Source organism: Pholis gunnellus (assembly GCF_910591455.1).
Source record: "Pholis gunnellus genome assembly, chromosome: 21".
NCBI classification, from domain to species: domain Eukaryota; kingdom Metazoa; phylum Chordata; class Actinopteri; order Perciformes; family Pholidae; genus Pholis; species Pholis gunnellus.
The window spans coordinates 1287640-1431818 of record NC_136548.1 but is presented as its reverse complement, the minus strand read 5'-3'; positions in this window follow the sequence as shown (position 1 = coordinate 1431818).

The window sequence follows — 144179 nt, the reverse complement described above, 5'->3', positions numbered from 1 at the left end:
AAAAGAATTCGCTCCTGGATGTGGGAATCCAATTCCTTCCAATCCAATGGGATTGGCATTGAACAGCGTAAATAAGGATGGATTGTTTGTCCGTTAGCCTGCTGTGGCGTGAATCTGCCGCTTAAATGTAAAGTGACAGATCCCCCCCCTCCTCCACACACAGACACCTATCTTCTCTTTAAGCCAGCTTCTCTCTTTCACCTCCCTCTCTCTCACTTTCCACAGTTCTCTCTATCTCACACAACCAAGACAACTACTCCTAATGAGGAAGCTAAAGTCACCTACACACACTCACGACTACCCGCCCACATCCTTCTCCACACATGCATACACATTTATATGCTGAGCGACACATACACCCGGGCTAAATCATCTGTCCAGTATGTGCCGTGTATCAGAAAGCTCAACTTTGTTTCTCAGTTCAAGAAAAAAAGAAGCTGTAACTGTGCTGCCATGATGCAACCGAGTGTAACCTCCTGGCCATTTCTCGGAGTGCAGAGAAACTAAAGGGCTATTTAAAAAAATAATGATGACGACAAGGAAGGGGCAACATAAAAAGAGAAGGATCACAAGATGGGGAGGAGGACTGAGACAAGAGGACGAGAAAAGGTTACCACAGAGGGGGCATGGCAGGGAACGGAAAGTGACGACTATTATACAGGACTGAACTAAAAGGTAGAAAGACACTGACAGGTAGACTTGCAGCTTTAATCTTCCGTGTCTAGATGCCAATATCTGCCGGTGCCAGATGGCTGCATTGTAGCCAAGAGCTTGTCTGATTTGCTGCATGCTTTTTAAACTAAACTCGAGACACATGTCAATACATTAAACCTGGAGCCCAGATATTCATCCACGCATGTTCACGTACAGGCGGTAGACCACTTACACGCACAAAACATCGTCATCTTAACAATTGACAGATTTACGCATTCAGTGAAAAAGCCCTCTGGCGGCCTTAGAAGTTCTGACAGTTGTCTGTCATGAGCAAAGAAGGAAGTCAGTGGAGTGTAATGAGAACAGCGGGCAGGTACGGGGTCAGCCAACAAACCATTTATATCTCTCAAATCCACACATGGTGTGTTTTTATCTCCCAACTGATCCAGATGTTAAATCAGTTGTGACAGCAAACTTGTTTTCATTAAGGGCCCAACAATCGTTTGGCGATTGAGATAAGAGATCTTTAAATCTTCAGCATTTTTATACCGTTGATCACAGTATACTTTTACATAGACTTAAATAGGTTGGTATTACTGGAACAATTTTAAAATGGCTGAAATCCTACTTTAAGGACGAGATTATTGTGTTGCCTTTGGGAACCAAAATTCAAAATGCATGTCCTTGAACTGTGGTGTCCCGCAAGGGTCAATTTTCAGCCTGCTACTATTTAACCTGCACATGCTCCCACTTGGCCAGGTCCTTCATAACAGCATTGCTTACCACAGCAGCTCTCTCATAAAATGGCTATGATCCTATAGAGTCATGATGCAAAAGTACTGTACAAATAAATCATTGGATGTGTGAAACTGCAATTACACAAAGAAGAACAGAGGTCAGAGGATCAGCATTACAACTCACCTAAAGGACAAGTCATCAACAACAAAAGAAGCAGGTTAAGAACCTCGATGTTTGAATTCACTCTGACCTCAATTTTAACAGTCCTGTAAAAAGCAGCAACAAAAACAACGTTTTTTCACCATAAAACATAGCTAAAGCCAGGAATTCACAAGACAAGACTAAGACAAATCGGTTCATGCTTTTATCTACAGCAAAATGAATTAGTGCAATGGACTTCTGAGAGGACTTTCTAAAAAATACATCAGGCACCTGAAACAAAATTCTGCTGCAAGAGTTCTGACCCAAAACCAAAAGGACAGTTCTGAAATCTCCACACTGTTTGCCAGTAAGCCACAGAATTGATTTTAAAGTCTCATTACGCATCTATAAATCTCTACATGGAGTTATCCCTAAATATATGACTGACATGCTTGAGCAATAACCTAAAGCCCTTGTTATTATTAATATTATAATGATATTCTCTTTAAAATGTGATTAATCCAAAATCCATGAATCCAAAACCAAATACATAGACTCATTGTGTGTGAGAGTGTGCATAGGAAAATTAAATCAACCCTTACGCCTTATCACCTGGTTTCTACCATTCACAATCACTCACCTCTTATCTACTGATCTCTCCCACCTCTCTTTCTTTTACAGACAGAGTAAGGATCTTACCATCGCCTCATTCCCAAAACAGCAACACATAACATATTTAGTTGTTCAGCAAAGGTAGAAGATTGACGGACCAGCTAACTGGATGAGAGCCGTGGGTGACGGCTGCCTGATGATCCATGATGGCACCGAGTGTGTGAAGAGAGCGAGAGCAACAGAGCAACTCTGACGAAGAGGACGCCTCGTCTCAGCGGCCACCATCGATTGGCCTTTCCCACAAGACACAAAGACGTCAAGTCGAGTTACACACTCTCTCTCTCTCTCTCTCTCTCTACCTTCGTCACCTCGTACCTTCCTCAACATCTCCCAGAGGCCCCACAACTACATCCCTATACAATATAGAGGAAGAAATGAAAGAGCAGGATAACCACGGCCTATGATGCATCCAGTTATCGGTATATCAACATCCAAAATGGCCGCTGTCAAAGTCACTTAGCTGCTACTGAATCCAATTCCTTTCTCTTAATGCTCTGATCACGTCTGAGCATGAACTGAGGCACCTTTCGTGGAGCATTTCAGTAATTCATTAGAAATGCTTCAACAGAATAGCAAGATATTAAAGTAACTAGGAGACCATCCCTGTGCATACATTGACAACATAAGTTGCATCTGTATTCTTTTGCACATCTGCACAGAACAAGGCCTGTGGTTTTTATCTTCCAGCGTTAGTAGCGCTGGGAAGGGATCACTTCGCAGCCAGAGGACAGGTGATTCCATTAAAGTCTTGCAACATGCGTTGTGATCCAGAACGCCTCTCTGCAGGCACGTTACACTTAAACTGTGTCTGTGTTGTGTCAGGCTTGTGGAAGGAAACAAGTCAATCTGACACCAGGGGACTGCCACTCTCAGCCCTTGTAGCTCGCCTCAAGGCAACACAATCCCCCTCCTGCCTGCTCTCTGTTTCTTCTACACAAGAATGACATGGTTTTGTCTGGTCCCGCAGAGTTAAGGGGCCCAGCGAGTGTTTCATGAAAAAGTGAATTGCCACGATGCGGCGGCAGCTCTTTTCATTCCACTGCTCCACAGCTATGAAGTGCTCGGGCGCTACATTGATGGTTTGGCGTGTTTCTTTGTTTGTGCTCATCCAAAACACTTTCACAGTAATGAAGCAGACACAGGGGAGGATGTAATCAAGAGATGTTCAATTAAAAGAGCAGTGTGGAAGATTTAGTGCCATCACATGGTGAGATTGCAGATTGCAACCGATTGAACGCCCCTTCACTCACCTCCAGTGTTGCCAACTTAGCGACTTTCTCGCTAAATCTGGCGACTTTCCAACTCCCCTTGGCGACTTTTTTTAGCGACTTTTTCTGGTGTTGTTGAAGACGTTTCTGGTGTTTTGGAGACTTTGACGCGAAAGCACGAATCGTTCTGCAGTTACTGTCCTCAACGAGCAGCGGGTGCTGCCGTGAGCCCCTCCGCTGTCCCAAAGCATTCACAGGCGGTCAGTCTCACAGTAGCCCCTCGCGCAGCAGAAAGAGGAGACCCACACTCTCCGCGTCCAGACTGCAAATGAATCGCGCATGGGCAAAGCCGCCGCTGTTCCCGCCCTGGCTTACAGAGCGGGATGTAAATGTAATTGTTTCTTCACTGTCACACTAAAATAAATCACTGCATTTGACTCACACAGTCACTTACTCAGCTCGTCCACTGTCTGTGTGCCTCTCTGTGACATCAGCTAAACATCTAGCTAGCTAGCATCATGTCTCAGTTGAAACTGTCTCAGTTGAAACTGTAAAAATACAGAAAGGAGTGGGAATCAAACCCTGAATTCGAAGGCTGGTTGAAGCCGTCTATTGGGGATGATTCACGGGCATACTGCCTGTATTGTAAGGCTGATTTCTATTTCTTTGAAAATGGCATGAACATGCTGGAACTGTTGGAATTTATAATATATCCATATTTAATCATTGCAACCATTAAACGCTGTTCTCACAGCTATATCATAAGAAATCATAATCATCATTATTAATTCAGCATTTACCACTTAGAACACAAAGCATTACATTATAAAATGTTTATTATCTTCCTGCTCTGACACCCACCCACCACCACCCCCAAACCCAAATTGATTCACATATGTTACTTTGTAGATTATTTGATAAGATTGCAGGTGCAGATCTTGTGTCTGTGACAAGGCACCCTCTGACCTGTGGATGACCTCTGTTCCCTTTGTGCACCATGATAACTCCTATGCTGTTTTACTATTTCACTGTTTCGAGGCTCCCCCATGCCCCTTCAAAGACCAGCAGGTGTCTCTGCGGGAACCTGGGCAAATGTCGTGGGAACAGACAGTTCTCGTGACAGTGTCTCGTGAAAGGCTCTCCAGAGCAAGTGTTTGGTTTGACCATTCTGGGCTACTGTAGAAAGATGGCGGTTCAACATGGAGGACTGAAGAGGACCCGCTCCCCTGTAGATATGAAGGGCTCAATCTAAGCTAACGATAGAATGATTCTTAGTTTCAGGTTATATGAATATCATATTCCATCCCTGCCAATAAATCCACCTTAATCCCACACACTGGTCCTTTAACATCATCAGTGTATGAAAGGTACAGTATAATCCTTTAGATTTCAAGTCCATTTGGAGACATGTGTGATTGCTGGTAGTAACTGTTGTGTTCAAAAGTTTGTCAAACAGAGGAGAAGAAGACCACAGAGGAGAAGAAGCAGCCCCCCCCCCCCGCACTCTTTCTTCCATGAGCAAGCAGGGCCGGAATCAGCTGGTTCAGGTTAAAATCAAAAGTATTTAATATTCTTCACAGAAGCTAAAACAATTGCAAAGTGAATTACACCAAATATATAAATTCCATGAAATTGAGTTCCCGTCCGCACCACAGGACAGATTGGTGTATCTGCCCCATGGTACGGAGGAATTATGATTCTCTCCGGGGGTTCACAGCTCCCCTGTCCCCCCAAAGTTACATTACCCAGCCTATCGATCAGCTCCATGATTGGCTGAAGTCCAATAAACTCCTCCTTGGCTCTTGACCTGTTGACACCTCAATCAGCCACTTGCGTCCATCCCCCGCTCCCAGTACATTCCTCACCCCCTCCTCTTACAGCATTAAATGACTACACTTCTTGGTTTAAAGTAAACACATTGCAACACATAATATCCATGCTAGGAGCGCTTTAAAACTTAAATTCCTCACATAACGTCATGTGTTTTCCAATAAACCAGGTCCCTGAGTTCTGTTTGAATCTACAGAACACTACACATCCAGTACATACATTTCTATGAATCCCTTGCGCGTGGGTTTAAAATGTAATTCAAGGCAATTGAAGAATGTTAATAAATAGAACATCTATTGCTGAAAAAATGCAGACCACAAATGATGAAAATGGGTTTCATAGTTAAAACCTTAAAGGAAACAGCCATTTGATAACATTGTACTCGTTGAAGTAATTGCTGAAATCAGTCAATGATGCAAGATCCATCACAACAGGTCCAACAGAGCAAGAGACACAAGGTCAGGCAGGTTGTAAACAAGTTGGCAGTATAGCTGGCTGAGCTCCTACTTTATTTGCAGGTAAAATGAATCCATAATGTCATTATCCTCCACTACACAGGAAAGCTGTGCACAATGAATCTAAGTAGGTGAAAGATGAAGCAGAAAGTGAGTCTATAAACTGTGATTGATATTTTATGTGTACATGCACTATTGCATGTATCAAATAAAATCTCATGAACCAATGTTTTTTTACTGTACTACGTGTGTATTTCATTTGGGTGTATTTGTCTTTCCTGGCAGTACCGCCATGTCTGCGGCTAGACCCCGCTGACAAATAAAATCCAACACCAGCCACTGAAACTTTTTTAAATGTTAATGTTTAAATGTAAGAAATTCATCTGTGTATTATAATCTAATCTAATTTGATCTGACTTTCCCTGATATTCTCTTAAAAACTGCAGTTAAATAACTTCAAGTGTTACATGGTCTTAGTCAGAATTATATTAAAACGGAAAACATGTATTATTTAATTTAGGAGTTTCAAAATGAGGTCATTTCCAATGTGTTCAATATCATTTGAGCTGGATTTCTCTGAACATGTGCAGTGAATCTTCTTCAACTTCGAAATGGTCATATGAACATTTTGAGCAGCTTCTCAGCAAACCTAAATTGGAAACAATTGTTATCATATTAGGACTTCATGTCATATAAGAACTTATTCAACCAGCCTTTTTAAATATATGATGTGAAATAAAATATTGCTCGAATGAGATTCTTCCTCCGTCCTTTTTAGCCGCTCCATGATCCCGTACCGCAAGTCTCGCGGTCAATGCCTGAGTGTTAGCAGCCCTGCACATCATATTTTCTGCACTAAATTCTGTGCACGGAGAACTGAGCAGCATCACAAATAATCTTTCTTAAATACACTACATGTATTATAATTTATAAAAATATTTTTCCCATTATCTTATTTTCTCATTGCACAGCTACTGTCTTCCTCAGTTGCTCTGCTTCCAGTGCAGCTTGTTTTAAGTAGAGCTTTTATCCAATCAGATTTCACCTCTGTGTCTCTAGTAAGAAGAGAGGCCCCAGGCCTGCAGACTCACCAGTGAATCCTTTTGCAGTTTCAGTAAATGGGGACGATATTTTTGATTGTCATAGTCTTCAACCAATCAGATCTTTAGTTTGACATGTTGGGCGTATTCTTTGACGTGCCAGAGCCTTCTAGCTGGCCTACAAGTACGTCAGCATTACGTGCAGCTCAGTTTTCAGGTGCAGCTCTGCAGTGAGGTGCAGCGTGCTGTGATTGGTCAGTGGGCGAGCATGTGACTATTGGAAAACGAAACTTAAGGTAGCCATCAGAGGCTTAGTCAGAGTAGTAAGAGTTGAAATTGAAAGATATGGAAGAAATTATTAAATGTTTTGCATTTTGCTTGGTGTAGATTTTTTTTTTTACCTAGCTTTGTTTTTTTAACACTCAGTGGCTGAAGGAGGAGAAACGGATTTGTGAGTTGGAATTTAACCGTTGGATTAAAGTCTTTGTCAACAAAGAAAGGAGGATGGAGTTTGTCTCTAAGTGAACAGCTTTTGGTAAGTCAACTGACTCAACTTTTTTTACATCTAATATCTGAATGGCCAGCTAGTTTAGCGTAGCCTCCCAGAACACATGCATGGTAACTCAGCTGTTTTTTGTTTTTGTTTTTTTTGTTCCGGGTCCAGAGGTCACACACATGAGTGCAGAAAACATTATATTGACAACAATTTAAGCTTCTGCATTTTCCAAATGCACTAGTATTATTCAAAGGTATTGTTCGGTTCGTAAGCCTCGTACTGAACGGTTTCATTCGAATACGTGTATAGTTACACCCCTAGAAACAAATAACCGTAGCTGTGGCGTCATAATGAGGTTATTAGGAGGTGGCTCAGCTGCAGGATAGCAGTGAAGGCCCAGGTATAAAATGCACGGCCCGCCACTGGAACTGAGCAACGCTTAACATTTTTACGTGCACCATCTTCTATCTTTGACAGCTATTTTGGTTAATTTATGTGCAGCAGCTCAAAGTGGAACAAGGTGGGGTGAAGTAGAATATAAATCAGCGTGGTCTCAGCCAATCACATTGCAGGTCTATTCGCAACAAAGAATTGACTTCTTGAGTAAATCATGTTGTGTGGCTGATGCCGAACACACAGAACCACAAATCTGCAGATGGTGTGGGTTTCTTCTTCATTTGAACGATGATTATGAAAATAAATGACACAAAAATTGTGAAGCTGTTTATGTAACCTCATCAATCTGATGCTGTTTGTAATTATGCTGCATCTCACATCATAAAGGGTTGTATTGTCAAGCTGCTTTTGCACTGTTATGCATTGAAAGAATTAAACATGAAATGGTTCTTTTGCTAAACAGAAAAATCTGACTTATTTCGCATAAACAGGCACAAACCGAGTTACAACCTGATGTGTGCAGAGATGTGTGTGGTTATTTTGTAGGGTGAAATTTGCACATTATTTAATCAATATAAACACGGTGGACGGCCATGAGTCAGGATAGTCTGACAAGGAATTTTTCAAATCAGAGGCTGCAGATTTATCAGCATGTGTCCTGTTGCAGGGATTTATTGAACTGAGAGAGAGACAGTATAAAGCAGCTGTGGACAACAGACACGGATGGAATCACTCAAATTAATTTATATACAGTATATAAATATATATAGACCAATTTACCAATTTACTGACATTCCTGCAGTCAGTCTTTTATGGGTTGCCACGATCAGTGATTCAACAAGCCATTCAGATGTGGCTCTCCTTCCTATGTCACATGCAGGATTATTAGAATATACCTCTTATGGCTTGAGGATTTCTTTGCAAAGGTGCACCATATTTTTCTTGCAAGCCATCAAAGCAGACTGGGCTTGCTCAGGAGGGGGGCCCTATAGAGACAGGGACTACATGAAGCGTTTCGGACTGAGGGTGAACACAGGTATATTCAAATACAAGTTGGAACCTGAAAATGATATAGCCCCTTTAATTTGAATTGTTTAAATAAAACGCATTATCCTATCACTGCTGCAATTGTGTCCCAAGTATTTAGTTTGCTCTTCTTGACAAAGTCACACGTCCAGACTGGCAGTGAAGTAGCATTGCATCACAAGCAAACTGAGAAGTTTAAGTCCTAAGAGCGTGTTTCCACCAAGACACCAACATCTGGCTTTGTACTGCCTCATTTAAAATGCACCTCCAGCCTTTTTTTGCACCTCCCATCTGCACAGTGTGCAATATCACATGGTCAGTGAGCTGTTTGCGCTGCTGGCTGCAACGCCACAAAATTAGGACTCCCAATACTCTCTGCTGCTCTCAGCCCCAAGTCCATCGGTTTCCAGTGATTTCCCCAAACAGCTGGCCACTAAAGTGTTTAGCAAGCAATACTCAAACAGGAGGAAGTAGTGCATTTGTTGGGGACTATTTTTCGGTGACGGTGCTCTAGTAGTAGAGTATTTGTGACAGCAGGACGGTGTGGGATTAAGTAAAAATAATCTATTTTGTGTGTGTTCATGGTCAGGAAAGGAAAGGAACATGTCACCCAGTGCAAAGGGGGCTACTTTTTCTGGAAAGAAAATCCTGGTTGTGCTCTCCTCTCTGCTGGCTCTATTTGCATCAACGTTGAATGCAAAATAGACAACAATAACACCACATTCATATCAGCAAGTGGAATGCCCTCTCTGTGATTGTGGAGTGCAAGGGTGAGCACTATCAGTGTGGCAGAGGAAGAGGTGAAGAAGGCATTACCCACAGTGCTTCATCTGATAAGGGCACAGCTGGAGTGCCGAGCTTAGCCTGCAATTAGCATCAGCACAGGTGGGTGGGCCATGCACTTTAAAAGGCAAAACACACAGTTGTTAAAAGCTGCAGGGAGTCATCCATTACACCGATGTTGCATGTGAATGTGGGACAGAGCTGCTTGCACGTATATAAACTCAGTTATTGCATTGGTTCTGTCTGCCATCATAATTCCTGCTTTTAAAGAATGACTGCAAGGTGCTGGAGCCAAGCCTAACCACACACACACACACACACTATCTCACTGTGTGTGTGTGTTGCTTCTATTTTCCTGGTCAGACATCCAGTCACCTTATTTTGCAGCAGGTAATCGCATGATGACAAGGTACAGGTTGCGCTGATTTACTGTGGCCCCATACCTGCAGGTTAAAAATGGAAAAGTGATAAACAAGAGAGAGGGAACCCACCCTGAGACCCACCAGAGTGTGCACGAGGACATGTTTGTCATAAATCTTAGAAAGAGACACAGGAGGAGATGAGGTTTTTATTTTCTCTTTCCATCCATTGTTGGTTGTACAGAGTGTGAATGAGGGCACACATACAGTCAAGGATTGGACTGATAAATCACTTCACCCATGTGTTCATAAAATCCACAGGGTCACAAGTTGGTATGTTTTCAGCAGAGTAGGGAAACAACAAAAGATAAAAAATGTTTCACTTTCCAGAGTAACAATTTTTAAAATATGCAAAATGTATCCGCTGAAAATAAAACAAGACAGTCAATGTCAGTAATGCTCTTTCATTGCTATCATTTACGATTCCCTTTAATTAACCTTTAGAGCCAGCAGTACTATTTGGTTTGGTTTAGCATTTGTATAGTTTGTGTGCCATTATTGTTCAACCAGAGTTGTGTGACGTAATGTTTCAAAACTCAGTTTCTGTCTCTTCCACTCTGTCGCTGTTACAAAAGATCTAAATGAAGTGGGAGGCTCCTCCAAATCTTTTTTTTTTTTGCAGAAAGTGCTATACATCCTGGATAACCTGACTAGCATGGGCTAAGCTAACAGACGTCTACTGTCCCACTGCATGAGCTCTCAGGGTGGAGACAATATACATGGTAAAAAAAAAGGTACCTAATTCGAGTTTGTTAATCTAAAGGCAGTAATTGTTTAACTCTTGAAATATCCCATATGTATCGAAACAATATATATATTTTTACAGCATTAATTATCATTATTTTCCACTAATTTAAAGGACATGTGGTTCACAGTCTTCTGTCTCTGATACATTGACTTGATGTAGCTGTTACGTTACGAAAAAAATGCATTTACCGTGATCGATTCGCAAAAAAAGAAAACGAATGACGACGAATTTAAAACAAAACTAAACAGTGAACAGAAGTAAAAATAACAAAAGCACTTGGTTAGGTTCAGGCAACAAAAAAAATGGGTTCACATTGGACACAAACAGCAGTCTCCTGGTTGATATGTCAAAAGAACTTAATCTGTGATACAATATGTTTCCATTGATCTTTCCCTTCAATGTCAAGGCATAGGTGTGAAAAGACTACGATGATGGGTGGAAGGGGAAGTGTTGGGTCAAACAAACCAGGAGGATACTGTTCGAGACCGTTGTGTCCCAAAGTGTTGTTGAGTTATTTGGAAGTTACGTGTTTTCCTTACTTATTTTTGTCTTTATGATTTACTTAGTTTACCAAATTTATTTAGTCAACCAAGATGTTTTCCTAAACCCAAGTGTTTATTTTCCCTAAACCTAACTGCTGCCATTTCACTGTAACCCTGTGGCGTCTGTGGCGTTGAAATTACACCAGAAAATCCAAAAGAGCATTAGCGTCACGCACAGAATGTCCTTAAAATGTCTATTTATACATCTTCCCATGTGATCCGAATGTTACATTTCTGAAAAAAAAAAAAAATCATTAACACTACTGGCTAGATAAAAATAAAATAAAACATATGCCTACACATGCACACACACATTCAATTTCATTACAGTCATTTAGCAGACGCTAGCAGAACTACTAGTCACCGTAAGTGCATCTCCTTTTTTAAACAAGCATCTAAGAGCATAAGTACAGTGCAGAAACAAACTAATACAAATACAATAAGTGCAACAAACTAGTATGAATACAATAAGTGCTAGGTGGAAGGCTCAGGGTAGTACTTCTTGAAGAGGTGGGTTTTCAGCTTGCGACGAAAGATGGGCAGCGACTCTGCTGTCCTGACATCAGTGGGGAGTTCATTCCACCACTGTGGGGCCAGGACAGAGAAAAGTTGTGACCGGGTTGATCGGCCGCAGGGACCTCTGAGCGACGGGGGAACCAATCGCCCCGAGGCAGCAGAGCGAAGTGGTCGGGCGGGGGTGTAGGGCTTGACCATGGCCTGGAGATAGGAAGGAGCTGTTCCTTTCACTGCCCTGTAGGCTAGCACCAGAGTCTTAAACTGGATTCGAGCTCTTACAGGGAGCCAGTGTAGAGCACGGAGAAGGGAAGTTGTGTGGGAGAACTTGGGGCGCTCGAACACCAGATGAGCTGCAGCTTTCTGGACAAGCTCCAGCGGTCTGATGGCCGACACCGTGGCTCCGGCAAGTAGAGTTGCAGTAGTCCAGGCGGGAGATGACAAGAGCCTGGATGAGCACCTGCACCGTCTCCTCAGTGAGGAAGGGGCGAATCCTCCTGATGTTGTAGAGCAGGAATCTGCAGGAGCGTGTAACCGATGAGATGTTTGCTGAGAACGACAGTTGGTCATCCAGGGTCACACCCAGGTTCCTCGCAGTCCGAGTTGGCGTCACCACGGTATCGTCCATGGTGATGGACAGGTCTCGGTGCGGGCAACCCTTCCCCGGGAGGAACAGTAGCTCGGTTTTGTCCAGGTTGAGCTTCCGGTCATGTGTCGCCATCCACTTTGAGATGTCAGCCAAGCACGCAGCGATGCGTGCCTGCACTTGACCACACAAAGAAAAAAGGTGCCTGTGGACTGTAGGTCCATCCTACTCATGGTGCTATCTCCACTGGACCACGTGGCTGCAGAACTGGGATGCCTGATGTTCAAACAATACAGTCCCTCCTACCACTGTACCCATTGTACTGTACTTCAGGCCACCCACTGGCGCTGGCCTCCTATCTCCAGCTCCTACTGTATCGCTAACTATAGCACACAAGGATTGGAAGGTTTTGTTTACAATGCTAATCCCAAGGGAACCAGGCAGGGAAATATTATGGTGGTTTTATTTTGGTTGGAAATAGCCAGGGCGTGGGTGTGTGGGCGGCAATACTCATTGTATGGGATCAATAGGAGAGGCGGTCACTCAGGCTGGTGGACTCCACAACAAATGCAGGGTTTTCGCTGACAGGAGGAAGAACGATAGAGAGAGGAAGGTGATGCAGGAGGAAAATGGAGAGATGATAAGGTAAGGTGATGGAAAATATGGGGGTGAGAAAAGAGAATAAGGGATGTAGGTGTAGAAATAGAGGGACAGGAAGGAAAGCATGGAGCGAAGAAAATAAGCTGGGAGGGAATGATTTAGAACGCAATTGAGTAACACTTTCCTGGGATAAATAAGGGTATAAAAGGAGAAGAAACAAGGGAAGAGACAGGGTGAGGGAGTGATAGATGGAAGAAGTCATTTATTCCTTCTCATCATGATAAGTTGACAGTCAAGAGTATAATGCTCAACCCACTCCCCCTCTTCCAGAGATGAGCTATAGTAGTGCTGGAGGTGCTGCTATTTACTGTACTCAGACAGTCTCACTTCTTCAATCACCGGGAAGTAAAGTCTAATAAAGAGTCTTCATTTCCCACATCAACGCTAGAAGTTTGTTGTTTTGCTCCAGGAAACAAAACAGAGAAGCAGTTCTTTTTTTTCTTCTCTCCCTCTCTTTTGGCAGCCGTTTCCTTCTGTTTTATTGCAGTGTTGACTAATGTGGGCGTTTTTCATTGTTTGCCTCGCAATGATTTATTAAGACATAGGATCGGCTAACAAGACCGTCAATGCGGGCGTTGTCGTCTCTTAATTTGATCTATTCATCTTATCGCGGTGGAAACCAAAAACGCAGCTCATTGCATTCAGCCCACACTTGGAAAAAATAAGATTTTTAGACGAGACAGATTTGCACAATATGCTTTTCAGCTTCCTCAAAACAAATAATGAAATTAAATAAGTTAAAATGGAACTAATTATCCAGAGGGGGTGAAAGTGTAGGGAAAGAGTAGGAGCATGGGAGTAAGAGAAACCAGTGAGTGAAAGAAAAGCATTGGAGAAAGAAAGCCAATGAGCAGAATCTGGGCAGAATTTGAGCGGTGTGTATGAGAGAGAGAGGTTTAATGCTTTGGGCTAAATGGGTCTAACTGGGTCACTGGTTGGGTGTGATTACAGTAGTCAGGAGCTGGAGGCCTCCTCCTTTCTCTCACTCTCTGTGATGATGAGGTGTATCTAAGGAATCCTGTTAGTAGCAATGCTTCAAAGCTCTCCACACACTCCTGCGTTTCTTCCCTATTCATTCTCACCGCCTCATGTGTACAGCTCTGTATGCTAGGCCACACTGATCAGTGGTTTCCCTTTTGGTGTACCACAAAAATATGTTTTTGAACAGGTCAAACTGAAATCACAAAAGCAGTTTCCTTTTTGCTGTCAGAATCAAGCCAAAAGTGATTCTCAGATTATAGAATGAAATGGAGACACGGCAGAAAAGACTGCCTCAGCCTCTAAGCCTCTGAGCGGGCTCACCAGTGCAGATAATTCTCTCTCTGGCATTTTTGCACATGCACTTTTCAGAGCAGACCTGTATGCTGTAGCAGGAAAATAATATGCACTTTGACTTCCTTGTGTCAAAATGCGGCTTAATATTGCATTTGTTCTCCACCATCGTTAACAGGTAGCACCGGGCAGAGAGCATAGCAGCAAGAACAAAAGAATTGAGCAAATGCAGCGGTTGGAGCAGGATTTTGGCGGCTGGAGGTTGGAAGTTCAAGCCTGGCTACTGAATGATTGGAGCGATTATTGGAGTGGGCGAGGTGGGCTGGCTGCGTTTTGAAGAATGACCATCCAGCTCCCCTATTGAGGTGTCAGAGTGATTGATTGGTTGTGAGACCGAGCCCTAATGGCTTCATCGGCCCCGGGCCGTACTTCTGAAAAGTGCACACACGTATAAAAAACATCTAAGTCTGCACACACACAACAGTGACCTGTATACCTCAGTCTCATTGTGCTACATTCACTTGAACCCAGACATCTAGCACTCGTAATAAGTCTCTCCGAAACACACACTAATTAAATAAAGTTGTTTCAACAGAACTCTGTCGCTTCTTTCCCCTCTTTAACTTACTGCTCTCTCTCTCTCTCTCGCTCCCCATTAACACCCCTTCATGTGGATTTGTTTCTTTTTTAGTTCATTCTCTTGTCTCTCATTCTTCCTCTAACTACTAACTCAAGGCTACTTCTCTCCCAGCTCACACTTTCAAGTCTTAACAAGCCAATTAAGAGCTTTGATTCCCCCCCGTCCCCCAACACATACCTCTCCCCACCTTGTTTTTCTTTTCTGGAAGCTTGGCCTATTTTCCCAATCGTCTCAGAAAATTACCTCCACTCCTTAACACTAATGCATCCAATCTTCTTCCCTTATTTCCTCTTACCTTCACTCAGTCTTCACCCCGTCTGCTTTCTATAGTTGCTGTAGAGAATGCAAGGGCATGCTTGCAGTTTTTTTAATGACTGGCCTGAAGGCATATCATTGTGTTGGCATTTTCTGTTTGAAAATTGTTCTGCATTTAATGGCAGCGCTGAACTAACACATCTTAACAAGCACAAGCAGCTTGACGGGTGACACCGGCTGGTGGAAGAGCAGTCGGGAAAGGAACACAGTTTCTCCCTCACACATGGAGGAGCCAACTAGTTTAAGAGGTCTGACAAAAATCCCACTGAAAACACATCACTATCTTTAAAAATGACCCATATAAGTATTTTGCACCCTTTATCTGCAAAGCTTAAGAATTCCAAAAACATTGCAAAAATGAGTCATACTAGTTGTTGATTTGCCACCACTATGGCTAAGGTTAAGGACAAAAACCCATTTGGATAAGGTTGAAGCACATTCATGGTCACGGCTAAAAGAAGCAGGAAACCTATCCATCCATCCATCCCAATCATACTCCTCCTTCTAGGTTCTATAGCTCTTTATCAACACAATGCATCCTCTTATGATTGAGTTATTTTTCATGTGATTTCCTCTGAATGTCAAGCAATGTTGTGTCTGTGCAAGCCCCTGAATTGCCGAATCTGTTTAGGCTTTCGGCCTTTGGTTAGGTTAAGGAAATGATTGTGGTTTAGGTTAAAATAAGTTATATGTTTATGAAGTAAAATAAGTAAGCATGTTGCGTAACTCATGCAGGTGATGTTCATTAAGTTAGTTAGGTCAGTGATTTTCAAGCGTTGTGCCGTGAGAGATCGTTAGGTGTGCCGTGGGAAAATGTCCAATTTCACTTCACATCAGTCCAAAAAAATATTATTTAGTTGCTGCAAATACTTCGCCATTGTTGAGTGTCTGATCTGCAATATAGTGGCTGACTAAGTAATAAATACTCTTCCATGCCAGTGAGTGGCAGTAGGTAGCGGCGCAATAATGGCCTTTTAAATGATGCGCAGGAGAGGTTGCGGTGACAAGACGAACAGCGATGGAGAAATATTTGAAAAAGACAAATGCAGACTCTGAACTTTGCCCTGGACAACATTCTAACCCAGATGAAAAGCCTAGTATGGATCAACAAATTGAGAGACTTGTCATTAAATTGTCAGCATATATCCGGCCCTCGAGAAAATATCATATGTCTATCATAACTGGCCTGCCACACCACAAGCTCCGGGACGAAACGCTGGCTTTTATGTGTGACATAACGAAGCATCTCACTGCGCTAAACCTCCAGCTTCAGGGACGGGGACGTGTGATCACAGACATGTATGATGCAGTGAGAGCTTTCCAAGCCAAGCTGCGCCTGTGGGAGACTCAGATGCAGAAAGGAAACTTGGTTCACTGTCCGTGTGTTTTTTCCAAATCGTGTCTCCACCGCTGTGTTCCCAACTGTGCATTTTGCTGATAAACTGGGCGCACTTGGCACAGAGTTCACTTGGTGATTTATGCTGTATCATGCTAAAAGGTGTCATTTTGTAACTTTTTTGGTTGGTGGTGTGCCGACAAAAAGTGTTTGTTTGTTTGACCCCTCCATCGTTTCTCCAAAGTCTACATTACAGAATATTGCACCAGCCTTTTTGGCTGAAATAAATCTTTTAAACATTAGGTCCAAATTTTTAATTTGTTCAACGCTTACTTGTTCTTCTGGATCGTTCAACCAAATCTCAGGACCCGCTCAGGATCCAACCTGGTGGGTTTTGTCCAATATGGAGGTTGTCTCCAGTCCACTAGTTTCCTAGTAGTGAGTCAGGAAGGCACTGTTAAAAAAGAATTGGCAGGTAATTGGATGAAACGACATCAATCAAACTCTTACCGAAACCAGTCGGGAGAAGAGAGAAAACCTGTTTTGCATCTAGAAAATGTGTAGCAGCAGCTACACTAACCTCTTTAGGAGCCGCCATTGTTGTTTAGAACCAACAGTCTCCTCTCTGTGTCTTCACACACACCTAAGCCCCGCCCCTAGCTGCCATCAGCTCCTCACAGGACTCTGATTGGTCCGTGCTGTGGCTCACTGGTCACAAACACATTACTTGAAGCCTGACAAGATGGTTTTGTATGATGCAACAACTATCACGTGATCCTCTAACGTTGCAAAAATCGAGTTGCCTTCAAGTTAAGGTGAGACCAAAATAATAAAAAAAAGCTGAAACATAGACTGATGAAAATTCATCAAATTGTCTATTCAGATAATGAACAAATGACAGATGCTGTTTCATAACATTCAAACAACTTGTGCTTTTCATTTCTGTGATGTTTTCTCCAACAAGCCTCCTATTGTGGTCCAATATTGACTGTTGTTTTTTGTGAGAGCTCATTGTAGTAGCACTGAACGATTCTCATATTAAGCTAATTCAGTAACAGAAGGTAGTTTAAAATATGAAAGAAACTGCTGCATTTTTCATGTGGGGACAAAACCACTGGCTGTGAAACTTCATTCATCACTGTGGAGCCAAAATGGAGCTTATTCATTTCTTCATCTTCTTCACCCTCCACCAACCTCCAGAACCAGTGTGTGGGCTCATCTCCCTCTCTCTGCCCCGTTATCAAGCACAGCTTTCTATAGAGCAGTAGCACTGTGTTGATCTGAAACCATTACCATGATTTACATTCCATTCTCCGAGCACTAACTCAGCTTTGCTGGAGCAGTTATGGATCCAATATTCAGTTTTTTTTTCCCTTCCTTCCCTCCATCTGTTTTCTAATTCGGAGACTTTAGCTTGTGCTACTCAGGCTGGTGTAGCAATCAGAGCCATACATATGGTTTGAATAATTCATATCAATATTTATTAGCAATCTGTCTGGGGGTATAATTAACTAAATAATGATCTAGAAGTCAATTAAAATCCCACAAGCTGAGGTTGGATGGACGGCTATGTAAAAAAAAAAAAAAAGGTCAGGCTTTGTAATGAGGCGAATTAAGGGGCTTGAACTTCAAATCAACAAGAGACTGAGAGAAAGAGAAGTGAAAAGACAGGAGATTAAGAGAGATAATGAGAAAACAAAGGCAGAATGAAGGAGGTACAGAAATGAAAAGGTGAGCTCCTCAGGAAGGGGCAGGTGAGGTGAAACAGTTCAAAATCTAGAATGCAATTCTGTTTCCCTCTCATCAATGCAACGTGGCCTCAGCAAATGGTGACCCCAAAAGTGTGGCCGATGGGGTTCAAAAATACCCTTCTTGGAGAAATAGGTTGGAAAGAGCAACGAGATAATTGGCTCGACTCTAAACTTGTTATCGGGAAACGCACAATTAGAGGAAGGAAGCCGTCTGTTAATTAATCTATCTTTAAAGTGCGAGCCTTGGAGGGTCTGGTGCCTCGCCTCTGTCGGTGTGACAGATTTCTTTCCAATTATGTGACATTATCGGCACACTGAGAATCCCAGACTCCACATACTGTGATCCCCAATTAGAAGCAGCTCCCACGCAGTCGGACTGAAGGCTTAGCTAACCTCTTCATAACATCCCATTAATTAAAGACAATTTTGCTTCTCGTATTAAACTTCTCAGCGTACCCTGCTCGCTCCAGTGTTTTCAAGTTGAAACCTCTGTATTTTCATTCACTGCCTTTTTCCCCTCTCCTCCGGCTTTTTGATGGCTTCTCCTTTATACCACCTGCAGGTTTTCTCTCTTCTGGGCCTACCTGATGGTTACATCACCACGATGCCCCGGGGCTCGAGGTGGTTTTTGCTTTTATCAAAAGAGCTGATGCGCTAAATGCGATATGGAAACACCTTTGCCAAATACGTTCTGATGTAGCAAACATTTAACTCTGATGAACGATCAGCTGTTTATTTATGCTGTCAGCTTCTTGCCGTACATTCCCATATATGAATGCTCGTCTTTGTCTCCAGACAACTTGGCCAATACTAGCTGACATGAAAGAACAATTGAAACTCTTCCAACTGAACCAAATTCCCAAAGACAATTTATTATTGTACATGGGTTAATTAAATGGCCAAGGCAACTAGTTTTTTTCCGGTTAACAAACTCTACTTCTTCTACTCCGTCCCTGGTGGACTACAGCCATGCACGATAGGCCTCTAGTGTCAACTTCAGACTAAACTATGCTGTAGCAGAGTTTGTCCCCTCCAGACCAGTAGATGGAAATGTATCTAATTGGCATTTCCCAACATTTCAAAAGTTTGCTTAAAATTCACTTGACAATTAACTTGAAACACGGCTTCTCCATACAGGACAGAGGGAGGTTTGCTCGTTCATCAGGATGAAAAGACATTCATTGTTTCTGCTGGCAGTGGTGGTAGGACACAGAACAGCCTGTTTACTCACACACACACCTACATTTAGACAAAGTACAGACACCCTCAGCATTTCCACATAATAATTAGATGCTGGTTAACGGCAGAACAGCAGTGGCCTGGAAATGAGACAAATCACCAGCACAATGCTGCTATCGCCATCTCTGCGTGCCATCCATTACATCTCGCTACCATGTGCAGTGTGCACAAAAGCACAGTGTCAGTTAATGATGCATGTGGGGATGACACAGTGGTGAGCTGGCTTGGAGTCAAGCGGTCTCGTGGTCCAGGTGTGCCCACTGTGGGACATAGAGGACGATTAATCCGTGTCACGGTGTGACCACACACTACATGGCAGCATCCAGTCAGCAGCAAACATTAAATTCTTAAATATTACCATCACTACTCCTTCCACTGCTGCTGCTTTTACTGCTGTCAAGTCAGCCAGTGGCACGGCTCGCACTCATAGCAACACTGCTGCTGCCTAGCATACCATCGCTTTATGGGACAAAATGAGTCAGTTGGCCACTGACAAACAAACATGTTCTCATGATAAGGTAAGCATAAGACACCAAAGTGTGCTGTAAAATGGAGCGAATATCCACCGACAAAAGTTCAGCTCAAAATGTCCATTCAGGACGTTCCAATAGAAAAGGACACGGCTACTGAACAGTGTTGTTCTTTGAATGGAATCAGGTATTTGCTGTAAAGGTATAGCAATTGTTACCTCTCACATGGCCCTACTGTAATCTGTGTGTCTATAGCGTTGAAGAATTCGGTACTTGGGCTGCTGTCCGTGGTGCTGATCAAAGAAGCAGGATGGGAGTTGTGCAGTGGATCTCTCCTTACTGGCGTAGACATGGTCTGCTTTGCAATTGTCTGGAGTGGTTGTGTGTGTCCATGCGTGTCAGTGCGTTTGCTCACGAGTAAACGCACTTGCCTGTGTTTGGGTTGTCACCTGTTATGGAACTGTTGTTTGACAGCTTCATTTCCAACAGCTTTTTCTGTCTATTAGTTCCAGTTTTCTTGGGATAACAGGAGAGTGCTTGAAGGAAACAGTTGCATAAGACGAAACCTCTTTACCTCAACCTCACTCTTACATCTGTGGATTGCACTCCTATCCAGAGTAAAACCTGTTATGATCCAAGACACTTTTGTTTACATGTGGCATCTCCATTAGCCAGGTCTCAAATCTGTTCCCATCTGTAAAGATACTATTGCCTCTCTAACAAGACAGAAAATGAGGCTGTTTTAATATCCAACAGCTACCTGAAACCTCATGTTAGCTGGCCAAGTCTGAATATATTTTACTTTCACGCATCTTTTGACTCTTTTACCTGCAGGCCAACTTAAAGGGCGGGTCCATCTGTATTCATTAGCAGGGTTTTCAAAAGGAAAGTAGGTTGGTTGCCAAAGTAAGCTAATACAGAAGGTTATGAATAATATGACTGCTAGCAGTAGCTGAGTCAACGTCAGCTGTGCTAAAATTGGAAATAACTGAGAGGGTTTGTTCATATTTCTTTTAAGTTGGGTTTTGTGTCTTGTGGCTTTGAAAAAAAACACCTATATCAGTTTAAGTGTACGTTATATTTACAACACTTTCACCACTGTTCCTTGCTGTCACACAACTGAAGCTGTTACTGTAGTTACAAAAACAGTATCTGCTGCTTCCATCGGTTAGTTTCTTTGTGTTATTGAGGGAGCTTCGTATCCGAACTCATGTGGCGTCCACAGCAATACATTGCTTAGCTTCCCCGATGTACAAGTATCTGCTTCTCTAAAGTGGGAGCATGCCGACCGTGATCTATGTTACTGTGTGTGATACACTGACTAAAAAGAAACTATGTAACAGTGGGGTGACAGTTTTAGAAGGGCCTGGAAAAATACCACTTTTACACTAAAACATACTTTGACCAACATGTGAATGTTTACCGGTTTGAATACATAAGGAACACCACCTGGGAGCTGCGGGATGATAGAAATAGAATGCAACCGCCCTTCAAGTCACCAACTCTAAAATCAACCCACTAGCAGTCACATACAGAAAAAAGATATTACACTTTGTCATTCAAATACAAAATATAAAAAGAGAGGGAATAGCAGAAGTAATCCATCACAAGTAACACAATTTTAAAAAATCAGGCCAAGCCAGATGTAGACTGGTTTGCACATTCAAACATATTCTCCTGTTTGATTTGATTGGCCCTCTTCTGTGTGACTGTGTGTGTGTGTGTCTGTGTGTGTGTGTGTGTGTGTGTGTCTGTGTGTGTGTGTGTGTGTGTGTGTGTGTGTGTGTGTGTGTGTGTGTGTGTGTGTGCAGACGTATGTGTATGGATTCAAACAAGGTCTGTGTTTTTTTGTAATTCAGCCCGTGTCAGAAGAGGTTTGGTAAATAGGGTCTACAGAACTGTTCCACACTCTGCTACTTTATGAGCTCCCTCAAGTTCGAGACATAATTCCGTTCAAGGTAGTTTAAAAGTCAGGGAGACGCCAGAGGAGAAATGAGGAGTGACCATCCACACATATTCACACACACACATATGCATATGAGCACACACACACACACACAGGAGAAGGAGAGGGAGGAAAGAACCCGAGAGGGGAAGTGTGTGAGTCAGAGGAGTAAAGTCCAGCAACAATATCCAGCCCTCGCCTCTCGCTTCTTTTGTTCTCTTTGCTGTGGTAATCTTCGCAAAGTATAAACTTCCTCGGTATGAAAAGACTTCTCTTACCATCTCACCCCAGTCCTCCCACAAACGTTCCTCACACAGTATCAAACTCCTCTCAGACTCGTTTTGCTTCGACTCTGAGACGGAACTGTGAGTGATGCAATCAAGACACAGAGAAGATGCACGTGTCTGATCCTGCAGAGAAAACGCTCCAAAATAAATGCCCCAAAAATCTTTTTCATCAAAGATATTCTCTCTGAATGCATATTCTGTATAAATGAAGAATGCATGAGCACTCAAAGGAATTTGCCTGTGTTCTGTCAAACCTTCATCCTTGGCTGATCAAAACCTCGATGCGTTGCTTCCCTGCTGGACGCCTACGTTCACACACCCGACACAATGACGCTTTTGGTCTTGTGGGCAAGTGTTTGATCTCTGGTTATGAGAACATACAGAAGTAATGAGCGCAGAATTCGCTGTACCCTGCATGTATCTGACATGAGCACAACTTTGGGATTTCGCTAACGACTCTTCACAGTTGAATATATACTATATTTAATCAGGAAGTCGCATCGAGAATTGAGATCTAATTTTTAAGTGAGTTATTCTGTACTCCGTTACCTGATTACAGAAGAAATAAAATTAAAATTAAATAAATAAATTACATTTAGAAGATAAAAAACGAATTAATACAATAATAAAGATAAATAAAAGTAACCAATACTGTCAATGTTAATGACATTAAAATATAGAAATAAAATAGCTAGATTTAAATTTCTATCCATCCAGACAACTGCATGTACAATTTTAAAAAATCCATGTTTTCTGAAATTGCCTTGGCGTAGGTGTAAAAAGGAGATAAAAGGATGTAAAACAGCCACACCTTACATCAATAGAACCGTAAGAAGCTTTTTCATTTTCCCACCGAAATCAGTGTGTCAAGTTTCAGACTACTTTGTAGTTATTTCAAACAAATGGGGCAACATTTCTGAAAGCTGCGTTTCTAAGATAAGTATTCACTGCAGAAACATATAGTGTAGCCATCCCTGAGAATGAATGCTGTAAGTTTAATATAGTGTGTATTAGTGCTGGGCGGTATGACACATTTTTGTATCACGGTATTTTTTAAGATTCTGGCGGTTTCACGGAATATCACGGTATTTTGTTTTCATTGACTGTGTTCTTATATAGGTTTATAGTGGCTTACTCTACTGTCAGAAGTACATCGAACATTTTAATGTCATCATGTATAAAGTCTTTGATTTTTCCTTTGATCTATAGGGTTTGCTCGTTTGTTCGTATAATGTTGGGATAGCAGTTTGGCTTAAGTATTTTGCCCCAGTAAGACGTACCTTAATTAAATCCAGTGTTTTAATCATTGCTCTGAACCCGTCTTTCTCGACTGTCTGTAGCTGGACCATGTCCTTACAGAGGTGGATCGTTATTGCGTTCGTAATGTCGCTCCACCGCTTGATTTTCCTGTCATATGATGTGTGACCCTTTGGCTTCACCGTTTCACTCACGTTAACATTACTGGTTGACGGCCGTAATCACACTCTTGGTATTCCAACACGTTTTCTGCTGAGGTTACTCGTGTTACGACCAGCGGAAACAACAGTGGCTCGACAAACTTTGCAATAAATAGTCTTTTGGACGTCGGACTTTTTCAAACCAAAACACTTCCAAACAGCAGACAGCTCCTCTCTTGGTCACAGACTCTATCGGTGTATCTCTGGTCTGTCTTTGTTCATCCTGCATCGCTCTGTTCTGTTCTTTAATGTAACGTTACTGTAGCGACGGAGCCTCTCCAAGCTGTTAGCAAACTGTTCTGCTACCGGGCTAGCTAGCGAGCTGTACCCAGCATGCCGTTCGGCAGTGTAATTTTATAAATGTACAATTATTAGTATTACAAATTGTTTATGTCACAAACTGTTGCGTCGTGGTGTTTTGCCCTGTTAAAGAGCATTAGTTGTGGGTTATTAATTGTGTTATAAAGTTATGACCATGATTAGGGGTCCCTCTCAATACACTTAAGACAGCTAGCTCCGACCGCAGCGCCCTTAACGGCGAACAATATATTTAGCTACCTGTTGAAGAGAGACAGCAGTTGTTTCGGCTATGCACTAGTGATGTGTCGGTCGCGAACGAAACGGCTCTGAGAGCCGTGAACGACGGGAGCCGGCTCCTGATTGGGAGCCGCTTTTTTTTCTTTTTTTTTTAATTCTTTTTCTCTCTTTCTTTTTCTCTCTTTCTTTTCTCTCTCTCTCTCTCTCTCTCTCTCTCAAGCCGGTCAATATGTGTGGTGTCGTCTCTGTGCCTGCACTGAGCAGAGAGGGGAGGGGCGGGAGTTACACACACAGCAAGCACACGAACAGGACGGAGGGAGACGAGTCACGAGAGAGAAAGAGCTGTTTCACTTTAAATTTGTTAAGTATTAAAAAGCTAAAAGTTTAAAATAGTTAAAAGTTAGTTAAGTTCATTTGTAAATAGTTAAACATTTGTTTTTGCACTTTCTAATTTATTTTTTTATCACTCTGTAGAGTGTATAAATAAAAGTGTATTTATATAATAAACATTTGATATAGTGCATGTTTTTTTTACATTAGTAATTCATATTGCACATAATTTTACATTATTGTTGGTAATAAATTAATTTAAGCACCAAAAAATCTGAAGAGCCATTTGGGAGCCGAAAGAGCCAGCTCTTTTTAGTGAGCCGAGCCAGTTCTCTAAAAAGAGCCGGAATTCCCATCACTACTATGCACCTGTATGGCGGTGTGTGAAAAATTCATATCATACAGGAAATTAAAACCGGTATACCGCCCAGCACTAGTGTGTATAATGTGAGGAAGAGGAGTAATATTATAATAATATTAAAGACGTGCATGGTATCTGGACTTGAATTTATACAACACCTTTCTAGTGTTCTGACCACTCAAAGAGCTGAAACACTACATGTCAACATTCACCGATTAAAACCTTTTGGACCCTAAGCCTTTTTTTAGGCCTCTTCTCGAAAATTGTAACCCATACAAAAGAGACAACAATTCTGTAACTACAAGGTCTATTTTAAAATAATATATATTTATAATAAAGTAAATATTGTGTATATGTTACTGGTTAATAGTAGCTGAACACAGCAAACAGGGAAAATTCCCAGGTTTGTCTGAAGAAAAAGCATTGTAATTTATTAAATGAGGCCCTGGCTAGCCTAAAAACAGTCCCAATTCATAGCACAAAGGGTGCAGGTGCCTCACAATAAGATTTGGTGTAAATAAAGTGAAGCAAACCCCAGTTATAGGTGTTTATCTAAAAAAAAACATGTCAAATTCTCATTTTCGAACCAGGATTTGCAGCTGTTCCATTGTACTTTTATATACTTTATAACTATATATTTCACTATATTTCACTTTGTTTATCACTCATATTGTACAATCTATCTTAACAGAGCTGTTTGGCATCATTTTGGCATCATTATGACCCATGTTGACCCATTTTGATCTCTCATATCTCTCCTGGATGCATTTTCCTCGTCTCTGTCTGTTTGTCTGGAGCCCTTGCTCAGGCTCTGCCGGGCGGAACTTGTCATGTGACATCTCGTTACAACTGGGTGCTTATTTGGAAGACACCCATGTGATCCATTAATGATTGACAGAATTTTCAGCCAATAAAACTCCAAAACCGTGCCGCGGTCAGCCCCCAAGCCACCTGTATGATTCGCTGCCGGCATTCTGACCACCATTTTCGCTCAGATGAACGGAGAAACGCCATTTTAAGTTCCAGACGTACTCACATAGCAGACGAACATATTACCCATACAGAATAATTTGGAATTACCCCGTTTTGGACCTGAAAACCGACTGAAGTTATGATACAGTTATAATATTTCGCAGTGTGGGAGTTGTGCTTTCTGTGGCTTGTTGGCTGTAACTCCTGAACGCTTTGACGGAGAGTAATTTGGACGATACCGTTAAAATCTGTGTGAACTGCTAGTCCAGTTAGCTGTGTGATATGCTAGGGGGGAAGCAATTGTTCCGGTTTACAAAGCATTCTCTAAGTTGTTGTCTTGCCGTTTCTGGCGTAAAATGCATGATATTGTGGCGGATCTTCTTAGTTAGTTAGTAGAATAGTTAATAATGGTGTTTGCAGTGTGTAAAATGGTTAACATGATTAAATTAAGGAGACTTTTTTCGCTAAAATAAAATAAAAAAAATGTAATTTCTTTTTTTCATTTCTTTATGAACTTTGATTTCTACGACGCTCTCTTCAATTAAAAATCTCGCTCTGTACCCCAAATGGCCTCGCTCGGGTCCAAGAGGTTTTAAGTCATACGCTGACGACAGAGCCTTCATTCAAGGTGCCACCTGTTTAGCAGGATCTGAACTAAATGTTCACTAACACACCCACAGCCTTCGGGTGCAATTTGTTGTTTCATAATTTGGACACTAAGACATGCAGACTTGAGGAGCCGGGGATCGAACGATCATGTACTACCCGTACTACCTCTGAAACACAGTTGCATCACATGACGTAGTGCAAGTTTGTCAGAGGATAGAAAATGTGTACTTCCTGCTGGTGTACTGTGTTTTAAACAGAGAGAGACAACAAATAGAGATTCAACACTTCATCAGACATATTCTTTGCAGGAAAAAAGGTTGTGAACCTTTTCAGGCTTCTGCATATGAAAGCAATGTCTTCAAAACTGGCGGGAAACTAAACAATAGTAGGAAGTAAAGCAACCTCGGAAGCATGGGCAAATACAAAAAAAAACAGGAAGTGACATAAACAAGCGTCCATACGAGTTGTCACAATCTTTCTCAACTCTAACTATGTTTTTTCACTATTGTATAAAGCAGTGGTATAAGTAGAGGAGATAGCATGCAGACCAGCGCAGAACTCAAGCTGTGTTCCCCCACAGTGCTCAGCACATGTTGTGAAGGCTGGAGTGTAACTACAAGTATACGAGATGGAAATGTCGGCTCTCAAATCACCGCCCAGCGATCATCCTAGCGGGTCATAAATCAGACCACTGGGCCCCATTTCACACTAATTAGAGCCCGATTATGTCCTATCATAAAACATAACTGCGTCTGCCATTAATTAGGCCTTGATAGCCCTCTGTGGAGCTCTAGAGGGCTTTCTGGGGCCATATGCTGTGTGTGTATGTGTGTGTGCGTTTGTGTTTGTGCGTGATCCTACAAGATGATGCCACAACAAGCCTTCTTATCCTTACCTTTGACTCTGTTCCCCGCAGACACTTGTTGTATTGTTCAAGGGAGTAAAAGTGTGTGCGCGCGCGTGCGTGTGTGTGTTAAGAGTTAAGGTGGGAGGGGGGGCGTAGTATCTCTTAGAGCAGGGTTAAGAGCTTTAGCCTGCCTGCCACCCCTCACACCTGAGGCATGTTCTCTCCTCGCACTGCTGAGAGATAAGCGACCGACATATCCAGCCACAGACTGTAGCTGCTTTAAGGTCATCCACTGCATCTGCCCATGTGAGTTCGGACTAAGCAGCACTAACCATTGTCCATTGTCTTGACACTAAAAAGCACCAAGAAGAAATGAAGTTATGTTTTTTTTATCGTAAGCAGCTGATTTCTGCTACTAAAACTACGTGGAAGAAGTTGGAGAAACATGGTGGTTGTGGTTAAAGTATACGAATGTTCACTGTTAAGTCAGACACTTTGGTAACACTTTATATAATAACTAAACGCTATGAAGCATTAGTTAAGTATGAGTAAACACTTAATTCATCATTTATAAAGCATTGATCCTACATTAACACTCATTAGTATACAATTCATAACAGTTCTACATGTTTTATTCTTGATTAATAAGCTCGTCTATTATGTGTTTCATGATTGTGTTTTCATACTTTATGAATGATGGATTCCATTGGTAAATGAAGTATTACATTTATTACAAACCAATTATTAAGGAGTTGTAGATGATTAATAAGATCATTTATAAAGTGTAAGTAAATGATTTAAGAACTTATTTAGATGTACATTATTCATGCATTTATACATATATAATGATTTAGATATGCACTAATGGTAAGGGACTATGTTAATATATGCTTTATAAACACGTATGAATACTGCAATTCATGATTCATTCAGGTAGTTACTAGTTGTTAGTTAAGTATTTTGTGTGACCTTGTGTGACAAGATGCAAACAATGTACTCGTAAATACAAACCTCTCAGCCATTCATTCATGTAAAAACCAAAACAGACATTTAAGCGTCCATCCGTCCACTCTAACCCACATCCTCATTTTTTCGTGGGTACACTTCCAGGGTTACTCTTTTCCCGTGTTTATGAGATTTATGACACATTTCCATCATCACAGCCTGTTTCTGGCACTGCACGGTGAGTAAAAGCCCTTCTGGTTTTGACCCAGACAATAAATTCATAACAAATCTTGTTGCCTCGCAGAAGGAAACTGCTCGCGACATAACACCGTTAGAGCACAAATTGGGCTTTGCTCAATGCAGCGGAAAGGCGTCTGTGCGCAAGCTGTTGGAAATGATAAGGGTTTAGAGCTCGGTGGTGTTACGTCATGTCTGATAGGGCCTTCAATGAGTGAGAGGTGGAGAGGAAGAGTAGCCTACTACGAGGAAGGAATAATCAAGTAGGGGCGAAAACAATGAATGAATGTTTTTAACATAAAAATGCTGTTGCATTGTTCTTATCATTGCTATTTTCAATCTTTAAAAGTCACCAGAACGCAGGAAACAAAGCCTCTGAAAGTCATATTTTCAGGCGGAGCTGAAAATAAAGATTTCCAATCGAGAATTTCTCGAAACAAGACATAGTCAAGCAATCTTTGCACTGGTATCATCAACAGACACCAGGTTTTAGAGACTTAAAACAAATCACTGGAAACAGTCACAAATGTAATTCCACCTTGGCTAATTTGTTATTAACAAGAAAAATAGGCTCAATTACACATAAGATTAGTTGTTTGGACTGAGATGTTTTGCTGTTTGCTGTATTTAAACATGTATATAAGTATATCCTACACACACGTACGTCTCCCTCACACGCTCTGTAGCAGAGCTCCGTATATCTTCCCCGTGTCTCTCCACTGCAGCTACCTTCTTGATTAATCTCTCATTAAGCTAATTATCCCCGTACTCTCTGAGGACCACCCACATTTGGTGCAAACAACACCTTTAGAGAAATCAAGATAAACACTCACACACACACAAAAGCTTCCAGAAATGTTTCAGTCCGACAACAGGATGGAGGAAAACCTTTGTGTTGCAAACAAACACAGGACTCTCACCCAGGAGACCGCTGGTCGTGTCCCATGTGAAACCAACAACGTGTTGGTGTCTTTGTGTTAAGGTTTTTTTTTCACTGTAAAAATGTAGTCGTTTTTACTTCAGCCTGTTTTTCCTAAACCTAAGTGGTTTAGTTGCCTAAACCTAAGGAAGTGTTTTTGTTTGCATTCTCAACAGTAACCACTGCGACCGTAGCGGAGCGTCATAGTTTAACGTGCTGGGCTACCTAGTGTGTTAGAAAGTGACGCAGATGGTCCTTACCAAGGCTCAGTATGTGACCAGATGGTATGAGAACAGGTTTTAACTGCCCATGGGTCCAGGCATGTTTTATATTTGAATTGTTTAAATTTAACTTTAATTAAACTACTGCAATATTTTATGTTTTAATGTGATTTCTACTGGCGATATTTTCTTTCTAATGCGTCTTAATCTAAACCTTATTGTTCTAAGATTTGTATCATCTGCTTCTCTTTATGGTTGTGCATATTAAAGCTACTGCATATGTAAAAACAAAAGCAGTTCACTTACCAAATGCTGTTCACTTAAAGACAAAGTCCATCCTCCTTTCTTTGTTAATAAAGAGTTTAATCTCGCGGTTGTTCAGTACATCCGTGCGTTTTAGTTCCAGTAAGAAATCCTTCTCGATTCATGGACACCAGTGAAGACAGTCGAGCCTCCCCAGTTGTATTTCTTGAATACGTTTTAATGCGTTTGAGGGCTGAAAATGTCCGCTCCACAGAGGCAGCAGATATTGGGATTGTCACCGCCCAACATGTCACGCTAGCCCACTGACCAATCACGTATGGCTAGGCCAGCTAGCAGGCTCTGACATGTCAAAGAATACGCCAATATGTCAAATTAAAGATCTGATTGGTTGAAGATTATGACAATCAACAATATCATCCCCATTCACTTAAACTGCAAAGGGATTCACTTGTGAGTCTGCAGGCCTCGGGCCTCTCTTCTACCTAGAGACACAGAGGTGAAATCTGATTGGATAAAAGCTCTACTTAAAACAAGCTGCACTGGAAGCAGAGCAACTGAGGAGCACAGTAGCTGTGCAATGAGAAAATAAGCTAATGGGAAACAAATTATAATACATGCAGTGTAAAAATTATTAAATTATAAAATAGCTATAACTTTGTGATTCTGTCTCGGACAGCAGAGAAGGCCTTGCTGGCCCTGATAGCCCACCACTGATGGAAACGGAAACATTTGATAAAACTTCCTCAATTGCCAGAAAGTGTTTTCACACTCGCTTCAAGTGGTTTTTATTTTTGTCGGGAAAAAAAAGAGTTGATGCGCTAAATGGGATATGGTAAAGCCTTTGCCGAATAAGTAGCCACATGTTTCCAGACAGCATGAAACATGGCCAACATTAGCTGACGTGAAAGAACAATTACCCAATTGAAAGTAATTTCTGTCATAAAAACGTTCTGGCATTAAAAAAGGAGCAATGACAACCTAAATATCACTTTGGCGACAGCGCCGTTTAGTGGCTTTTCGTAAGCAATTGAACGATGGTTACCTTCCTCCCTCTAAACTTATGGACCATCAGCGCATCACTTCGTCTTCTGTGGAGTGAAATAGCAGCATTAAGGAGAGCTCCTCTCTGCCTTTAGGCTCTACAAACTTCCAGCAAAGACATGCATTTCTGTGAAACACTGCACATATCTCCACACCGTGATTTCATGACTTCGCCGTCTGACAGCAGAAATGCACAAAGGAACCTTCAATCTCAATTCCATCATATCAAACAATTCTGTGTCTATATTTCATTGTTATTAATTCTATCATTTAAGGTAATATCAGTTCTTTTATTCTGCATAGTGTGTTTTGTTTGTGTCTCCGTGTAATTGTTGACCTACATGAACTCAAACTGATTCTGAGCTCAGACCTGAGAGAGCTGGCCCAACCACTGTGTGACAGCGATGGATGGCAAGCAGGTTTCACAACAAACATCCTGGCCTGGTGTGATTAATACTAGTAAAGTGAATGCATTCTATTTAGATGAGACTCATTTATCTGAACTCAATGATCATGATTATTGTTTGCACGAAGAAGCTAGGATGTCTTGTTCCAGATACCAGCTGGATCCATGGAAACCCCAGAAATATTGCCCCTTACCCCATAGGTTTACCTGTAGTCAGGGACAGGGAGAGTGCTCTAATACAAACTTGTATGTAAGTATGTGTTTATCTATACTGCATTCATCTGCCAAGGCCTGAAACATAATAGAATTCCATATATAAAGTCAGCAGATGTTGAAGTGTGGTGGGAAGTTTTCAGCAGACGAGTCAACTGCAAATTAAGTCTTTTTTTTTTTTCTCACTGAGGTCAGACACAAACACAACAGCATAAAAAAACAGGAGCAGAAACTTCACTGGGCGGCACCTCCCAGACATGTATCACTTCATTAATATTTCAACATGGGCATTTTGATCATGTTCTCCCTCCAGTCCCTCCTCATGCCAGACACCGGCCTAATTGACCCTACATCTGACAGCCTGCTCCAAGCACTAGAAACAGATCGGCCTACAAACACCTCCCCTAGACTGTCTGACTCTTCCTCTTGAATCCAGATTCATGAATTCAAAAATCCCCAAAGCTTTACCAATATGACCCACATTAACATCTCCACTATGGTATCATGCTCACAGAGCGAGGGGTTGATTGGGTTTAATCATCCGCTGTGTGAGGAGCGCTCCCTGGCTTCAATGCTGGAACATGTTGGCAGATGACAGACAGTAGGCGTGAACGGAAATATCAATGTGGGAACAGGGAGCTAAAGGGAGCCGTATCGATCTGACATGACAAGGGTGATGTGTCAGAGCAGAGATGCACACATTATCAGCTATTCAAATCTACCACAATGGGCCCGATCCAAAATGAAGACCTCAATGCACGATGGTGCAGTGTGTGTGTGTCTGTGATGAACACTTAGTGTCCAACCTGAACGGAAAACCGAAGAAAGTTGACACCAAAAAAAAAAAATATATATAAATATATATATATATATTAGTGCTGGGCAACGATTCAAATGTTTGATCGCGATTAATCACATGATTTTTCTGTGATCAATCACATTGTTATGCACAAAGTTCAATAATTAATTCAAAAGTAGTGTATTGCACACTTGTTTTAAAAGTACTGCTATATGAACAAAAGTGCAATAACATTTAGTTTGCAAACACTTTAAACAAATAAGGTTCTTTTTAACAGCAGTATTCCCTTTACACAGTAGCAGTTAAAATACAGTTATGATTCTGATAAAAGATATTCAGCCTGTGTTCACAACTTTATCTTCATGTGTGTAAGAGATGCAATTTGAAGCATATACCTTGAAAACTGCAAACCTATCTACGTCATGTTTTTTTGTTTGTTAAATTCTCAGTAGCGATAGCTAAATGATATGCTTATTATACATATTCCAAACAAAAAAATTACAAAATTAATTTAAATGAATCATTTATTTTGAGCTTTTTTGGTATTTTGGTCAGATACATATGCAACGCTGATTACCGTAATATGTGTGGTATTTGTTATAAATCTACGTTGGTACATAGAGGGTGATAAGAAGCTGTACATGGAGGGACTTAGGACCCAGGGGAATGTAGGTGAAGGAAACAGGAAGAGACGGAAGAGACACCACACAAACAGCTGTTCACCGCTCGCTGCCAGGTTATTGTGTTAAAAATGTTTTTTCTATTTAGTCTGGTTCGGTTTCACTGTGCACAAACTAAAGCGAACCACATAATAAAGAAATAACTTGCTAAGGGGCCACAGTTTGGCCACTTTGACTCGGCACAGATCGACTGTGAGCACGAATCCCTTCTCCAGTTCATATCGAATGGCTTAATAAACGTCACTATTTTAGGGGACTTTATTTAGCACATTCAAGCAATTATTGGACTTCACTGATGTTAACCTGTCGTATTGGTTCACGTCCTGCAGCTGCAACGGATTATGTTTTTACTGCAATCAAACTGCACTAGGGTTTGCTTAAAAACTGTTGTGATTGATTTGGTCCGCACCAGAGTGCGATTTCTGCGTTGCCCAAATAAACTACAGCGAAGTTTGACTGAAAACACAATGAGGTCACAGGATGTTGTGCGTATACATAACGTCTTAACTGCTATTACTAGATATAATCCCAATACAAGTTGAGTGTTTACAGTTTGAACAGCGTGTGAAATATGGGGGGGAGTCTTGTAGGGCCCGAGACCCCTTTGTAATAGCAACATTTCAGGGGTCTCTAAAATCATAAGACAATTATTAGTCACTTGCAATTGTCACTAAATTTTCTTTTTAAAAATGTATAAATGCCCCGTTTTCCTGATTCAAACTGCAAAACATTTATTCACAGATATGAATACTGAGTGCATATTTTCCTACTGCATTAAAGATAGCCTTTAAATGGCAGATAACTGGTGAGGTTTTGTTCTTATCGACTTTAATATGTGAGAAAAATGTGTTTCAACCTATATATGTGGGTGTAATGTATTGTATAAATATGATAAACTGAGCTTGCGCTGATTGATAGACGAGTACACTTTCCGTGTACAATAATGAGCACACCTGTATGGACTTGTGTCAGTGGAGAAATGAATTAATCCTGCCCTTGGATTTTGAATGCTCTAGATTCAACTACGCAGTGGAATGTGTGCAGCTTACTGATATCAGACAATGTTGGTCAGGATTTCTGAAACAAGCATTACAGCTGCATAAAAACATGTAGGGGACAAAGATCAATGTAATGACCTAAAATATTGATATCCAGGAATGCATTCAGTTAACTGACCAAAGAACAGCAACCTGTAACTACAGTTAGCATTGTTACAGTACATTGAAGTTAAGAGTTTACATTAAAGCAACACAAAAATCTGAACTAATCTCAAACAGTTTAGTTATTAATTCAAAAGGAGAGATTTTTAATTAATTAATGTCAATTTATTTTCAAAGTCTAGTATTATTTATTTTTTATCTGTGTGCACAAATGACTTTTTTCTTCCTTGCAGTCTTTTGGCAGATTCTTCTGCTGGCCAAACTATCTGTGTGAGCAGCGTCTCTACGAGGTCTCGCCTATTTCTTCCACGTGCCACATGCAGTTGACAGCAAAAAGAAAAATTATCTTTTGACAGCATATGGACATCATACCAGCAGCATTGCACCAGTGTTAAGTTAATATTTATTTTGAACTCAACACAAAATAAAGAATACAGATGGGTTTCTGCCACGACAGAGGAACAAGCACACGACTTCTGCATGTCACTGCACCAATATACACTTTCTTCTTATGCAGGCTTTTTGAACTCTCTTAGCAACAAAACCAGAGAGTGTGTCTTCAGTCTCTCGTTGAGCAAAAGGTTTAGAGACTGACTTGTTAGTCTACTGGGCCCAAACACCTGCTAATAACAATTTACCAACATTTTAGGTGCAACATTTTGCAGAAGCTGTGAAAAGCTTTTGTTCTACAGAAAACAACACTAAGATATTTGAAAGATTGAATCTGGATTAAGTTTAAAAGAAAGGTGATGCCGTGTTATTTGAGTGAAAAAGCATATAGTGTCTTTCTGTGTACATCTATCCTCTGATTCATGTCATGAAAATCCGCCTTTTAGATGCAATTCAGCAACATTTTTAATGTTTAAATCCTTTCCAGCTCATCTAGGTCCAACACTAATAAAAGCATCAGACTTGCATATTGTGCTTTCTGCCTTTCTGAAAAGTGAGTTAGACATGGAACTTGTTTTTTTATTACATGACAGCAGTTTTTTCTCCCTTCTGCTGCGTTAGATACAAAGGATATCAATAATGCCTTGACAACCTGACATTATGTGACGCCAAATAAAATGACTGCGAACCTGATGCGCTGTGACATCCGCTAAGAGCTGCTGTGACACAAGCTATCACAAGCACCAACACATGATTTATGTCTGCGACTTAAAGTTCACTTAGAGAGACAAACAGCATGCAAATAAATGCCAAATGGCAATGGCGTTGTCAAAACAATACGACAAACTAACCGCCCATGCCAATCACCAATTAGGATCAATGTCCTCTCAGAAAGATCAGCACTGAGCAGGTCAGGGGTGTTTACAGGCATGTCTGCTGGAAGGAAGTGACATTTGCAAGCACTAAGCAAGGACTGAAGACAGACCATAATAAATGGATAGATTGATTTTGTTTTGTTGGAATTGGGTGATGATGCTGGACAAACACTATGTTTAACATGTCAGAGCACCATCAATCAGCAATTAGCCAGCTGACATTAGAATGATCAGGGGTGTTTGTGTTCCAGGCTCAGGCGGGAACCTCTCCAGTACCTTCAAGTCACAAGGAGTCAGCACTGCTCGCAATCCATTCAACACCCTAAGGTCTTTGCTGGTATCACAAAAGGATATTTTAGCTAGTTAGAGGCTTCAACAAGGATTGAATGATAATCTTTGCTCACTGCTCACTAATCCGCCGCCCTGAGATGTCTGTGTTGGTAAATTAAATTACTTTTGAAAGAAATTTGTACCTTTACGTCACTCAGAAAAGTCCCCGAATGTACTCTGACATACATACGCATGCACAAATTAAACATGGAAGTAAATGTGATGAGTGAGCATTCCTGATTTTGGCCTTAAAGATCTGACTCTGCCTTGTTTCCATCATGATCAGACCTCCACAGAAAGACAGGATTCTCCAGCGCAGTCTGCACAGACCCGTCAGTGAGCATCACAAGCTGCTGTTGAAGCGTGGAGGAAAGACCGCGAGGACTGACAGTAGCAGTAAAGTGGCACTGCAGTGGCCGACCTGTAAAAGTAAAAGCGTTGACGCACATCGCTCAGCTGTCACATTCAATATTCAGAAAGTTGTGTTCATTTGTGAGGATTATCTTTCTGAACAAAATGTGTTGTATCGTGAAAGTTTCTCTGCCACGGAGCTTACTTTTAGTGCATGTGAGCGTGCACCACTGGCTAGCTCACGGCCGCCGCTCTGCACTGCTCACATACGCTGATAACAACGTCCCGACCCGCGGTGTTTTAACTGCTAGCTGCCCGATTAGCTGCTACCATATGCAGCTTTAAAGTTGGCAACATTTACAAAGACTACACAGCCCACAGATCATGAGTGTTTCCTTCAGCATATTTTGTGGAAGAATCCCCTTTGACCACAGGATAAAAAGAAAACAAAGCTTATGTTTTTTTAGATCAGGCTGAGAGGTACAGGGCCTGATCACCAATCAGATGACAAATATGGCTGTAACTTTGTAATTATTAGAACACGCTTGGCCCTGCCGCTGAATAACACACACACACACACAGAGTCAAAGAGTAATTAGTAGGATGTGCCCCGCCCTGTCGTTTAATCAGAGACAAGACCTTGTCTGACCCTGTTCCACTCTCATCCTCCCACAGGCCTAATGAAAAAGCTGGAGAGACAGAGTCAGGACACACACACACACACTAGATTTAATCTATCGCCCTACTACTTTGTCCTTTCAATTCAATCTGCTTTATTAACAAAATTATTAGAAGAACAGTGTTGGCAAAACACCTTAATTTCATTTAATTAAACAATGTGTGTCTGTGTGTGTGAGAGAGAAAGAGAGGTAGAGAGAGTGTGTATGTCCGTGTGTATTTGTCTGTCTAGCCCTCAGCAGGTTGTGAGTGTGTGTATGTGTGTGTGTGTCTCATTACTTGCTATCGGTAACAGCATGATGGCTAAACACCTGCTAAGGCCTGACCTCCATGTACCTGTCACCACAAAACAAGCTGTTCTCTCCCTCTCCTCCAGTCCTACTTGTTACCTCACTCGCTCTCATTCGTCCACTCCAGCCCTCCTCCCCTCCTCTCATAACAGGCCTGCCAGTCGGCCTCCTCTCCTCCTTTTTGATCCTTCGTTCCCTGCCTGGTGTCTGTCCTTCTCTGCTCCATCTGCTCTCTGCTGTATAACGGGGGGATCATCCTCTACCTCTTTTCCATCATTTGTATTTAGATCCCACTGCACTCTCCCTCTATTCTTCCCAAGTGTGTCAAGTCTTTATTGGTAAGATTGGTAAAATTTGATCTGTAGTGTTTCATTAGTTTGAGTGTAAAAGGCTTTGGAACCCTTGGAATGACAAGCTTGGGATGTAAGTAGCTCATATGCTGTAAATTCTCAAATAAAGCAAAATACCGGTGGGATCTCCGAAGTAAAAGCACTGTAATTTATTAAATGAGGCCCTGGCTAGCCTAAAAACATTCCTAATTCATAGCACAAAGGGTGCAGGTGCCTCACAAAAAGATTTGGTGTAAATAAAGTGAAGCAAACCCCAGTTATAGGTGTTTATGTAAAAGAAACATGCCAAATTCTCATTTTCGAACCAGGATTTGTAACTGTTCCATTGTACTTTTATATACTATATAACTAAATATTTCACTATTTTTCACTTTGTTTATCACTCATATGTACAATCTATCATAACAGAGCTGTTTGGCATCATTTTGAGCCATTTTGACCTCTCATATCTCTCCTCCATGCATTTTCCTCGTCTCTGTCTGTGTGTATGGAGTCCTTGCTCAGGCTGTGGTGGGCGCATCTTGTCATGTGACCACTCGTTCCAACCGGGAGGGTATTTGGAACACACCCATATGTTCCAAGAAGTGATTGACAGAATTTTCAGCCACTAAAACTCCAAAACCGTGCCGCGATCAGCCCCCAAGCCCCAAGCCTCAGATGTACGGAGAATCGCCATTTTAATTTTCCGACGTGCATAGTGAGCTGGCGAACACATTTCTAATAAGGATTCATTTGGGATTCCTCCGCTTTTGCCCTGAAAACCGAGGAATGATACAGTTCTAATATTTGGCAGTGTTGGAGTTGTGCTTTCTGTGGCTTGTTGGCTGTAACTATTGAACGCTTTCACGGAGAGAAATTCGGATGTTATCGCTGTTAGCTGTGTGATATGCTGGGGGAGATGCAATGGCCCCGATGTTTGAAGCGTTTTCTGAGTAGTTGACTCGCCGGCTGTGGCGTAAAATGCATGATATTGTGGCGGATCTTCTTAGTTAGTTAGTAGAATAGTTTATAATGGTGTATGCAGTGTGTAAAATGGTTTACATGATTAAGTTAAGGAGACTTTTTTTCGAAAAAATAATAAAAAAATAATAATTTATTTTATATATTTATTTATGAAAACTCCATTCTACGACATTCGGAACCGAGCCTCGGAACCGAACGGAGACCTTTTGGGCGTCGTCGGGTCCAAGAGGTCAGCAATGATTCTACAACAATAAGATAATGTCATACTCACAATGATGTTGCTTCATAGTTTTCAATTAGAGAGAAATACTTTTCTGTCTGATTAATTCAGCCAGCCCGTTAGGCTGAAAGAAACTGAACACGCCCTGCAGAACAACACCTTCTCATCCCAACGGGTCACATACTCACACTTGGTCAGGACCCTTACCACTAAGATAAAGATAAAAAGCTTCACACAAGTCAAAAAAAAAGAAAACATGTTCCAACACTGGTTTAGCCGGGATTGTAAAAGAAAACAAATGAAATACACCACATTAACAGTGAATATTCAGCTGATCCGCTCAGTAAGGAAAATGTGCAACTTTTCCAGGTACGTTAATTAACGTTTCCGATGTAATCGGGGCAGCGTCACGTTGACTCCACACATGCTCGGTGGGGAACAGGAAGAAGATGGTAATCGTGACTGTGGATACCTGTTTTCTAGGGGTGTAACAATACACGTATTTGTATTAAACCGTTCGTTACGAGGCTTTTGGTTCGGTGCGCATTACAAACCGATACAAACCGAACACTTCGTTTGAATAATACTAGTGCATTTGGAAAATGCAGAAGCTTAAATTGTGTGAAATATAATGTTCTCTCGGTGGAGCCACTGTGCTCAACAAGGCAAACCACCCAACGTAACAGACAACGTGCTGTCTGACGCCCACCATGGAAGAAAAACATTGTACTCTGATGAGGCACGTGTGTTCTGGGAGGCTATGCTAAACTAGCGTACCAGGAAAAAACGCAGCGTTTAGGCAGCTATTCCCTACTGATTCAAACAGGGTTAAAGTGGCGATTGGTATATTTATAGCCGCGGCTATGAGAACCTACTCTGAAGTGGAAAACCAGGTTGTACGAACATGCTTAATGCTATTAAGCCCTGTGATACTACTCCTTCACGAGCCCATTTCTCCAGACCATAATTCCTGCTTTGTAAAAGAAAACAAAAGTCCAAACAGAGAATCAAATATCATATGTTGCTCTGACAACAGACGGCCGGACGTCACGGACTACACAAAGCTACCTGACTGTAATGACACATTGCCTCACTACTGAATGGAGATGAAGAGCCATGTTCTTCAGACACGCCCCCTTGAGTGTCTCACCATCGAGGATTTGGCTTTTCTGCTTTTTTGCTGTATTGAAAACGTACCAAACCATGGCACCACTGTATCGTATTGAACAAACCAAGATTTTTGTGAACCATTACACCCCTACTGTTTTTATTTAAGGCTGACAGAAGGACAGTGTACAGAAAAGCCACGTTATCTTTATTTGAACCATTACCATTAGGACCCACCTACACAGAGCACATATGGAGAGGGAGGTGCAGCAGGTCCAGGCCCTGACGCAGGGTCAAGACAGATGCTGTTAACTCAACAGGGAACACCTGATGTGTCCCAGTAGGAATCCCTTACATGACTGGACTGCAAGATCCTCTAACAACAGTCTTCAAGATCTCCACTCATATATCAGACTGGATCCCCAAGGAGAAGACTGGAGTTATGACATCATCATGACGTCACATGTTACAGCTGTGGGAAACATTACATCAGTAAACTACTAGGAGGTCACATGTCATCGACCAGGAGTTGCTGGGGTTAAGGATAAACGACCACACTCATGACAAAAATAAAGAACTTTAGTCTGCCAATCAAGACTGCAGCATGTTCACAATGTTTGAGAGTCATGGGTTAAAATGAATAGTCTGGAAGATTCATGAGAAAAGCTTGAAACAGTAAGCCACAATTTTCATTTTGATCAATTCACAAAATTAAGAGGAGAAGCGATATCAACCCTTTCTGACTCCCAACTCGTCTATTACTGATCAGGTGCTGGTGACCTATCTCATCAAAATCTATCGTTTTGTTACTCAACTTACGTAACAAACGGCAAACCAAAATCTTCTCCTAAACCTAACCAATTACTTTGTTTTGTGTTAGTAAAACTACAAAACTTTATTTAAATAAAAGACACAATGGATAGAACAAGGCTGAGGGAGCGTATGGCGTCATAGTTTATAGTTTAGGGCAACTAAGTTGGGACTTAGAATGTGCTGGAGATGTAGGGCATCTCACCATCATTCCAAAAAATTTCACAAATGCCAAAAAAACTAAAGGAATAATATAGAATGAAAGGATGGAGACAGATCGATAACATCAGCAGGAGAAAAAAAATGCAGACCCAGGCTTCTACAAGATTCTACTTCCCCCGAGAATCATGTGTGTGTCCACAAAATGGTACATTGAAACACTCAAAGCATCAGTATCTCAGCACACATGACTGTTTATGTGTGGGTCTCAAATTGTGTTGCTCAATATCTCCCTCATATCCAAATGCGCTTCATTTGCATAAAACAATATTAATCATTTTTTGTACAAGCGGAAAAAAAAGTGACAGTATTTCAAAGTCTAAAAGAAAATATAACATTTCGTCCTCAGTAAAGAAAAGGCTGCTGTATTGTGTGTGTATTTTCCCTCTCTACAGAGAGTCTTTGATGCTGATCCGATATATATTTTCCTCACAATGCCTCAGCATATTCTGACGTCTGATAGTTGCATAACCATAAGAATAGGCAAGTGAGGTGTCCTCGCTTTTTCTTGCTCTAGCTGGCTGCTCTGTACACACACTTCCATGTACACACACACAAACACGCACAGCTCTTGAGCATGAGTGCATGACAGGGGGTGGGGGAGAGTGTAGCACCCACAGAGGTCTATTTCCATCCCTGGGCTGTCCCCAACACACACATACAGGAGAGAGTGCATGGCACAAAACAGTCAAGGAAAGAACAGAGCAGGGTGCTTCAACAAAAGAAAAGACTGTAGGACCGAAAGGAGTTGCCATATATACCGCATGGCTTAGTGGAACAATGGTTTGGGTTTTCTGTCAGCACCGCCTGGATTATCCGGCTGTTCTTCCTTATAAAAAAAAGTCTCCTGCCGATCTTTTATTTGCACGTGTCATGTTGCCTTTACTTTCTCTCTCCAAAGTAAGATACCATCACCAGCTCAAAGACACGCTGGTGCATACAATAATGAAATGTGTGTGCGTGTGTTTGAGCATGGACGTTAATTCTTGACCTGAATCTCTTGGTCTTCATAATGGAATGGAGTTTTCTCAATTGTCATCATGTTAACGGGTCCTTTTATATGGGGGGAGATAGTAACCTGTTGAAAGACTTTCTAATTAATTTAATTTCTTCCAAGTGGATGCAGTTAGCAGTTTTGGTGACCAGTGTTGTGACTTCTGGATGCTTCCAGATCAAAGGCTGTGGTTACACTTGTCTTTAAATGCAGAATTTTTTCATCCAATCAGGCCAGGATGAATTCAGTCGTGTCTTTACGTGCAGATATCAGATCTTGCTCGCATGGGGATCCAATCAGCCAGACCATCTAGCAATTGTTGCACATACGATGATGTCACATGCAGTTACAGCAGTAAGTAGAATCGCCCTGTTCCACACTTGTCTGAGTAAATCTGTAATTGTATTTTCCATGTCTGGGCTGCACAGGAGACACCAATGGAAGCCAGAAGCACTCTAGGCAACAAAGCAGCACATATCTACCTGCCTACACACTTATTGTACTTGAGCAGCCGTGTCTATCTTATGATAAATATATTCATAGAAATGCTGGTGCAGTATAATGTATGTTAGACACATACATCACAACACAGCTTATTGCATCATCATCCAAACATCCATTCAAAGATGCATGCCTCTCTATATAGACAAAAGTGCTGTTCAAGTCTGAGTGTGAATTTATTGGCAAGCACATCACATTAATCTCAGTCCTTCTTTTGTTTCCTTGTGTTCCTCCTTCACAAATACACACACAATACATTCCTTTATTACCAACAGTGGAATATCACACTACTCCAACCAAGTGTAAGTTAGGGTTATTTGTTTCTCGTCGTTTGGAAAAAAAATGAAATAGGATAGAAAATGTACTTTCAGGTCGTCTGCCAGAATGTTACTACAAAAATGACCCCTGCTGGATGAGGAGTCCCCTGTTGGTGAATGTATGACGATGTTAAGGTCTATAGTTGATGAAGTCAAGTGCACAGACACAGACTCGTGTTACAAGTGCAGTACACACATTATTTATGCACACCAAATGGACACCAATGTGCACACTAAAGGCTCTCTGGCTCTCTTAAAAACAGCAAGCTGACTGACTGTGTGCGACCTGGAGAGACAGAATTTGTACATTTAGAAATAAAATATCTCATTCAGATACAATTTTGACTACATTACAGCTCACTCCTGACCCGAAGCTTTCCCGTCACTCCCATCACTTCCACCCCTTAATCTCTGTCATCACAACACTTGACTCCCTATAGTCTGAACTCATATCTTAATGTAGCGTTCGCATATGGCCGACAGCGGTGTGTATGCGTCTTATTTGATATATGTCTTCCAGTACCGTTGTCTCAGAATCTGTTAAAGGCCAGTCATGAAGCACATTAATTCAATCATTACATCTAATCTTCACACCTGGACTCATTGTCTGACATCTCCATAGGGGATGTGGGTGAAGGGAGAAAAGGGGAAAATGGGAGTGCGTGATCTTATCTCACTTTCCACCGGCATTAACCTGCATTCCTGGTGATAATCACATGCCGGAGGTATGCGGGTGAATCCAGGTGGACATGCACTGGAGGTGCTGTGAGGGTCCAGTCAATCAGAGCAGGTGCTGCAGGTTACACTTAACAGAATTGTGCAGTCAGAATACATCCACCATTACCACAGAAAAAATCCTCAAAGATGCAATACGCTACTTTATTTACTATGAAAAATAAACAATTTGTTGTCCTACAGTTGTCAGTGGGAGTCTGTTTTAATCCCACTGCCATTTACCTGAATTCAGCTTGAAGTGTATTTAAGATAATTGAGTGTCATTGCATTGACAGCAACAAGACCATGGCAAAATACAATGAGGGAATAAGCAATCTCCACCTATCAAGTTCTGACATTTGAGAGGGTAAGGTCCTGTACATTATAAACAGTATGGTGTGTTTATAACAGTGGTGGGTCGTCAGGGCCAGCTAAGCCTTCTCTGTTGGCCTAAACAGAATCACAAAGTTATAGCTATTTTATAATTTAATAATTTTTCACAAATACACTACATGTATTATAATTTTTTTCCCCATTAGCTTATTTTCTCATTGCACAGCTCCTGTCTTCCTCTGTTGCTCTGCTTCCAGCACAGCTTGTTTTAAGGAGAGCTTTTATCCAATCAGATTCAGCCCCTATTTCTCTATGTAAGGAGAGAGGCCCGATGCCCGCTGGAGAGCCTTTGCAGTTTAAGTGAATGGGGACGATATTGTTGATTGTCATAGTCTTCAACCAATCATATCTTTAGTTTGACATGTTGGGCGTATTCTTTGACTTGCCAGTGGTACTCAGGTAGCCTCCTAAGTACGTCTGCATTAACCGTGCGCCATGATTGGTCAGTGGGCCAGCGTGACTTTTGTCAAACAGAAAGCTAGCTAGCAGATCTTAGTATATAGTAAGAGTTCAGGTTGAAATGTATGTAAATGAAGTTATGACATTTTTAGTGTTTTGCTTGGTGTAGATTCTTTTTTTTTAACACTCAATGGCTGAAGGAGGAGGAGAAATGGATTTGGGAGTTACGGACTTTGTTAACAAAGACAGAAGGCAGCTGTGGTAAGTGAACTGCTTTTGTTTTTTTACATATGCAGTAGCGTTACTGCTGTGTTCATTTGTCTATCATTGTCGTTTTTACATTACATTACATTACAGTCATTTAGCAGACGCTTTTATCCAAAGCGACTTACAATAAGTGTATTCAACATCGGTATTCAAGAGAACTACTAGTCACCAGAAGTCATAAGTGCATCTCCTTTGCTAAACAAGTATCTGAGAGCATAAACCAGAGCAAACGTACAGTGCAGAAACAAACATACAATAAGTGCAACGAACTAATACGAATAAAATAAGTGCAACAAGCTAATACGAATACAATAAGTGCTGAGTGGAAGGCTCAGGGTAGTTCTTCTTGAAGAGGTGAGTTTTCAGCCTGCGCTGAAAGATGGGCAGCGACTCTGCTGTCCTGACGTCAGTGGGGAGTTCATTCCACCACTGTGGGGCCAGGACAGAAAACAGCCGTGACCGGGTCGATCGGCCGCAGGGACCTCTGAGCGACGGGGGAACCAGTCGCCCTGATGCAGCAGAGCGAAGTGGTCGGGCGGGGGTGTAGGGCTTGACCATGGCCTGGAGATAGGAAGGAGCTGTTCCTTTCACTGCCCTGTAGGCTAGCACCAGAGTCTTAAACTGGATTCGAGCTCTTACAGGGAGCCAGTGTAGAGCACGGAGAAGGGAAGTTGTGTGGGACAACTTGGGGCGATCGAACACCAGACGAGCTGCAGCTTTCTGGACAAGCTCCAGCGGTCTGATGGCCGACGCCGGGGCTCCGGCAAGTAGAGAGTTGCAGTAGTCCAGGCGGGAGATGACAAGAGCCTGGATGAGCACCTGCTCCGTTTCCTCAGTGAGGAAGGGGCGAATCCTCCTGATGTTGTAGAGCAGGAATCTACAGGAGCGTGTAACCGATGAGATGTTTGCTGAGAACGACAGTTGGTCATCCAGGGTCACACCCAGGTTCCTTGCAGTCCGAGTTGGCGTCACCACGGTATCGTTCATGGTGATGGACAGGTCTCGGTGCGGGCAACCCTTTCCCGGGAGGAACAGTAGCTCGGTTTTGTCGAGGTTGAGCTTGAGGTGGTGTGTCGTCATCCACTTCGAGATGTCAGCCAAGCACGCAGCTATGCGTACCTCCACTTGAGTGTCACCAGGAGGAAATGACAAGACCAGCAGGGTGTCATCGGCATAACAATGGTGAGGAAAGGAAGGAGTTCAGTCACAATAGACTGAAGAAGAGGGGATGGGATCAGATCAAGAGAGCACGTGGTGGGGCGGTTAGATGTAACAAGTTTGAGGACCTCGTTAGGAGAGAGGGGAGCAAGATAGGCTAAGCTGGGGCATGGAGAGGGGAGGGAGACCGTTGGGGGAAGAGCTGGACAGGGTAGAGAGGGAGAGGGTGGACAGGGGAGTGGAGAGAAGGAGGATCTGATATCGTTTACCTTCTTGTCAAAGAAGTTGGCGAAATCGTCAGGGTGGAGGGAGGAAGTAGGTGGAGGGGGTGGGGGGTGGGGGTTGGAGGAGTGAAGAGAACGTTTCGAAGAGTTTTTTAGGATTGGAAGCAGAGGTTAGGATTTTAGAGCGGAAGAAAGCAGCTTTGGCAGTAAATAGAGAGGAAGAGAAAGTGGAAAGAAGAGATTGGAAGTTGAGAAGGTCCTCCGGCAGTTTGCCTTTTCTCCATTTACGCTCAGCCTCTCTTAGACTCTGTCTATCATTAGCACTGAGTCCGACAGCCATGGGGCAGGTGGAGTTGGCCGCGCAGTCCTGGAGGTGAAGGGACAGAGGTTGTCCAACGAAGAGGAAAGGGTGCTAAGGAGGACATTATTAGCAGTATCAGGGGATAGGAGAGAGAAGGATTCAGGGTCAGGGAGAGCAGAGGTAACAGAAGAGGAAAGATCAGCCGGGGAGAGGGATCGAAGATGACTACGGGTAGAGACCATGTGGATAGGTGGTGGACGTAAAGAGGGAGAGGAGAGGGAGAGGGAGTAGGCCATGAAGTAGTGGTCAGACAGCTGGAGAGGAGTGACGGACAGGTTGGCAGTAGAACAGTGTCTAGTGAAGATAAGATCCAGCTGGTTGCCGGCCTTGTGGGTAGGAGGAGAAGGGGATGGTAAAGGTCAAAGGAGGAGAGGAAGGAAAGAAGAGGTTCTAGCTTATCAGTCTGGATGTTGAAGTCGCCGAGCAGGATGAGTGCGGAGCCATCGTCATGGAAGTGCGAGACTAATGTGTCAAGCTCCTCCAAGAACTCACCAAGAGGCCCTGGTGGGCGATACACAACAGCAAATTCTGTTTTATGAATAATATGAATGGTTCGTGCTCTAGCGCTGCAGTGTTGCTGGATTGATTTGTTGCTTTGTTGTCATATAAATACATGTGACTGGTTCTTGTGAGTTTGTTCTTGTCGTGTTAATTACATTGATTCTGACTTGTCCGTTAATGACAAAGCATCCCATCATCGCGGGGTTAGGTTCGGACATTTGATTCTCTTTTTCAATCAGTAGAGAACAGCTAACTGCTGCTGTTTCCATGCTAAGCTAGTGTAGCTTAGCCTCCCTGAACACACATGCGGGGCCTCAGCTGTTTTTTGTTATTGTTCCGGGTTCAAAAGGTCACACAGCCCGTTGTGTGTTACGTGAGCGCAGTCCAACGAAAACATTATATTTCCCACAATTTAAGCTTCTGCATTTTCCAAATGCACTAGTATTATTCAAACGTATTGTTCGGTTCGTAAGCCTCGTACCGAACGGTTTAATACGAATACGTGTATTGTTACACCTCTAGAAACAAATAACCGTAGGACAGCACAGTAGGACAGCACAGAAGGCTCAGGTATAAAATGGCAATGTTTCGTATAACTTTATGTCCCCAGTGTGTGCCTGGTGGCAGGAAAAACAAAACAAGGAGACCAGCATGGCCTTCATGAGAATTATGTATTTCAGTTTAACAACAAATGAGGTTCTAGCAATGATCCTCCTTCAGAGACGGAGTGGGGTAACGAGAATTAGTGGCTGTGATTCTCCCTCGCTCCTTGTTTGTTTTATACAAAAAATTGCATTTTTGCCAATGTCTGGGTGAAATGTGAACGTTAGGTGTGATGTGGGTCAAATGTAACCAGCAGAATCATAACCAAACACAACTACAAAATGCATGTTAATGTCAGGTTGCAAGGGGAACGAACATAGGATTCTTTGTCTGAAGTTACTCAGTTGTTACTTCATCATAGCCCGGCTCTGCACTTATTAAACTTATATAACACATAGCAGCTATGAAATACAGAAAGAAATACAATGTACACAATAACTGGCAGCCTCTGATGGATAGGAGCAGTTATCTTAGTTGAAGAGAGAGACTGGATGATAATGTAGGTGAGAAAGGAAATAAATGGAATAATGGAACACTGGAAGAATCTTCAGCCTTATTCAAACTGTCAGCCCAAATCCGTGTTTTGGCATATAGATTGTACCCAGATTGATTTTGGAAAGTCTGGACAGCAAAAATAAAAAAAAACATGTGAAATGTGATTTTTTGCAAATCAGATGGAGGTGGTTTGAAATCCGATTCAAATTGAATTTCAACAGATGTGTCTCACTCCTGCCACTCTGGCCACTTGCAAAATCATTTGCAACGTCTCCAGCCAACCACATTCACACACATACACATTGCTGATGGCACCACACCTTTTAAAGGCTCCATGCAAGCAAAAACCTGTCAAGTGCAACTAAACATTTTTAATGTTCGCCCCAGTGCTCCTGACATTTAGCAGGTGTGTGTGTGTGATAGGTATTTTATTCTTGCTTTAACTTAGTTGACTTTAGAGCTTTACTTAGGCCTGCCTCAGTTGTGATTGGGCTGTGAGTTTCTGCCTGTCTGAGTAGGTGTGATTTAGTCACTCCTGCTGAATAGCTCTGCTGATTGCAGGGGGAGGAACTTGCACTCCTGGCAGACAATGAGCAATTAGTAGATTGCTGTTCTTAACCACTGCTGGTGGTTGGAAGCGTCAGGCAAACGAAGGCTAGGGCGAACAAAGGCAACAGGGTGACTTTTTCAAGCCCGACTTCGTCAAGCTTGACCCCTCAAGCTTGTACTTGGGGAGTTTCTATTTCTCTACCATGTGTTTGCACCCTATTTCTGTTCGCTCCTCTGCTCGGTGGTCACGTAGACATTGGGTCACTCCCAGGTGCCGTGAACCCGCTAACCTCATCTATCCTACTCTCTCGGCTCATGGAGAGCAGTTGGTGGCGGGGGACTATGGAATTGCCAGTCGGCAGTGCCGAAAGCTGAGTTCATCTCGGGCTATGCTTCCTTGCTCTCCCTTAACTTTCTTGCTCTAACTGAGACCTGGATCACACCAGAAAACACCACCACACCTGCAGCACTGTCGGATGTGTACTCTTTTTCTCACACTCTCAGAGCTGCGAGGCGAGGTGGTGGTACTGGCCTGCTAATTTCCCCTAAATGGAAATACACTCCTGTCACGGTTCCACAGTTCTCCCCGTCCTCGTTCGAATTTCATGCTGTTACTGTCACTTATCCAGTCAAGCTCAACATTGCTGTTGTGTATCGCCCACCAGGCCCTCTTGGTGAGTTCTTGGAGGAGCTTGACACATTAGTCTCGCACTTCCATGACGATGGCTCCGCACTCATCTTGCTCGGCGACTTCAACATCCAGACTGATAAGCTAGAACCTCTTCTTTCCTTCCTGTCCTCCTTTGACTTTTACCACTCCCCTTCTCCTCCTACCCACAAGGCCGGCAACCAGCTGGATCTTATCTTCACTAGACACTGTTCTACTGCCAACCTGTCCGTCACTCCTCTCCAGCTGTCTGACCACTACTTCATGGCCTACTCCCTCTCCCTCTCCTCTCCCTCTTTACGTCCACCACCTACCCACATGGTCTCTACCCGTAGTCATCTTCGATCCCTCTCCCCGGCTGATCTTTCCTCTTCTGTTACCTCTGCTCTCCCTGACCCTGCATCCTTCTCTCTCCTATCCCCTGATACTGCTACTAATCTCCTCCTTAGCACCCTTTCCTCTTCGTTGGACAACCTCTGTCCCTTCACCTCCAGGCCTGCACAGCCAACTCCACCTGCCCCATGGCTGTCGGACTCAGTGCTAATGATAGACAGAGTCTAAGAGAGGCTGAGCGTAAATGGAGAAAAGGCAAACTGCCGGAGGACCTTCTCAACTTCCAATCTCTTCTTTCCACTTTCTCTTCCTCTCTATTTACTGCCAAAGCTGCTTTCTTCCGCTCTAAAATCCTAACCTCTGCTTCCAATCCTAAAAAACTCTTCGAAACGTTCTCTTCAGTCCTCCAACCCCCACCCCCCACCCCCTCCACCTACTTCCTCCCTCCACCCTGACGATTTCGCCAACTTCTTTGACAAGAAGGTAAACGATATCAGATCCTCCTTCTCTCCACTCCCCTGTCCACCCTCTCCCTCTCTACCCTGTCCAGCTCTTCCCCCAACGGTCTCCCCCCACTCTCCATGCCCCAGCTTAGCCTATCTTGCGCCCCTCTCTCCTAACGAGGTCCTCAAACTTGTTACATCTAACCGCCCCACCACGTGCTCTCTTGATCCGATCCCATCCCCTCTTCTTCAGTCTATCGCGACTGAACTCCTTCCTTTCTTCACCCACCTCAAACACATCTCTCGATTCAGGATGCTTTCCCACGGCTTTCAAGACTGCCAGAGTCACTCCCCTTCTGAAGAAACCATCACTTGACCCGTCTGATGTCAAGAACTTCAGACCGGTTTCTCTTCTACCCTTTCAATCCAAAACACTTGAACGTGCTGTCTTCAACCAACTGTCTTCCTATCTCCATCAGAACAGCCTCTTGGACCCCCACCAGTCCGGGTTCAAAGTGGGTCACTTGACTGAGACAGCCCTCCTTGCGGTGACGGAGTCCCTTCACACCGCAAGAGCTAACTCTCTCTCCTCTGTCCTGATTCTCCTGGACCTATCTGCAGCATTTGACACTGTGAACCAGCAGATCCTCCTCTCCACCCTCAAGGGGATGGGCATCTCAGGCTCTGCACTCTCCCTGTTTGCATCCTACCTGACAGGTCGATCCTACCAGGTGACATGGAGGGGGACCGTGTCGGAACCACGCTTGCTGACTACGGGGGTTCCACAAGGTTCAGTCCTGGGCTCCCTTCTCTTCTCGCTCTACACAACATCTCTGGGTTCTGTTATTCGCTCACATGACTTCTCTTACCATTGTTATGCCGATGACACCCAACTGGTCTTGTCATTTCCTCCTGGTGACACTCAAGTGGAGGTACGCATAGCTGCGTGCTTGGCTGACATCTCAAAGTGGATGACGACACACCACCTCAAGCTCAACCTCGACAAAACCGAGCTACTGTTCCTCCCGGGAAAGGGTTGCCCGCACCGAGACCTGTCCATCACCATTGATGATACCGTGGTGAGGCCAACTCGGACTGCGAGGAACCTGGGTGTGAGCCTGGATGACCAACTGTCGTTCTCAGCAAACATCGCATCGGTTACACGCTCCTGTAGATTCCTGCTCTACAACATCAGGAGGATTCGCCCCTTCCTCACTGAGGAGACGGCGCAGGTGCTCATCCAGGCTCTTGTCATCTCCCGCCTGGACTACTGCAACTCTCTTTTTGCCGGAGCCCCGGCGTCGGCCATCAGACCGCTGGAGCTTGTCCAGAAAGCTGCAGCTCGTCTGGTGTTCGAGCTCCCCAAGTTCTCCCACACAACTTCCCTTCTCTGTGCTCTACACTGGCTCCCTGTAAGAGCTCGAATCCAGTTTAAGACTCTGGTGCTAGCCTACAGGGCAGTGAAAGGAACAGCTCCTTCCTATCTCCAGGCCATGGTCAAGCCCTACACCCCCGCCCGACCACTTCGCTCTGCTGCATCAGGGCGACTGGTTCCCCCGTCGCTCAGAGGTCCCTGCGGCCGATCTACCTGGTCACGGCTGTTTTCTGTCCTGGCCCCACAATGGTGGAATGAACTTCCCACTGACGTTAGGACAGCGGAGTCACTGCCCATCTTTCGGCGCAGGCTGAAAACTCACGTCTTCAAGAAGAACTACCCTGAGCCTTCCACTTAGCACTTATTTTATTCGTATTAGCTTATTGCACTTATTGTAATCGTATTAGTTCGTTGCACTTATTGTATTGCGGGTTTGCTCGTTGCACTTATTGTATGTGTTTGTTTCTGCACTGTACGTTTGCTCTGGTTTATGCTCTTAGATACTTGTTTAGCAAAGGAGATGCACTTATGACTTCTGGTGACTAGTAGTTCTCTTGAATACCGATGTTGAATACACTTCTTGTAAGTTGCTTTGGATAAAAGCGTCTGCTAAATGACTGTAATGTAATGTAATGTGTGTGTGTGTGTGTGTGTGTGTGTGTGTGTGTGTGTGTGTGTGTGTGTGTGTGTGTGTGTGTGTGTGTGTGTGTGGGTGAAACCATGCCCTGCACTCCTCCTCAAGCATCATCATAACAGATAAACACACAGGTGTAAAACGAAGAAAACTATTGATAATTTATTTTTATCAAGACCGTTTAATCTGTCCCTGGCCCTAAAAAGGCCAATCCCAGACCCAACATCATCGGCGGAGGCAACAGCTCAACCACCTGTCTCACAGTAAAATGATCCTGACCCACACATCGATACTACATATTTACCTCAGTCCTCTTGATGGTCAAAAGTAAAGGGGCAACACATTTGCTCGCAAAATTGAAAACTCAGGTCTAGATCAATTCCATAATTCATGCTGAATATTAAAATGTGTCTACTGTGATGCAACTCAGCCAACTCTGCCTCTTAATGATCGTTGTCTTCGCTGTTTGGCTTGGTTAGGTTTAGGCATTAGGAGTGAGATTTAGGTTCGGGTAAGAATATCAGTGAAAGACAATCAGAGGCAGGGTAGAGCGGGTCCTACCTTCACCATAAAAGAAAGAAAAATATTGAGTAGCACTTTATAATAACCATCATCAATGGATGGTGAACTGTTAAACTAATAATAACAACAATAATTATTAGTAATACCAATAAAAAACAATTAAATTATAATTAATGTTGATCATTTGTGTAATGATTAATGTTATCATTAATTTGTATTCTATGAAATAATTATTTATATATATATATATATATATATATATATATATAAACTGATAAGAGACTGACAATTACATTCTGATTACATTAATAAAGAATATATTAACATTTTATTGTTGTACACATTATAACATTAATATACTATTCTAACATTCACCAATTGATTTGTTGTTAAAACCTCTTGAAACATTGTATAGAAAGATGGACCAGAAAACAATTAACATTTATAGATCCTTTACAAAGGATCATTAACCATTTAACCAGGTTTAAATCATCATTTGCAACTTTATAATTGATATTCAGATCATATTTATAGATAATTTACAAACCAATTAGTAACAAATTGAAGAAATATCTGGTCCATAATGGTTTTAGATGTTTCACAAACAGGTAATCCTTAACAAATACTTAATACAGTTTATACGTGTGCAACAATAAACTGTTAAAAGAACATAAATTATAGCATTAGTTATCATCAGTAAACATTTGTTTCATTGATTGTTGAATAGCTATTAAGTGAAGTTTAATCTAATAACTATCAATCTTATTAATGATGGTTATTATATAGTGTATAGTGTTGCCAAATATTGCGTTATGGTAAGAGTCCCATAAGCCAACACTATAGCTTTCCTCCTTCTTTCTGTTTCTTTGTAGATAAGATAGGAAGAGACACACTGAAGATCATCTGTGAGATGACCAGATCCGAGAATCATATTATTCTAACGAAAGGCCAAAACTGACCACAGACGTCGGTGTGTGAGTGAGAGAGACAGACAGAAACACAGTGTCAGTGAGTGTAATGGTGATGAATAGCTCCTCCTCGCTGATGTCCCAGCGGATGTTGATGCCCCCCCCCCCGCCCCCCGGGCTCATACGCTCATTCATTAACATTCATTAACAGGAATTAATGGTTTTATCTGCAATCAGTAAATAACAGATTGTCAGCATGGCCGCCGATCTACTCCCCCTCTTATCAAATAGTGTGAAAATGTCAAGTCGGCTGAAGCCAAATTAGCCGCAACAAACATATCACACTCCATCCCCGTCAGAAATAATGTCAGATTAACACACATACAGCTAAATAACCAAATCGCACACGTATACACAACATGCACAAGCACACAGAGACAAAAGGAGCACATACTCAGAGAATCACACACACACTTGCAGTGTGAGTCCCGTCAGGCCCGCTCTGCTGAGTCCTCCTGGTTGTAATTTAGCGATTAGCAAGGATGGTTGTTTGTAACCTGGGTCTTTGAGGAGATTCCTTCTGGTGACAGCTGGCTATTTAGAGAATCAGCCCCAGTGGACACACACAGACACTCACATACAAAGGCAGAGGGACAATCCAAACAGCCTGGCAGCTGTAGAGAGACAGAGCGTCGGCACACGAACCCCTGCTGGAGTGTGCTCCTTAAATGAGGCTGCTGGCGTTAGCGGCTGCTCGCTGCTGTAACAGGACGCCCGTGCTGAGTGAACGCGGCCTCACTGCTGGGACCCTCGACAACAGAAGAGGAGCTAATCGTGTCCTCGACTCTCAACCGAGGCACTCAGCGGACCCCTTCGAGCTAGATCGCCTTCTCAAAGTCAATCAACTCTCTGATTGAGACTCCGAGAAGAGTTGGGGTGTGTGTGTGTGTGGGGGGGGGGGGGGGGGGGGGGGGGGGGTTAGTGTCAGAGGATAAAAAGAAAAAGGAGAGGGCACAGTCAAAACACGCTAGTTTTCTCCCTACTTCTCCAAAACCTGTGATGAATAATGGAAGCAATATGACTCATGACTAATTCCTGGAGAGGCAGGGAGGAGTCTCTTCTGTGGTTCACACACTGGTAAAAAGTCTGTCCCCACCCTGTCTCCCTTAACCTTATTGGATCTGACCGGTCCACTTCCCCTGCATGAGTTTGGTTGGACATCAGAGATGGGAGATGGGATCCGGACCTCGCATTCTGTTGTAACATCAACAACCACCTTATTCATTCCACACACATCAGCTCCTTCTCAGCATCTCACTTCTCTTCTACATATTTTGTTTCCAGCCATGGAATTGTGTTGGGACAAACATATATGGAATTACTGAATCATTCTGAAATCAAAGACCGCCTGACAAAGGATTTTAAAACAATGGGTCAAATCAAAAAGATATCACATGCTACAAACAATCCACTGCAGTGCTATGTGTGCCTGACATTTGCAATAGGTGCCTGCACAGAACTCACAGACTCACAGCCTCAGAAGTATTATATTTAATCAGGCATAAGAAACTGTGTCAGTCTGTCAATCGATCTCCACCGCTCACTTTCTTTCAGAATGTCAAGTGTCAAAATCACAAAACTAACCCTGTGTGTGAGTGCGTGCGTGTGTGTGTGTGTGTGCGTGTGTATGTGGGTCTGGTGGACAGTGCTGAATGACACAAGTTACACTCAAGGAGAAATTCGTGCACATACTGTCCACATCACAATTCATAATTAATATGGAAAGTAAACAACAGTTTTTGAGAAAGGCTCCACATTACATTTGTAATGATTAGGACATGCAAGCTACTTTGCATGTAATAAGGTGCCAGAGTGCATTAACAAAAGCATCGAAATAAAGAGTGTTTATCAAATAAATTCCACGGACCCCCTAAAGTCGGCTAAGCCCCCATGTTTATATCATGTTTACTTGTATAGCTCTGCTGGTCCGACGACGGTTTCACATCTGGGCAAGCTTTAGAATGGTATTGATAACCACTGATCACTCCCATTTTATTGGCTGGTACTGGAACTTTATAAATGGGTGCTCCAAAGGCAGAGTGAGTGTTTACGGACAGTAATCTTTGATCTATTTCAAGGTTCGGCCTGCCTCATTTGGATGCATGATGAGATTACAGTAGGTAGCATAGTCTACTGTACTAGTTATTCGGAGGGTCAGAGATAGCCAGTAGTAGAAGGGTGTGGGAGGTTGCACCCTGCTGCTGCCAATTCAAGATACAGAACACCAATGTTGCCAGGCGGCCAATGCAGCAGCATCCTTAATGGTCATGCTCCATAGACCCAAAAACTTAAGGACAGTCTTTTCTGACTTTTTCAACATGTGCACATAGTGAGCAAGAATTTGCTGGACATCAATGCATCAATGGGTGCAGTACGTCAGCAAAAGTAGAGGGAGTCATAAAGCCATAGTGACTCATAACGTCACGGACAAAACAATGTACCTATGAACAGTTTGCAAACAGACGCTAACATTAGCCACCGTAAGCTACTGGTCAAACCAGACCAAATAAGGTTATTGCAGCCCTCATTGTAAAGAAATGACCAACAGTGAGTTTTATTGCTTATGAATGTGTGAGAGGAATTTGTTTTATTTTGTCCTTCAAAAGTTAATAGTGTGGATTTAATATCCAAACTGCCATTGGTGGCTGTACATGGGCCAAAGTGTGAATATGTGTGTGCCTATATCACTCTTATATCAGTTATTAATGTCAATGAAGAGCCGGGGCGCTGGTGGATGTAGTGATCCCAGAACTGTTTGCAGAGTCAATCCACGACTCAGCGGGGATCAAGTTGAAATATGCAAACGAGGATGGGAAGTAGCGGGTTCTCTTTGAAGTGTGAGTCCTATACTTTGGATTGGGTTTGCTGAGTAAACGGACAAGGCAAACAAAAGCCTCTGGGTAAATGACAAACAGGAATATCAGCAGTTGAGGAGAGCCCAGCGACTCAGCAATTTAGGTCTGTGTACACTGCAGTGGCCATGTCGTGTCTTACATTGAAATCTCCTTCAGAAGACAGCAGAGCTCAGCATTAAAACATTCAGCAAGGGAAGGCATCATGTGATGTCAACTGATAAAGGCCAAGAGATAAAAGGTTCTGTGTAAAAGTCTTATTTTTTCTCACTAACACTAACTCATTCTGAAAATGATAACAGGCAGTTCAATAATATGGAAATGCAGAGGTGACATACCACACGGCACAAGAGACTGGAGGTATTATTATTGAGCCAGGAAATGTGGGGAACAGTGTTGCACAGTCAAAGTTTGTCTCCTCTAAACTACAAGTTGGAAATTTAGCGGTATCAGTGAGTCAGTCAGTCAGCACAGTATCGACTGCACTGTATGTACGCTACATGACTGAGGCTGAGCACAGAAGTGCTGATTCAAACCAGCAAAGTTTGACCAAAGGACAAAGCTCTTCAATTAAAAGGTCACCCTCAAAATCTAGACAGAGAGGGGGCTCAAAAGAATACATTTCAAAGTGTGTGTGTGTGTGTGTGTGTGTGTGTGTGTGTGTGTGTGTTGCATAGGCATTAGGGCAGAAGTTATAAAACCAATTTGGCAATACTTAGATTTGATCAAAAGTCAGAGAGAGCCAATACTCCACTCTCAACCCCGTCTCCTACAATTACGAACTTACTAAACTGCACCCTCAATTACCTTCATTGTCTTTGCCAAAAGAGGTAGCAGTAGTAGAAGTAGCAGCAGCAATAGCACGTGTATTATAGTAGTAGTAGTAGTAGTAGTAGTAGTAGTAGTAGTAGTGGTGACAACAGTAGTGGTAATGGTAGCAGCAGTAACAGTTGTACTAGCAGGATGTGTAGTGTTGTATAGTTATATAAATCCTGTTAACACTCCGACGGCCCGCCCACGGTCTTTTGGAGTGTTAAGTGTACATCTGTGTTATGGACACAACTGCTATGTATAGGTAGGTACTGATGCGACATATCTTTAGAAAGCTAACATTCTTGTGATTGATGCAAACCATTTCAAGATACAATCACAACAGAGTTTTGGAGACTTTAGGAAAGTGAATAATGGCAAAATAACTTCTAAATTATTGTATTTCTACATATATAATTTTGAATTATGAATACACAGCCTAGGTATGTGACCATGGTTACTATGGGTCGCCAAATGGCCTTTTTTGGAAAACGCCTAGTCATACCCTCAGTAAAACATGTGTAAAATATTCATTTTCTGTGGTATTGTTCTCAAATTTGAACTTGGACTAGGTAAGGCTTCATGCTGTGGTCCCATTGGGTTTTCCAGCTAATAAGTCCAGCTATAGTCATCTGCAGGCTTCTGTTTGCAAAAAAATATTCAGGCGGAAATAAAAACCTTCTACTTCAGTGTGTTCAAACTTCTATTACACAATGCCAGTAGCACTTACAGTGAGCACTTACACTGTTGGGGAAAAAACTTCAAAAGAGACCAAAACCATGCATGCACTCCAAATGGTTCAAGAACAGCTTTCACTTTACTTTGGGTATGCCTTAGATAGGCATTTTAGGCTAATTTTACTGGAGTGGTAACAGGATAAGCAGTTATCATAAATGTTTTACCGCTTCAGATGATCTATGTTTACATTTTCCCGACAAGTGTCTATTTGTTGACTTGCAAACAGTGACTGTCCTCTTTCAGAGGCCAAGGCGAGAGTCGTGTCAAGTTGCTGAGACATCACTAAGTTGTATGACCACAGACCCGCCTGTCTCCAACCAACATGTTGGCTCCAATAAACCATGACTGCCTGTGTTTTAGTTACACTCAAAAGTGCAGGTGTTAACTTTTATAGAAATAAGGTTTTTATAATTGTTCTTATTTTACAGCTAAACAGTACACAATATGTTTCTGAGAACATCTGAGGCAACAAATACATAATGCAGTAACAGAAACTTGATTCATATTGAATCCGTTCAACTTACCCAGTTTATTAAATTAAGACTTTTTTTTTGTATTGCAAGTTTTCTGAAATGTTGTGTATAAATAATCAGTCACAATTCCATCCAGCCATCTTTCATGATTGGATGTCCTCTGAGTGGGGACGAGAAGCGTGACCTATCCAGAGGAGGACGGACACCAGGCTGTGCTCTGAGTGGAGGAGGGCAGAGCACGATGACTAGACAGACTTATCTACTGTGGGCCGGAGAGGAAGATTAGAGTATTGATTCTGCAGGGTGAACTTCTCAATCAGGACTCCAAGGGGTCAGGATTGGCAATGAGCAACGTGAAGAAGTGTTTTGGCTGGAGAGGAGAGAGAGGCAGGAAGGAGAAAGCTTTCCACTTCAACGCCAGGAAGTGATGGACTTCAGACATCGATATCAGCAGCTCGTTGGGTCTACTTACTCACAGGATGCTTCATAACATCTTTACCTAGTTTAGAAGGGCTTCACACATGATGTCAGGGCAGCTGCTACCCAGGCTGTTTTCGCTACAGTAGATCATTGTTTAGATTGTGATTTATTGAAATAGTTTTACCATAAAATAAATTCTTGATATGTTGCAATTCCACACTACGTGTATATAGTATGTTATAAATATACTAGCTGGAATACCATACTATTCAGGCCGTTTGTATACAAGAAATCTACTAGGTTTTGTGCAGAGAATGATGCCTGCGTGTCTAATGTCAAACTGCAACGTTGAAATGACACTGGCAATAAAATGCCAATGAGAAGTCAAAAACCTTGATTGTTTTAAAGGAATGATTGGTGGTGTCTGTACATCCTGTCTGATCTGTACTGAGCACGAGGAACTGTCAACAGAGATGAGAAGGAAGCCAGATGACTCACTCGTTATACCTCCATACACTATGTATGTAGTTTACATACTCTGTCATATATCAGATTTATGTGGGCCACTCGCAGGTTACTTCTGGGCCGGATATAACCCGCAGACCACCGACTGAATCGGGCCAGTGTACATCAACAGCATAATGCCCCTGTAGATCCTCAGCAGCAGCTGACAGTATGCATACAGTTTATTTGTGTATAATGATGAACACACGGTTTGTGTCCAACACAACTACTTTCATATGTCCCTTTAATGCCCAATATGTTCTATTGTAAATCACGGACTTTGTGTGGAGTCCTGAAAATTGTCTCTAAAGTTCATCTGTAGGAGTGAACTACAGCGGTGTAGGGTCTTTAACGTTAGCTTTTCACCTGCACTGCGTCAGTTCACCATGACAACTGGCGGGGAGTAACAAACACCAGCCCTGCACATTTTCCTCCAATTCAAGGTCTAGTTATGCTTCTATCGATATCGCCTTCATAACATGCCAGCTGAAATAATAAACATCACTGTGCTGCATGGCTCTTGTGCAACAGACTCCAAACCACGAGGGACTATTGAACCAGATTTCTGCTTGTTTGCAACGGTATCAATATGGCCATGTACAGTCTGACCTGCATCGACAGGCTCGTTTCTGACCATCGATCCCAGTCAGCCTGCACAAATCAAACTCCATCCGCTTGCTGAAAAATACTAATTCGCACTCTACAGCAGTGTGCTTACACGACCCTGCACACTCCCCCCCCCCCCCCCCCACACACACACACACACACTCAATTTAATAAATAATGTAGTACTAGCCACACACACACACACATACAGACAGACACTAATGAGCACAGGAAAGACATGCAACGATATGGATCTTGTTTTTTCTCTAATCGTGTTGTCTTCATTATTCATCACAGGGTTTTTTTCTCCAGAAGACGAGGGAGAGGACATCATTTTGGGTTTAGGTAATGAGGGGAAAAACTTTGCCTTTTCTATTTCTCTCTCTCTCTCTCTCTCTCACTCACACTCTCACTCTCACTCTCACTCTCACTCTCACTCACTCACACACAGCACAAACAACTGTATAAACCTTGCCTATGAATGCTCAGAGGTGCTGTCTTGATTGATGGCAATTAGCATGCTCTAATGGTAACAGCTGTTTGGGGTGTCAGGAGGCTGCTACTGTACCTGACGCCCACCATACCATCTGCTGCCAGCGAAAGTGTGTTGATGTGTGTTATGGTGTGTGTGTGTGTGTGTGTGTGTGTGTGTGTGTGTGTGTGTGTGTGTGTGTGTGTCTGTGTGTGTGTGTGTGTGTGTGTGTGTGTGTGTGTGGCAGACAGTGTGTTTTAGTGTAAGACATTTTTTTTTTAAAGACGTCTAAATCCCATGCGGAGTCAGCTAAAGCGACGCTAAGAATGTGTAGTGAGTCAGTAGGTGTGTGTGTGTGTGTGTGTGTGTGTGTGTGTGTGTGTGTGTGTGTGTGTGTGTGTGTGTATGTGCCAGGCTGGCAGCTTGTTAATGTTGAACCCAGGCCCTTGGAGCAGGCTGTTGGCTGTATTATTAATGATGCCATGTCCCCTCATGTCTCCTAATGGCACTGCAAGTCCATATATAAAGGATCCACACACTCGCACACACACCATGACCCTAAACAACCTACTTGGTGAGTGTGTCTATGTTTGGGGCTTGTGTGTGAACAAGGCTGTGAATGGGCCATCAGTCTGTCCTTGGAGACTGTTGGTCATTGAAGGCCTGTCCATGTGTCCATCTGTGCACTGTGGGGTGAGTGAGTTCAAGTGTGTGTGTGTGTGTGTGTGCGCACTTACCTTCCTATATCGATATTGGAAAGAAACAAAGACAGTCTTTGTGGTAAACAAACACTCATTCGTTGAAAGAATGGGTACAGACAGTTCCACTTCAGTATATGGAAGTCCCATCTATGATCGGTGTGCATCACTCAAGGATGCAAGTACCCTCTTGGAAGTCGCTTATGAAAAAAATACAATTGCAGTTATATTCTGTGAAATACCTTGTATATCCATATATATTCTAGATGTATAATTGTCTCATATTGTTAAACCCAGGCTGCAACCTTTGGTTCTGAAAAGTGAAGCCAATGCAGAAGTGCCTAAATGTTGCATTATTTCCACTGACCAGCAGGTGGCGACTCCTCTGGTTGTATAGAAGTCTATGAGAAAATGACTCTACTTCTCTCTTGATTTATTACCTCAGTAAACATTGTAAACATGAGTTTATGGTCTCAATCTCTAGTTTCAAGTCTTCTTCAATACAGCATGATGTTCATTTAGTAAATAGTGGATCCACAGTGTGGCGAATATTGGTGACTTAAACTGTACAACATTCTGATCTGAACTCTGATCTTTGAGTCAGGAAATGACCCTGCAGGACTCAAGAAGGACACTAATGAACAACTGGCTAATTTATGTTCCTGACCCCTTTTTAGGGTCAATATCCTGAATTCCAGGCATTATGCGATATGCCTGCTGCCCATGCGACCCGGACCCATATATGTGGAAAAGCTAATGGATGGATGGATAATGTAATGGATGTTATGTAACTTCACATGTCATAATAAGCAATGTCATAACATGATTTCTGCATTGATTTTCACATGATTTTGTTATTATTTGTTATTCAGTGGGGTGATAGCAGGTGTTTGGTATCGTTCAGCAACTGAGGTGCCCAATTTCCAAATATGGAAGAATATGTGAGCAAAGTAATTCTGTCAAAGAAATTAAAAAAAATAAGAATCAGAGCACAAAATGTTATTGATGGGAGGAGTAATGGTACATGGCCAGAGGATCGATTTAGGAAACGAGTGGTTGAGTTGCTTTACAGCATGGAATGCTTGATGGGCGTGCCAGTAGGCGGTGTCATTGGAGGGATAGTAGTTGTGTATAAATACATGACTACTGACAAACAAAGAAAACACACAGGCTACCCCTCATACACCCACATAAATACCTTCTGGCTGCGCCTGATTGGACACAGTCTTTCACTCCTGGGCTGTCCGCTCCCGGATTTAACTGGACCAACATGTTTTGGAAACCTTCTCTTATGATACAAAAATAACTCATGTGTTTTGTTTCAAATTCTAATCACTTCATCCTTCAGTCCAGTTGGATGTTTGTGCCAAATTTGAAGAGATTTCCCTCAAGGTGTTCCTGCAATATGGTGTTCTCAAGATTGGACCGGATGGACAACCCAAAAATATAATTCCCCCAGCTCTCGCCGGCGCAGAGGCATAAAAGAAGTATCCCACTGTAACTTTTTCACTGGCCTCCCTGCTACCATCTACTGTTTACTAACACTGTTTTCTGGTGAAGTTGTGCCCAGACAAGCAGCCATGCATAGTGAGGAAGGTGCTAATCAGGCCACCTCCACCTCCCCCTGATCATCCCATCTGTCCGGGGGAAGCTGCCACCCCTGTGCCTCAGTCCACTGAGACATATTGCAGGAAGTGTATCTACCTGTGTGTGTGTGTGTGTGTGTGTGTGTGTGTGTGTGTGTGTGTGTGTGTGTGTGTGTGTGTGTGTGTGTGTGTGTGTGTGTGTGTGTGTGTGTGTGTGTGTGTGTGTGTGTTTGTGTGTGTGTGTGTGTGTGTGTGACGGTTCCCTATCTGGGTTACGTGTTTGTGTCCCTTTAAGCCAGCAGGTGCCAGAGTTGGTGATCGCCCTGAGTGGAGGCACCTGGGCCCGGTGCGCTCCCACTATAAGGCTCCGCCTTCTTGGCAACCAGTGGCGCTCTCCTATCACCCCGTGGAGGAACGAGGACGGTTCGTTCGCAACCACCATTGCAATTAGATACCTTGGTATGTGCAATAAACTCGTTACCTGTTGGTCAACTGTCTGCGTCTCCCTGATTAGGTCATGGCTGTCAGAGCCAGGTCGTGACAGTGTGTGTGTGCTCTTCTTGGGTTCATGTACTTAGAGGAAAGCAATGATTTTGGTAAGCAGCGGTACAGTATTGTCCTTCTCTTATCCAGATACAGTGTCATTAAAGAATCAGCCCAGTATCATTCTATTACTTTTTGTATTGTCAACAAATCCGATGAGAAGACCAAAACTAACAATGTGTTTGTTTCTCAATATTTTCACTTTCCTAACTTGTATGTGGCCTCTGCCCCAAGCCCATGGCTCCTCTTGAAGATCTATCACTAGAAAGAACATTATTTGTGGACAGTTCCGCAAAATCCCAGATAACAGTCGGTGAAATTATTTTAACATCCAATGCTAAAATGGTCTCTTCCCGTAGAAGGAATTGCTATGCTATGCTATGCTACGGTTGGAGTAATTCAACACTATATTTTGGAAAGACGAAAAAAAATAGCTGCACTGGCTTCTCTATGCGTTGAAAAGTATAAATCGTTGGTACCACTGACAACATCACATGATGCAAGGTACTCTAGTCGTATGCATCTTTTGCTTGCTTTGTGTCTCTTTGTTAACCTGACCCACCAGGTGGTTTGTTGCATAGAACTATCTGAAAAGCAATTTTTGGAAACTGTATGGAAAAGGAAAGGCACTTTCAAAAAATGATTGGCAGAGGATTGGATGAACTGATCTGTCAATCAAAGTTTATTTGCTCTTCTTTCAATGATACTACTGTCCAGCTATGATAGAGCTGATGCTAGTGCAGCATCTCAGCTAAACTCATTTAGCACCACTATTGCTATTTTGGACAAACAGTTGCCCCGAGTCATATCTCACACATTTAAGCCAAGCCCATAGCCAGTAGCTCCACACAGGACATTGAGTGGTCTGTGCTCTGTCTTACTGGAGACAAACGCATTACTTGGAGCCAGATTAGATGGATTTCTGTTTGATAGGTGATCCAGTGTTTCTCGCTTGTCTTGGGACATTGCAAGAATCCAGCAGCTGTGCAAGATAATCTTTTTGTGGATATTTAGTGTCACTTTTGTCTTTTTTTTCATTGCTGTCATTTTGAGTCGGTGTCGAGTGGAATTTTGCAGGTGAAAGCCAAGAGAGCCCCTGACGATTTGAGCCCCTAGGCCTGTGCCAAGTAGGCCCGTTCAGTAATCCATCCATAGATTAGACAACTAAACCACTCATGTTCAATCTAAGGAAAAATCCTGGTCATGTTTTTAAAAACAAGAACAAACCAAACACGAGCTGGAATATGGGGTAGCTCACCTGGAGGAGCAGACGCACCATGTACCTAAAGGCTCTGCCCTGACCCATGGCCCCTTTTGCATGTCGTCCCCTCTCTCTCTCCCTTTTCAATTATATCTGTCCTATCAATCCCAAAGAAGTTGGATTATGACGCGACACAAACTGCGATACGAACACCAGCCTCTAAACCAGGGGTCACTAATAGGCATCCGGACCCAGACGCCATTGTATCCGGACCCTGGACCTAAAACTGAAATTCTGACTAAGCGCTTCTATTTTAACCGCCGCAGCTTTTCCAGCCTTTACAGCACTCGTTCAGCGGTGCAGGAAACACACCGACCAATTACATGCTTATTAAATCACATCACGTGATGCTGCTCAGCCAATACATTATGTGTATTCCACCAAGTTTCCAGACTCAGGTGAGATGTACACACACGATGGAGAGACGAGGAAAGAGAACGAAGAGCAGGAGAATTACGTGAGTCAGAAGTTATTTCACATGAAGTTCTCCAAACAAAGAGAAGTGGTCAGCGAGACCACTTAACCAAGTCTTTAACCAAGAATAACCACAGATAAAGTCCACGCTCACTCATTTCTCTTGTTAGAAGATGAGAAAAATATAATATAGTGTTTTTTTTGGGTGACATCACTTCACACCTGAATGAACTGAATCCAAAGCTGCAGGACAAGTCAGTGAAATTAATTTCTCTAAATTTAAGATGCACATATTTCAAAAGCTTCCTGTTATGTAATTTATTCTTTAATCCAGCACATACTTTACTTGAAGCGAGAGAAGAACATTTATCTATATTAGAGTATGTATTATTTTTAATTCATCCAGTTAAATTTGAAAACTGACAATAAATATTGTTGAGACATTATTCAATTGAACTTTCTTGATTTGATTTGACAGTCAGTTGTTGACTACATACAGACGTTAATACAACTGTTGGCTAGTTCAATAAATATGGGACTAAATCATAGTGCAAGTTAGACATTACTGTGCTGATCCGGACCTTTAATGAGGAAATGCTCTCTAACTGGACCTCGTTGAACTTTAATTGAATACCCTTACTTCAATGAATTTACTTTCTCCCTCACGTCATAAAAGATATACCACTTCCTGTATTGTCACTGAATGTTGGCACTGGAACTTAAATTGCGAGGTGCTGCATTCTGGGAGATTCTGGGAGATGAACAACTTTTAAAAACGGTGAGCAAATATATAGTTTTGTCTTTAAGAAAGGCTAGTAATTTCCCAAAACAGCTGGACACTAGTTTTTTGGAACTTTTTTCTTTTCTACTTTTTTAAATGTCAGATTAATCCACTAACAATACTTGCTGTTAGGATCTATTCATTTTTGGTTGATGTTTGCATATAAGATTAGTTGATTATAATTGTGTTAAAAATGAAAAAAAACCAAGTGTTTTCCATGAACCATTGTCAGGACAGTGGACATCTTGCTAGCCTGGATGGGTTATCATTATTACATGTTCTCGTCTGTATTTCTCTGGAAGACTATGTTGTGCATTTGTGTAAGAACATACACTGCTTTAACATTTGTTCATTCATGAAGATTTCCATTGAAAAGTTTTCATCTCTTCTTGATTTTGAATTATACAAACACGTGACGTTTTAATCTTCCACATTGGAGTAGTCTGCATTTATTGAAAATATTCAAATATTGGTTTCAGGGCCATTTTGAGAGGGGACGGCGCTTGTTAATAGGAGTTGGGAGGCCTGTGAATTAAAATGCACATGCAGCTCCAAAGCCTGTAGGTGCAATTACATTTTTAATGTGTTTACAAGTTATTGCACAAGCACCAAATGTTGTGGATGCAGTTTCTGTTAATGAGATTTGGGTTGGGGCTGTTGAGAGAAGTCCCTACAAGGCCTGAGATACAATAACATGCACATGTGTGAGTATGTGTGCCCGCCTGCAGTGCAAGTGTACTGATACATCCATGCAAGATGTCTACTGCTGTCTACTGCGGTTTTAGGGTACAATAAATATGAACGACACTTTAATTTGCCGTCTTTCATTCATCTAATTCAAAAGTTCCGTTTCGTGTATAGCTGCTTTTCTCACTGGAAAGGCACCAGACATAAGGTTTTAGTTATGCAACAAAAAATGGCAGTGTTCAAAATGAATCTATTGAAACTTCATGACAAAAGCTTAAAAGGCAAATTCATGCTGATGATTACAGTGGCGACTGTGGCTCAGTGATAGAGCTGGTTAATCAGAAGTTCGAGGGTTTGATCCCCTGCTGTACTAGTCCATGTCAATGTGACACTTAACCCCAAAAGTTGCTTCCGAGGGCTGTGCCATCGGTGTGTGAATGGGTGAATGACATGTGTTAGACACTTTGAGTGGTTGGAGGACTAGAAAAGCACTATACAAGTACAAGTCTATTTACCATTTAATAGCCAAAACTCTGTCCTTTGCAGTGATTACTCAACAATGCTCAGTTTAGGTGTCATGGACTATCTTAAAAACAACTGGAGTCCTCTTGCATTCTCTAGCTCATACCCATCGCAGCTGACAGTTTCTGCTTTCACACTGCCATTGAATGGTAAGTAGTAAAAGCAGTGGCGGGCCGTCAGGGCCTGCAAAGCCTTCTCTGCTGGCCTAAACAGAATCACAAAGTTTTAGCTATTTTATGATTTAATATTTTTTCTGAAATACATTTATTTTTTTCTTATATGTATTATAATTTATAAAAATATTTTTCCCATTATCTTATTTTCTCATTGCACAGCTACTGTGCTCCTCAGTTGCTCTGCTTCCAGTGCAGCTTGTTTTAAGTAGAGCTTTTATCCAATCAGATTTCACCTCTGTGTCTCTAGTAAGAAGAGAGGCCTCAGGCCTGCAGACTCACCCAGTGCTTCCATGTGCAGTTTAAGTTGAATGGGGACGATATTGTTGATTCAACCAATCAGATCTTTAGTTTGAGATTCATGGACACACCAGAGCGGTTTGCAGGCCAAGTTACGTCAGCATTACTGCAGCTCAGAGTCCAGATGCCTCTCTGCCTCAAGGTGCAGAGTGTGCTGTGATTGGTCAGTGGGCGGGCACGTGACTATGTGCCCGCGAAACATAATGCTTGCTAGCAGAGCTTTGGTTGTAGCAGACAGAGTTCAAGTGGAAATATATGAAAGACATTTTACCTAGCTTTGTTTTTTTAATATGAAATGGCGGAAGGAGGAGAAACGGATTTAGTGGCGGAGTTACTGGGAACGCTTTTCTCAAGAAGGACATTTCTGAACAAACTGGACAGTAAGAAATGACCCCACAGCTAGCAGCCCTGACCAGCCAGGAAAAGGATTTGTATGCAGCAGAAGCGTTGCAGAAGCGTTGCACATGTTATGGCTGTGAATGTGTTTCATTTTAACTGAGCGTCGGTACTTTTGGAGAGACTCGAGTGGATCTACAACTCAACGACCACGTTCGCAGGGAAACAGCTCCACAACCGCGTCCCGCCCTTCGCCGGTCCACGGCCGAAGACGACCACCGGCGGCGGAAGACGCGACGACCGGCGACATATAACTGGGGCGGCTCGACTGGCATGATGAATGGAGAAGGACTTCTTACTGGAACTGATGAACTGGGATTAAACTCTTTGTCAACAAAGAAAGGAGGATAGACAGCATTTGGTAAGTGAAGTTTGTTTGTTTACCTCTACTGTTCATTTGTCTATCGTGGTGTTTTTATGAATAATATTTGAATGGCTCGTGAGGTGGAATGCGTGGATCCGCTGCAGGTCTGCTGGATTGATTTGTTGCTTTGTTGTCATACGAATATATGCGACTGCTCTTGTGAGTTTGTCATTGTGTTACATTGATTTGGACTATATTGTCCGTTAATGACGCAGCGTCCCGTCATGCTCGTATTCATGTATCTGCACTCTGCATTTCGTGTTTTGTATGCTAGGTGTTGAACTTCAGGTAACATTTTGTTTCATTTGTCAAATGTAGCAGTGTTATGTGAATATGCGGCTTTTACACGAAACAAATAATAACCCGTAGCTGTGACGTCATAATGAGGTTATTAGAAGTATAGAACAGCACTGAAGGCCCAGGTATAAAATCCACGGCCCGCCACTAAGTAAAAGTAAGTGCAATAAGTTGACTTTCAGAGGCTGCTGATAGGATCATGGGCACTCTCAGCATAGATTAACAATGTCATTTTAACTTATCACTGCACAAAAGGTTAGCAGCTGTTTACCTGCATTAGAATGGCTGTTAGCCCTAATTGATATGTAAATGAACAATAAAAGCAGGCTATGCGATACTGAATTGGTGCAAAAAAAACCCCAAAAAACATGACTTCTAAACAGGCGGCAACCTCCGGCAACTGGAGCCACAGCTGAAGTGGTTTAAACTTGCATTCTTTCTGATGGCCATCAGGGGGCGACTCCTCTGGTTGTTAAAAGAAGTCCGATTGCAGAGAAGTCTATGAGAAAATGACTCTACTTCTCTCTTGATTTATTACCTCAGTAAACATTGTAAACATGAGTTTATGGTCTCAATCTCTAGTTTCAAGTCTTCTTCAATACAGCATGATGTTCATTTAGTAAATGATGGTCCATTTAACAGACCAAAAAACAGACCATAAAGCAGAGTATGCTTTAGGGCGGGGCTACCTTGTGATTGACAGGTCGCTACTAAAGCATTGTCCAGTCTGGGAGTTGTCCGGTCATCTTAGAACTGTGAACATTTTAGTTTTTCAGTCCATGAAAGTTCATTGTAACATTTTGTTCACCTTAAAATGTTTTAGCTTTAATTAATTAAGTTGTCCTCCAGTTGCAAAAAAAACAGATGGAGATGGACAAAAAAGGCCAAAAGGCTTCAAAACGGCAGTCCAAAAACCAATGGGGGCTATGTTCTCTCCTTACAGTCTATACACCTAAGCTAAGGCATGAGGAACCACGTGGGTCACCCAGTCAATGTTGACTTGCACCCCATATATTTCCACGAGATCTCAACTACTCCAACAAAACAGCTAATGCAACAAAAATCATTTACAAAAGCAATAACACACAGGAGAAAGAATAACATCTATAGTATATAGAAAACAAATATTTCAAAGGGAGAAAAAAGGACTGGAGGACACTGATTGATTCGTAGAATTAAATTGTGCACACAGACTAATGATTAGACTCAGATGACGACACAGCCCTATTAATTACTGTGGTGAGAGCTATGCTACACTCTAAATATTTAACTTTGGGAAGAAAACATGTTCTAAACTTCTAAGCTTTTGTACCATGTTGATGAGCCAAATGTGCACCTCTGCCTATAAAAGGTTTGCATGGAATATCAGATAAAGTAACGGTGATACTAAGAACTTGCTCTCACAGAGCGTTTTTTAGGTGTGCTGTCAGAGGTGCTGAAGGGGGGTGACAGTGGGAGGTCTGAGCCACAACGGGGGTCTCAAATGTGAAAAGTTAAAGAATCACCGGTTATACAAGCATTTCATTTAGCATAAGTTCAGGGGAAAAGTCGAGATTTTCAGGGCTGATATTAATAAATTCAAGGTGTTGTGTGGGAAATGTCTCACTGACTTACTGTAACTGCTGCTCAGAACAAGAACTCTTATTTCATTGAAGTTCACTTTTAAACCTATGTGTTTGAATGAGCTGGTTTACATTTTTTGTGTTTATGTTTGGGCCTGTGTGTGGGTGAGAGAGCATCCAATAGAATATGAACACAGACAGGAGAGAGTTTCAGCTAGAAAGACTGTGAAATGCCAGCCACATTGTGTTTGGCTAGGTGCTAAATGTTGGTGCTAAATGATTGCGTCAGGGCAGAAGCATGTTCGGAAAGTTGGAATTGCAACAGTAACTGTGTGTGTGATTGTGTGTGTGTGTGTGTGTGAGCCTAGGTTAGAGAATGAGTGACTTGTCACAGTATTGGCACATTATTTCACCTAGCTGAGGCAGAGCTGTCTCCACTTCTATCAAAACTTTGAAAAATACATATAGACTTTGGCAAAATGTAGAATATATATACACAAACACACCTGCATAAACACACATGCATGAGCGCACACACCATCAAAACACATGGACCTTGGAATGGAGTGCTCAACTATAAGCCGTCAAATGATTCAGCCAGTTAACATTCACAGCTTACCTGCTACGGCTAAAGTGCATGTATACATGGACTTAGTAGAAAATGCATCATTGTCACACAATTGCAAAGCGGACAGTTGCTAAGCCACCATGGAGCGGCTGAGTATCCAACTCTCATGCTGCTAACCAGCCTATGATCAGCACCAAGGACAGTAGCTGAAGCGCCAAACGGATTAACTATAAGCTAATAGCCTGCCCTGGGCTCAGACACAGGTTTCACTTTCAAGGCGGCAACCTCCGGGTCTGAAAAGTGAAGCCAATGTTGAGGTGCCTTAAAACCTTTTGAGCCCGAGTGCCCCCGTTTTCGGGGCTGTGTAGAAAGCTTAGCATATACCGTCGAAGAAAATGCACTTATCACTGATTAAACAGCAAAGCCTGGGCTACAAGATCATGTAAGCCGTTTTTACATGCTCCAATCCCAACTAAACAACCAACTCTAAGAATGACCAAATATCAAAATCCGTACAGCGCCACCTAGGCAACCCTCTCGCCACATTTCTGGCTCTATCGCTGTGGTATTTTATGCAATACGCACATACGATATTTCAAAAGAAAGCAGACACTCAGATTCCACACATATATACAGCTACATCAAAGCATCAGCGAGATATGAGCCAAAGAACACCAACAACATAAATCACATTATCGTTTATGATCCGTAAAATGCTCCTTACCTTTGAATTTTTCACGAAGAAAAACATTTTTCTCGGTGGATTCACCCTGGTATATGTTTCCGGTAGATCCTGTGTCTCACTCAAATCATTCCCCAACTTTCGGGAGGCCGTTCAAACCAGGGGTTTAACCAGGATTTAACTTTTAGCGTATTGGATTTTACGCTTCACGTTAGATGGCACCTTGTTGATTCTGACTGGCTAACAGTGCTGTCAATCTTTTCTACGTGGGTGTAGCTCAATTCTCTAGGCTCTGACGTGTCGAAAGAGGTGTGAACCACTGAAATCGATGAATGAATGGCTAAGAAACAACCCTGTGTATTGGGAGAGGGTCTGAAATCTAAAAAAACTCCTGTATGGAGAGAGACACAGAGAGGGTGCAGAGAGGATTCTGGCCTTCAAAATAAAGCTAAAACTGCTGTATTTGGATATATTGAACACCATTAGTGATATACAAGTGAAATAGATAGTTTGGTACATGAGAAAATTCAAATGGCACTCATTGTGCCAAAATGACCATTTTGGAGACCTCGCCTGAACTCTCTGTACTAAAACCTCTCTAATTTTGTTCTGCTTCACTTTATCAATGTCAAACTTTGCAGAGAGACTGTTCACATATTGTGCTATGATTTGGGAGCGGTATAGACCTGCAGCTGTATCATTCAAAAGAGATAATCATCATGTAAGTGCTTTTATTTTTAGGCGAACCTGAAACTTTTCAATTTGAGCTCTGTGCCATCTTCATTTACTCCTAACCAGTAACATATATACTGATATTTACACATCTGAACAAATCTCACAAGTGTTCCCTTTATTATAACACCATAATTATTCTAATACACCTTGTGGTTGCAGAGATATACTCTTTTTAGTATGGGTATGCAATTTTTGAGCAGAGGCCTAAGAATAGGGTTAGGGTTCAAGAGGCATTGTCTTATGGTTGCAAAAAGAAACAAGATGGTGATGGGAAATATGCCGATCTCTGGATTTTCAAAACCGTTGCGTGACCAATGGGTGACATCTTAGTGACATTCTCTTAGTAAAATCTATGCTATTTTACAACACGAGAGTTATGCATCCCTAATCCCATTCCATATTTCAAAGAGAAACCTGTCCAACGGGCCTCACGCTCATTTAAGTCATTACCAACACTACTCAAGAGCCGTGTCCTCACTGAATGTGACTTGAACGAGTATCAGCAGCAAAAAGAGTGTGATGGCATGGTAATTCAATTGGAATATTCTAACTGGCCGTGAGCGCCGTGGCACTGATGGCCTTTCAATGTCATTTATAAATGCTTTGTAAGGCATTGATAGTCCTCATTTTAGATGAGGTCAAACAAAATACTCAACTAACTAGTAACTACCTGAATTAATTATGAATTGCAGTATTACTACGCATTTATAAAGCATATATTAACATAGTTCCTAACCATTAGTGCATATCTAAATCATTATATATATAAATGCACGAATAATGTACATCTAAATACGTTCTTAATTATTTACTTACACTTTATAAAGGATGTTATTAATCACCTACAACTCCTTAATAATTTGTTTGTAATGTTTATAATACTTCATTTACAAATGGGGAATCCATCATTTATAAAGTATGAAAACACAATCATGAAACACATAATAGACAAGCTTATTAATCAAGAATAAAAATAAAACAACTGTTGTGAATTGTATACTAATGAGTGTTAATGAAGGAACAATGCTTTATAAATGATGAATTAAGTGTTTACTCATACTTCACTAATGCTTGATAGCGTGTAGTTATTATAAAGTGTTACCTTTTTTTCTTCAATAATAAAATGTTGTATTTGTATTGAGTAAAAAAAACTTGTCATTAGTAGCTTTATGTATAATAAGCTGCTCAAAACTGGTCAGAATTTATCTCTAATATCTATTTATGTTGTTACAAAATCTCCTTCAAACAACTGAATTTATTCAACTTTCTCACAAACACTGAATTTCCAAGCATACATGTGAACACATCAAGATAATCATAATGGAACTGAATGGAACCTTCGTTCGTTGGCCGTTAGCGGTGCTGTTAACGTTACTAGCTCTCCTCCTGTTGATTTAAAGATAGATTGTTTTTTTACAATGTAACATTATCAGAGATCGGCGACTAGAAAAGCATAAATGATTTCTTAATTGCATATTTTACCGAACATTGTGTGATACTGATCGTCAGTAAAACTTTATTTCACACTGTGATGATTACCATTAAACTGTGTAATTCATCCGTGGTTCACATGCATGCCGAACTGTGAGGGGGGATCCATACGGATCACAGAGCGACAGTGGTCCGTTACACCACTACAAACGACCACTACCAGCGCTGTGTAACGCCTGCTTCTCCATTGTGAGTATGTAAATTCTTGCCCTGTGTTCAGAGGTTTGGTCAGATCTCAGACGTCTAATGGGCTAGTGAGGTGTTTGGCATTAAGCGTGCTGAAAAGTTTGACTCAACCCCCCGGTTGCACTCCCTCACACACCTCTCTCCCCCCTCAAACCCGTTTCTCTTCGTTTCAATTCCTGCTCCTCATTTGTCTGCCACACCTTTCACCCAGCACTCGTTGCCTCGCCACACCTCCCACCGCCTCCTGTTCGCTCTGCCTTTCATCTCAGCCCTGTCAGGTGAGCCTTTGAAGGTGTGCGTGGGGCGAGGAGGGGTGAGGAATCGGCTCAACTTGACACAACCCATCCCAGGATCATTAACAGTATGGCAACGCCACTGCTCCGGCTCCCCGCTTAATGAGATGATTCTGAATACTTTGTCAACAGGGTACAAAGAGTGCTTTAAAGTGAACGGCAGATATATGGTTATGGGGTCATGCATCGCTATGGTTAGTTTCTTTAACTCTACTCTACAGAAGACTTCTGAAGTTGTTTTGAAGACCCTCAGATGTAGTTTTGAGCGGGTCAAATGGAGTGTAAGCTTGACTCACTTTGCCTGGGTAATCAGTTTGATAGAGTAGGTGCTCAACTCCTCAGGTCTGGGAAAGAACAAGGTAAACGCACCTTTATGACAACCTCCCGGATTTATTCCCACCATCCGCCTTTTCAGAAGTAACGACACGCGAGACGAAGGGAGAGAAAGGAGACGGAGGACTGGAGGAAAGAAGCGAGAAAATACAGCGAGGCAACAAACAATCTCAAAGAGTGATAGTGTTCCTGTCCTTTTAAAAAACAAGCATCCATTTCCAAAATGAAGTGCATCACTGAATAAATCAGTCTCAGGTTAATAAAGTTGTCATGTGTTTGATTTTCTTGAGAAAGAAGGAGGGCGAGTAAAAGGAGAAAACAACTGCAGAAATATGACCCCGTCAGCATTATCTCTTTATTTTATTGTTTCCACAGAGGTCACCGTGAACACAGCTCCTTCACTCTGTTTTCCTCCAACCTTTCATATAGATTTTGAGTTGTTTTTTTCCAAGGATATTTTTCTGACTGTAAATCAAGAAGCTGTAATGTGTATATAAGACTGTACAGATAGAGAGCTTCCATGATGAGAGGCAGGTTTTACACACACATCACATCCCACCAAGCCCCGAACACAGAAGCAAGTCACAGCTTTGTTCCTCCCAGTCCACTGCGATTTAATTGTTATTCTTCGTCCTCCTCTTTTCCCCCTCGTTCTGTTTATTTTTTGTTCTGTCTCCCTGACCAATTGAAGTCAATCAGCCGTTCCGATTGGACCTGAGACCACTAAAGGCAACTAATGTGATACGCTGTGCTGCAGACGAAGCGATGGCCGCCAGTGACGGCATCACTATTCATGGAGCTCATTCCAGCTGTCCCTCACACAAAGAAAGAGGGGAGAGAAGAGGAGGAGAGCAGACGTGAGAGAGTTCAGCAGAGTCTACCGGAGTGCAAACGCTAGGACTTTAACCCGAACAGCATTGATGGACAATAAACACCAGCCACGTGTCCAGTCAGAGGAGCCGGGTTGGCAGCCTGTGCTGTCTTGGCGATTTCCAGAATGTTGTGTGAGTTGTGAAATCCAATGTCAAACAGTTATTGTCAGCTGTATAGTATGTAAGACAAATGTTGGAAAGCATCTGTGCAAATTGTATTACTTTATGATACATAAATATTTATTGGGCACTGATTATAATTATATATGCAACATTTTGGTCTGCTTAATTTCATCCATCGATCCATTTATCTTTATCCGCTTATCCTGTTCAGGGTTGCGGGGGGGGGGGGGGGGGGGGGGAGCTGACTTTGGGTGAAGGCAGGGTTCGGTCTGGACAGGTCTCCAGACTGTCACAGGGCCGACACATGGAGACAGACAACAACCATTCACGCTCACAACTACACAATATGTTGCCGCCTGTACAATAACAAAACACTTTGTATTAGCCTTACTTTTATTATTTAAACATAATTCATACTATTTGTATTGCTCCTAATTCTTCTGTATGTGTGATTGTATGTATTCTATATTGTTTACATTGACTGTATTACTTTCTGCTGCTGCTATAGGCTAATCTCATTTCTCCACAGTGTTGACAGTTACATCCTTCTCATATTAAATATTCTGCTCTTGATCTGTTGATCTTGATCCTGCTGGTGGACTCCCTCAGTCTTTCAAGAGATTTAGAACTCTGTGTCTTTAATGTGAACACTCTTGTGGCCAGGCTGGAAAAAAAAACAGGGATCCGAGTTCTTGTTTCTGTTGCTTGTTTGTTTTTGCTATCATCATATGATACATTTGAGAATAGTCCTGATATTGTACTTGGTTCCGATGGAGATTGGCTTTCCACCTTGTTATAAAAACCAACTTGGCAGAATGTTATGATAAGTTTCCATATTTCTGTTTGAGATTTGAAAATCCAATGAATGGAAGGTGCCTGACTGGAATCTCTAGTGGCCGTGTGAATTATGATTCTTGTTTGTCAGGAACAAAGGCAGATGCAGTGTGACGTTGTTGTAGCACCTCAAAATCCCTGCAGGGAGGAAGTCTGTGGCTCTGAATGCGTCAGCAAAACTTCAGAATTCGACGTGCAGCTGCATGTATCTGTTTCCTACCAAAAGTCAATATTAGTCATCTTTAATCATAATCAACCCTTTAGAATAATTCAATTTCTTAGAACACATGCAACGTCTTGGTCCTCTGTAATGTTTACTACGGAAAGCACTGTTTGCGTTTTAATAATGGAAAATCTAGGCCACATCCCGTCGCTTATAGATAACTCACTGAGGGGACCTGCTGTCAATCTGAATACTGCGTGGGCTTACAATAGCTCTGGGACACTCCAGGTATCCATGGAGAGGTACACACAGTTATGTACACTTGTTGTGCAGTGACACGGGAGAGTGAGTGAGTCATTTGGCCTTTACCCCCGAGATTATGGGTCTTGCAATGACACTTCTTGCTAGGCTGCACACACACACACACACACACAGGCAGTGTGACCCTGAGCATGCTGCTGTTACCTTCAACATGCATTCCAGAAAGCCTGTAGGTTATCAGCGGTCAGAACATGACACGCTGGGGACTGCCCACACCATCACACTTTTACACCTATAAATACTACGTGTATGAGTGTAATGGGGTGTGTGTGTGTGTGTGTGTTGTGGCAAACCAGGGGGAAAAGCTGAGCAGACACAGCCCAGGAGGTGGATCCCCAACCTCAGGTTGGGGGAGGTGATAGAGGGAGTATACTACCCAGTGCAGGTGCTGCAGCCACTAGGCACGTGTCAGTGGTCACACCTGCAGCCCATGAGCTAATTAGAGGGAGCATATGTTCACAGGGCTGAGCAGCAGCAGCGGAACAGACTGGGAATACAAGGAAGAATACAAGGATCTCCTGAACCTCTGGAGAGGAGCTGCAGCAGACAGGAGGTAACTCAGCGGACTCACCTCTCTCTCCTCTGCTCTGCCCAAACAGGACGGAGGAATCGTCTCCCACTGGGTGTAGACCAAAGACCCCGACCGGGAGGAACCTTTTGTTGAGTTTGACCCTATACCACTTTACCCCACCCTGCTTATTAAAGGACACTTTTTAATACATGGTTACTGTCTCTGAGTCACCTGTTTTATCTCTGAATCTTGCCTCCACGTCCCCCGGGTTGCCACAGTGTGTATGTTTGAATGTGCGCAGATAGGTTGGCAAGGAGAGAGAGGCTGTAGGCTCCAGGAAGTCTGATGAAGTGTTAAACACAAAAAAAACACAATTGAATTTTCAGAGAAGAGAGCCTTTCCAGACACAAACTTAGTCTAAGGCGTATTGAGAGACCGCAGCCCCCGAGACGAGATGTCTGTGTCAGTAACCTGCTGCGACATCCACTCAGCCATGGCTGCAGACAGACATCCAAGAATTTTAATGGTGCTAAGTTCCAAACTAAGAAAGTGAGACGGGGCAAAGAAAGGAGGGGCGAGGAACACCTGATGACACAGAGAGAAAGACGGATCTTGCGTTCTGGTGTGGAGACTGTTTCTTTAGTGTCAGAAAGGTTTACTGAATCAGACTTTTCTTAGTCTCTGGTGTATTTATTCTGTGCCGATCTTACACCAAGGCTAGATATGTATATTTGCAGCCCACCACCATCTAACAGGAGCTAACAGGAGCTATCAGTGCATAACAATAGAGAGACTATGGCCCAACCCTGAACCCTCAGGGACTTATCAGGCATCACCTGGTAAATGGTTGAGTTTGAGAGAGTGTAAGAGCTATCACGTTACCATGACAACGTCATATCATGTGGGTATTTATGTTGTACTTTTTTCTCCATGATTTGATCGTCTTCTAGGCTTGTGCTGTCCTCTTGGTTTAACTTTTTTTTTCTTACTTTTCCAGCTTCCACTGGTAACCCCGTTAAGCCCGAGCGGCCCCCGGGGCTGGGGAGAAAGTTTAGCGTACAGCGTGTCTAACAATGCACTTATCACAAACCAATATAATGATGTTGCACATCATTATAAACAGCAGAACCTGGGCTACAATAATATGTAAGTTGTTTTTACATGCTCCAAACACAACTCAAACACCAACAAAGAATTACCAAAATATCATATTCATATTTCGGCATAGTGAGCTCACCCAGCACATTTCAGGACCTAGCGATCGAAGCTACATGCTGGCAAACAAACCGAGATGACAAAAAGCAAGCAGATTCCACACACATTTCACACATTTCCATAACATCTCTCTCCTCCAAAGCATCACCGAGATATGAGCCAACGAACACCAGCAACACAAATCGCTTTATCGCTTTACGGTCAGCAAATTCTTCTTACCTTTGAAGATTAGACGAAGAAAAAGCATTTTTCCTGGCAAATTTGTTTTTGTTAACAACACGTTGCAATGAATTGTGGGTAATTCCGTCAGACGATGTCTTACGGAAAGGGTTCATAAAGGGCTCAAAATGTCTGCGAAGGAGCCCTGAAACACACGGAGATTTGACAGCAACAGAACAAAACTCTTGACTTTTGATGTCATGAATACTTTCACACAGAACTTGCACATTACCTGGTGGAAAATCCACCTATATATATACACAGTATTTATATATATATATATATATATATATATATATGAACTCCAAATAAAGGCATCGACCAATCACGTTGTGCGGATCGGGTGGAATTGTGCCAATATTTACATATTTGCAATGGCATGACCCAGAAAATGCCGTGCAATAAGACACACCCATAGACAAATACGGCACAAACCATATTTGCATGTCTATATCAAGATCTCTGTGACTACTGAGGAGGCCTGTACTGAAAGGTCAAATAGTGAAATCTACAGGAAACCATCGTGACGGAACATGAAAAGACAATGGCATTTATAGAGCACAGTGACGGGACAACGTGCTTTAAATGTCTCACCCTAACTCAGTGATCACCTGCAATTTTTCTTTTGAGGACCGATATGTTGATAATCATGGGATTATAAAATGGAATTATATGGATGTATTTATATAATAACTACATTCAAATGCAGGCCATGTCTGATTTCCCAATCAATACTGAAAAAAATAAATTGTATTGTAATTGTTATTGTAAAGTATGGTAGCAGTTCCTACTGGAGGTCATTTAGAGTAAAGGTAAAATGTCGGCAGGTGCTGCTATTAAATCTGCAATTGAGTAAATAAACTGCAGCACTTATCCTCTCAGCTCATGTCTGTGCCTGTGGCCTGGATCTGAGGGCCGCTCTGCTGCCTCGTCTCCCCACACAAAAGAGCACCTTGCCAGGCCTGTAATCCTCTCAGACCCCCTGTAGATCCTGGAGCTCTGGATCACCCCCTGGAGGCCGCGGCTAACCACTGTTAGCCAGCATCTGTGCAGTCGTCACTAAATACAAAGCAGCGGAGAGATTTCAATTGTGTGGTTGTCCGGGGTCTAGAGAGAGGGTTATGTTTGAATAATATATTATGCAGATATTTTCAGTGATGTTTAGGTTTTTTCTGTCTTTCTGGGGAGCAAACAAATAGGCAGAGGAGAGAAGGTTACAAACCGAATAAGTGGTGGGGGTGTTCACATCCTTCCAAGAATGTCCCCCAAAGCTACAGAATCTGTACTGCTTTCTAAATACCCAAATCAGTTACTGTGTGAGAGCACACACAGACACACACACACACACTTCAGTCTAGAAAGTCTTTTAGACCTCCCTGGTGTCTCTGGCCAAGTTATTTTTTCTCATTTTTTCCAGTTTCTTCCGTGCCGGAGCAACTTTCTGTGAGAGCCTAGAACTGAAACGAGCCTCCGGAGAACAACGAAGGCATTGAACCGCTATTAACAGCTCTTTCACGCACACACAAATACACACAAATACTAAAATGAAATATTAACCGACCCGGTTCCATCATGGCTTCCAATAGTAATAATACATGTGTTATAACAGCTATGGGCTACTCGATAAACCTCAACAATATACAGTATAACCCTGGTCATAATGTCCTCTTTAGGTTATTATTCCAGTTCCTAAAAATGAATTAATATTCCTAGCCAAAAACAAATAAAAAATAAATGAGGTACTTTCTTTACTTATAGTCTAACTTCCATAATAGAATTATACAATTTCTGTGATTGTGATGTCCTTGGGCCGATGAGCCCTGCAATGTTTCATAAACCTGAACTCGGAAAGGCAAAGCGAAGCTAGAAAAGAGGACTGTAGGTGGAACAGCTGTATATTGTTCTGATGACCCGTGATCAGTAGAACATAGGATTTAGGTCTCTTCCACACCTGTAGTTTGGGTCACTTGGTGCTTGACTAAAGAAAAGATCTGTTGTGGCTTTTCAATTCTGACCCGGTCATGTTCACACAAACCTATTACAAACTAACCAAGAGGTGGAAACACGTAAACAGTTTCAGTAGTCTGACCCTGCATCATCATCTTCATCTATATTATCAATGTGTGATTATCAATCACACAACTATAACACCATTACACTGTTGTTTGTTTGGTTAAATCCTTGCACTATTGTTTGGTTAGTTAATTTAATATTATTCTATTTTATTTTGTATATTGTGCATTTTTATATATTTTTTATTTTTTACTCTTCTATTTGTATTGCTTACCTGTATGTATAAATGCTGCTGTAGCGAGAACATTTCCCCTTGTGGGATTAATAAAGTAACTATCTATCAACATTGACCCTCCGACATGGGGAAATACCAGAGACTGATAGCAGAACATCATGAAGCACTTTGCTAAAACTCTTCTCTGGTGACATGAAGAGCCCAAGAGTCAATATCTATTAATGAGCATTGTTAGTAAAAACCACACCTGGACCTTATACTGTACATCAGTGGCGGGCCGTGCATTTCATACCTGGGCCTTCACTGCTGAAATACCACCTTATAACCACATGATGGCGCCACAGCTAGGGTTATTATTCGTTTCGTGGGCTGTAACTATATAACTTTACGTATTTGTATTAAACCGTTCGGTACGAGGCTTACAAACCAAACAAAACGTTTGAATAATACTAGTGCATTTGGAAAATGCAGAAGCTTAAATTGTAGGAAATATAATGTTTTCTGCTCTCACTAGGAGACAGCGGTCTGTGTGACCTCTGAACCGGAACAAAAACAACTGGGGCCCTGCAAGTGTTCCGGGAGGCTAGGCTAACTAGCTTAACTACAACCACTTTGAAAGGTTAGTGTTGAGTCCTGGTGTGACACTTCCAGAAAGTTAAAGTGGGAAATTCATGGAACACACTGTTGGGACCATGTGCTTCACCAAGTGCTCTTAAACAAAGAGATCTGACGGAGGCCAGCTTGTTCAACAAAAGGCCTAATCTGAGTTTGAGATAGGAGCAAGCTCCAAGGAATGTTTAGATGCAAAAGCAATAAAACATCAACACTGCGACCTCATTGGACGAATAGCCACAGTGTTACATATAATTCTATGCCCTGCTGGGTATGTGTGTGCATATGTGTATTCAATGTCTCTGAGTTCTAGGTGCAGCTCCCTAATGAATGATTGAGGCCACCTGGATGTGGGTTTCACCTATATAAGCGCCTCCTTGCTCCGCTCTCTCTCATCTGCCTGCCACCAGACCCTGGTCTTCAGTCAGTTAGCACATTACACTTGTCCTGTGTTCTGTAATAAACCTTTGGTTTTGCATCTACTTTGGTGTTGTGTCCCTCCTTATGTTGCGGCTCCCGAGCCGGTCGTAACAACAGACACCCCAGGACCCCATGTGGCTCAGCCCTGCTTGGACAAAACTCTCAGTCCCCTTCAGCTCTCTGCTTATCTCTCTGACCTCCATCAGGGAAAGGAAGCACGAACACAATGTTGCTGTTTTAAAGGAAAAGCCTGGGTCTTCAGTCTTCCATTCGCTGGACGAATAGATACTGTTTTGTTTTGTTTTTGTTTCGCATCCTGGAAAAGGAATGGGACAATTTGCCTGAAGAAGTGAAGAAAACGGATTCTTCAGAGAAAAAGGACACCTCTCTTTCCCATCAAGTCAACTTTTTACCGCTTTAAAGGACAAGAATTGCTTTGTCTTCCAAAGAGAAAAAGAGAGAATTTATCGCGCAGCACGGAGCTCGCGGTACTGAGTTCAACTGAGAAACTCGAAGCACCGTCGGCCACTAAAAGGATCACTACTGGAAGTCATCTTATCGTACAGGCTTACTTAGGGTGTCTGGGCTTAGATTTAGGTCATTGTGTTTATTATCTTGTTTGTGTTTTGCTTAAGTTACTGTATTGTTATAACTGTGACTTTATCATTTAAAAGACCTGAACCTCCGGGTTCTGCATGATAAGTTAACAGTTTATGTATTGCTGCAGTGAGGTTCTTCCTTGCTTTGAGTGAAACTACCCCTCCCTTCTTTTTTCATCCTCTTTCACTAACACACACACACACACACACATGTGTTCTCATTATCTTTGTGGATTCATGTCTGTTCACAAAAAAAACCCATAACAGGTAAGCATTAATTAAGACTCAGTATGGAACACTGCGGATTCTATCACATTTCTACACCGAAGGCACAGCTATGGGAGCACATTTGGGTTTAAGTGTCTTGCTCAAGGACACCGACATGCGACTAGTGGAGCCGGAGATCGAACCGCCGATCCTTTGATTGAAGAACGGCCCTGCTCTCCACTTAGCCACAGTCACCCATCCAATGTAGAACCAGCGATGGGAACGGTGCTGTGGAGGCCTACCTGTTAGAACAGCTGTGGTCTTCTGTGGCTGGGATGCAGAAGAAGTGTGACGAGCTCCTGTTAGACCGTCAGCATCTCCCCGTCCATTCAACCGTCTGAAGAAAGATAGACACACAAAGACAATGGATTTACTTCAAACTCCCATTCATCAGAGTCAACAAACAGCCATCGTCTTTGAGGTGGAACCCACACAGGTCCACGCATCGACACTGGGAGCTGTGCCAGATCAACAGCCATCAGTCACTGAGCACAGACACTGGAGGAACTGCAGATTCAGTGCCTTGCTCGAGGGCGGCTTGACAGCAGCAGATTTCCCATGAGCCTCAGCTTCGGTCAATACGCTAACCTTTGCAGAGGCATCTGTCAATATTCAATGGTGATTACTTTCCTTCAATATAAGGTTAGATCTTAAACATATGGCAGGAAAGGTGTCGAGGACACACACACATTTAATAGCCGTGACAAGAAACAAAGGTGACTTTACCCTCCACCTCCAGCAGCTCAATACTACAGTATCCTTCTCTGTAATGTACATCCACCGAGGCTAAAGCTTGTTTCTAGTTCACCATCACCTATTCTTCATCTCTCTGGCTTTCATTGTAAAGGTAAGTTCTCTCTTAGCATTAAATGACTGCTATTCATGCAGACTATTCTAATCCAGCATTCGTAGCTATACCTACACAAAGAAATGCTGTAATTTGCAGATGTCCCACAAAATAATTTAAAATGTTCTCCAAGTAATTATAAAAGACAAGTTTTAAAAAAACAGAAACGACCTAATAGGACAGGCGGGAAGGTGGGAGGGCAGGTGGATGGGTCCAACAACCAGTTCGTTCCCCATGTGAACTCAAAAGTTGATGTTGTGACAATCTTTCCCTACACCGAACCAAGTAGTTTTGTTGCCTAAATTTAACTGAGTTGTTTCCTGAAGAGACAAATTTTGGAAAGACCGTATTCATTTAGAGCGGAAAATGACACATGTTGCTGGATTTCTCGTAAGAAAAACACGCAAAAAATGAGGAGTAACTTTCCTTTAGATACCACATAAATCGGCTACTGTCGATAACAATCTGTGGTTTTTGTGTAAAATATCTAAACAGTGTGGAGATTCCGCTTTTCTTGTTAAGGTTACAGACCCATAGTTACATTTATTGTTAGGCGGCAACCGCTTGTGGACATAGTGATTATGACGGGAGCAAAGGTGGAAGTCAGGTGACGTGATGTAAAGAGCGACAGAGGAGAGCTGGGTGGATGGAGGGGTCAAACATTCATTTTAAGTTATGCAAAATAGATAGCATAGTAGTACATAGATCAAGTAGCTTAACTACAGATGTTACTTCATTTACGGAACTTACTTCCCTTCACTGGCTGCCAAACTAATGGGTGTGATGCCACTGATGCTTGTTGAGGGAGCGTGTTTGTGGTGTATATTCTATGAAGCATTTGGCAGACTGCTGGAGATGCTGTGTTATTGGACTGCAGCTCCGAGCAGCTGAATTGCAGACAAATGTATAATTAAACAGCAGCAATCATGAGGCTTGCCTTCTCTTTGCCTTGAGCATTTTGTCTCTGTGGTCTCCTTCTTTGCCCCCCCCCCCCCCCCTCTATTATCTCATATTGTCTTCAGCTCCTCACAAAAACTCTTCAGTTATCTAAATGTAAAACCAGAGAGTAACGTGTTCTGAATATCTTTATTAAAACGTGATGGTGTTTTTTACAAATGTCAGGGATTACATAAACTGAATACCAGGAACCATACATGTCTTCTTTTGTTTATTACAATATTGAGCTGAAACAATAAATTGATTGATAAGTTCATCAACAGAAAATGATTTTGCCAATGATTTCAATAATCAATTACTCGTTCAATCATAAATGTTGAACATTCCGTCGTTTCAACTCCTCAAATATGAATATTTGCTGCTTTCCCTTTTTTGTGTAATTGAAAATGAAATCTCTTTGGGTTGGGTTTGGACTTTGGCAGATAAAACAAGACATTTGAAGATGTCAACCTGGTCTCCTGGAATGGTGCTGAGGATTCTTTGAAATTACTTTGTATTTCATCTCATTTTTATGAATTTAATTGAAGATATAGATGTGTTGACGTTGATGATTAACTGGAAGAATATATTGAGATAACTGTTGATAGTGTCAAAGTAGAATTGGGATTCGGTTTAATATTTAACTAACACCTAACATAGCTCGAAACTCTTATAATGCATAATTAAAACTAATAATGCCCAAATGTATTTTAATCAAAGCAAATATTTAAATAAAAACCCCAAAATTGATTTCCTAATCATTTTAATTGCGTGTTATTATACAAATAATCACTGTAGATGACAATGACGAGGAAAAGGGAAAACATTTAAAAATGTTAACAGTTTACACTGACAGTATTTTTTGGGACAGTTTAGTCCCAAGTTAGTCTAGCGCCTCGCCCGTATGTACCACCCAACATTTAAAAGGAATCGATAAAGGAATCGGTATCTATAACATCTCAATTCCCATCCATATGTTGTAGTTGTTTCCTCTGGTGATACTGAAGAGACTTCTAACCAAAATCAAGGTTTGTATCCACACACTTCTCATTCAACACGGTCCCTGGGAGCACAAAGGTGATTCCAATAAGAGCAGCAAACATTTTTCCACAAACATTTATTTGATTTGTAAGATCTTAAAACAGCATTATTGTATGTTGATGTTGTCAGCTTTGTTTTGGTTGCTCATTTGGTTGTTGTCTGCAGTTTGAGGCAGAACTAAAATATTTCCTCAGAGTTCTGAAACCTGTCGATCCCCTTTCTCCTGTCTTCTCCTCCTCTGACTGGCTTACTCATCCACCATCCACACGTTAGTCTTTTTCTCTCCACGTCTACCTTCTCGTCTATTGAGAGATGATGAGCTCTCAATATCTCTCTCTGTCTTTTTCTCTCTCTCTGTTTAGTCCTGACCGCCTCTTTATTTCTGCAGGCTTCTTCCCTCACGGCTGCATGCCATCCTCTCTTCATCCAGAGAGAAGGTGAAAGATCTTCTTCGCCAAGCTCGTTTTTCCTATTCTTCAGTTTTTACATGAACAACCGAGTACATACTCTCTCTGCTCAATGTAGTGCAAACGTTTCTGCTGCTTGACCTCAAAGAGATAATGAGACCGAGACATACAAAAACCAATCGGCACTCACCGATGTTCCTTTCGCCCATTATTCCAAAAGCTCAATAGTCCGAAAAATGCGCCATAGGACCATAATTTAATAATTCGGAAAATAATCACTTAGCCTGCAACAAACAGAAGCACATTGCTAATTATTATGCAGAGTGATGTCATCAGACCTTTTTTCAGAACATTTCTTTCCTACAGGCAGAGGCATGACCCGCCCTACTCGCTGCCGTCCTTTGGTTGGTTTGGTTAGATTTAGGCATGAGGAGTGAAATTGGTTAAGATTCGCCATAGTAGGAAAAAACAAGTTCTGATGAGGTCATTTTACATAATAAACAGCCATGTGCGTCTGTTTGTTGCATGGAGGGTGTATATTTTCGGAGCAATGGGAGTATGTAAGACAAATGGGCTTTTGGGCCAGTGGGACTTTTTCAGACTATTGGGGTTTCGGGAATAAAGGGCCATTGGAACAAAGGCATGGCACCACATCTCATGGGGCTTTTGACAACAGCATCTTCATGACCATCCTCTTAATCCCTAATGCAGACACCATAAACCACAGTGAGCTCAAACACCTGCCAAGAGCTGTAATAAATTAAGCATCTATCAATCACGCTGCAGCCTGAGTCAGCACACGTATAGTCACAGTCACATGTGCAGCTTTTATTGGCTTCTTGTCAACCAAGCTTTGTCAAACACCAAACAGAGAGTGTTGCAGTGTGTCTCCTGACCCCACTGATGTATCATGATTGCCACACCATGTATGTATGCATGGATTATTACTGGCTTATACTAAGATACCTGTGATTTCTACCAAGTCACCCATAACAACAGCAAGACTGTGTCTCTTGTCATGTGAAGATTAAACTTGAAGTTGATGTCATATGGTTTCAATCTGAAAGAGACAAAGTCTTTTTTATTGGCTGAGGAAAAATAAACAAGCTGCGAAGCGCAGAGGTTTTTGTGTTAAGTGTGTACTTACAGAGAGCATTTCTGCTACAAACACAACAAGGCAAACTGTCAACCTCAACAAGCTCAACAATTACCTTGCCAGAGCCTCCACCAGCTGAATTAGCATATTTAAAGGAGAGTTCCACTCGAGGACAAAGATAATGATGGTGGGCTCAAAATAGCTGCGTTGAACATTCATGCTTGCGAACCACAGCTATGCATGCCATTAAACATCAGCAATAGGCACACTGGTATACTTAATCCCAGTGTAGAGTTCATAACACAACCCAACAATATGTTAGCTTCAGTAAAGACACAAAAAGTGTATGAAGTGGGCTTTTCATACAGCCTGAGGAATGACACAGGTTGGAAGCCAGTGGCAACGTAATGGGGTCGATCAAGCAATCAAACTTACATTCCTTCTGAGGTCCTATGTGATCTAGCAAGTTATAAATACCAGCTATAGTGCATTTAAATGCTTTTGATTGACAAATACACCAAAATCTGAAGTTTACTATTTTTGGGTACAACATTTAGAAGGCGATTTATTTTTTTTACATTCTTGAATAAGGTTGCCACCTGGATGACTAAGAATCTTCATAGAAAACAAAATAATCCATATTGCCGTTTTCATCAGCCACAACAGCAACACTGGTATTGTTTTCAGCTTGTGAGTCTGTGTGAGCGTCATCATGGCAAAACGTGGCGCTGTAGACACCTACTGCAGCAGGAACTATAGAGGAGCTTTTAAGTACTTGGCCAGCACCTGTCATGTCTGTAGACAGATTTTCTCTCCATGATAGTGTCACAACTGTGAAAGATGGACACTTTACAGGTTGAGATCAAAGATCCGAAAATGGGTATGGTCTGAGCAAGTATGGGGTGTAAAAGGTGGTCCCCCACTTAACGTACCCTGTCCTGATTTGACATTGCAACTGGTGTGACCCCGTAGGAAGATGGTCTCTACGACAATCTGGCTTCTCTGTAGACAAGATGATATCATTTTTCAGAAACTTCCAAAACTGTTACAAGTCACTGTTTCTGAGTCCCTCCTGATCTAACACCACTATGGTTAAAAGAGCAGTGTGGAGATTTAGTGGTGAGGTTGCAGATTGCAAGCAACTACACAGCCCTCAGCTCAGCCCTCGCTTTCCAAGCGTGTCGGAGAACTACGGTGGCCTTCAGGTAGGGATAGCTTTCTTTAGGATGTTAGTATGACTAGGAGCTACTCTTATCAATACTCTGTTCTTCTACATGATTGAATCAATTTTAAAAACATGGATAGAATCTAAAAACAGTAATGTTTGCAACAGCAAAGTCACTATATAAGGTCATTAATATCTCACTGAAAACAAATGTCAAATGTCAAAAATAAATAACACATCTGAGTGAAGTTTATAAAGAATGAAGAACACATCTTCCTGTCCTCCTGTCCACCTGATGTGATTCACTGCCTGCAGGCACCACTGGTAGAGGAAGGAGGGCTGCTTTGTCTCAGCCAGCAGAGAAGACAAAAACAAACTAAGCTAAACAATTAGGCTACATAAAGACAGCATCTGTTTTAGCCAATCGTGCGTGCTGTGCTTGTATAAATATAGTGGCGGTGGATGAGAGACTGAGGACAGAGCATACTGAATTAGGTTCTGCTTTTGTTTACATGTTCATGCTTGTTTAACAGATATATTGATAAAGTATTGGCTTTTTACTTGCAAATATTTTATTGCACATACAGTAACGAGTGCAGTTGTCGTCAACTCCAGTAATCTTTACTTCACATGGTTCACTTCACTGTGTCGCAGCCTTTCTAAAAAATAAAAGAACCAGTGACATTGGAGCTTATCTGGTCTTTAATAATTTAGGACCAGGGCCCGTTTTATACAGAGTTCCGTTACCCATTCCTACCTTCAGGTAACGTAAAAACTCAAAAGGTTCTCTTTAGAGTCAGTGTTGAGTTTGTCTGTGCTGGGCTGCTGTAGAAACACGGCAGACTGAGTGGAAGAGGACCTGCTCCCTGTTTGTAAGATAAGAAAAACACTGATTATTATACTCTGATGTATGGTCTCATGGTTATGAATGCTATTTTACATTTCTGCCAAAAAATCCCCTGAAATGTTACACACTGTTCCTTAAAGATTTGGTTAAGGTTAGACACCAAATGACTTGGTTTAGTTTAACACAACCTGGATAAACTGGGAAAACTCATGGTTTGGGTTCAAAACAAGCTCTTTTTCAAGGAAAGGATAATGTCCCCATCAGGGAACATTTGTCATCATGGTAACGAGAACATCTACTTTGCTACAGTTAGGGAACTAAATTGCTTAAAATGAAGATAAAACTGACTGTCGTTTCCATTGTTTAAAGTGAGACACTTTATTAAGTCCACCTTTGCTCCTGACAGACAAGAGTCATCATTCACACAGTCACTAGAGATTCAAGGCTCAAACTAATTTAAGTTACATACTACAATAGTTTTTGAGAGACTGTACAGTGATATACTGGCAGAATAATTTTCAGGTATGTACTTTACTGTATGTTTCACTGGGAAGATAAGCTTTTTCTGACCCATGTAAATCATCAAATAACCATACCTACCTAGGGGTTGAATTAAAAAACAAGTATTTTTAAAATGTTCTTGTTATGTTGACAAAGCATCATCAAAGCATTGTAATGTTTCTTAAAAAAATGATTTGCTATTTCAAATTGAATGTATCTCAACAAACATTTGAGGATAGTAATCCATCAAACGTTACTAAAACCATCAAACGTTACTAAAACCAAATCAATTCAACCTAACGTAACTGTCTAACATTAGAATGTTAAATTGAGGACCATCAACGTTGTTACAAATAAAGTCTGTTGATCATTTGGTATCAATAGTGGTGATGGATTAACCTAAAATGCTTCTACACACCTCCAGAAAAATTGAGCTTGTGCATTGAGCTGTTTGTCAGGTTGTGCGTGTTTTGAACAGGCAATCACGATAATTCTGAAAGCACATGAAAGCAGCACAACACCCTGATCAGTCTTTCCTGAAACGTCAGTGTCTAATGCCTTCACTGTACGTAGATCGCTTTGGTAGTGCTGTGTATTGTGACAATGCATGTAGAAATGCAGAGTAAAGACATTAGCAGCAGTGTATCTTCCTGTTCCACATATCTCCCTCCATGACATGATGGTCAGAGAACGACAAGCACCGCTGGCTGGAGAGAAGGAAAAAACTGAAGCCCGGAATTGGAAAGTGTGTGTATGTGTGTGGTGATGTCTCCAAGCCCGGATGGTAATTGTCAGGGTTTGGCAGGGCAATCAGTTCCATGCCACTGAGCGCAACTCTCAGTACACACACACGCACACACACACACACATTCCGCCTGACCCCCCACACCTGTTCACTGGTGTGAGACGGAAGTAAGAGCCCTGTTCCCCACTGCCTTGGCTCAGAGGAACAAAGGAACAACCTCCTACACCACACACACACACACACACAGACCGCATGTCAAAGCTGAAGATACCCATTCCTCAAATACATGGTGCAGTCAAGTTCAATTTCAACACATACCCCAATTGAACATACAAAAATGTAGAAATAGTCAGCTCTTACTTACTATGCATCACACATAGGAATCACAGTGATGGCTTACAGACGTGGTCATTCTTACAACTGTCTGAATAAAGAATAGACAGTGATGAAATGACATCATACAGGTATACCTACTCTAATGCATACATAAGCTACCATCTTGACAAACACACACGAATAACAACACACAGAAACACAGGTCCCATAGGACCTGGAGTTGATCCCAGCTGATATTACAGGGCGAGAGGCGGGGAACACCCCGGACAGTTCGCCGGTCAATCATGGTGCGGACACCCTCTTTGGAAGGAAGACCTGTAGCTAACCACGGTGGTGCCGCCTCATTTCAGGGGTCTTGTATCCAAATTAACACCAGGCAAAAAGTTAAAATAGCCCTCATTTGCGTCTCCATTAGCCCAATCGCTAATCTGATTGCATCTACCTTAGTTTTCCCACGCTACAATGCAATTCAGGGTCAGCCCTGCTTCAGTTCAAAAGGCTGCTAATGCACCTGAAGTTGTTTGCTAGCTGCCAAAAAAATGTCAAAAAAAAAAATAGCAATTAGGTTGCAACAATAACAATTTTGAGTATATAGCTAACAACGATCAATCCACTAACACATACAGAGACAAAGTGTGCTTGTCATGTGTCTCATCAGACATCAGACACATCCTCATACATGTCCAGATATCTGTCTATGAAAGGATTAAACCAAAGAGAAAAGAAATGTGTTCATTGCTGCTTCCAGTCTGTATGCTAAGCTAAGCTAACAATGTTCTGATGTAACTCACAGACATGAGATTGATATGGCTTTTGCGGAGACACATATCTTATTTTTATAGTTTCATGTTGATTTTCCTACTAAAACGTCCTCTTACTGACCAACAACCATAGTCCAGATAAGAGAAGAGAGGAGTTCATAAAAGTGTTGATCCATTCGTCTCAATTTTGACTGTGTTGTCAGAGCAATATACTTATCAAGAGGTAGCAAGTGCTTTAGTCAGGTGGCCCTACCTTACAAGCAGAGTTGTTTTCGCCATATGTATCCTGAAAGAAAGACTCACAGACACTACTCAGGCTGAAATGAATATCCTTCTAAAAACATGTTGGAATCTAAGTCAGTCAAAGGTTACACGGTTAGGGACAGTCTTCTTTGTAGTTAAGATACAAAGAGGCTACAACATTATCTATTTTAGGGCAATTTCACGAGCCAACATTTATTCAGTTTGACTGGAACTCTGGTTCAGTTCAACCTCTCTTGCCGCAGTTATCGTACTCTGGTCCAGACCAAAACAACTGGTCCAGGACCGCTTGCGAGAGGTGGACTGTTTCTGAGCGAACCCTTGTGTGTTTCAATTGATCATAATCCCACCCAATAGCAGGAAGTGAACCAACAAGCAGGCTGCCTGCTTTTGTTTAGATGGACACAGGCAAAGGACAGGTTAACGTGAGTGGGAAAGGACTGACTGTTTGCTTGACATGGTGCCGTGAAGAACATACAGAATATGATAAATGAAGTATCACAAAAGTGACGTTTATAGAGTCATTAAGGAGATAAACTGGAGAAGAACAGTTAGTTCCCTGTCAAAGTGAAAAATGTTTACTGCAATATTTCAAAGTCCACGCTTGTCTTCATTAAAGTAGCAGCTCTAGAGACAAAAAAGATCAATTCTCTCTCCCACTTTATATGGTCACTGTGAAACCGAACAAAACAAACCAAAATAATTATCAATTTCATTCTGATTTGGACTAGCTAATTGAACTATGGCTTATAAAGTATCCGGGGACTCATTTATAACTGTTGCACATGCGTAAAAAGACACAAGGAAATTAGCGGCGCAGATGGTAAGGTGGTGAGTTGAAGCCTGACTGTAGAAATGACATGTGAAAGGCATCATTACAGGTATAATGATACCTCACATATCATTTCACTTCATATTACTTCTTACTTACTTTGCACCTATATATTCTCTTTATCATTAACAGTCAAACTAGTGTTATTTGTGCTTGTACTAGTCTAGATAACTATAAGCACATTTCAATTATAACAAATATAAACCAACTCAACTACATATTTTATCAGCGTTGCCTGCACCCCGGTCAGCTGTGGAGATAACCTGAAGTAGCGTTAAAGAAATGCAGAACAGAGTAATAATCTGAAGCACAATCTTTGTTTTCATTAAAAAAAAATCGCTGCAGTGAACAGAACGTTTGATTCATTTATGGTTTATTCCATAGTGACAAATTCAACATACTGTACACGGACAAACTGTAAACAGCTATCTGATGAGAGTATCAGAGCTCACTGGAGCAGAGGAGTCACCGCAGTGAATGTCACACACTCTGCCTTCTCTAGTCACCTCACCTGGCAAATCTTCATCACATGCACATAATGATTGTGCAGTCGCGGGCCGTCAGGGCCAGCAAAGCCTTCTCTACTGGCCTAGACAGAATCACTAAGTTATAGCTATTTTATAATTTTTCATAAATACACTACATGTATTATAATTATTATTATTATTAACATTATCTTATTTTCTCATTGCACAGCTACTGTCTTCCTCAGTTGCTCTGCTTCCAGCACAGCTTGTTTTAAGTAGAGCTTTTATCCAATCAGATTTCACCTCTGTGCTGTCTCCTTCAGAATTACAAGTAAATCCTTTTGCAGTTTAAGTAAATGTGGACGATATTGTTGATTGTATAGTCTTCAACCAATCAGATCTTTAGTTTGACATGTTGACGTGTCAAAGTACGTACATTTCCTCCTTTGAACGTATGCAAACATTTAATGTGGATCCTACGCACTGTTTTATAAATGAGACCCCTGTTCTCTAAAAGTGAAACTAAACATGATGTTGTACAGGGTTAGTGTATTAACAATACAGCAGAGGCTGTATTTTTTATTATACTACCATTATAATTTGATACAGAGTTATGCATGTATAAACACCTTAAAATGATATATATGGACCAGGGGCATGGAGTGGCACAGGAGTAATTTATCACGAGATACAAACACACCCCGACTCCGATTTGTGAATGAGTCAGGAATCATCAGTCACTGTGGAACCCGTGTGATGTTGACGGCGTATCAACTGCTGTGTGTGGCTGTAAAAGAGGCCGCCTTCGAGAAACCAACGACTCTAAACACATCAGCATCGTCAACATTTTGACAGAGCAACACCTTCAAAATGTGTTCATCAGAGTCACCCACTTGACTACAGGATGTGTCTTGGTGTGTGTGTGTAAGTGTGTGTGTGTGTGAGTGTGTGTGTGTGTGAGTGTGCGTGCGTGCTTGTGTTTGTAGGAGGCTTAAGTGTGTGCATTGTATTTTGGTCCACCCACACACACACAAACAGACACTAGAGATGCAGCGCCTCAGAGAAACATAATGGCCTACACATGGCCAGCATCTTGTGGATGGACACATGAGGTGTGTGTGTGTGTGTGTGTGCATTATGCTATAGCCCCAATGTATTTCAGATCCTAGTGACAGTATCTAAGCAATCAGAAGTGCAGACTGTACAGTCAAACCGAGTCTACACAGACACACTCTCATTAACCACATATGTTGACTCAAGTCGGAGGTTTGACGACATCCATCGACAACAAAACAAATCACAAGTTCTGTGGGAAATTGCTGAAAATCAATATGGCCGTCAAAAGCATATGTTTATCGGTAACCTTTTCTATCTGCTCCCCTTCGTCTTGAGTGTGTGTGTCAGTATGTTCAACCAGCCCCTCATCTACCAACTAGCAGCATTCTCCAATCACATCCAAGCCATCCACAACAAGGGGAATGTCAGACTCCATGGTGTCCGTCACTGTTTTACACTGCTGCCTGCAAACGTTGTTAACGTTGTTGTTAACGAGTTAACAGTGGAAAGGCCTCGGTGGCTGTGCTGACAGTAAAGTTACTTCCAGGAACAGTAACCATGCACTTTTTGTTTTTAACCATGCACATTTGGCAGCATTTCAGTGACAAATGTAACCATGTAAAGGTTGCTGGCCTGATGTCAACGGGGAGAATTTATTCCACCATTGTGGAGCCAGGACAGCAAACAGGTTATTGTGTTGAGTGGTAGCATGTCCCTCGTAGTGAGGGAGTAGCAAGCCTTAGTGGACGGGTTAGGGTGTGTGATTTTAAAATACAAGCTCAACACTTCCTGTATCTGTTTCAAATTAAAAGCTGTCTAATATTTAACTGGACAGAATCCCTTCATTTCCTAGCCAGAAAAACATTAGCAGGAACGTGTGCCTCCCCCATTTGGCCACATCATAGGCCATGTATCCAGAAATGGATGAAAGGGGGAGAGATACACGCCCCTTATAACTCCTGTGTGAAATAATATAAGGAGAATAAACATGTAGTTTCTGAGTGTTGGTGGGCAACATGTTAACCAGCTGCACTCTCGACTTCAGACGTGTTTTCAGCACCCTCATAATTAACACATCCATTAATCAATGAATTCTAAAGGCTGGTGAACACACTGTAATGTAAGCCACTATTTTTCCTCTTCCTCTTCAATAACACCCCTCTTCAAGCTTATTCTGTAAGACCACACCCTATTTCCACACCCCACTTCCCCTTCCCTCTCCAAATGTGTTGTCCCTCTCCACTGTGTTGTGTTGTGTTAATCCTCTTTAGTTTGAAAGAGGACAGCCATCCATGGAGGAACAGTAATTAGAGGACAGGAACTGGCAACTGCCTGCTAAAAGAAAGAAAAAAATCGTTAAAAAAGGGAAATTGGAGAAAGGCAGAAAAAAGGAGAGACATAAATAATAAAACATAATCCCCCGTGTCCAGTGAAAAGGAGGCACTACCCCCCCTTTATCTCATCTTTCTATAAATATCCCACTCTATTTTCTGCTTTGGCTGGACGCGCAGTTTAAGCAGCAAAGGAAAGGCGAGAGAACAGAGAGAAGAGGGAGGGAGAAGAGAGGAGTGAAGAGGAGGGAGATCGTTCCAAGTGAAGGGATGCCAGCCTGTGCATGTCAGCATTTTCGGGCTGGCAAGAAGGCAGCGCCCGGCCCTCCTCCTCTGGGTGAGCTGATGAGGCAGGAAGCAGAGCGTGGGGGGGAGCAGGGGGGTGGAAGGTTGGCGGGGTGGGAACAACGGAGGTCTAGTTACACAGAGTCTGCTAGGCTCCAACCTGGAGGGAGCGTCTCAGGCCGATTCAGAACGCCGCCCTGGCACCATGGAGACGACCTGCCTGTCACACACACACACACACACACCGACACGCGTGCGCAAACACACGCACACACAACCTGTCCATCCCAATTCCTGCCCGTTGTACCCGTCCTGTCAGGCGCGGTGTGTCGGAATATTTATCAGCAGGGAAAACAGCTTGTCCTCGTTGCTGCTGTCATGTATGCCAGAGGGGAGGGAGAGAGAGGACGAGACAGGCAGCACTGCCTGTGCATGCTTTTTGTTGACTGATTGTGGTTATAAATGGCTGATATTGTAATAAGAGCATAGACTGTATATAAGAAGTGGACATCGTCATTGTGACGTCACCCATTGGTTTGTAGACTGCCGTTTTGAAGCCTGGAGTTTGGCGATTTCACCGTCGCCATCTTGGCTTTTTTGCAATCAATGAATTGACAGTAACATATTTGGAATGTTCAGGAGTGACGTAGAGACGCCGTATACGGCTCTGGTAGCAACCTGTCAATCACAGTAGCCCCGCCCTAAAGCATCCCCTGCTTTATGGTCTGTGTGACTCTAAATGGACCATCATTTACTAAATGAACATCATGCTGTATTGAAGAAGACTTGAAACTAGAGATTGAGACCATAAACCCATGTTTACAATGTTTACTGAGGTATCAGATTTCTTTTTGCAGCTGGATTCAACTGCATTCTCTCTACTGACCCCTGATGGTCAGTAGAGAGAATGCAACTTTCAAGACACTTCCGCATTGGCTTCACTCAGCAGAACCGGAGTTTGCCGCCCGAATAACAGTCTGCCACAGTCTGAGCTGATGGATATGAAATATGATCATCAAATATGATCACATGTTCAGTGATTGACTTATATTGGAAGTCACCTCAGCTAACACTGATTCCACATTAATGGGTATCAAAATGTGCCACCTTTATGGGGGTGACGCTATGCTTTGGTGCCAAATATTGAAAAATGGAGCATCATTTAGTACCACATACCAATTTTGGTTGTAATAATAGCCTATTGTCAAATATTTTCAGTTCTTATGCTTTCTATGGCCGGTACGATATTTTTTTCTCCTACTATCATGGTACTTGGGTGCTGATTAGATATGCATTGCGATTTTTAAGTATGGTGAATCTACAAGTGTTGCTATTCGATATATCGATTCACTGCTGTTTTTAAATTTACTTGTAACAATAGACCATGGTAATATGTTGAATCATACACTTCTAGAGGATTTTACTTTGCAAAGTCTCTGAATTTATTGTTTGATTTTCAGGATGTATGAAGTCAGAGATGTCCTGAAGTGAAATATCAGTCACTGTCAGGAATTAGGGAGCAATGTGTTTTTATAGCACTTCCAGTAGTTCAATATACTCGGGTCATTGACATGACGTGCATATTTTTGTGTCCGAGTCCACTATTTCCTTTTAAAATAATTGTATCAATTCATGACATATATCATTTCATTCTATAAAACCTATCCAGTTGTGATACATTTTCAATACAATCAAATAATATATATTATTTGATGTTTTGGCACCTCAAACCCTGAAAATGTCAGGCGCTGCACCTGTCCTAGCAGATGAAAAGACTAAGAAAACTATTAAAAAAGGTATTTATATGATAATAAATTCAAAATAAAATAACATTTTATTGTTGAAACGATTCAAATAAACCACATTTTTACAAATACCAATAGTTTTAAGCTGTTGCGATAATTTAAAAACATTTGTCCAGCAATTTGAATGTTCTCTAATGTCAGAGTGGCACAACTGTAAATATGGGACTTTTATTATGAAATTAAAGTGCAAAACAGGAAACAGGATATTGTATCATCATGAGGACCTCAACTGACCTTTATAGCCGAGTGAAAATGTTTTTATATCTCTTTTGAATATTGATAAAAACAGCTACTTTCAACTTATAAGTAGAGCGGTTCACTTTCTATGTCAGGTGGTACAACCAATGTAAAACTAGAAAAATGTTATTGTATCATAAATGTCTTTATTCTATTTAAAATGTATACGTATGAAGTTGTTAGCCAGAACAAAAGCTAATGCTGGTGTCCTAGTAGATGCCTGTTTCATTTGAAATAAGTTGCAAATGTCAGCTGGAGCAACCAGTCAATCAGGTGGAGCAACTGCAAAGAATGTCACTTTATGATATTATATTTAAGCTCTAACATTATATAAAAACTATTTCAAAAGTTTAACAGTGTTAAGTTAACGATATTATACACTTTCAAACTATTTTCATGATATTAATGAATATTGTTTAACTATTAAGGACGCCACTGTCAAGTAAAGCAGAATGATCAGGACACAGGGAGCAGACAGCAGGTCAGTGTGGTGTGTGTGTGTGTGTGTGTGTGTGGAGCGTGTGCAGAACGCTGCTACGATGAGGTAGAAGCTGCAACAGCCCGGGAGGAAGACACTGTGATTCTATTCCAGTTATGTGCTAAACATGATTACTATGAAATATTTACGACTTTTACTTCAAAAGAGACTGTTGACTAAAAAATGTTGTTGTATTTGAAATAAAAATGCTGTACATTAATGCTGATGTACTTGTAGGATACCTAGACAGCTCTGGCACGTCAAAGAATACGCCCAACATGTCAAACTAAAAATCTGATTGGTTGAACACTATGACAATCAACAATATCATCCCCATTTACTTCAATCTGCAAAGCTGTGCAATGAGAAAATAAGCTAATTGGAAATAAATTATAATACATGTAGTGTATTTATGAAAAATTATTAAATTATAAAATAGCTATAACTTTGTGATTCTGTTTAGGCCAACAGAGAAGGCTTAGCTGGCCCTGACGGCCCACCACTGGTTTTGTATATACTCTTTGTTAACATCTTATTTTGATACTCGGAACACCGTGAACATGTGTACCGTTCCTCTAACTTTGCCAAGTTTTCCTGTCAGCTCTGTTGTCTTTATACATCCATGGTCAGCTGGATCTGAGCCGTTCAAATGCACTTATTGTGAATGTCAGTATATGGGTTCACTTCGAATATAGTGTCGGTTGATTTGACCCTAAAGATGCAAGTGACGGCTGGCTTGACCGCAGTCGACTCATGTTTGGTGGTATTACTAGTTCTCTGTCTTTGACAGAGTTTGCGTGCAGCTTTAGCCGTGATGTCTAGTTCTGCTTGTCATGGCATACATGAAAGTGTTTCCATACTAAACTTTTTTTCTGTTTTCTTGGAAATGACGTTGTGTTGCTCATAGATCACATCAATAAAAGCAGGAACTTTTCGCAACTCCCCATGTCCATGCTAGTCCCGGAAGCAATTTGGGGTTAAGTGTCAATGGTTCCTAACCGAACCATTGACACTTAACCCCAAATTGCTTCCTTTGGCTGTTCCTACAGTGTATGAATGGTGAGATAGTCCTACATCTTCCATGCCTTCAGTGTGTGAATGGGAGAATGATAAGTGGTGTTAAAACGCTTTGAGCTGTCGGAAGACCCATTTGCATTGAAGCATTTGAATTAGAATTATATTAAGTCAGGCATTAATAAAATCTATAAAAAATTGGTGATACTTAAGTGAATTCATTTTTTCCCCCACCTTTCAAACCACAACAGTGGTCATCTTTGGAGTACTATTGACACAGGGCATGTGCTCTGATGCCTCACAACTCCTCAGGTCTGTTGAAAGATCCAAGTGAACACACAGATACAGTTGACCTGGAGGTCTACACACCTGTCCAATCTGCAGCTGTAGATGTAGCTCTGCTCAAATGTCTCTTGTTCAGTGGGGATGACATTTCACTGCGTGATGAAACACAAATTTCTGGATTTCTCCCCATGATTATTAAAAATGAATTATCTCGTCTTTGGCTCTTTCCTCCTCATCTCTCCATTCATTCTTTCTCTCTCTTGCTCTTAGTGTTCGGCTACTTGCTAGAGGCAACAGTTCATGAACAAAACAGACATCACGGTCATGACTGGTAAATAACATTTGGTAATGTTTCTGGAACTGGAAAACTCTGTTTATACAAAACCTGCCTCAGCACAAGGTCAGGTTTGATATGGAGAGGAAAACTCCATTGGCTGTTCAACTGAATATGATAGAGAAGACAAACATTATGTTTTTCTTTGGAACTCCTTAGTATAACACTGTAACAGCGGTTTGGAAACTACAGCATAGTGTATACATACTTGAAGGTAAAACAGATTGTAAAACTGCAATTATTAGCCCAGGCTTTTATTTGCTTCACTGAACTCAACTGGCCTATAATTGGAACAGGCATCCATATGGGTCACTGTTGCTCAGCAAAGATGGGAAATCAAATTATTCATCAAATCCAGTATGAATATTTCTTAGGCTACTAAAAAACATATCACTTAGGAATCATCCATTTGATAGATCTTCATTCTGTCACCACATTTTTTCGTCTCTCTTGTTCACCAACCCGGTAAATCTGAATGGATTTTACTTTAGTGCTCATGTTTTCTGTAAAAATCAACTGAACGATTGGAATGTGGACAATCTAACTAATCTATCGATATGCAGTCTGTCCATATTGACTAAAATTACCCGGCGTCTAATAGGGACCTTCGCAAATTTTTCAAAACGTGTCGCCACACCCGGTGAGTAAAACGGACTTGGTGTCACAGATCTGCCCCTTCTCTCCTGTGACTCTATGGCCAAATCCCAATGTCCCCCCTTACGGACTCACGGACTTTGAGGCGCGCTCCTGCGAAGTCCGTGAGGGTTTAGGGCTGTCCCGTTGTCAAATCATCGAGTGTTTGAGGGCTCTCTGGAAGACATTTTGAGCCCTTTGTGAACCCTTTCCGTAAGTCAGCATGGAATGCTGACCTAGCCTAAGGGAATTACCCACAAATCATTGCAATATGACGTTAAACACGGGGTAACCAGTGGACGCATGGAGACGTAAAAAAAAAGGTAAACAAAGAGGACGGCTCAAGTGTGTTCAGTCTTGAGTATTCAATTTACACAGAAACATTAAGGGTTAAAGATGGAACAAAAAATAAACATGAAATCAGAGAATATTTATTTATTGATTTATTCATAAAATATTTGATTTTGTCATTGAAGCTGTTTAGACAAAAACGAGTAAATAGATTATATGAAATTACTTCTCATCTTGTGAGGAAAGATCCTGGAAGACGTTCAAATCAGGGAGTACAAAGTATAAAATAAATACACACAATAATACATCATGTTTGTTGTCGTTTTCATGGTAACGTGATACTGTATGTTGCAGCAAAGTGCTGTCCCGTTCCTATTTACGCCATCTCAAGCCCTCACAGCCTCTCACACTCAACCACTTACCAGGTGACGTCAGTAAGTCCTTGAGGGTTCAGGGTTTGAAGGTTTAGGGGGGACATTGGGATTTGGCCTCTCTCTCACTCGCCTCATCAGCTCATTCAGTGCACCTGTTACTCACACTCACCTCATCAGCTCATCACTCTCACCTGCTCACTCTGCTGCACCTACTATTTAGACCCCAGTCTCACACACACTCACTGCCAGATCGTTCTCCGCATTATGCCAGACCTTCCAGCGTTTACCCTCTGACTGGTTTCCCGTTACCGACTCTGCCTGTTTGGACTTCTCCGCCTTGCCTCTGCCCCGGTGAACCACTCAGCCTTCTGTCCTCGACCACGAGATTCTGCCTCTGCTTCCTCTGGGTTCTGTCTGCCTTCTCCCCTGACGGCTTGGCGTTCCACCGAGTGGATTTCTACATGTGTGCAGATCCAGGACTGTTTACCTGTTGTGTGTTCTTCCTGGAATAAAGTTCCGTTTCAACGTCCTCGTTTGGATCACCCTCCCGGTTCCTCACTCTGTCTGCCCTGCCTTGTCCTGCCCGGTTCTCACCCTCACGTCCTTGGATTTCCCTGTTGTTTCTTATCAAGTTTCCCTTTGTCTCCTCGCAATAAAACCTTTTGTTTTCACTCTGCAGTCCCTGGTCATGTCTGCGTGTGGGTCCACCACCACACCCTGTGACACTTGGCTTCTAACTGGGGCTGGCCTTTTAATTAAGTTTTACGGTACTTTATTTCAGCTCAAAAGTTCATTCAGTCACCCAATCTGAACTCCATGTTGAGCTTTTTCAGGGGCATTCAACTGGTTCATCAGTGAAGAGTTAGTTTTAAGCGAGTGATGTGTAAAATTGAAAAGACAAAACTGTTCGTTATAGTGAAAAGTTACATTTTTATTTTTTACATGTGCATACTCTCACCATATGCTTTCTGTCAGAAGATCAGTTTGGATATCTGAGGTTTACTAAGAGACGTTTTTGTTCCTTTGCAATTGTACAAGAGAAGAAAAGAATAACAGCCACATCCATATATTTTTAAGATAGCTCCTGTACATTCTGCATTTAATTGGGAATCACAAGCGACAGGTTAGATCAACAGCAGAGTGGGGACAAAAAAAAAGGTTCTCTACACTTTGAATTTCTCAGCTCCCAGACTGAGCGACACTCGCGTCTACAGTCGTAACAATATTTGGCTATTTTGGTTGATTGCCTTTCATGTGAGCTTCCAGTCTCGGCATGGTGCCTCGTCTGCCTGCAGCTCGCCAGCTTCAAAAGCTGAGCTGACCTCATTTCCCCGTCCTCCCGCTGAGCCCAGCCCGCTGCAGATGGTCAGGCACGGGGAGCTGATCGTCACGCTCACAACAACACATCTTTGTTCCATTCACCTCCGCTCTTTGACGGCCAGTTAGGCAGCGCGTGTGTGTTTTTGGGGGCCGGTGAATGCGACTGCAACGGACAGTTATGTTATCTCTTGAAAATTTGGTTTGTTGCCATGACAAACAGTGCTGCTGTAAAAAAAGGACGCAATGGTGAGGTGAAGTTTATGGTTCGTGGAGTAGGGCAGATAAAAGATAAAGGTTCACTGGAGCCAATGGAGAAAAGAAAATCATACGAGACAAATTGGGAACAAATTGAATCTAGAATCATGTTCTGAGTGTCTTTGATATGACATAACATTCAGCCCTGTCGCCTTCCTAATCTGTATTTCTGGCCTGTGTACCTCTTGTCAGTCACACATCAGAGATTGACTGGTTAATTAGACACACACGTACACGGATAAACACACACACCGCAGTACACACAGAGAGGCTTGCACCAGTCGATCTTGTCATTGGGTGATTGAGGCTTTAATTAAAGTGAGAGACCACAGGGAGACACACGTACCCTTGGTCACATTTCCTCACATAAATAACTCAACAGTCAGCTCAAGAGGACTCGGCTGAGTGAGAACACTGGGAGGGTCGGGCCGACGCCGCTTCTACTGTCCCACACACTGTACACATACAAGTTTCATTCTGAAACAGCTGGTGCATTGCATTTGGTTCATCTGCGTTATCTACAATTTCAAAATATTGAATCAGTCACGCTAAAAATGAGCATGATACAATCTTATCGGGGTGTGTTTGTTTTGCTTCAATATACAAACACAGTAGCATGAGTAAGCCACAAAGTCTCACTGTTGTGCTGTCCATTCCAACGCCCGCTGTTTGACCCTTGCAGGACACAATTGTTCTGAAATTTGTAAGGTTGTCTTGAATACCATTTTTTGGGGTTTTTCATTGAAACAAAAATGGCTAAAAAAATTTTGCAATGATCACATCAATTAAATTAAAAAAGAATTTTGCTCACATGTAGGTCTATAAACCAATGAATAAGTAGACTGTAGCTTATGCCAACATTAAAAGATATGGTTATGTTGAGACTTAATATCACCTCACCTGCATTTCAGTCCCCGGGATAGCGCCACACACACACACACACAACAAACTTTACTTCTGAGAGGAAGTGATAATAACTGATGTTGGTGCATGATGAAACATTTGAGATTATTAATCCTTGTTTCGTGGACTATTTGATTTTTGGGGTAGTGCATATTCTTAATAAAAAAAAAATCATTACCATGGCAGCCTTCAAGTCATCCATTGAAATATGTTCCATATAGGATGGCTTGGTTTTTTCAAAGTTCACTTTGCACTTTAACATTCACTTCATCTGTTAATCTAAGGTTCGTGGGTGGATTTATAAATCCTTGTGTTTTCTACTAATTGTGACCAGCATGCTGTGCATTTATTCTGTGGAAGTAGGGCAGGATGAAGCATTAGCCTTTCTGTTTACTTCATATTTTATTTTATTTCTTTATGTGTTGGTAAGCGGTTCTTCTCTGTGCTGTATGTAATTTAGCCTGTCTGTAATCTTTGTCTTTTCAATGTTAGATTATTGTTTGCATCAGGGATTTATTTCCAAAAAACACAAAATGTTGACTTTACGCTACCCTTAAGGTGATGAAGTCAGCAGCCCCGGTGCTGTACAGCAGCCGGCATGATAGTTGTTACTGTAAAGCAATAAAGTGCAAACCGGTTTGAACTACTATCCTCTCGTCAGTCTTTTGGCCCAGCAGGACACCATTAACCTTTAGCAAGTCTCAACTTTAACAATCCAAACAACACCAACAATGCCATTTCTTGCTCAGGCTGCAGAAATGCAAAGTCACACCTGAGGCTTTAACACACAGATAGTCTCCAATGGGTCATTGTGATTGGCCAGGGGCAGTTTTTGACCAATGAGAGTGAAGTGTTGACCTAGAACAACCTTCAAGTGTTGGCCCTGGCGGCCAGTGACAGAGGGTAAACGGCCCTGTTACTGAGCCATCCCCCATCTGGGTGTGTTTGACAGTGCACACCATCATTGCCAGCTACATTACACTCTCACCCGATGGAACACATGCACATTACATCAGCACAGACTACAGGAGCTGTGCCTTGCTGTGCAAACAAACTTAAAAAACCGGGGCAGATTCAAAAGTGTCAGTTACCGAAATGTCATAATTATGTATTTACATAAGCATATTAGAGAAGTAATTCCATTTCTGCCCAGTGATTTGGATGACCAGTTATAGTGTTTGCCACAGCGCCAAATACAATTCTGCAGTGGCTGGAAACGTCTTATTATTCTACAGTCAACGATCAGCAAACAAAAGCAGACGATCTGCGACTAATGAACTGTGTGATGGAGCGGAGCAGAGAGTGGGCGACGGTCTAGACAGGCCTCATGGACAAGGTCAATCGCTGTAACAGTCCAATGTGAACGTTCTCCACATGCACACAGGCAATGTCTCTGCACAGCCACTTTGGATATTTAACAGCTTGGGCTGCCAGCTCGTCAGTGCCAATGAGCGAGTGCATACATTGAATCCCCAGCATGCCTTTCCATCCGCAGGCCTATACAGCTCTCTTCTCCTCTCAGAAGCATCCTTTTAATGTGCATTCAATGACTCCATAAAACAGTTGCACGGAAGAAAAGCTATCTCTCGTTGGTTGTGGTGCTTAAAGCTACGGGGATCATTTGACTGCGTGATGGAGGATAGAGGAGCGGTAGAAGGCACATTTTCTATTTTAAAATGAGCTCTGTTGTCTACGTTCTGTCTGTACTGCCTATTTTCTCCTCTATGTGCTTTGCTAAGTACGTCTAAATTGTTATCACCCTCGAAAGGACAATTTCTTCACCACATTACAAAGGAGAAGGAGCGGAACGTCATTGTGTGGGTTGAGGGTACTTTTTGACAACTTTCTGTGTTTTACAAATTTCTTTAACCTTGTTCACAATGCACAACTCAAGCATTACCACTGAAGAACATTTTAAAAGATAGATAGATAGAAATAAGAGAATGTCTCAAATGTTAAATACAAGGGAAAGTGCAACAAAGGAATAGTATAGCAGCAGGACGATGGTGTAATGAAGCCTGACCTCTCAATGTCATTCAGAATGAAGGACATGCATGTTCTTAGAGCTGAACAGAATAGAGAGGGTAAAGGCAACTCATTTCTGAGAAGAGAAGTAAAGATTATTGAAACTTAATGTACAAAGACCCCACATACCAAACACACAACTCATTCCATACAACATGTCTTGCAAGACGTACATATTGAACATGAGTCCATGATGATGAATGTTGCCTTGAAAAGACAGATTGTGTTACTGACAAACAAGATACAACTGGAGATCCACGGTGGAACCATTTGCTGCACTCATTCATGCAGCAGGAAATCTGGATGGAATGGCTGCACAGACACGAGAAGACATGCTGTTAACTCAGTGACTGACTCAGACAGAATGGACTCAGTACAAACAAATCACAACTAGAAGCAACCCAACTCAACAATCACAATGTGTGAGCATCCCTTTGGGTTACCCCTGAGTTTGCACCTTACAAACATGTATCACAACTGCTGCTAGCACCACGCCGGTGGACTATTACAGAATAGCATGTGCACAAATGATGGCTGATTATACAGCATTTAACAAAGCATGGAGTGTTCCAACAAATGTGAAGACCTGTGCTGCATACATAAATCTAACATGTGAGAAGTTAAATACTAGTTACACAGTAAACAATACATCAATTTATATACCAGTTACACGGTAAACAATGATACCATTTAAATACCATTAACACAGTCAACAGTACAACTTAAATACTAGTCCACAATACAACAAGTTAAACGATAGCAATACATTCAACAATACACAACTCGTCTCACACATGCACAGTACTTATGAAGGAGCTTATATGCAGGTCTGTGACCGGTGGAATAGTGGAACTAGTTTAACAACGCACCTGCATGTAGAGAGCCCTCAAAAAGCCAAGAACAAAATTTGTTTTTATCTGCAATTTCGAAATTGTACATTATTACAGTCATAAATAAGTCACCATTATTAGCTGTATTTCTGATGTCTAAAATATTACTGGTTTTAGGGGCCACTGAGACCGCAAATGCACAGATTTTGTAAAACTCCTCCTCTTTAAGATCATGCTGTAATGTAACCTTTACAATGAGCAGTCCAGCACCTGTACACAGAAACTAAGGCTTCTGGGACTGCTATCACAAATAAAGAGATAAACTTAGTGTGACACGCTTCAGAGCACAAATCAAATCTCCTCAGCCCGCCTGTTCTTAAAATGATTCTTTTCACTGTGATTTGTAGAGCAACACATACAAGCTTAAAAAGGTTTTGGATGCAGTTTACAAATAGAATCAATTTATTCTGTTATTTGTGAGAAATATAGAAAACCCCAAATCTGTATTGAAAACCGTTATATACTGAAACTTGGTGTTAAATGTCATGATTTTTCCAATTTCTATTATACCAGCCTTAAAGGCAGGTTTTCATGTTGTTGTTATATAAGAAATGGGCGTAGTCAATGTGTCATCAACCACTGGCTTGTGGACTATTGTTTTGAAGCCTCGAGATCAACATTTTGGCCAGTGCCATCTTGATTTTGGCCGTCCACATCTCTTTTTGAACCAGACGCGACAAAGGAGGGTGGTGCTAAGTACATGAAATGAAAACTCACCGTGAAAGTTCTCAGACAAGAACACGGACTACTCCCAGACCGGCCAACGCCATGGTAGCGATAATCACCTGGTAGCGACGCCCTAAAGCAGTGGTCGCCAAACTACGGCCCGCCTCCACATTTGGTCCGGCCCCCTGAACAATACCAGAGACGCATTATGATTTTTTTTCAGGCTGCACAATTAATCGAATTTTAATCGCGATCACGATTTTGGCTGCCACGATTAAATGAGCATGATCGTCTGCGATATTAACGTTTAAAATACGTGCTCTGCTACATATCAAATCAAACGCTTCCTGAATCAGCCAACCACCAGGGGGCGAACGAGATGAGAGCTGTCATGCGCGCACCCTGTAGAAGTAGAAGAAGTAGAAGAGCCGAGAGACCGGAGCTTGAAGGACGAGTACTTGTGCTTAATTTATTTACACGCCGGCATGTCATGTCTGTCAATACATGGTCGCGCGTTTTCAATTCCCCTGCTCTCTTTATCGCGCACGGCGGTGTTCCGCCCCGATCCGTGCGCACGATGCAACAGGCGCTCACCTGCGAGTAGCCCCCCCCCCCCCCCCCATAATCGGGCCCTAGGTCAAACGATATGTTCAGTGATGTGGCCCTCACAGGAAAAAGTTTGGGGACCCCTGCCCTAAAGCATACCCTACTTTATGGTATAATCACAAAATCATCCATTGGTTTGTTGACTTCCGTTTTGAAGCCTCGTGTCCCAAGGTGTTGTTGCCTAAACATAACTGTAGATAGTTATAGACAATTCGTGTCTATGTCACGTACTGCCGTGAGACTGTGTTGGACTGCTGCATTATATGCAAGCTCCTCAGGCTTGCCTTTAGCCTGTCATCACTCACATTACTTTTATGAGCACATGGAAACTCGGCAGAGCAATTGTGTATAACCTGATCATAGAATTATGTTGCAGGTCACCCTTGGGGTTTGAAGGACTGCTCCACCGCAGCACTTCACTGAGAGTATTACTCAGCATGTGTGTTGGTCTCTGTGAGAGTTCTACTCAGCAAGCAGCCAGGCCTGAGTATTGCGTGTCTATTCCAGTGGCCGAACGGTGACATGCTGACCGTATCAACATATTTCATCCTCAGATATTATGTCACAAAGGCTGCCTCAGTCCTGTCTGTTTTTCCCAATCTGGAACTCCCTCCCTTCAGCCACATTCTCACATCCATCCACCAGATGCCCTCACACTTTCCCACCTTACCCAGTCACCTGACTCTCATTCACCTGCTCACTGCATTCCACTTTCCCCTAGTCGGCACTGCAGGATAGAACCCTCCAGATTGTAAATGTTGCCTCGTTCCTTGCTTTCCAGCCATTTCAACCAGTACCTGAATACGGACCTTCGGATTGAACTGCCTTGAGTTGACCTGCCTGACATATTATCTGGCTCCATACAGGCAGAGCAGCAAGCCTCGGTGCACACAGACAGTAAGCATGACGGCGAAAGATACAGAAAAAGAAATCACCCAACACTGCGAGACTTCATTCTTCTCATCCCTGCTTTAAGATGAACACATGCACAGACAATTCTTCAATATTGCATGAATGAAGAACAACTCTGATGAATGCAAGATGGTGCGAAGCAGTCATCTGTTGCTGAGAAGAGACACAGAGAGGTGAGGCGATGTGGGGAGAGGAGTTCTTGTTCTGCAGGTCTGCCAGAGCTGCAGAAACAATTAATGTGGAGGCAGGGCCAGGCCTGGGGTTCATTAACCCCCCCAGGCAAGACACTGTCTCTCGGGCTGGTGCCGGCGCCAAAGACCACTGAATGCCAAGTAGCTCCTACAGCCCAACTGCTAATGGAGCACAGCGCCTGGGGCTTAGCAGGAAGACCAACAATGTCAGGACACACACACACACACTCAAGCTCCTCCTTTTAATGACAGGAGAGAGGAGGTCAGAGCCCTGACACCGTGATGCCAAGACAACAACCTCCTTCTTAACATCAGCAAAACTAAGGGGTTGATTGTGGACAGAGAGAAGGACACACCCCCATATCCACTAACAGGATTACGGTGGAGAGATTCAAAAGCTTCAGGTTCCTCAGGATCCACATCAGTGAGGACCTGACCTGGATTCATCACTCAGACACCATCAAAAAGATTGCAAGACAGCAGCTCTTCTTCCTCAGCAGGCGGTTGCCATCGAGAGTATTCTTCCCGGCCGTAACGCTGCCTGGGATGGCAGTTGCACTGCCCCCAACCGTCATCAACAGGATGGAGCTGCCATCCATGGAGGACCTCTGCACCCAGCGGTGCAGGAAGAAAGCCAAAAGCATCATGTTCTGCCCGCTGCCGTCTAACAGACGATGCCACAGCCTCCAGTCCTGCATCACCCAGCTCAGTGACAGCTTCATCCCATAGGCCATAACAATTCTGAACTCTTGAGCTCTGAGCTGCTCATTACTATTGTCATAATGTAAATAATTATACTCCAGTTAACTCTTAAATGCATAGCTTGGGACTTTAGTGATTTAGTGGGACTACATTACACCCTATCTAATGAATTCATTTCATTCAATTAACTCCCTCGTATTCCTCAAACTCTTTGTCTGCAACACTGCTCTGGTGTCAAAATGTCAGAAGTGAGAAAACTAAACTAAGCAGTTAAACTAGCATTTCTTTGCATTGCCAAACACTGTTGACTATTTGTATACCTGTAACATGTTGTTACATACGGACCAAACCTGAACACACCCAGCTATGAAGGTGTGGTCTGCAGAGAAGCAGACGTCAACCTTCTCTCCAACAAGAGTTGCTCTTTTTAAGGGTAAACATTACTGTTAGAGTTTTAGGATACTTGACTCCAAATTCAATTTCAGCCCTCACAAACGTAAAAGAAAGTGTGTGCGTGTGTGAACATGGAAGAACTGGCCTTGCCTTTGTAAAAAAGCTCATTTGCATCGGCGGAGCAACGACTGTAATTATCAGCAGTGATTAACTGGTGAGTGGAGAGGGGGCACATGACTGGGGCAATGTAGAAGTGGGGAGACAAGGGAGAGCCAATAAAGAAAAGTCAAATATGAAGGAATTAGAGAAGGAAAGAAAATAGGAGGGAAAGAGAAAACTGAAGATAGAGAACAGGGACGGGAAGAAGAAACTTGTTCAAAAGAGGCGCAAAGGTGAGGAAGAAAAAGCCTGTGTGTGTGTGTGTCCGCGTGTGTCCGCGTCCGCGGCGGTTGCTGACTCGGGTGCAGTGTGTTGTGAATGTTAAGCAGAGCGGTGTGGGGAGGTGGCGTCCAGGCCTGGTGATTAATGTTGACAGTGAGAAGAGGCCAGCCTGTTGACATCCATTACTGCTCTCCCCTTAACGAGGCCGGGGCCATGGAGACACCCACCAGGACAACCACACACACTAAGGCAAACGCTCATAACGGCACTGTATCCGTAGGAATTAAGCTGCAGAGGATTTACATCCAGGGCCAACATTCAGTACTACAGCAGGATATTAAGAGTCCTGTATGTAGTGAGAGTGAAAGCATGGGTGTGGAGGTTAAATTGGTGTCAGGTTGTGGGTTCTCACTCCAGTAACTTCTCAGACTTTCCAATATTCTAACCATGACCACAATCTATGAATAATCTGAAGCAAGAGTTTAAGCCACCTACACTGACAGGAAGATTCCAAGTCATTTACATCAGTTATGATAACAATGTGTTGACCAAGTTAATTGCTGAGATCTGTAAATCGATCACTCCCTGACATCGCCCCTTTTGATTTGAACAAATGTTTTCCTGCACGTTAACCGATGTGAGATAACAACCAACCATTCAGAACAGGCGTCTTCAAAGTTGAGCCATGTTGGACGCCCACCTCATGCAAAGACGCAGATATCCTCTTCAAAAATCAACACATTATAGTTCTCTGATAATCACTAAGCTAAGGTTATCCACAATGTCTTTTAATGTCAATTAGCATATGAATTCTTGAGTTATGGGAAAGAACGTGTTTTGTGACCAAATTCGAATAAGTTCATCGTTGAGAACTTTTGAACATTTGAAATTTGATTAGATATTGCATATCCCAATGGTGAAGATAATGGATAACAGATGAAACGACAACCTGAAGCCTCCGTCCATGGCCATTGCTGCGCAAGTATAAAAATGGTCAAACTCAACAAAAATAAGCATTCAAAAATGCTTTCATTGATCATTCACAACATTCTCAAAAAATAAAAATGTTATATATTAAATTTACATTTACATAAAATGTAATTAAGATTGCTCCCATTTAATAAGCAAAATTACAGGTGTACACACACTCACAATCCACATACATTTCTTCCTTGCTATGAAGAGAGTCAAAGACTGCACACAATTTTCACACATACACTCTCATACACACATCACTCCAACCATTCGTCTGCACTGCCATCCACTCCATCTGCCACCATGGACCCAGCATGGGATCCAATAGGTCTTTGATTGTTCCAAGTATATCTGTCTCTCTCTTTTCTCGCTCTCTCAGTGCTTTCAGCCCCTTTGTGTCACCTCAGACACTGAGAATGTGCTTGAAAATGACTATCTGCCGGATAGCATCACCGACAACTGCCTAGTCTCTGAACCTCGGAAACTCCACGCCGCCCTCTCATTATCACAAAACCCTATCTGCTCTTTGAAGGACGCCCAGTGATAAAGGCAGCGGTAGCTCCCAATGCAACTCCCGCCTCCACCTCCCACTCCGACAGAATCTGACTCTCAATCAGCCGCAGAAGAGCCGAGAGCTTTTAAACCTGAACCTGCAGCCACTTCAAAGGACCCGAGACCCCCCCTTCTTTAGAAAAGAGCCAAAGTAGCTATAACACTGAAGCAAATGTGACTAGAAGTCAATTACCTGCTGGAGAGTGGTAATGGAGAGGATTGAGCCGGTTTGGTTCTGTGGTGGGTTACACTGTGAGAGAAAGCAGGTGCTTTGTCTGGTCTAATCAGACTGTGGCCTAAATAAGGAGGACTGGGAGGGTTTGATAAAGCAAGAAACAGAACAATCAGCAGCGATAATGCACAAAAATGTTTCACCTTTCTTTTCCAAGGGAGAAAAGGGAGAACGGGCTCTTCATGTTCTTCACATTTTGCCAACAGTCCAGACAGTTGGGTCAGGTTTCCAAACCTTTTGCATTTGCAGCTATCTGTGCCCACTAGCTGTTGGCAGCTTAGCCAACACCTTCATCTGTCTTTCAGAGGCCTTTACTTTCATTACAGGAAATTGATCTGGATTCAACTCCAAAAAGCCCAACAGGCAATAGGATCAACTTACAGACCCCACATGACAATCACAGCCACATAAATAGTCCATATCACCAAGGACATATCAAGAGCAGAGTTGAAATCCACATCATCAATCCAGTGATCTTAAGCTTTAAACATCAAAATGTGAGAAAACAAAATGCAAAAAGAAAGATAATAATTTAAAGAAAATGAAAGGCAAGAGAGGAGGGAGGGAAAGAAGAAAAGTGAGACAAAAGGAGCTACCCAGAGGCCCAGCTGGCCTTTCAAAGATTTCTGATCTCAGTTTGTCCTCTAAGACTTCTTAAAGTGCGCTATGCAATTCTCAAGTTCGCTACAAAGACAAATGGGAAGCCAAACTTTTTGGGTAGCACTCATTAAGCCAGCTGGTTAGGAAACATAGATTTGTGTAAGCAAATTGGGGTTTGGGTGCATGGATGTGTGTGTAGATGGATTCTTGGATATGGGTGTGACTACACAGACCTGTGAGTGCAAGCCTCTGCTGCTCTGACCACACCATACCAGTTCCGTCAATAGGATGCCTCAGCACAATTGATCTCTCTCTCTTTCCCCCCTGGCTCTCTCTGTCTCTAGTTGACCCCCCTACCTATACATACTCACTCACTACCATTTACCATTGACCACCCGGGCTCAGCCAGATAGATAGCAAAACAGTGGGACGTGACCACTCGCCGCTCTTGAATATTTGCCTTCCAGCGTGTAATGTTGACCTACGTACGGCGATTAATTCCTCCGGACCTGGTGGGGTTGACATGAAGTCTGATAAGTCCGACCCACAGAACCACAGGCCCATCAGAGACAGTGTTTACCACATGTAACATGAAGGGAGCCTGACGTAGAGGCCCTCAAGGGTCCACTCGGTTCCTAGTAACAAAGATACGACCGCTGGACCCGGGTCGGACTGGATACAAATTATATTCAGTCTAATCAAGTCCGGGTTAAGTCCCGTTCTACTGCTGTAGACCTCTTGTTTGTGTGTCAAACTATCCAATATACGAGTGGATCCAACCAAATACCACTTCTGATCATGTAGTCCATCATGATCGTCTGGACATCTTAAGCCTTAAGATGTCCTTGAGGCATAAGGGTTAAACATGTTTCAGAATGTACCCATGATCTGATTTTTAATGAAGCAAATCTGTCATGATCTTGTGTTTTTGTTTAGTCTTGTTCCCGTCCTATTTTGAAGTTACTCTCCTCATGTGTCCTTTTTTGTTTTTACTTTCTGTCTTTGTGTGTTTTCCTGTTTTCGCCCCACCTGTGTTTCATTAGTTAATTAGTCCCTTGTGTATTTAGTCTCTGTACTTCCCTCTCTTTGTGTCACTTTGTCACCTTACCTTGTGTTAAGTAGTCCAGCCTGTTTCCCAGTGGTCTTGGTCTGTGTTTTGGATTCGCCTGTAACCTGTCTAGTGGACCTACTGCCTACTATACTGCTGAGACTTCAATTAATGACTTAATTAGTTTGGGTCCAATCCCTGTTTGAGTATTCCCTGCACTATGACACAAAACATCATGAAAGCAGACTGGTATTTTCTGGGGAGTTACACTTTTGTTTTAAGTCTGCTGAAGTTTCAGTCGGGATATTCTGAATGGGTTTCATGGGACCCTCTCACATCAAACCCACTCAGGATATAAAAGGAGCAATAAAAGTTTCCATTCAAACAACTAAAAGTAACTCCAAATGGAGAGTTGCAAGTGTTCGACATCACAGCAGCAGTGCAGTGTGCTTCTTTGTAGGTGTGAAGAAAAGTTAATCAAAGAGAATGATTCCAAATCTCTTCCCCCAAAACTATCCCAACCAAAGCAGAAATTGTAATCTGCCTTGATGTGATTTAGTCCCTAGCCCTTGCTATCTGCGGTCCGGAGCTGGCGCCTCCCATAGACCCAAGTCCGGCCTGGGACCCACATCTCTGTCTCCTACTCCTCCTCCTTGTCTGTGGTCTGATAGTATCGATTGGCCATTTGGAGGCAAGGAACTCCAAAGAGACGGGCATAATTACAAGGGGATAAGGCAATCTACTGCAATTAACCACTCCTCCCCTGGCAGCCTTGGCCATGGACCATCTCTCATCCTACACGGGAAATAAATTACCTCAGCCACTACAGCCACTGAAATATAGGAACAATTAAACAGGAATTAATTCTAATTCATGCAGCCCCTATCACTAAAGGGACATATTTCAACCACGGTATTAAAGAACTATTATACAAAATTAATTGTAAACCACAGTTTCTTTGATCCGCGTTATAAATCACCGGTTCTTTCATAAAGAGCTCGGAAGAGATAAGTTTAACACCGGTGTCAGACATTTTGTAAGGTTGGAGGGTCGTCCTGAAAGGCGCCTTGTGGAGAAGGTTTTTCATTAGGATAAATAAATCTTGTCATGGAGTTTAGTGTGTGGCCTACACAGAGGACAGGATTTTTTTTTAAATGTCATCTGCAGTTTTATGTGGCAGGAACCATTTGAGCAAGTGTACAGCATATATAACTTAAAATGGACACAGATAATGAGTCTGTAAGAGCGGTTCTGTGAAACTTTAAATAGCAGAAACGTTTCTTGCCATAAGTCTGGAGACTAGGTCAGAATTACAACTGTCAGGAATGAGGACAGGGAGTGTCTCCCGCTGATCCATTTAACAGAATGAGAAACAGACTGTGGAATTATTCATTACAGCCGACTGCAGCATCATCATTTCTCACACTTGCCTTGTTTATTTCAGAATTTAAAATTCCAGCCAATTTTACACCAGATTACTGCAATGTCAGGCCTCCACTTTTCTCCCTGTGGACCATTTTCATGATTTTCCTTTTCTCTGAAATGTCAAAAAAGGGGAACTTTCAAGGCAGTTTGTATCTGCTATGAGCAGCTCCTTTGGTTCCTTGTTGCCTTGGAATGGTTGAAAACAACTCAGAACTTTTTTAGGGGGAAATTTTAATAAGCATACGGTCACCCTGCAGGTAATTAGCTGGGGGATGAAGAGGAGCTGCCGGCTTGGATTCGGCTTCCATTTGAACTGCTGTTGTTTTGTTCAGCTTGAGAAGGCTGTGTTGAAAGTGAGAGCCTCTAGCCAGCCTTTGGGTAGAGAAGCCCTGCACATTGAAAAGATCCATGTTCTCAGTCATTGCAAAAGAAACCAACCCAAAAACCTCATAGCATCAAATAGCATTTCAAATCCATTTGTCTCATTTCTCTTCTGTGGGGACTGCCTCCCCTTTTTTCTTTCTGGTTTCACACAGAAATCAGAGCTATTCCCAAATTTCTCAGTTTTGTTTTTGTGATTGGGAGAAAAGTCTCCAAAAACGCACACATTCCTAAGAGCTGGCTCTGACATTTCACCAGCATCATAAAGTGGATTGGACAAAAAGGTTTATTTTCTGTTGCAATTGCTGTCTTCTGGAGAGGGACACGATCATGTAGGCTGCTTCGGGCCGGCAGTCAGACATTGAATCACTCAGTATTCAGTATTTGCCTCAATATGTTTTCTTGTCAGAGTAGAGAAGCTTTAGTTACAGCAATTATCACAAGAGCTCTCATTTAACCCAGGATGTTCTTGACAAAACAGAACAACCACAAATTGAATCAACAATATAAAGCATTATCCACATCAAACCTCTGGGTCATTGGAGCCCATTCGACTCTGCATAGAGCAGCTGTTGTTCAAGTGTCATTGACTTGAACAATGACTGAAGAGGTGGGTTTGATTCAAATGAATTCACTGCCGAGGTTGTCATTTTAAAGTGCTTAGCCCATCTGGGTTTAATAATGTTACACTAATGGTACCTCATCCATCTTTAACTTTCTTTTAATAAGACATTTTATGTTATATCTCGACAAGATTTTTTGATATGTGTAATATTTATCAGTAGGTTAAAGCATCATATTCATTCATTCATATTCAACATATACATTGTACAGTATGTCTGGTACTTACATCACAATGTGTAAGTCCTATAGTGTGCAATAACAATTCTTTTGCTTTTCGGTGTCATTTAACGCCATGATAGGACACAGGAAAAAGCCTAAAATGCGTTATCATGACACAGAACGTCGCTAAGATGGCGTGCTATTTATTCCCATGAGATCAACTTGGGTGTTTATGAGACCAGTATTGCCTTCTCTTAAGGCACCAAGACCATAGATCAGTCTCTGCCTTTTTTTAGTATTAGCCCACCATTACAGGTGTACATGTCTGAATCAGATGCCATCCCACTGCGTTCCTTGGATCGTTTACTGCTGACAGGGTTAACCCGACACCCTGTGTCTGGCCTGATGAGCACCTCCGGCGCCGACCACCTTCAATACCTCCCATACCTGCAGCTCTGGCCTCGCAGAAGGCTGGGAGGGAACTCAAAGTCTGGCTGTAGAAATACCATTTGCCACTAATTCTTTTATTTTGGAACATTACAGGGACACTACAGGAAGCCAAACTGATCTGCTGAGTCTGTCCGTCAGAGATAGGCACTTGAGATGCCAACCTGACTCTCAAATAAATAGTTGTTACACTCTCTTTTATAGTGATTTCACAATGTGCAGGTGCAAGCCACAGATGTGTGTCATACACAAAACAAGCCGTGTTGTTTCACGTGTGCGGATTCCTCTACCATTCAAATAAGTGGGGTGTGTTGCTGCATGCAAACTGTGTTCCAACTGTGATCCAGCACATTCTTGATTTCCTCATCCACAGGTCTGAATGGTAGAGTTGTCCCATCTACAGATCCAAACCAAAAATGAATGGATCCCACTAACCATCTATCACGTGTGTATCAAAGCCTGATATATCTTATTCCTCCGTTCCATAGAGCTCTACCCAATAACTGCAACTGTCACTCTGTGCAACAGGGTTGCTCATTGGTCATTGGTGGGGTTGCAATAAACTTGTTCATCAACCCCACTTACACCATCCTGATAGAAATACTCACTAGAGAACCTGCTTGACAGAGGTAGGGACTTTACAAAAAGGATCAGGGGGATTGGGTTGAGAAAAGGGGAGGAGTATTTCGGCTTAGGTGCGGCTCTGCATCACACACAGTTCACACCAAAAACAAAAAGTGAAAATGATCTATTGACAATATATTGACATCATACCAGCAACATTTCTACAGGGTCTATGACTATGTCTGTAGAACGTGTCACAGAAAAAAAAGGTATTTATTTAAAACTCAAAACTGTCTTCATTTCAAAATAAAAGCCCTCTAGCATCTTTCTGTGAACAGAATCCCTTTTATTTATTTTTTAAAGGCTTTTATTCGGAAATATCTGCAGGACGACTCCATAAATGAATAGACTACTGGCTTTAATTGTGGATTGTTATTATTGTATTCAACACTTCTTCAACTTTTTCTGTCTAAAATAAAGAAATGGCATTTATAATGAAATGAGGCATTATAAAAGGCAATTATGTCGGACACCACTGGCATGAGAGACGCAGCAGTTCACAGAGGCGGCCATTACGCAGGAAGTGTGGCACGAGCGCTCTTAATAAATCCTCTTGAACCCTATTGAGGCCTATTTTTAGCCCTAAAATTGCTCTAAAATGTCCTACCCTTACGCAAAGGGGCTTATCTCACTAACTACAAGGTCTATTTGAATAATTTAAATGGCAAAATAACACAAATAAATTTTAGCTTTGTTAATATGTGTACATATCATTGTATATGTTACTGGTAAATGCTGAAACAAATGTTACACACAGCTGAAATTGAAAAATTTCAGGTTCGTTTTTTTTTTTTGTGCCTAAAAAGCACTTTTATTGATTTTAAATGATGCACAGGCAGGCCTACACTCTCCCAAATCATATCACAACATGTCAGCAGTCCTTTTAAAAAAAATTGGCTTTGATAGAGTGAAGTATGTCTGAGAAATCAATGCCGGTGTACAGGTCAGCTTTGGTCAGCCAACGTCAATTCTGATTTTGGAAGGAGCACATATCGCTGTCTTATTGTACTTTTAAATACTATATATCCATATATTTCACTTATTTTATCATTAAGTGTTCAATCTATCTAATACAGAAGTTTGGCATCATTTTGAGAGCCTGGGCCATATGAAAACTTGTAAAATATGGCTCATTTTCATCAGAATTTCAGTTTTATGTGATGTATTTGAACCTAACACAGCCTGTGATCGGCCGATTTGCGCAATTCCCACAGATTTGAACTCAGCAGAGTCTGGGCAGTGCAGTCATTGGTTCTTTGAGTTATTTACAGAATTTTAAGCTAATAAAATAATCGAAAACTGTGATCCGCCCCCATGGGTCAAACCATTGGCCTGAAATTATTACTCATTCGTCATAGAAGCTCGGCAGAGACTCAGTTTTTTTCACAGCACAGCAGAGACGGCTTCGTAATGCCGGCATGGATAAATAAATTTTTTTTTTTCGATTTCCATCCAGGAAACATCTAAAAGGTATGGAGCGTTTCAATGTTTATGATGATAGGCTGAGTTGATATCTGTGGCAGATCAATAGTAACTTTTAACGGTTTAAAGTCGAATAATTTGGAGGCGATAGTTCGATGCAGTTTGTTGTGCTCGTGCTCCTGGATATGAAGTGTGTGTGTGAAAGTCCCGTAGATTGTGGCTGGGATCGATAACGGAGAACATTGCTCGTCTTCTCCTGGCGAGAAATAGGTGAAATTGTGGTAGTACTTGTAGTACATTGAAATACTTTGTGTATATATATATGTTTTTGATTGATTAAAATAGGTTACATGGTCCATTTGATCAGAATCTCTTCATCATGTACGTTTTTGAAATATTTTAAAATATCATTTAATTCGTTCTCAAAAGTGATTTGTACTACATGTGTACACTCTTCGCCCCCCCTCTAGCCCCCCCATTTGAGTCTATATTTTTCTCTCGTTCTTTCCCTGAAAACTTTGTTTGAACTTTGTCTCCCCCCGATGTATCAGCGCAAACACATCAGCCTTGTGTCACACTTGAAGAAACGTACAATGTAACGTGGTTAACATGAAGCCATTGGTTATGTTTATGCAACAAAACTACTTGGTTAAGGTGAGAAAAAAGGTCATGGTGTTTGTTCAAATAATAACGTCACGTAACAACCGTAACAATGGAACTAACGTCAGGAAATAAGAGCCACGCTTAATAGACTTTCTTAAGTAACAAGCCTAACAGAGTTACGTAACACGCATTCACACCGGGACACGATCCTGAAAGTCATGCTCGTTGTATTACGTCACTTTCTCTGGTCGAATGCAAACATGTCGTCATTCAATGTGTCCTTGGTTTGCAGAAATGTACAATTCAGACATATTTTTCAGGCAACTGGGCTTTAAATACATATACAATAGCATTTAAATGTTGATAAGCAATAGTCAAAATTGAAGTTTGAAGAGCAAAACCTGTGCCCAACTCCAAATTGCTTTCAGTGCTACCCAATTGTGTGTGTGTGTGTGTGTAAAAGAGCAAAATCCCTAATGATTTTTTTAAGGGCTCAAGACCCAGAACTGAGTTCATCTGCTTCATAAGGAATGTGCGGGTGTAGTCTGATCAGAATTGATCAACAAAAGTCAACAAACACATATTTTCATCAGATTCTGATGATCATTTTCATAATGTTGTCTATTGCCTTAGATGAGAACGGACCGCCTCACTGAATGCAGTAGGACAGAGGATGAAATATTTACATTCCCACAAGGAAACTGAGGATTAGAAAAAGGTGTGAAGGAAAAGAAGGAAGGATTGTTTTTGTTATTACATCAAAGAAATGTTTGTAAAATGGACACACACACACACACACACACAGGGTGCAGCCTTGTTACCACATACTGGGAACTGGTGTAGCTATCTAAAGGTTAGAGGCAGGGAATGAGGCAGAGGGGAGAAAGCAAGACAAGGAGGAGTTGAGGATGAAGGGAGGAGGAGGAGGAGAGGGAGCTGTCAGCTGGTTCTACATGGCTGCTTGTAAGTCACAATGCGGGAAGGCCGGGCTCAGAAAGGCCCCGACACACACACACACACACACACACACACACGTCCCTGCAAACACACAGGAAAACGCACACATTTCAGCGTGACTTAGGCGGCAGACAGAAATGTTTCCAGCCACGGTGGACATGTCTTATTAATGTGCAATGGGGACAGCTGAGTGACAGGAGCAGCGACCAAATACAGCATGCGAAAGGACACTCACACAAAACACACACCTCTGGCGTAAGTTGCAGATCACTTTCTGACAAATGTTAGCCGACCGTGCGTGTGTGTGTGTGTGTTTGTGTGTTAGTTTGAGTGTGTGATGGATAAAAGTGAAGCGAGGAGAGGCTTAATACAAGCAGAGAGAGTATGATGTGAGAGGGAAAGTTTAGCAAGGGAGGAGGGAGGGATGAGGAAGGGATTGCGCCTCTTGTAAGAGGAGCACAAAGAGAGTGGAGGGGGGGATTGACGAATGGAGGGAGATAAAAGAGCCCCCGCAGAGTGTCATCCCTCCATCTTACAGCACGTGGAGGTGGAGGAGGAGGAGGGAGAGTGATGGATGACCCAGAGGTTACAGCGGGCTGGACTCATTTTCCTGACCCAGTGTGAAGGCTCACACAGGGGGGCTGATCAATCCCTGTACCTGCTGAGAAGCAGCTGAGGGGCAGTACACACACACACACACACACACACACACACACACACACACACAGAGAGAGGGGGAGGAGGGGTTGGAAATTAACTTTTTGGCTCACCCAAGCTCAACCAAGTTAATGGATTTTACAGTACAAGCCCTGAATTTTTTTCGTTTCTAGAAATGATACCAAAGGATTGCAGAGAATGTAGCTGAAAGCAAGGTCAATAATATAATTTCACATTTGTACCATTTCACAAGTATTACTCCAATTAAACCTTTTATATTACCGAAAATAATCACTGCGATTTATTTCTTTTTCTGTGAGCACCCCAAACATCAACTAAATTCTATTTACCTCCGTCGTACCGTTTGCGGGCATGGACTGAAATCTGGGCAAAAATTATGATCTGCATGTCTAGACAAAAAGGAAGAAGGGAATTATTTTTTTGTGTTGCTATTTTGGGTGATTTAACTACCAAAGTCCACAGGAATGGCTGGATGTAATACATATATCTGGAAACAATTATAGAGTCCTTCATTTTGGGGTTTGAAAATCACCAGCAGGATTGCTAGTTCACGTTAGCTGTTAGCATCCAGTGGGAAGCACAGTCCTGCACGGAACTAACAACTCACGTTAACGGAGGTTCCATTGATTTACACTATGCTGGGTTCAGGATCTATTCAGTAAAAATGAGTATTGAAAAGGTAAATTCCAAGGTTATCATGCTGTGTTTAAATGTAATCTAGTAACATTTATTTTTGGTGTAAACTTGAATAAATACAGCTGTTTAAAGGAGATGTGGCGACTGTGGATCAGTCGTAGGGCAGGGTCTTTCAATCAGAGGATCGGCGGTTCGATCCCCCGGCTCCTCTAGTCCATGTCGATGTGTCCTTGGGCAAGACACTTAACCCCAAGTTGCTCCCGTAGCTGTGCCTACAGTGTGTGAATGTTAGTTAGAGTCCTGATGGGCAGGTGGCACCTACCATGGTAGCCCGTCATCAGAGTATGAATGGGTGAATGATGACAAGTAGTGTGAAAGCGCTTTGAGTGGTCAGAAGACTATAAGCTCTATACAAGTACAGTCCATTTAACATTTTCACAGCAATGTAAAATAGATATTAGAGATGGAATTATGACCTGTTTAACTTCCTCGGATTTATTCTATTACTTTAGTTTTTACCCTGGTATCGAACTGTTGCAGCAAATTGTGGAACAGGCTTCAGAATGTGAACCATGAATTTATTCTCCCAGAATCTCCGGCTCCCTCCCAGCTCTCTCTCCCCCCATGCCGCGTCCTAGATGACCTTGACCAATAACAACGCATCATCCCTGCGTGGGACCCCCGTACGTTTCCTTATATGGAGATAAACGATTGTGCTTAACCTGTCCGAATCCACTACACGTAAGGAAAGCCTACCAGCCTACCATTAGGACCCACACAACAGGGGGCATACAATACAATGGGGTGGGACGTTCACCTGGGCCTTCCCTCCTGAACTCAGACAAATCTGAGAGAGCAGCTGATCAGAGGCCAGCCTCTGTTTGGTGACTTGGTAGTGTGGAGAATTTAAGAATTAAAAGCATTATTTAGTAGAATTTATAACATCCTTAGTGGTGAATAGAGGTGTCACAATAATAAAAGGTAAAATATGTTAGTCACAAAATATTTACTGAAGAATGAATTATGTTTGTAATATGTTTACATGAAGCATATTATATGTTACAGTATAATGACATATTGAATGTATTGAAATCATGAATGCATAAACACTGGAGGATTTAAACACTGTAAAGAATAGCCATCAGGGAAAGTTAAGGAATTCAAGGAGAGGCTTTTCGGAGACGGGGGAGGAAGCAGACTGCCATAAAACAACAGAGAGGACTCCTGGGTAACACCATGCGGCCGCAGGACAGAGGGCAGGTCAGAGGTGATGTCAGAGGTGATGTCACAAGGAGGCTAGCCATTGAGATGAGCAGCGGATCGATGAAGGAGGCGTCAGAGCGATTGGAAGCCAATCACTGACCCCAGAAGACGGCCTTTGTGTTTTACGACAGATTTCGGACACTTTCCGACCATCAAAGGACATAAAAGGACTGTTTGCGAGGGCGTGCGGCAGGCCATGGTAGTTCGCTTTGCAGGACCCGACTAGGTCGGGCCTGTGAGTGGAGTTGCACGTGGTCTCTGCTCTCGAGATGCATACTATCGATAGTGTATTATAGATTGCAATTGTCATCATCAGTTTACAGTTGTCATCGTTTAATTAAATACTGTTTTGAATTTGGACCGGATCGAGTTACTTTTTGATGCGCCTGCGCAGAAAGAAGTAAACACAGCAGCGGCCTTGCGATTCCTCCAGTAGCTTCAGCCTCAACAGTAGACTCTCTTTCTTTCCTTTTTTAAATATGTTTAAAAGCATGATTTTAAGAGTGAAATTGTAGAAACACAATGTATTCTTTTTAGGTCACAGTGTGTGAGATAATGTAAAAATGTGTTATCTGCTAGAGGGGACGGTGGTCCGTCTAGAAAGGTAGATAATTACGTTTAAATTGCATGTTCCATCAAATGTTTGTGTACAGGTTCCTTTTTGTATAATAATGTGTTGTTTCATTTTAGTTATAAACAAAGACACGAGAGGAGCCAACCACTATTTTCCCCATGCTTATTAGATTTAGTGGTTTTTTTTAAATAAATCAATAGACTGGGCCATCTGCTGTTTAATTTCTTGTGGGACTTTGTGCTATGCCGAAGGGGGATGGTAGAGTTGGCTTCTTGCATGCATATCTTATTATGTAGTTTGAGTCACCTTAAAACCTTTTTAACCTAATTCTAATGTTCTTTTTTTAACAGCTGCTGAAGTTCATATTATGAGCTTACTGGAGAACATTAAACACCAGCGAGACCAATTAATTGATAGAGTAAACTATCTCACCAACAAGCTACACACAACTGGCCAAGAAGTGGAAGTGACTGAGCCAGTACAGTTTCCATTTAACTCAATGGAAGAAGTGGAACATGTTGAGGAACGTCTTAAAGATCCTCAACTCTCAGCTGAAGAAGAGTGGTGAGTTTTTTGTTTTATTAAGCATCTCAATCAAATCTGATTACATTTTTCTGATTAAAATCAATCTTGATTTGAACTATTCTATATTATATGTAATTAACACTGGATAATACCCTGTTTGATGAAAATGTATTATAAAAAACATTCAGTAAAGTATCAGATATTAACAGTACTGTTTTGATCCATTTTAGATTTCCTCCCTGGCAACCATCTGAGGACATGACACAAAACGGGTTACATGGAACATCCTTGCCCGCATGTTAAATGATGATGTTTGGAAGAGAATAAACTTGAAATCAATGGGAAAAAGTCCTTCAGACAGATGGAGTCGAAGACTTTGCTCCTGCGTAAGTAACTAACTAAGACTAAGAGGCCTTAAGTAGTGTTCAAACTTACAAATTCCCTTCGCAACTTCAACTTCATTATCTGCTCAGGTAGATATTACTCGACTATATCTTTACATAGATAATAGATATATGGTATATTAGCTCTGAATATAGCATAGCAAACCTTTAAATGTCAGACAGCCACTAGCTTTTAGACTGCAGGGCCCAATCCCAATGTCCTCCTTACGGACTCACGGACTTTGAGGCGCACTCCCGCGAAGTCCGTGAGGTTTAGGGCTGTCCCGCTGTCAGATCATCAAGGGTTAGAGTCTCTGGCAGACATGTTGAGCCCTTGATGAACCCTTTCCGTAAGTCAGCATAGGATGCTAACTTAGCCTAAGGGAATTACCCACAAATCATTGCAATGTGACGTTAAACACGGGGTAACCAGTGGACGCATGGAGACGTAAAAAAAAAAAGGTAAACAAAGAGGACGGCTCTGTGTGTTCAGTCTGGAGTATTTACTCAGAAACATTAAGGGTTAATGATGGAACAAAAAATAAACATGAAATCAGAGAATATTTATTAATTTATTCATCAAATATTTGATTTTGTCATTGAAGCTGTTTTGACAAAAACGAGTAAATAGATTATCTGAAATGACCTCATCTTGTGACGAAAGAGTCTGGAAGACGTTCAAATCAGGGAGTACAAAGTATAAAATAAATACACACAATTATACATCATGTTTTTTGTCGCTTTCATAGTAACGTGATATGTTGCAGCAAAGTGCTGTCCCGTTCCTATTTACACCATCTCAAGCCCTCACAGTCTCTCACACTCAACCACTTACCAGGTGACGTCAGTAAGTCCTTGAGGGTTTGAGGGTTTAGGGGGGACATTGGGATTGGGCCCATGTCTGCTATATGTTGCACTGAGGGTTCATGGGATTTTGTATGATCTGCTTGTGTGATTACAGATGCCGTCAAAGAATCATGTCTCACGTGCAGCCACAGATGATGAGATCTTTCAATCAGAGGGTTGGTGGTTCAAACCCTGGCTCTGGCTTCGGCACCACTAGTTGGAAGTCGATGTGTCCTTGAGCAAGACACTTAACCCCGAAAGTTGCCCCCGTAGGCAGGTATGATAGCATCTAAAATGTAAATCGCTTTGGATAAAAGCGTCAGCTAAATGACTGTAATGTAACTGTAGATTTTAAGTCTTGAATAAATTCAACATTTTATTATTAGAGTATTCACACTTTTATTGAGAAATCTAGATGTTGGTCAGCTTGATTTGAGATATTTCTGTAGTTAGTTTTGAGTAAGGGATCCACTTCATGAACGGGTCCAAATCAAATTCGGGCCAAAGGAGCCCCTTCATGAGCGGATCTGGGTAGGAGCTTAATGTGAGTCGATCAGAGCAGTGACGGATCATCCAGTCTGCTCACAGTGAGAATACAGATGGTACGTTTGAGGCAGTGAGACGTTCCTCATCACATTCACATTCACTGGGCTCACTGGTGCTAATCTGAAGATACTGTACTATCTACCCAAATCTCTAAATCATTAAAAATCCCCTTCTCCAATTTCACTTAATTCGCATCATCAACATTATCCCGTTTAGCACATCCGGTCCTTTTGTTGTAAGGAAAAAGAGTTATTACACACAAAAAAAGCTGCCTATTGATTTCTTAGGCAGGCTTTTTCCCACATGCGGTATCTGTTAGCCGGCTAAATTAGGAAACCGGGCTAGAGAAGTTTACCTGTCGGGGAAAAAACATTTGATCACTAACTTTAATTGGTAGTAAGCCTGAAGTCATCTCGGAGATGAAAACATCAACAACAACAAAAAAAACCTTACTTCACTGCTGCCTGTAGCCATAATACTGATTATACATACACACATACTGAACAGCAAAGCAGCTGAGAGCTACACACACACACACACACACACACACACACACACACACACAGTGTAAGGCAAAACAAATGCATAATACATCTATAGATTCAGGGAAGATGTTCTCTCACACAAAAAGGCTCTTAAACAGGCAATGACATTCCTGGCCTTCATAAGCTACAATATATTTAGAAGAAGAAGAAGAAAAATAGTAGAGGTCTTCAAAAAAATCTATAAAATTATCATTTGCTCAAAAATTGCTTTGTTTGGTGGAGTTTTGGTTAAAACATTAATTTATTCGACATGGAGTTTAAAATGAAGTGAGGACAGCTTCATTTTCTGTCCCATACTGCTTCAATTATTCCTCCCGCTCAGCCCCACTTCTCCATTCCTTTCATGTATTCCATTTAACCATCTCAGTTCATCTAGTCAGCATAAAGGTATACTCACTCACCATCAAGAGATCCTTGATCGCTTTCCTCTTTATCAACATTTAATCATTTCCTTTATTTGTGGAGCCCTGTGTCACATACTGTACATCATCGTAATGGGTTTCACAGGCCAACAACTAAGTCGTTTTGTTGCCCAAACCATAACCCATCTTTCACAACTTTGACCAAGTTGCATTGTGCATTTCTGCAAATGTGACACAAGGCAACGTATTTATGAAACATACTTTTGGTTCAGAACCATTGTCATTCAGCGTATCCTGTGGTTTCCAGGAACCTACAATGCCTTTCTTTCTGGTGATTGGCAAAGCTTTCACTGTCAACAGAATATTCCTATCATTTCCAATCCCGCTATACAATATCTGCCTGTAGAACCTAAAGCGTGATTCATGTTTTTGGAAGTTATGTCTGGGCTCTCTCAGCACCTGGTTAAGAACTAGTGCTCCACTGCTTCATTATTATAGCCACAGTACATGTCGTAAGAAGTGAAGTTTGTGGCATTCACTCCAAACAAGAATGTCCACCTCGTGGATGTAAACCTCCACCAACCAGTCAAGTAGCTGTTTACATCCATGTCTGTCCAAAATGTCACTTCAACATTTTATCCTGTTAGATATTTGTGTAAAATTGTCATAACTAGCATATGAATTCTTGAGTCATGGCCACTGGATTTTAATCAGTTCATCCTTGGATCCAAGCGGACATTAGTGCCAAATTTAAAGAAACTCAATTCAAGTGTGAGACATCATGTCCACGAGAATGGGATGGACAACCCCAAAACAGCATGCCTCCATCCACGGCTGTCGCTGGTGCAGAGGCATGAAAAGTCTGAGCAGCGCTATTTAAGACATCATCGTATGAAGCATGAATGAGTGAATGTTAGACTGCAATAACAAGAACTAAAGCTGGGCACACTCTGGGGGTTTATTGATCTTGTATGTTGAGTTATTCACACTGTCATTTCTCAGACTTCTTTACAATCATGCTTCTTTTTGCAACCAGAGCCCCTGATGGCCATTAGGAAGAATGCAGGTTTAAGGCACTTCTTCATTGTCTGAACCTTTCAGACCCAGAGGTTGCTACTAGGAACTACATACAAATAAATACTCATTTCAGAACTGGATTAGAATTTACGTGGGAATTTATTTATATTCTTAATGTAACTAAATAATAACTAATATATGATCATATATATATTAATAATGTATATAATCTAGAGTAACATTAGTAATGTTTACAACAGCAAAGTCAATATATAAAGTCGTTAATATCTACCTGGAAACCCATGTACAAAAAGGTTAGTCTTTATTTTACCTATAAGTAGTACCAAATTAATATCAACCTCCATAACACATAAATAATCTACACAACAGAGAAAGAAACAGGAAGGGCTCCTGCTTTTCAAAATGTAAATATTTCCCCCCAATACCCGTGCTGGACCCCACTGCCCCACTGCCCCCCTGTCCTGTCAGCAACAGCCCCTCTTCAGAATGGATAGGCTTCATTTTTGGTGGCCAAGCATGAATATCACTAGTGTCTATCGTGCTGTTTCAACGGTGTTGAGGATGCTTTTTAAAGGGGTTTTAATTTCACAGTACATTAAGTCTTTTACAATACAGGGCGTTTGGCAAACAGTTTGTGAAATGCCCCCCTCTGTAAACTATCATGAGGCAACAATAAAGAAAAGCTCCTATAAAATATAAAACTGAAGTTTTTACTGTATGCAAAGTTGTGTGAATTCTTTTTTCTCATTTGATACATCATTGGTTCAATTTCTGACCAGGCGGAACGTTTGCGTTTATAATAACAATGTTTGTAGGAAGACTTTCAACACACACTTCGCACACAGCCATCCGTCTATCCATCCCCCACTCTGCCCTCCCTCTCCTCTCTTGTGAAGGGTGAGTGAAGGTGGCGGTGAGAGTGTTGGAAGCTGGAGTTTGTCCTTCGGCATTCTTGAAGACGCCCTATTTACCTGTTAGACTCCTGACCTTCCCCCGAGGCTCTCATGCAGCCTTGCATTGACTGAAGCGTCGAGGACTCCCATCCACTTTTAAATGCCTTCCTTTTCATTCAAACCATCCTCTGCTTCTTTTCTTTTTTTGATGGAACAAAGCTTTTTTTTTTACGGCTTTTTTTAAAGTGGTTTTGCAAAATTCAATAGATATTTCCTCTGATCTGAGAAAAGTTGTATGTGTGTGTCTGTGTGTGTGCCAGAAGGTGTTGTTGGTGCATTGTGGGAGCGCAGAGGCATTGTTTATCAGAGGGCTAAGGGGCCAAAGATAGTATTGACACATCACTTCACAGATAAGCCACTTTAAAGCCACATCGATCGCACACACACACACACACACAGTCACCTATATCCAAACACACAAATATAAATATGCACATACTTGTACACAGAAGGAACACACACACACACAAATGCAAATACACACCGAGGCCCTGGTCCAAGCTGGCTCTGGTCTCAGACAGGGTTCAATACAGGTCTCCATGGCAACACTGCAGACTCAGCAGGGCCTCTGGGCTCATTCGCACTCCTCTATCACCTTCACACCTGCACCTGACCACTGCCTATTCAGCAGCTGTGTGTGTGTGTGTGTGTGTGTGTGTGTGTGTGTGTGTGTGTGTGTGTGTGTGTGACTCAGTAGTAGACTGGAGACCCCCAGGGACCCGGCAGCGCTGAGGCCTGCGCATGACCCGCCACAGAGTACGAGACAGCTTTGACCGATACGGCTGTGAAAAGCTGAGACTGGTGTTTCTGGTACAGCGCTGTTTTACCAAAAATATACGATTTAATCATTTTTATGTAAATGTTATGAGCTGTAATACTCACAGGAAGAATAACAAGAATGATGTTCAATGCATTTCACTTTTGATAAAGAACAAAGAATGAAACGGTCAGAAGTTCTACAGGAAACTGAAGGAAACAATCCAATAAAAGGAAGAAAGGAAACTCCAAAAAGGTTGTGAAGCACATCATCTTTTTTCTTTTTCCTAAATAAGTAAGAAGTGGTTTCAAATGATCTCATCACCTGTCCAGCTCTCTAATATAACTATATGGTATGAAAGGGAGGTTTTCTTAATAATCTAAATAATTCATATATAAATCCTGAGTTTATCTCCATTATCCTCAGAAACTGACATATTTATGTGAGGAGAAAAATCAATGTATCAGCTGCCGCGATGATAGAGGACGTTGTTTTGGGACACTTTGAAGTGTAAGAACTAAAGGGAATTAACCCTTTCTAGTCTGATGCTGTGCATGTGTGGACAGCCATGGTGATGGTGACTGACATCGCTCCTACACTTGCCATACCTGTACGCACACAAACACACACACACACACACACACACAAACAAACACACCCACACACACACAAACACACACACCCACACACACACAAACAAACACACCCACACAGGGGAACATTATAAAACTACATTAATTCTTTCTCTCTCTCTAGTTACATTATTGCCAAAGCTAAATTGCATCTTATTGAATTATGTTTTATACAAGAAAACTAGATATTGATAAGATAACAAACACACACACACACACACACACACTCTTTTACAGATGCAACAGTAAAGATATTGCCTTGTTATTATTAGCTGATAGAGAAATCAGTTTTGTGCAGTTGATCTAAACGTGCATAAAGGAAACCCTCGTGAGTATTGGGTAATCCTGGTATCCAGGCTTCTGTGAGGAACCACCCTCCTCGGGTCACGATGGAAACCTTTCAGTGGCAAAGCATCAGATCTTCTCCCTGTTCTTGTATGGAGCAGAAACAGAAGACGAGGACAGTCACTGTCTGCAGAGCCCTCAGAGGGCCACTCCCCCTGCCACGAATCCAGATCAGCTTTTCAGTGGCGGCCCAGTTTAAACCCCCTGTCAATAGGAGAATGTGCTGCCTGTTCTATGATGATGTGCTTGTGAATAATTAAGACAAAACTGCCAGCGAAGGCGGGAGTGAGTGCTGTTTATGCACACATTGGTTTATCAATTATACATCTACCACGCCATATGAACACAGTAGGAAGGAGATGAAGAGCCTCGGCTCAAAATGTCTATTGGGACAGGAGCATCTAGTGCGTCGTCAAGCAGAATGCTAAGACGAGGAAAGTGTTACCGTAACTAAGAGATATACTAGGATTCTCTGCAAACAACCAGTCCGACCGGAACTCTAAGCATCCTCTCCAAATCTTACAAGTCCTCCTCCATCTCAGTATGTCACCACCACTTATTTTTCAGCACATTGATCAGAGTCACGACAGGAGCCATGTTTGTTTTGCGGATCTTTTACAAAAGGTCGTCTGTGGTCTGGGTTGGCATCCAGGGAGGCTCGGTGCCTGAGGCTACGTTTGAGCTCAAATCAAGTTGCCGCTTCAGTTTCATTAGGGGAGGAGACGCAGAAGAGCGGTGCCACTAACAATTAGCCTGACACATCCCGGGCTGATCTAGTCCATCACATCGGCTTTGTGTTAATTCGATTTAAAGCTGACTTAATCTGAAGCTTGCCACTTACTGACACTGATTCATGCTTTTGGGAAAACTCTGACCTGACCCAAGAATTAAGGCCAAAGGCAGGAGGTTCATTCTTCTTGATGTATTGGATTTAACTCTGCACCAATATGTATATCTGTCTCTCAGGTGGGACATAGTCTTTTAAGTAAAATACATTTCTCAGCAGTTCGCACTATCTGAGCAACATCCATTTTTACCTGTAAATAACAACACTTATTTAATCATTTTATTTTGGACTAATTTCATGCCAACAGTATAAAATAATTTAACTTTAATTTTAATTTACCTTCTCAGTGCTGCAATTTGGACAGCTTAGGCTGTTCTCAAAGCACCTGCAAAGGATGAACTGCACCCTTAACTGTGCTGCCAAGCATCTCTGTGCTTTTTGCAGATATTTAAATTAGGCGATAGCAGACATTTGGTGCAAAATCTGACCCATTCTATGCAAATGAGTCTCATTGCAAAAACAGTCCAATTCACAAGGATCAGCGCTAATAGCCACACACAGTTACAGTGAATTTATTAGCGAGTTGGTGGTAACTAACAGATATTAAATCCCAGATAGGGTTTCTCTCTCTGTCACTTTTTAAAGTCCTTCCTGAAGTTTTGAGAAATGCCTCTGCTGCTCGTGGGACTTGTAGCTCGCCGTCTGAAGATGTAATTCTGCTACAAAGTAAAACCTTTCACTTTGGACTTGGATAATTGAGATCAGGAACAACAAATATGAAAATGCACTTAGCTGCAAAGCTTTATGGCTGTTTGCGCTGTGTTATCATTAGAGCAATATCTTTTGTGAATCGGACCTTGAGACGGGGCAGATAGCGGTTGCAAGTGATGAGCAGTTCACTGTCATATGCATTGACTGTGTTGTAACTGTTATGTTGTTCATTCTGTACACTTGACATCTATTGCACTTCTGTCCATCCTGAGAGAGGGATCCCTCCTCTGTTGCTCTCCCTGAGGTCTCTCCCTCTTTTCTCCCCGTTAAAGGGTTTTTGGGGGAGTTGTTCCTGTTCTGATGTGAGGGTCCCGGGACAGACGATGTCGTATGTGTACAGATTGTAAAGCCCTCTGAGGAAAATTTGTAATTTGTGATTTTGGGCAACATAAAATAAATTGAATTGAATTGAATTATTTTGAGCCCAACTATGATGTTTTTTCCAAAACCTAACTAAGTGGTTTTGTTGCATAACCTAACTCTTGTTTTGTAACTTAATGTTGTTCCTAAAATAAGTCATTCCGAAAGGCACGAAAATACAACAAAATCTTGTCCCTGTACACAAAACCAATAGAAATCATTTTGGATTTGTTTCATATAATATTTGACTCTTCAGATGTTCAAATGAATACTGTTTTATTATTGTTAATATGTCTTCCTTGAGCGTTGCACTGAGGGAGCTGCATCATTGGATGGATGAAGAAATGACTCAAATGAACTGTTTGCATGTCAACTCGTCCCACTGCTCGTCCCACTGCTCGTCCCACTGCTCGCCACTCTTTAGATCTGTCAATGAAAATGTCAAAGCACAATTCCCCTAAATGTCTGTACCACCGGCTAACATCAGCAGAGCATCCTCACACACAGACATTATGCTAAGCTTTGGTTGGTTCTGTCATTAATTCATCTGGAGTGCATCTGTAAACTATAAGGGGGCAGTGATATTTCAGTCATCACCGTCAAACATCAGGATCCTTTTAGTTCATAGCTCTGATTTGGTACACAACAGAGGTGCAAATATAAGCACTACAAAATATAATAACATCAAACAAAAAACTACAAAAATAATTAAACTGCACAATTTATAAGCAATTCATGTATGGTTTATGAATGAAGCTTTTGCGAGTCGTGTAATGAGTGTTTGCTTAGAGACATTTCCACTTCACCACGTCGTTCTAGAAAACTGCTTGAATTGGTTGTTTGTTTCTTTGCATGTTTTTTCGATGTACTCATCCTTTATGTATCTGGGCTCAGGGCTGAAGGGGAAATCTTGTGTTGCTTGATACATCAAGAGGAAACACAAAACACAAATGGAATATGTTTCAAAAGCAAAGGTCAGTCTGAGGCAACAAATGTGGGCCGATGTAGACAAGATGAGGTATGTGGACTTTCCCTCGCCATCTTCAAACATTTCAGATTCCTGTCATTTCCCCTCTTGTTCTTGCATGGGACAATGGGAAACATAACAAACTTGAGCCTGGAAAAGCATTTGCTGTTTCAGGATATTTCCCGAGGACATGACTGAAGTTGCATTTTTGCAAGTGTTTCCATTGTTTTTCATTTTTCTTTTAAATAACTACACTAGAATTTGGAGTTGTGCGCCTCTGACGTCCAGTCAAGTTGCCGTTTACATCTACGTCTCTCCAGAATGTCATCACTTCATCATTTTATCCTGAAGACATCATTTGAAATTGGCAAAACTAGCATAGGGCTCAGAGTTATGGGCAAAAAATGTGTTTCATGTTTCGTGAGGTCACAGGGACTTTTGGCCAACAAAATCCAATCACGGACGGATGGACCCACAGACGAACACTGGATCATGTATGGAATCCAACAGTCCCGTATCCGTCACAAAGAGGAATACACTGACTGGATACTTCAGATTTTTAATGAAAGGCCAATATCAGCTTTACAAACAAATCTTTCCAAGTCAGAGCTTAGCAAGAGCATCCACACCTGTGTTCTGTCTCAAGAGAAAGAATCAAACACAGCTAACTTGTGAGTGACACCACACACACACACACACACACACACACACACACACACACACACACACACACGTACCAGCAGTTGCAGGTCTAATGGGACTTCCTCTAATCCTGCTTTATATTTAAACAGGCTCTGATTAACAAGGGGCAACAGAACAGTGTCAGGGCTACTGTGTGCACACACACACACACACACACACACCTCTGTCTCTGTCACTACGTCTCCACAGACAGGCAAACAGCAGACAACCTCCATAATCACCAAACACTCCTTTGGCTTCTTCCACACAGCTTTGTGCCTTTCTCTCTGTATCCGTTTCTCTTTGTCTTCCCCTCAGTCTCTGCCTCCCACACACGTATTTCATCTCACTTTCACTATCACGGGTGGAAACAAAAGCAGCCAAAGAAAGAAATGGTAATCTCTCCTTCTCCTCCTTCCCCCTTTCTTTATTTCCTGTTGTCCTCTCTGACTCCCCAACAATGAATTAAACATCAGGACGCCGTCTGCGCCATTGCCACCGCCGCTGACGGGACAGAGGACCTACTTTGTGTGTGTGGAGAGGAAAGGGATTCCTTGCAAGAAAAAAGCAGGAGGAATGGAGATGATGAAGGGAGAAGGAGGGGATGAGGAGTTCAAACCCCAGCGGATTGGTTTTCCGGGCGCCTCATCAGTTGTCTCATCTTGTTGCAACACCTTTTTCTGATGCACACACTTTCTTTCTCCCCCCTCACTCACCCTCTTTCTCCCTCTGTGACTCTCCCTCTCTGGATTTTGCAACAACAAAGCCTTAATTCTGGTGCACACTGGTCACTCTGTCACCAAGAAAAGATAACAAAACATATGGTGTTTATTCTGAAAGCCTCCCCACACTTAGCCCTCCGCCCTACACTACGTGCTAAAGCGTAACGCGACTGAAGACCAATTAATCAGCCAGGTTTCCTGATGCCTTTCTGTATCCGCTTTGACGTCCACCATTTGTCCACCTCACGGAACAAACACTTCTACATCAACTAATCTTACAAGCCACACTGACTACAAGAAAGACACAACTCTCTATTTTTTTTCTATTTTCTTCTTTTCTTTTCCTCCTTCCTATAATATTTTGAACTAACTATATGTATGACTGATCAGGGGCTTGCTTTCTGTTTTCACCATGGGGAAGTACTGCATATAAAACCTGGGGAAACAAAGTGACTCCGTAAAATAACAAATAATGATGTTTTAGTACAGCAAACTTGTCGTAGAGAGTAACAGAAAAATTATGAAAACTAAACTTCACAAGTTAGTACAGCACACTGGCCTTGTAAAATGATAACTGCATATGTACCACAGCAGGTAAACAGTCCATTGGCTCTCTAATAAAGCCAGTTATAGAGAGTAAATGACAGCATCTCCAACGATCTCTCTCTTTCTTCCCCTGTTGCAATTTACTGCCGTCCTAAATGGCTCAATGGGACACTTTAATGTCAAGCTGGGGGATGAAGAGGAGGGTTTGGCTTGATGAGGGGGGCCTGGGACAAGACCTGCAGTCTTGATTTGTAGTTACCCTGTTAACACTCCGACGGAGTGTTAAGTGTACATCTGTGTTATGTACACAACTGCTATGTATAGTTAAATACTGATGCAACATATCTTTGGAAAGCTAAGATTCTTGTGATTCGATTTATGTAAACCCTTTCAAGATACAATCACAACAGCAGGTACAATCAATGCCTCTGTCAGAGCACCAACCAACAAACAAACAATTACAAAATTGAGGCAACTCACCGATGAAGCCTCATAGTATTCCACCCATCCATAATATTCCAACAAAAACCGTCTCGTTACATTGGCAAAGGTCCAGATGATCCAATCCAGTAAAATATTTAGTCCAAAACACATTATTATGTCCATAAATACCCACAGACAGCTGTTGCATCATTTCAAATTAGCCGGCAGATATGCCTGATTATTTATGTATTTTCCGTAGTAACTCCATTTCGCATGTAAACATCGCCCGGTATCTGGGTCTCAAAATGGCGCCTGCACTCTGACCTTTCGATTGACACCTCACTTGACCCAATAGGAGCTCCATGTCCTGTCCACAGCCTACAATAGCCATCAAGAGTCCGCGTTGAAGGACAGTGCCTGCCCCTCTGCCCCTCTTCTTTCGTGTAAAGATCGAGCCAATTGTAACCGATCGTTCTGATGACTGACGCTTCGTATAGCCAATGAAATTTCGAAAACGACGATGTGCTGCTTCTGTAGATTTAAAGCCACAACACGGAAGTAACTGCGTAACCAATAGTCTGCTGCCTGCGTCCGTGCGTAAAATGCAAAGAGTGGTTTTGGAGAGTTTAGGAGACTTTAGGAAAGTGAATAATGGCAAAATAACTTGTACATTACTGTATTTCGACATAAATAAGCTTTAGTTTGAATTATGAATACATATTTTGTAGATTACCAGTGAGTCTACTGTCCTGTTAGGGGGAGGGAGGTGTTTGTGTGTGAAGTTTTTTTACCCCTCTGTTTCACTGTGTGTGTGTGTGTGTGTGTGTGTGTGTGTGTAGGTGTGTGTGTGTGTGTGTGTCTTTGGGTGTTACTGCTGATCTAGGGGAGGTATATATATTTATAGATAGAGTATATATGGTAACACTTTATAATAACTACACATTATAAACTATTAGTTAAGTGTGAGTAAACACTTAATTCATCATTTATAAAGCATTGTTCCTACATTAATAATTCATTAGTATGCACTTCATAACAACAGTTATAAATGTTTTATTCCTGATTAATAAGCTTGTCTATTATGTGTTTCATGATTGTGTTTTCATACTTTATAAATGATGGATTCCCCATTTGTAAATGAATTATTATAAATATATTACAAACCAATTATTAAGGAGTTGTAGATGATTAATAACATCGTAGTGTTCTCGTTCAGTGTGTGGAAACTCTGATTTAAACACCGAGCTAAACCACAGTCAATGAAGACAGAGTCGTAGTCATTTTCACCCTTTTACTGTCACTCTGTTCCTTTAACATGTTGTGTGGTGAAAACTGAAAATACAAACAATACAAAATATTCAGTCTGATTGTAAATACAAACATACATAGATCATTTGTACATCAGCAAACATTTATAGAAACCACTGGCATTGTTCCAAACTTGCATATAATACAAACCTATTTAAATGACCAATCAACCAAATCTTTACTGATATAAAATGCCCACTTTGTCCAATGTCAAGTAAAGTAACTACAGCATTGCTCCTAGGATGCTTCCAGGTGGATGCGAGCCGATCACTCCTCTGAGCATGCGGCTCTCTTTTGTTTGACTAGAACCAATGAAGCTACCCAAAACCGGAAGTGACATCATGACGTGAACGAAAAACAACATTACAATAACCATCTTTTCATCTTGTAATGAGCATAAACAAAGTAGAAAAATACCTTTAAAGGCAACACAAACATCCTTTTTATAGTGTTAGTAAATGATTAAGAATGTATTTAGATGTACAATATTAATGCATTTATATAAATATATAATGATTTAGATATGCACAAATGTTTAGGGACTATGTTAATATAAGCTTAATAAATGCGTATAAATAGTGCAATTCATGATGAATTCAGGTAGTTACTAGTCGTTAGTTAAGTGTTTTGTGTGACCTCATCTAAAGTGAGGACTATCTATGCCTTATAAAGCATTTATAAATGACATTGATTCATTTTACTGGAGTGGTAATGTCAGAAGTTTATTCTGAAACACCTGACGATGCTGAATTATACCATATGTCTGTGTGTGTGTATGTGTGTGTGTGTGTTGTGGACATTGTCCTCTGCCCAATCCGGTGCACCTGTGAGTAGAAGTGATCACAAATTTATAGACTTATGTTTGGCATTTGACTTCTGGTGTGTGCCCCAAGTTTTCTATCAAAGGCAGATAATGCTTGCTGCTGCTGTGGCCTGCAGCTGAGTGCTGAGATAATTGAAGTTATTAGCCTGCTGCCTCTTAGCCAGCACAGAGTTTGAGGTCTGCCAGCTTTAACCTTGCTACACAACACACAACACACACACGTCTCCATCCTTCCCTTTCCATCTTCAGTGTTTATCAAGGATCATCTCTACTGCAGGGTGTGAGTGTGAAAGCAGGCAGCAGGAGGGGAGAAGAGTGGAGTGTGTGTGTTTGTGAGAGAGGGAGAGAGAGAGGGAGAGAGGGAGACATGTTTCCTCATTGGATGCAGTAGAGCTTCATCAGAACCACATTGGTGAGCCCTGCTGTGACACTGGGTAACATCTCCTTCTTTAATGAAACTATATATTTCGAGCTGTTCAGAGCAAGCGGCTCTCAACGTGGCAACAGCTGAGTCGCCAGGCTTGCAGCTACGGTGCTAATGGTGCTAACAGCACGAACAGCGCAAAACAAGGGCAACAGAGCTGGTAGTGTTTAACGCCATGTGTCGGGACAGTAACTGCTATATGAGCCCAGTGCAGAGCGACCATTAGCCTGTAGGACACAACAGAGAGACTCAAATGCCATAACATACACACGGCGCCGGCCCAGCTATGAAAGCAAAGCACAGAGCACCTCTGATTACAACACACATTCTCTGCTCAGGTAGACAGTACTCCATGATATCAATACATAGACTTTAGTCGTTTGCTGCTTTATTAATGCTCTCAATCCTGTCAATAGAACCTCTAAGTAGAAACTAATGGGCTCAGTGCTGACAGCAACAGGCAGGGTAGGGAAGTCAGAGTAGTAGGAGACGGACTAGCCTGTCATGGGATTTGTTGACAAAAAGAAAATACAGCATAATGTCAGGCTTTGTTAAACTAGACCAGCCTATAAGATATGGTATATCAGAGATAACATATCTGTATACATGCGGTATACTATGCTAATGCATAGCTTATGGGGTTGATTCAATTTACCATCAGATCCATCCAACAGTGGGATGAGATTTCTCTAAGTATCATTTCAATCCCAAAGCATTGCCCGTTTGGAACAATAAGCACACAATTAATTAGCACTAACACCCAGTTAGGAGAAGGGATAGACTGAGAGATTTAGCTGCAAATGTGCAGATGAAAAGCCAAAATGGTGACAGGGTCTCTGTCTCCTGGTGTTTTATCCCAAGGCCACGTGGGGAGATCGCTGATTTAGTCTAATATGCAAAAGCAGGCCTCGATAAGACAAGTCTGTGTTATCAATATAGTTCTGCCCCTTTCTCACTCACTTTCAGAGGATGTGTTGAGACTGACACAGGTTCAGTCATATTTCCCTCTGAAAATGCCATAATCACATCAATATGTCTCACATAAGCACCTATTCTAATGAGGAAAGTAATTAGTCGAATGAATGCATTAATTAGCTCAAACTTCTATGTCAAAAGCCTGTATTTGTTTTACATATTACATATTACATAACACATGCGCAGAATTAATAGGAGTTAGCAGAGAGAAAATTCACAAACCACCTCCATCCAGTTTACATAACAGAACCTACATCTGGTGGCCTTCCTCTGCACTCTCACTCTAGATTTCTGTTTCTTTTTCCTGATGACACCGAAGGGAGGTGAGCCGTGTGAGGAAAACACAGCTTTGGCACTAAGCCGTCTCTATCTGTTCAAAACCACTGAGCTGTTCCCTGTGAAATCTTTACATGTTAAGCCGATAAGTGCAGCAAAACAATAAACAACATCATCTCGGTGTTAGCTGGGGATCCCTCCTTTCATCTGACTGGAGATTAGCTTCATTTGCTCGACTCGCGGCGCCTCAGTTACCAAGATTAAAACCACGCCAAGGCTTTTGTCATCCCCCGACGAACACGACGCCAGGCATTACCTTGGAAAAGATTAAGCCGCGATTAGGCAGATCGGGTACAATAACACTGCCGTCATGTCAGCTCGAGAAAACCCACTGGCTGGCAGTCCAACCGCCAGATAGGCACAGGTTAACTGTAACAATGGCTCAGATGTACTGCCAAGGAAACGTTAACCTCTTGAATGTCACATACTTTCTTTAAGTCTATTCTGGAAGAATTCCCACAAACCGCAGACAAACGTTTCATCATCCCCGAGATCCTTAGACCCAAAAGGGGAGTCAAGATGTAGAAAAGAGAGATCTTCAAATGAGTTCATGTGTCTTTGACAAGGTGTGTAGAGAAATCAGAGGAGAAAAAAATTAAATGAGATATACTACATTTACAACCAGATACTGTACTGGAATTTGGCTTTTCTTCCGATAGTTGTTCACGAGGCTGCTTTGCTGCTACTTTGTTTCTTCATTTCATGGTGGAACTAACAGGTATCAAAGACACTTTGTCATGTGGAATACCAAAGCGCCAAATCTCTGCTGTGTTTGGATTATTAATGCTGTTGTGTGTTCCCTGAAGCTTTAGGCAGAATGGCGCGGACCTGTAGCTCCTTCATACGCTCTAAATGGATTTCACAGTTCCCCATGGAGATATGAGGGAAGCCTAGGTAGGAGCCATGGGGGAGCACATCCAGAAAATCACAGCTTTGATTGCTGCGAATCCAAATAGCAAGCACAGGTACACTCTGAGTGCCAGAGACAAGACTTGAATATAAGTTGGCGAATGTTCAGCTTGTCGACTAGCTCGAAGCAAATATGTTCTCACGCATGTAAAGATGAGGAGTTTGATTCTCCGAGGGGCCAAACAAACGGCCTCAAGAGCCCCTCCAAACTCCAAAACTTATCACTCTCCTCAAAATAGCATTTGCTCACTTATAAGAACACCATTCATTTCTGATTACGCCGTCACTTCAGAGATGTGTGAATGACTGTGCTGACTGATGAAAATAAAGGCCGTGTTGAAGCTATCAAGCGTAATCATAATAAGGATATCACGCTTCGGTGTCAGCTCTTCACTTTAGCACTTAAACACTTGTGATATCCTCAATGAGAGGAAGGAGAAATCGCTAAAACACGAAGACCTCGATTCAGTGTTAATTCCGTCCGCCTGCCTGGCATTGATTGGCTCCCCTCTCTGTCCCCCGTCACCCGCCGTGACCCCCGTTCAGCTTTAATTTCATGTCTTGCTCTCTCTCCCCAGCCGGGAAAATTAAAGCCAACACTCGTGCTGCGGTCACATGTAATGGAGGACATTAGAACAGCTGCAATTGCCATGAACCGTTGCTGTATAATAATAATTGAATTAGATTACTCACTCACTTCACAAGTGCCATCTACAGTGAAGGAGAGAGACAGAGAGAGAGGGAGAGAGAGATGACCACTCTGTGTTTGGCTCCCTGCTTCATTATTGGGAGCCAGCAAACTGGAACAGGGGAGAAAATCGAGGCAGCGTGATGGACTACACCGAATCCATACTGTCCACTATTTTACTTTTAAAAGTCCAACAAGCACATTCAAATGGAGAAAAGGGAGACACTAACACACACAACTGTAGACATGCATACACACTTATTAATTAGTGAACACAGACCCCGCCGCAATTAAAAACAGCCAACCAGGGTGTGTATGTGTGTGTGCGTGTGCGTGTGTGTGTGTGTGTATAATCTGCTACTTTCTAGCAACCAATTAAGTAGCTGCAGCGATGCTGCACAGATGACCTGCAGCTGAGGCGGCAGGCCTGCCTGGGACAAGGGAGGAGGGAGAGGTCGGGTCGGTGAGTGGGGGAGGGCCGGCGCTGGGTGGAGAGGGGTGAGGCGGGAGGGGATTTCTGATATCGGAGGTCAAAGAAATGTCCAAGGGCAGATGGAGGAGAGCCAGAGGGGCGAGCGAAGGTCAAGTGCTCCCACATGAGCACTACCCACATTATGCATACTGCTGCATATTTTATGCATATTTGTCAGTTTGCAGAATAATGTTTTGAGAGTATGCGCCAATCCGTATCTCATTCATCATGTATGTTTGCAAGATGTAAGTGCACAAACACAGAGTCCACTAACAAATAAATACTTCCCACAAATGTGCATTTTGGCAGCAGTTCCATGGGGCTCAGACACGTCTGTATGGTACGGTAATGGTCCCAACCCCACCCACACTAAGATCATTTAGATCAGCACAATGTTGGTCTTAATTCCATAGTGTTTGCCCTAATTTCTCTCAATAACAATAGCTGGTAGCTATGACTCGTTAAGTTAATTGCTGGGCTCTTTGGACATGGTATGGAAATAAATTGATGTCAAAATGGTCAGGAATGTGTAGGACTTGATCTACAAATGAAAAATGGTATGAAAAACAACCTCCAAACAGATCCACAAATACATACTGTGATTAAGTACTAAATGGTAAATGGAAGTGGTGATCATTCATCCATTCACACCCATTCATACACTGATGACAGGGGCTACCATGCAAAGTGCCACCTGCCCATCAGGACAGAATGTTATGAACCTAACATTCATACAACATTCACACACCGTAGGCACAGCTACGGGAGCAACTTGGGGTTAAGTGTCTTGCCCAAGGACACATGGACATGGACTTAGGACAGCGGAGAGACAGGGAGACAGGGAGAGTAGAAACCCAGCTCTGTTTGGTTCTGTCATGTGACTGGTCCAGTGCTCCATCTGATCCAACACAATTATCTATGAAACGGACTGTATTGTCCTAAACTCGAATGATGAATCTAACACTCCATGAAACGTAACTACACTTCCATGAGTTTGCCTCCCACCCCAGCAGCAGCACATAATGGGCTCTCTAAGTGAGAATAAAGCCTCCGTGTGTGTGTGACAGCATTCCTCTCTCTCCAAGCTCGCCTCATGAGTTATTTGCCCTCTTCGGCACATTAGAATAACTGATGCACCCAACAAAGTTGTCAACCAATATTAATTGCTTAATTAAAAGGAATGTATTGTCTCTTTGAGTTTGCAGGCAGCTCAGTCTCTCCTTGGAGCTTTTAAACTAGATGAGAGATGAAGGTGTGTGGACGTGTGTGAGATGGAGGGGTGGAGCGGGAGGAAATGAAAGGATGGGACGGATGAGAGGTGTTCCTATTCTCATTGGTGTGTAAATCTATAAAGTGGGCATGTATGGATGTACAACATGTTGCTGCAGTCCTTTCTGTATGGTAAACAGAACAATGACACACATTGAAGTGATACTCAGTGGTGGTGTGTGGTTTCATTTTGACTTCATCTTAGCTTCAAAGTAATTGTTGCTGGTGTTTGCACTGCACTTCATCATGCAAAGGGAATGTGAAGCAGAAGGCGCCGTAGTTCACACACAGGTCTGTCCTATTTAGATAACAGCTTGTTTTTATTTATTTATCTATAATTTCACATGAATCTGTCATGTTTCATTTTTTACCAAAGTTCTTGATAAAATGAGAAGATGCTCAGTACTTTTCATTTGTCAAGTAATTCATTGACATATGAGTATAAGAAAAATAGCTTTCACCTTGTGGTTATATCATGTAGACTATTTGTGTAATGAATTGTATTCTATACCACGATATATGTTTATAAAAGCTCTACTTCTCTCTTGATTTATTCCCTCAGTAAACATTGTAAACATGAGTTTATGGTCTCAATCTCTAGTTTCAAGTCTTCGCTACGACGGAGTTCTCTGTGTTTTCACTACAAGAAAGTTCATTGCAACATTTCGGTTGCCCATTTTGTTCAGCATTCAGCTGTAGTCTTGTTCCAAAAAAAGAAAATGGCGTCAGCCAAAATGCCAAACTCATGGCTTCAAAACATCAGTCCACAAACCAATAGGTGACGTCACCATGACTACGTCCACTGTCATATACAGTCTATAATTGAAATAGAAGATGTTGCCATAGATTCAAACATAAAAGTCATCACAGTGGTCCTGTCTGCCACCTGACTGAATGAAGCTTTTGTGACAAGTGATTCCAAAGTTTTGAACGCCCGAGTATATTTCTACACATACATATGTGTCTTTTAAACAGGTCATGAGGGTCTGAGGTACCCCACCACTTACCTGCCAACACACTCAAAGACACACACACACAGTGTATACACACCATCCCTGAGTGCAGATTAGAGAATTAACAGCCCATCTTCTTAGCACAGACATTTTGCTTTTTGGCACCTTTCACTTCCCAAGCCGCTCACCCATTCCAACATGTGTGCAAGCAAACATGTATATAGGGTACTTTTTTACAGTCCAATACAGAAGCCCTGTCCTAATGAAGCTTGACATGTTCACTTTCAGCTGAGACTGTGTTGATTCAAATGGAGTACACCTTAACAGTGCCACAAATTACAGCTTTCAAATTTACACCGAAGTCTCCAACAATGTCCTGGTGAATAATCTGCTCAAACACTGAACATTGTGTTCTGTACCTTTTAGGGAAAAAATACATATATCTTATATCTAATTGTAATATCACTTGAACAGGTGCCCTGGATTTCATTTCCATATGCTAATGATGGATTAGGAGAATTAACAATGCTGTCATGATGGATCTGCTGTGCTCCGGCTGCTGATGGTGCAGCAGATCAGGCTGTGAATCTAAGATAACACTACATGGATCACTGTGGAGAGGGTAATAATTCAGAACCTCATCAAAACAGAGAATGATGGTGATTTGTCAGCGAGAGGCTCCTCCTAAATAAAGTATTATGATAACAGCTGA